The sequence below is a fragment of the Juglans microcarpa x Juglans regia genome, chromosome 6S (genome assembly GCF_004785595.1).
Source record: "Juglans microcarpa x Juglans regia isolate MS1-56 chromosome 6S, Jm3101_v1.0, whole genome shotgun sequence".
NCBI classification, from domain to species: Eukaryota; Viridiplantae; Streptophyta; class Magnoliopsida; order Fagales; family Juglandaceae; genus Juglans; species Juglans microcarpa x Juglans regia.
Window position 1 is genome coordinate 14,981,902 of NC_054605.1, and position 104,268 is coordinate 15,086,169.

The 104,268-nt window shown below is 36.1% G+C and overlaps 12 protein-coding genes and 1 non-coding gene across 15 annotated transcripts; 7 read left to right on the forward strand and 6 right to left on the reverse strand.

Annotated features, from left to right (window-relative positions):
* Positions 1 to 2,874: 2,874 nt before the first annotated feature.
* LOC121237040 (lon protease homolog 2, peroxisomal) lies at positions 2,875 to 15,176 on the forward strand. The gene is made up of 17 exons (XM_041133591.1): positions 2,875 to 3,154; positions 3,696 to 3,811; positions 3,899 to 4,007; positions 4,132 to 4,301; positions 4,875 to 4,966; positions 5,888 to 6,067; positions 6,173 to 6,256; positions 7,415 to 7,542; positions 8,129 to 8,330; positions 8,427 to 8,633; positions 10,262 to 10,392; positions 10,801 to 11,014; positions 11,329 to 11,631; positions 12,376 to 12,570; positions 13,294 to 13,539; positions 14,111 to 14,212; positions 14,704 to 15,176. The coding sequence occupies exons 1-17, from the start codon at positions 3,048 to 3,050 to the stop codon at positions 14,785 to 14,787; spliced, it is 2,670 nt and encodes an 889-aa protein (XP_040989525.1). The 5' UTR covers positions 2,875 to 3,047; the 3' UTR covers positions 14,788 to 15,176.
* Positions 15,177 to 16,442: 1,266 nt separating this feature from the next.
* LOC121237041 (ATP synthase subunit delta', mitochondrial) lies at positions 16,443 to 19,317 on the reverse strand. Its single transcript, XM_041133592.1, has 3 exons — positions 18,886 to 19,317; positions 16,787 to 17,133; positions 16,443 to 16,687 (listed from the first exon to the last, which is right to left on the reverse strand). Exons 1-2 carry the CDS (start codon positions 19,138 to 19,140, stop codon positions 16,789 to 16,791), a joined length of 600 nt encoding a protein of 199 aa, XP_040989526.1. The 5' UTR covers positions 19,141 to 19,317; the 3' UTR covers positions 16,443 to 16,687; positions 16,787 to 16,788.
* A 1,300-nt stretch (positions 19,318 to 20,617) lies between these two features.
* LOC121237042 (regulator of nonsense transcripts 1 homolog) lies at positions 20,618 to 41,593 on the reverse strand. Of its 3 annotated transcripts, none has more exons than XM_041133594.1 (29): positions 40,791 to 41,593; positions 40,218 to 40,469; positions 39,950 to 40,120; positions 39,778 to 39,828; positions 39,473 to 39,565; positions 39,216 to 39,308; positions 39,041 to 39,091; positions 38,822 to 38,940; positions 38,303 to 38,411; positions 32,552 to 32,674; positions 32,373 to 32,444; positions 31,323 to 31,394; positions 31,167 to 31,233; positions 29,640 to 29,782; positions 29,491 to 29,562; positions 29,283 to 29,411; positions 27,772 to 27,927; positions 25,234 to 25,347; positions 25,048 to 25,146; positions 24,893 to 24,970; positions 24,025 to 24,159; positions 23,557 to 23,631; positions 23,341 to 23,458; positions 22,795 to 23,168; positions 22,633 to 22,695; positions 22,479 to 22,550; positions 21,903 to 22,034; positions 21,693 to 21,812; positions 20,618 to 21,459 (listed from the first exon to the last, which is right to left on the reverse strand). In XM_041133594.1, exons 1-29 carry the CDS (start codon positions 41,367 to 41,369, stop codon positions 21,322 to 21,324), a joined length of 3,870 nt encoding a protein of 1,289 aa, XP_040989528.1. In that variant the 5' UTR covers positions 41,370 to 41,593; the 3' UTR covers positions 20,618 to 21,321. The 3 variants fall into 3 exon arrangements, with proteins under 3 accessions (XP_040989528.1, XP_040989529.1, XP_040989527.1); XM_041133595.1 differs by having other exon boundaries at positions 23,347 to 23,458; positions 39,213 to 39,308; XM_041133593.1 differs by having other exon boundaries at positions 39,213 to 39,308.
* Positions 41,594 to 47,868: 6,275 nt separating this feature from the next.
* Positions 47,869 to 50,730, reverse strand: LOC121237045 (rust resistance kinase Lr10-like). Its single transcript, XM_041133597.1, has 3 exons — positions 49,730 to 50,730; positions 49,201 to 49,227; positions 47,869 to 49,122 (listed from the first exon to the last, which is right to left on the reverse strand). Exons 1-3 carry the CDS (start codon positions 50,403 to 50,405, stop codon positions 48,008 to 48,010), a joined length of 1,818 nt encoding a protein of 605 aa, XP_040989531.1. The 5' UTR covers positions 50,406 to 50,730; the 3' UTR covers positions 47,869 to 48,007.
* Positions 50,731 to 51,244: 514 nt separating this feature from the next.
* On the forward strand, positions 51,245 to 52,336 carry LOC121237046. Its single transcript, XM_041133598.1, has one exon. It carries the CDS (start codon positions 51,266 to 51,268, stop codon positions 52,082 to 52,084), a length of 819 nt encoding a protein of 272 aa, XP_040989532.1. The 5' UTR covers positions 51,245 to 51,265; the 3' UTR covers positions 52,085 to 52,336.
* Positions 52,182 to 54,512, forward strand: LOC121236648 (rust resistance kinase Lr10-like). The gene is made up of 4 exons (XM_041133084.1): positions 52,182 to 52,281; positions 52,379 to 52,411; positions 52,862 to 52,888; positions 53,145 to 54,512. Exons 1-4 carry the CDS (start codon positions 52,182 to 52,184, stop codon positions 54,272 to 54,274), a joined length of 1,290 nt encoding a protein of 429 aa, XP_040989018.1. The 3' UTR covers positions 54,275 to 54,512.
* A 2,580-nt stretch (positions 54,513 to 57,092) lies between these two features.
* On the reverse strand, positions 57,093 to 59,869 carry LOC121237044 (nuclear intron maturase 2, mitochondrial). The gene is given in 2 exon segments (XM_041133596.1): positions 57,093 to 58,511; positions 58,514 to 59,869. Coding segments are annotated over 2 exon segments (2,196 nt in total). The 5' UTR covers positions 59,616 to 59,869; the 3' UTR covers positions 57,093 to 57,417.
* A 2,101-nt stretch (positions 59,870 to 61,970) lies between these two features.
* LOC121237047 (ras-related protein RABH1b-like) lies at positions 61,971 to 72,003 on the forward strand. The gene is made up of 6 exons (XM_041133600.1): positions 61,971 to 62,349; positions 69,160 to 69,230; positions 69,719 to 69,807; positions 70,073 to 70,184; positions 71,275 to 71,365; positions 71,574 to 72,003. The coding sequence occupies exons 1-6, from the start codon at positions 62,233 to 62,235 to the stop codon at positions 71,718 to 71,720; spliced, it is 627 nt and encodes a 208-aa protein (XP_040989534.1). The 5' UTR covers positions 61,971 to 62,232; the 3' UTR covers positions 71,721 to 72,003.
* A 1,417-nt stretch (positions 72,004 to 73,420) lies between these two features.
* On the forward strand, positions 73,421 to 82,789 carry LOC121237048 (ras-related protein RABH1b-like). Its single transcript, XM_041133601.1, has 6 exons — positions 73,421 to 73,769; positions 75,135 to 75,205; positions 80,448 to 80,536; positions 80,809 to 80,920; positions 81,989 to 82,079; positions 82,297 to 82,789. Exons 1-6 carry the CDS (start codon positions 73,653 to 73,655, stop codon positions 82,441 to 82,443), a joined length of 627 nt encoding a protein of 208 aa, XP_040989535.1. The 5' UTR covers positions 73,421 to 73,652; the 3' UTR covers positions 82,444 to 82,789.
* A 2,176-nt stretch (positions 82,790 to 84,965) lies between these two features.
* Positions 84,966 to 86,795, forward strand: LOC121237049 (probable purine permease 11). The gene is made up of 2 exons (XM_041133602.1): positions 84,966 to 85,361; positions 85,507 to 86,795. Exons 1-2 carry the CDS (start codon positions 85,325 to 85,327, stop codon positions 86,640 to 86,642), a joined length of 1,173 nt encoding a protein of 390 aa, XP_040989536.1. The 5' UTR covers positions 84,966 to 85,324; the 3' UTR covers positions 86,643 to 86,795.
* Positions 86,796 to 87,128: 333 nt separating this feature from the next.
* LOC121238002 lies at positions 87,129 to 87,290 on the reverse strand. Its single transcript, XR_005935048.1, has one exon. It is a non-coding gene; the product is annotated as a U1 spliceosomal RNA (small nuclear RNA).
* A 3,081-nt stretch (positions 87,291 to 90,371) lies between these two features.
* Positions 90,372 to 100,194, forward strand: LOC121237050 (dynamin-related protein 1E-like). Its single transcript, XM_041133603.1, has 15 exons — positions 90,372 to 90,784; positions 90,981 to 91,044; positions 91,516 to 91,623; positions 94,197 to 94,298; positions 94,909 to 94,959; positions 95,068 to 95,129; positions 95,882 to 95,972; positions 96,114 to 96,178; positions 97,337 to 97,531; positions 97,642 to 97,761; positions 97,854 to 97,924; positions 98,374 to 98,599; positions 98,953 to 99,003; positions 99,091 to 99,459; positions 99,884 to 100,194. The coding sequence occupies exons 1-15, from the start codon at positions 90,641 to 90,643 to the stop codon at positions 100,010 to 100,012; spliced, it is 1,848 nt and encodes a 615-aa protein (XP_040989537.1). The 5' UTR covers positions 90,372 to 90,640; the 3' UTR covers positions 100,013 to 100,194.
* A 79-nt stretch (positions 100,195 to 100,273) lies between these two features.
* LOC121237051 (haloacid dehalogenase-like hydrolase domain-containing protein Sgpp) lies at positions 100,274 to 103,664 on the reverse strand. The gene is made up of 5 exons (XM_041133604.1): positions 103,438 to 103,664; positions 102,079 to 102,196; positions 101,580 to 101,731; positions 100,979 to 101,240; positions 100,274 to 100,602 (listed from the first exon to the last, which is right to left on the reverse strand). Exons 1-5 carry the CDS (start codon positions 103,476 to 103,478, stop codon positions 100,435 to 100,437), a joined length of 741 nt encoding a protein of 246 aa, XP_040989538.1. The 5' UTR covers positions 103,479 to 103,664; the 3' UTR covers positions 100,274 to 100,434.
* Between the last annotated feature and the right edge of the window lie 604 nt (positions 103,665 to 104,268).

A 104,268-nucleotide genomic window follows, 5' to 3' on the forward strand; every position in this document is an offset into this window, starting at 1 on the left:
CAGTTTATATAGTGAAATTTAAATTATAAAATTTAAATTATAAAATTTAAAATTTATATTTTAAATTAAATTATATCGCGCAAACACATTATTAAATAACCCGTACACCATCCTATTTATATTGGACAATGTTAGGGGATTGAGAATGGTGCCTCTCCATTATACTGTTAAGTGTAAATGTACTTTTTTATTTTTTTTATTTTTAACTGTTTTTTAAATATTTTTAAAAAAGAAAAAATGGTATTAATAACTACTTTATTAATCATTAAATAAAATAATAAAAGTCATAATTGATCAATTTTATCGAAGTGGCATTTTCCATTTATATTTCTTACCCAAAATGCACCTGCACAATTACATTCCATTAGAGTATCTTCATTAATTTGATCAAATTTATCTTTAAAATTTAATCAATATCACACTTTTTTTACATTTATCTATTTTATTTAAATTCAATCTCTACATTAGATTAACCATTTACTCTCCATATAATAAAAAAATATTATTAATTTAATAATTTTTTATTTAATTTATTTGCATCACATTTTATAATTATACCAATTTAATATTAATAATAATTATATTCTAATTAAATTAATATTAATATTTATCACATTTATTAAATATTAAATTAATATTAATAATAATTATATTATAATTAACTTATCATTATAATTAACGTAATAATTAATATTAACTAATTAATTTCTTTTTTTTATTTTTAATAATAATAAATCGAACCAAATTTTTAATTATAAAAAATACTTACATATTTTATAAGAGGAGTGAAAATTAAATATTTTAATATTTAGCTAACTTACTATTCACTTATAAATTTAAAGAATTACTGTAATAAAAGTTTAAAATTTTATAAAGATGTCCAATTTAATATAATAATTTTTAGGCATATATTGATTAAAATTTAAGTATCATTAGATTTTAACCAAACAACAAGATGCTCTTACAAAACCGATCCAAATCCCCTTTTGTAACCTTCCTTCTCATTTTCTAATTCTTATCTACCACGGGGCATTAATTTTAGTGGGACCCGTGCCCGACAATTTCACGCGCCCCTTCTGATGTCTGCCGTTTGACAAAGTAGCGTTACTGTATGTAGACGCGTATTACCCACATTCTCATCGGATGGTCCGAACCAAATCCAATTTTTATTATTTTTTTTGTTGGTACTGTTGTTTTGTTTCGAGAGCAAATCAAATCTAACCAACATTTAAAATAATAATAATATTAAAAAAATAATATTTTATTTAATTTTTAACTTTTGTACGAAACCATCTCAATTATCTCATTATTTAAACAGACCCTAATCATAATATCATTTTCGGTTATTTTATTATTTTTCTTACCCTTTCTTAAATAATGTTATTTATTATACTATTATTTTATTTTATAAATATAATACTTTTTTATCATATTTGTATCATTTTTCATTTTTTAAGTCTAAAAATTATAAATAATATCACTTGATGAAAATTGAATGACGATTAGGGTGTGTATATATATATTTTTTAATTTGAAAAACAAGTTATTTTTTTATACAATTGTTTTGTATTTACGTGAAGAATGACAAATTACATGTTATTATGAAATAATAATGTTAGATACAGTCTTAAAATGTATAAATCTTCTTCATTCTATTTGAAAAAATAGAGTGTCATTAAAAAATATTTTCCCTAAAGATCTCAAATTTACTTAATTTTTTTCAAATGAAGTGTATATTAATATGATTTACACACTATAAAATTATAAATATCATTTCTCTTATAAAAACTCTACTAAATTAGGTAGAGTAAATGCGAAGTCATATAACATTCATCATGTTGGGTTATACTGCTTATAATAAAGCTTTATAAAATATGAAAAATGATAGGAAAAAAGCTCACAAATATATATTCAGAAAACGGATAAATATTTTTTTAAAAAAAATTAAAAATGTCTACTTGGAAATTGGTAATGGTAAGTCATCATATTACAAAATTACTTCCCATTTAAAATATAATTGTGAAAAAAACTATATATCTATTATTGCTCTTTTTTTTTTTTTTGGAATATTTTCTAGACCCGAATTCTAATTCTGTTCACGCATTCTTTTTTATAATAAAAAAATCTTAGTAGTTTATCTGTCCTTTTCATCTCTCTATTCTGTTTGGCATAGTTCCAACTTTTTAAATTGAGAAAGTCTACTATTTCGCCTCACTGCTCAATTTGATCGTTGATAAAAATTATTTTTTTTTATTTTTTTACTTAGTGATTAATGAAGTGATTTTAAATATATTGGTATATTTTTTTTATTTTTTTAAAAATATTTAAATATATTAAAAAATATAAAAAAAATCACTAGACGGTACGCCCAGCGGTAAGAGTGGGGCGGCATAGTAGCCCCACTCTTTTGAATTTATCTTAAATTTTTTTGATTTTGACAGTAAGCTCGTTATCTAAATTTATCTCAACTCATCATTACAATTTTTTTAAATTTTAATACAAAATATAATAAATAATTCAACTTTTAAAAATATAAAAAAAATAATATTTTAATAATATTTTATTATCTCAACTTAACTTAATTCAACATCTAAATGCAACCTTAAATTACAAAATAATATTTTATTTTTATTTTTATTTTGTAATAAAAAGATATAAAAATTGAATAATAGTTGATCTAGGCCATTTATTTATGAATAGTATTACATATATTTATAATTTTACTTACGCATTTATTTACAAGATTAATTTGTTAATCTTCTTTTGATCAAATTTTATAATTTTTAATATATTAATAATGACATGTGAAAAAATAAAATTTTTATAAATTTTTCTTAATTGCATCTAGATTTTATTTATTTATACGTTGGCACTTGCAACTTTTGTGATTTCAGTCTGAACTTGTGTACCAAGTTGCCAAGTTGCCAACCAACCAACCACCACCACCACGACCTTCGATTCTCTGGTTTTCCACTTCCTCCTCCTCTTCTCGCTCTTCTGAATATTTAGGAGTAAATAATTGTCCAAGTCTGTCCTGAGTTGCGAACATGGCTGAGTCTGTGGAGCTCCCGAGTCGTCTCGGCATCCTTCCCTTCCGTAACAAGGTCCTCTTACCTGGCGCCATCATTCGAATTCGATGTACTTCACCCAGCAGGTTCTCTCTCTCTCTCTCTCTCTCTCTCTCATTAATTTCCTTTTTCGAATTTCTCCGCCGAATTCCTTTTGTGCTTGAAATCTAGAGTTTGTGATTTTATTTTCCGTCTGGATGCTGAGAAAATTGTTGGAAAATCGGATTCTTGATTGTTCAAGCTTTTCCTTTTTTAATTGGGAACTTGAGGAGCCTCCAGCTACTGTAAGCTGAGTCAAACACGACTTGTCGGCTTGGAATTCAATTTCTTTTAATGTTTTTTGGTTCGTTCTTTTTTTGTTTGGTTTTCCTTGGAAACCAAACGGAGCTTATAGTTTTCCTTCCTTTTGTTTTTCGGTGGTAATTATGCGTTTCCTTGCTAGGAAATTGTTGGAGGAGAAAAGAAAACGTGATACTTTTACTAGAAATTTATAATTTAATGAAGAATTTTATAATTGACCAATTTTTCTTAGATTTCTCACATCCTCTTTGCGATCGTAGTGGAGGAACAGATGTATTCTTTCTGTTCAGTGTAATGTGAATTAAAATATGGTCTTAATAAATATAGTGTGAAATTGGTGGAGCAAGAGCTGTGGCAGCGGGAAGAGAAGGGACTAATTGGCATTCTTCCAGTTCGTGATACTGCCGAGACGACAACAGCAATAGGCCCTGTGGTATCTCAAGGTGATCTTTTGACCCATTGACTCTTGGGCACCCATGTATTTATTGCTTGCTTGATGGCAGAGAAAATTATGTTCCTTTTTTAAATAGGTATAGGAAGTGATTCTGGTGAGAGAAGCTCAAGAGTTCACGTTGGTGCATCTGATTCTCACAGGCTTGATGCCAAAAATCAGCAGGAAAATATTCATTGGCATAACAGGTTTGCTTCACTGTGGCATCTATAATGTGCTGTACTGGAAATTGTTTTGCCCGACTTAGATAATTTTGGGTGTTTGCACGAGCCAGAATGTGAACTCAGAATGATTTGATATCTTATTTCTCAGGGGAGTTGCAGCTCGGGCTTTACATTTGTCAAGAGGAGTGGAGAAGCCAAGTGGGAGAGTCACATACATAATCGTCCTTGAAGGTTTGTGCAGATTCAGTGTCCAAGAACTTAGCACCAGAGGAACTTATTATACTGCACGGATATCACCTCTTGAAATGACAAAAGCTAGTAAGTTGTTTATGTTCCGCTTTGTAAGTATGCTGAGGTAAAGTACATATATTATGGTTTATTGTTTGTTTCTTTTTAAAGTCTTATTTTCCTGGTTTTTGTAATTTCAGCTGTTTAATTATCTTTTTTTCAATATTGTACTTGTTAAAAAAGGAAGTAGGCTAACAATGTATATCAAGTGACATACTAGCAGATATTGTCACGGTCTGCTCCCTTGTGACTCCGAGCCAATAATGCGTTGGCCAAACCTAACCTGTTTCTGAATCTATTGTCAGAGGTCCTTACATGAAATATATATTAGAAAAGGGGGTTCTTCAGTGGTTTTACATGAAGCAAATGGCAGTGTAAAAGAGTATGTATCAATAGTATTAGAACCAAAAAATTGGAATTACTGTCTAGGATGCTTGCTAATCATATTTAGTCATTGCTATTTAATGCTTTGTTTTAGATTCTAACATGTGGTTTATGCTGTTGTTCCCAGTCACAAACTTCTTTAAGCTTCTGATGAGATTACTACTGTTACGTTGTCTGCTAAAATGCTGAATTAATTTTGAATTCTGAAATCTGAACTAGAGATGGAGCAAGTGGAGCAAGATCCAGATTTCATGACATTGTCTCGTCAATTCAAAGCAGCTGCCACGGAGTTGATTTCTGTTCTTGAGCAGGTAAAACTTTTTATTCAACTTCTCCGGAAATTGATTTGAGAGTGAGATTTAAAATTCTTGTGAGTTCTCTTCTGCAAACAGTTTTCTACAGATATGGCACTTTTTTTTCTTTTTATAACAATTCTCCTGCTTCTTTTGAGAATATTTAAGATGTTTTTTTGCACAAAACTTTTTGATTGGAATCTTATATATGGCATCACGTTTTGGTGAGACTCCCTTTGTTTGTTTGAGTTTCGCTAATGGTGTCATTATTTTCATGGAATGATGATTGATTCAAAACTTCATCATCATTGCTTGATTTATTGTTTGCTAGAGTAATTTATCTTTTGGTTTTCCCAGATTTTTTTTCTCTTGATATTGATTTTATGTGACTACCCATGGGAAGGGCAGACATTACTGTCTTTGGGGCTCTCCTATTAATGTAGAGGTTTGCTATTTTCTCTTATGATTGATGCAAATTCTGAAAATTTGGATGTTGACAGAAAAAGGAGAAAACATTGGCAATGGAAGATCCTATTTACATATATCTATATACATATACATTTATATATATAAACATGCGCATACATTATATATTTGTATATAGACTTTAAGAGGCTGAACTTACAAGATTTTCTTGTATCTTTTCGTCTTTCTAGATAGGTATATCTCTTGTATACAACCTGTGTATTTGACGAATGCATTTTCATCTTTTTAATAAAACTTACATTATTTATAAAAAAAGGAAGTAAATATTGGCTGTCTAGTTTTGCGATAGATGCTAGTAGAGCCAGATCTTTCTTGATTGATTTGGTTACTGGGATGTATGCAATAAGATTCCTTTTTTCTCTCTAACTTGAAAAAGTATCATCTTCTTCTTACCCATATGCCTATTTATGTTGTTATTCCATCTGTCAAAAACTCATGTTTATATGCACATAGAAACAAAAAACAGGAGGAAAGACAAAAGTTCTTTTGGAGACAGTACCTGTTCACAAATTGGCAGATATCTTTGTTGCCAGCTTTGAGATAAGTTTTGAAGAGCAACTATCTATGTTGGATTCAGTTGACCTGAAAGTAAGGCTTTCAAAAGCTACTGAATTAGTTGATAGGCATTTACAGGTAACTCTTTGTTCATATGTGGTTTATATCTCATGCATTTGCTTCCTGGTCGCTTTGATGTTTCCTTCAGCTTTTATTTAGTCATGTTCATGTTACTTGTGACAGTCAATACGCGTGGCAGAGAAGATAACACAGAAGGTTGAGGGACAGCTATCGAAATCACAGAAAGAATTCCTTTTGCGTCAGCAGGTTAGCTTTGTTTAGAAATTATAGTTATTTTTTTTATGCATAACTGGTGTGGAAAGATTAGATATAAAAATTTATGAGGTTGTGCCCCCCACCCTCCCTCTCTTCTCTCCCTTATTTTGTGCCCTCAATTTTTAATGGGGATTTGCTCCCAATGCTCATCTCCATAAGGACAACGTTTTCATGTCAACTTATTTGGTTATGTGTGAAGGGCCTTTTCTGTCAAGTATTTTTTAGGAAAAATGATAGTCTTAAAAGAGTTTCTGTATCTCTTGAAGTGCACAACTCCAATGATCAGATGCATGCATATCACAGTTACTTGAACCATTTACCTCGTATAATAAGAAAAAGAGAAATGGATTTGGAAAAATGAACCTTACAAGTCAATTTCTGTTCCATTTTTTCATGGCAGTGTGATGCACATGCATCGGATAATTGATTACCTCTGCCTTCTTCAAACGATCAAGTGAAAAAAACCTAATTGATTATGAGACTTGCTGATAGTTTCAAGTAGAGCACCAAGGCTTAGTTAAAAGGAAAGCAAGAGGATTTCAAGAAATTAGAATGTAAGCCATTTTTTATGGTTTAGTGAACCCCTAGTACCTTAATCAGAGTGCTTGACTACACTTTCTGCTTGAATAAAGATTGCCATAGAGATGACTGATACTGATGGGACAACTCTTTTGAAAAGAAACCGAGGGATTGGATCAGGAAAGAGAGGAAAGGGTTCAGGTGCAGGCATACAAGAAAGAGAAACCTTTTTTTTTTTTGCCTCAATTATCATTCATTCTCTGAACATTTATGTCTTGTCCAATGGCTTCCTCTGCGACCAAAGGATTAAACGTAACTGCTCAAAGAGTTCGTGGTGATTTTACTATGAACTTTGGTTTCTCATTTCTATTTATCAACAATTTTCTTTTCATTTGGATTCTACAGACACACCAGTAAATAATGTGTTAAACTTATTCCCTTCAGTATGTTGCAACTTCACATTCTTAATTTATTTTAGTTTAGCTTATATTAGCTTATATCATTATATTATTATTTTTTGTATTTCTTTTGTAGTTGTGGATTAAAAAAATATTTATATTAATATGATCTTATCTTGAGCTGTGCTAATTATTCCTCTACCATGGCTACTTTATTTGAAACATATTCCAGATGAGAGCTATAAAAGAGGAGCTGGGTGACAATGATGATGATGAGGATGACGTGGCTGCCTTGGAGAGGAAGATGCAAAGTGCAGGATTGCCTTCAAATATCTGGAAGCATGCACAGAGGGAGTTAAGGTATGATGTGCTGAGAAATGTTTATAAAGAGGACTACAGTATTGGATAGGGTCACAGGGAGCCAAATAATGTTACAGTGTGGCAATAAAAGTAGTTGATTCTTTTTAGACCATGGAGATTAGTAGAGATTTGAATAATGTGCATTAAATCTCAAGCATTATCAGTTTTTTTTTAAATTCTAACTTGTCAAAAAAAGAAGAGAAAAACCTAAGGAAAACTTCTCCCCAGTTTTTTTATAATCTATGGGAGAGGCAACAATTGGGATGGGAAGGCTGCCCTCTATTGTGTAGCAGACATGTATGATAGAAAAATAGTTCAAGACGAGCTTATGTGGACATGTTTTCATTGCCTGTAACAAATTAGAATTATCTTACATTACAGCCTCTGAGAAAATATGAATCGCGATGCTGGTGTTTGCTCAATTCTTGATGTTTGCCAATTTTTTCTCTATATTTACTTACCATCTCCACTTTGATCAAGTGACACAGTTCTCATATTTCAATTTATAGAACATTAGTGTCAGGTTTTCTTTAATTTTCTTCTTCTTCTTCTTCTGCTCTCTCTCTCTCTCTCTCTCTAAATTCAGAATGCTTAAAAAGATGCAACCTCTGCAACCTGGATATAATAGTTCAAGGGTTTACTTGGAGCTTCTCGCTGATCTGCCCTGGCAGAAGACCAGTGAAGAACATGAGTTGGATCTGAAAGCTGCAAAACAACATCTTGATAGTGACCACTATGGTTTAGTCAAGGTCAAGCAACGGATTATTGAATATCTAGCTGTTCGCAAGGTCAATAATAATCCGAGTCTTCTAGCCATTATTAGTTTGGTTTTAAATTAAGTTGAATTTGATGTTTATTTGGAGCGAATTCTTTTTGCATTACAGCTAAAACCAGATGCAAGAGGTCCAGTGTTGTGCTTCGTTGGCCCACCAGGAGTTGGCAAAACATCTTTGGCTTCATCTATTGCTACTGCTTTGGGCAGAAAATTTGTACGCATATCCCTTGGTGGTGTTAAGGATGAGGCTGATATTAGAGGGCACAGGAGAACATACATTGGTAGCATGCCAGGGCGTCTTATTGAGGGTTTAAAGGTAATATACATGTATGTTGCTAATGTGTGTATTTTAATATAGCAGTATCCCATACTTCTCACTACCTTTGATATATATGCTGTATCATATGCTCCCAATGGTTTGAGGAAATTGAATCTATGGCACTTGGAAACTTTTTCCAAAAAAAAAAAAAAGAAGAAATCCCTAGCCAACAAAAAATAAAAATGAAAAGAACAAAGAAAAAGAGAGAGAGTAGTGAACCAATATTTGCAGAGATTCATCCTCCCTTCCCTGCCTTTCCAGAGATATAATGCAGATGGTTTAGATTGAGGAAGGCCCAGATTATATTTATCATCATGGTTCATAGTGAAAGCAGGATTTTGCAAAGTATACATATAGTTTTTCTTATTAATTTGGAAGTACAGATAAATGTGAAGTACATTCGTAAGAGCATTGGCATTGGATTGGCCAAATACCTTTTTATCTTTATATTTGACTAATTTTAACAATAACTGGCCCACATTGAATTAGCCAAAGACTTTTCATCTTAAATATGAGCTACAGTAATTTCATTTTTCTTTTCAAAGATGGCACTCAAAAGTCCCATACTTCAAAGACTGTGCCAGCAAATATTCATTTTTGGTTTAAAAATTTTCATCCTCTGTGCATTTGAGTGCATCAATTCTAGAGCTGCAATATGCGTAAAGGACCTCTGTCCTCTCCAATTATTGATCCTCATACTCAACCTTCTTCATTCATTGTAACCATTGTTAGCTCTAATTTATATATTGACTTTTAAGCCTTAAATTTTATCCTTTAAGTTTAGAGGTTGTTGATGCATACTGTCAATATCATATGCCTAGTCATACGGGCAAAATTATGTGTGTAGCCATGTAAGCATCCTGACTGCTCTATTTCTTTCGCGCTATCATGGAAGAAGGTTGTTGCATCCTTATTTACTTGCCATGGGATTACTGGGCCCCACAGAATAGCTTACCACCAAGTATAATAAGATTGGCACCTGTAGTAGCTACCCTACCCTTGAATGCAAAATAATAAAAAGGGCGTGCATTTTTTTTTTTTTTTATCTTAAATTTGGAAATAATGCTATGAACAATAGAAGTAAAATAATGAATTGTGTACCAAAACACATTGGGAAGCAGTCAAGGCTCATGCATTTGGAGAGCCTATGTAAAAAAGATTCCTGACAAATATAATGTACCTCCTTTGACTATTTCTGTTAATCCTGCTACCCTTTTTTTTCTCATGACTCTCTCGACCTTCTTGCCTTGGCCTCAAAGTTCAAACTATGGCATTTTAGTTTTTTTTTTAGCTATGAATTTTAGTCGATTATGTGATTATTTTCTACCTAAACTGCTAAAGAGTAACATTGACTGTTCAGTTTTCTACCATCTGCGATTCTGCAGATAGTTTGTTTAGTTTGTACATAGTTGAAATTATCTGGTTGAATTTCACAATGGTTTACTTTTATGTGAGACGAATTATCTGGGTCCTGATAGTTTAATGTGGCTAAGTAGACATGTCTTTGGATCATGTATGCTGTGCAGGGTGATGATTTTGGTCTTGTTTTTTGGTTCTTGTATTTTGTAAGTGGAACCTTAAAGTTGAGGTAAACTGAAATGTTTCTTGTTCATGTTGTGTTTTAGAGAGTAGCTGTTTGTAATCCAGTCATGCTACTGGATGAGATTGACAAAACAGGGTCTGATGTGCGTGGGGATCCGGCTTCAGCTCTACTGGAGGTTCTTGATCCGGAACAAAACAAAACATTCAATGATCAGTATCCTATTTTCTTCAGGATGTTTTTGGTGACACCTAGTATGGATAACTGGGTATATTTTTGTTGCACTCATCCAATTTATTAGGTACTCGCTGAAGAAAAATGTTATCTTGCTTTCCAACCCTTTTTGCTGGAATTTTTTAGTGGTTTTCGTATGCCATTATGGTTTTTGACAATTTTGTTAAGCTTTAATATTGCCCAGTTACTAAGATAATGTTATGAATTACAAAACAGTTTTGCACTAATGAGATGATTGACCCAGTTACTTATAATGTCAGACTAGATTAAACACAAATTCCACAGTAATGCATCATATGGAGTCCGTACATGTGTTGGAAGCATTGCCACACCATAAAATTCCTATCAGTGTATGGTATTCACAATGATTCCTTAACAGAATGCCTATAGCTATTTAAATGTTCCATTTGACCTTTCAAAGGTGGTTTTTGTGGCAACTGCAAATAGGCTGCAGCCTATACCTCCACCACTCTTAGACAGGATGGAAGTCATTGAGTTGCCTGGGTATACACCTGAAGAAAAGCTTAAAATAGCCACGAGACATTTAATTCCAAGAGTTCTGGATCAGCATGGGTTGAGTTCTGAGTTCCTTCAAATTCCAGAGGTAGTTAACTCTATGTACAAGGTTTTTATTGAGTAAGAATGTATATAAAATTAAATCATGTGATTATCACCTCTTATTTTAAACTGGGAAAGGCACCATGCTTTCATGTTTTGTAAGACAATATCGTGTACCAGTATCATCTTATTCAGTCACTTTGCTTTGCAACAATTTACCATCATACTATACAGGATGCATGATTAGCTTTTATGTTTTGTAAGATAATATTGTGTACCAATATCATCTTATTCAGTCACTTTGCTTTGCAACAATTTACCATCATACTAAGGATACATGATTAGCTTTTATTGTTGTAGGCTATGGTGAAACTTGTCATTCAGCGATATACCAGAGAGGCTGGTGTTAGAAATCTGGAAAGGAATTTGGCTGCCTTGGCTCGTGCAGCAGCAGTGAGAGTTGCAGAGCAGGAACAAGCTGTCCCATTAAGCAAAGATGTGCACCAGCTTGCTTCACCACTGCTTGAAAACAGACTTGCTGAAGGAGGTGAAGTGGAAATGGAGATCATTCCAATGGCTGTAAATAATCATGAGATATCAAATGAATTTAGGATTGCGTCACCCTTGGTTGTGGATGAGGCTATGTTGGAAAAAGTATTGGGGGTAATGATCTTCTTAACGTCATTTTTTTTTCTTCTTGGTGCATTTTTTCTATTATCAGGATACTTCATGTTTGGGGATAATTTAGATTTCTACGGAAATTATATTTTGTCAGTTTGCATCACAGTCAAACTGATTATACATTTTGCTAGACCAGTCAGCTGTGTGGATGGATTTTTAAGTTCAGATTGCTGCAATTTCACTGTGAAGTTGTTCTTGATAATGAGGCATCTCAGCAGCAGGTTCTTGATAATGAGGCATCTCAGCAGCAGGGATCTATATGAAGATCATAATACTTAGATGTCTGTTTAGGTGACTCATTTTGGTGATATAACTTTTAAAGTTTTACCTTAAGAAGTTATAAGAAGGTTTATGTTTGGAAGAAAACATTTATTGATGGACTAGAAGTTTATTTTGGGCGTTTAATGTTATTTATCGGTCCCCTTAATAGTGTGTTTGGCTTTCTAAAAACTATTATATGTTATAATACCAATAAAAAGTACACGTATAACATTATTATTCCCTGCTGTTTTGGGTCATGTCCTGCTGTGCAGCTTCGTTGAGATAGCCTTGAGCTCATTATGCATATGATGTGGCCCAGAAGCTAGAGCAAACTTTCAGAACAGTAGAAAATATTTCGTTTTTTTTTTTTTTTTTTTTTTTTATGTTTTTTATGTTTTTTTTGTTTTTTGTTTTTTTTCTTTCAGTTACTGACTCGCATTTGGGTTTATTTATACTGTAATGCAGCCTCCAAGGTTCGATGATAGAGAAGCAGCTGAACGGGTTGCAACTCCTGGGGTGTCTGTTGGGCTTGTTTGGACTGCTTTTGGTGGAGAGGTCCAGTTTGTAGAGGCAACAGCTATGGTGGGAAAGGGCGACATGCATCTCACAGGGCAACTTGGTGATGTTATAAAGGAATCAGCACAAATAGCATTAACATGGGTAATCTAATTCAGAGGTTTATTGTAACATTTAGTTCCCAACCAGCCCTGAATTAACCAGTTTTGTCAGTGCCTCCTTAAGTGTGCTCTTGAATTGTTTTGATTGATTATTTGTACATATGAAATTGTCAAAGTGATTTTACCAAACTATATTTATCACCATAAGATGGTGATTTTTCGTATAATGTGTGTTGAAGAATCTCTTCAATATCAATTGCATACACAGTGACTTTCAGAAATAACTTTTCTCATTGATTTTACAGAAGTCTTCCTTCCCTTTCAATCAGAAGAATATTGAATATTATGTTTTCAGATTATTATCATCATCTTATTTAGAGAGATGAGCCAAAAATATTTCCCTGTAGTTTGTGTTTAGTGTACCATTGGTAGTTTCCACTTAACTGCTTGTTTCCTGAAGCTTCAGAGTTCCACACGTATGGCCATTTCACTAAACTTGGTGACAGCTTATACATATTGTCACCCTTCATTATTCCCTTTCTCACCATTAAGTGCTTTTCATACCCTTATTTATTACTTAGCATTTCGCACTTCCCCATCCACTACTTCAGAAAATAAAAATATCCCTGGTTAACCCCCTTTCTCTAGTTGGGGACCAAACATAGCGTTATATTGTTTCACATGTCAATGTACACCCTAGAGTCTGTACTTACAAAAGACATTCCAGTGATAAGCAACTTGTTTCTGACTCGTTCCAATGATTTAGGTAAGAACCAGGGCAATGGATCTTAAATTAGCAGCTTCTGAGGGAATTAATCTCCTGGAGGGCCGGGACATTCATATACATTTTCCTGCCGGGGCTGTGCCCAAGGATGGACCCTCAGCAGGTGTGACTCTGGTAACAGCGCTGGTTTCACTATTCAGTCAGAAAAGAGTGAGAGCAGATACGGCAATGACTGGAGAGATGACTTTAAGGGGTCTTGTGCTACCTGTTGGTGGTGTCAAGGATAAGGTGGGCATAATGTCATGTCTCTTTATTCTCATTTCCAAAGGGGAAATTTACTCACATTTAATGCATGCCTCTTTGGATATATGATACAAATTATGGAATTGGGGTTTCATTATCAATTTATCAACCATTTTCCCTTTCTAATCACCCTGTTAAATACCTTGGGCTGAATGCTTTTTGGATATGCTATTAGGGTCACTATCTCGTTGTTACTTCTTGTCAGACCTAGCTTTTATATAATCCACAGAATCCAAGCGACGCTGTAATAGTCTTTGAGTCAAATTGCTTGTGTGTGCGTGCGTGCGTGCGTGTACGTGGATACAAATATATAAATGTTTTGAGTTCTTGTGTCTATAATCAATGAGTTGAAACATTTGAGTGCTCCAATCAAGTTCATATTAGCTAGAATCGGAATGTAGTAGGTTTTGGTATGCTTGCAATAATCCTCTTGCAGTGAGCTTAGATGTTGCTTAAGCGAATCTGAAATAACATACAAAACCACTTCCTTTTCACTCAAAAGTAAATAGAAATCGAAGTCATGTTGTTTAACTATTTGTTTGAATATAAACTGCAGATTTTGGCAGCACACCGTTGTGGTATCAAGAGAGTTATCCTGCCACAGAGAAATTTGAAAGACTTGGTTGAAGTGCCAGCAGCTGTTCTTGCCGATCTGGAGGTAATCTTGTTTTCATTTTGGTCGTGGCCTAGTTGTCATGTATTTAATGCATGTGCGTGAAGTCATTGTGGGAATGCGCTTTCCAGTTTTAATTCTTTGGTCTGTGACTTAAGAAAACCATACATGAAGCACTTGAGAAATTGGACATGAATGCACATAGGAAGGATATTCCCATTTGAGAAAAATTCTATTTATAGCCAGTGTGAATAACATACCTAGTAAAGTGCTTATAGGGCATAATTTGATTTGAACGGAAAATTTTAAAATTTGAATCTTACAAATCAAATCTTACCATTTAAGTGATGCGGATGGCGTGTTCTACACGCCGGCTTGAGAATAGAATAACTCTTCTAATTTATATTAAGTTTTTGGAAGGCATTAATTGGGCTCCCAAGACTTGCATGCATAGATTATTCATTGTATGTGGTGTTCGATTGGGTCTTTGTTTTTTCTGTATGAATAAATAACGTTCATACCCTCAATTTTAACAGATACTACTCGCTAAGCGAATGGAAGACGTATTGGAGCAGGCTTTTGAAGGTGGGTGCCCTTGGAGACAACACTCAAAGTTATGACAGGATCCTCTAGGCATGTTATGGGAAAAAGTATCTGGTGATGAAACGTCTGTGCTCTTACCCCATCTTTAAATACAAGATTACCCTCTTGTCCTTTGGCAATTGGAGACCCGGAAAATTGACTCCAATTGGTCATGGTCTCGCAGAATAGAGTTCTAACTTGATGTGTTGGGACTCAATGATCCTTGTTCCCTTCAGGGGGCTTTGGATGGAATAATTCCAATGTATAACTCTCTCTCCCAATTCGTCTGAATTGTTGAGGGTGAGCAGCTGCTTTTTTTTTTTTCTTTTTTTTTTGCTTCTTTTCTCTCTTTTCCCTGCTGTAATCATAAATTGATTCCTTACTGTGTATAAATATAATTTATTTAAGCAAGGGAGTAATTTCTATCCGATTCATCTGTTTACATTTTTTCTCTCTTCATTCTTAAAGTATCCTATAAAGAAACTGGATATCCGTGAACCATCCAAAACTTTCCACTTTAGGAAGCCTAGAAACCCTCTCTGACTCTCTGAGGCTTATCTTTTTTTTTTTGGTTTTTAACAAGTCTCTGAGGCTTATCTGGTGGATCATGTTCCTTCAGTGAGGGGATTTTCATTTTTTGGGGCCGAAATGGTGGTTGAAGAGGCTATTTGAACTGACATAGGGACAGCTCTCTTCCGAGTGCCCAAGTCTTCGGCATTTGAAGCACAAATCCGAAGACTCAATCCAGGTGGAGGTGTTGGCGGTGAGCATTAGGTAGAAGCCCAGGGGAGAGAGGCTTGTCAATGTTAAATTCTGGCTCTGACTTGAAGGCAGGCCCCATGGTGCATGTACCACACACAGCCTCGAAGTCAATGTCGACCACATTCCTCAGTTTCTTCCTAGAAAGGCGGCGATCGCTTTGGAGAATGGGTCTGAAAGGAGGCCATGAAACTGAACGCACAACAGCGCTGGGGCATTCTCTGAAGAACAAGGAGTAGTTCCTAATGTTTCAGGGGCTGAGACTTTTCTACTGGTCATCCTGGTTTTTGAAGCTGAGAATACAAAGGTGGTTGTCAACGGCCTCGAGTGAACTCGGAGAGTTTCTGGAGTTGATAGGGTTGTGCGCACCACATATTTGCTAGGAGGTTGTGAGATGTGATATTGCCTACCGAGGTATGGTTTTGCTGATGGAAGTGGGTAGTTCTGGCTGAATGTGGAGAGGATTCTGGGACCCAGTTGAGGGAGTAGATTACTTTTGAGGATGAGATTTATTGATGTCTAGGGAATGGAGAGGAGAGATGAAGGCACGCAGCAGGAGCTAAGGTTTAATGGAGGAAGTGTGAGAGAAGATGAAGGGAGGAGGAAGTAGGAGGTGCGCACTGGCAGGGGGCTCAGGGTGCAGGAGACAGCCATAGGGAGTGTGGCCTCTCCTTTGCTTACAGATTAGGAGATTGTTGTGGTGTATTCTTCACAACACGTCGAAAGCAATGCAAAACGGGAGAGTCATATATACCAGACGTATTTTAAGTCACTACTCTTATCCTTGGCATCTTACCAAATAAAAAGGAAAATGAAATACATGCCTTGCTACAGCAAAACATCGGATTTTCTTGTCTACGTATGGTTGCTATTTGATCTATTGTCTAAGCAATGGTGAAAGCAAATAAAAATGTTGCACTATGCACCCCCAAACTATGAACACCACCCTCTTTTAATTTTGCTTAAATCCAAGAAATAGGTGCGAGAAAACATTCAATCCGCGGTTCAAGACTTCGAAATCTGGAAAACAAAATATATTTTCTTCCTTTGGTATGACAGAAACCAAATATCCCATAATGACAGGATCTTTCGAAGGGGAAAGTAGTAATATGCCAGGTAGAGAGGTATCTTGACCATACAGAAGCATGGGGTTTTCTCTGAAAGATATTTATTTCACTCCTGGAAATCCAAACAATGATATCTTGACCAGTATTATAAAGGAAAGAACGAATAGTCACTGAAGCAAAACTGGTATGGGGAAGAAAATACTGGAGGTACCATTAGCCTGAGAGAGCAGAGTTGAGAGCACTGTGAACCTCAACACCAATCTGGGCCTCAGCTTTCTCCAACTCAGTTGTTGCTGAACTAAGCTTCTGGGTAAATTCTGCTAGGCCCTTCTGGACCAAGCTTGGGTCAATATGGTCAATTCGCACAGCCTCTACAGCAATTATATCTGCAACAGAGTTAGCATGGATAAAAGCAAACCCACTACTAAGGAAATACTTTGTCACATCATTTCCTTCATGCACTGAGAGGATCCCAGGCTTCAGCTCTGAGATTGTAGGTACATGTCCGGGCAAAACACCCATTTGTCCAGTTGTTGCAGGAATTATGACCATGTCAACCTGAAACACACGAGTGCATCTTTAAAAAAAAAGGATCCAATTGGTTTTCTACGATAATAATTGTAACAGAAATGTAAGCGCCACATAGGACAAGTGTCAGCATTTCCACCACACCATGGACCAAAAGAGCGTCGAGGATGGTATCATTTCAATGAAAAAAGTGAACTTTTCAGTTACAAGTGGAATGACATACATGTAGATGGGATTGTTTTTTTTTGATAAGTACATGTAGATGGGATTGTATTCAAAGGGAAAAAGATCTTAAGATGAGAATAGGAGAGGCATAAAATTAATTCTCCCCCTTCCTCTCCTTCCTTGGGCTGTGCTTAAAAACTTCCACTTTAACAGTAGTATAGAACTTGTTGACCATCCATCATTCCTAATCTGCTACACAAATGAAATTCATGACAAAAAAACTTGCTGCGAGGAATTTTAGCACAGTATAAGACAGAAGACTAACGGTGGGAAAACTAGTTCCTCTTTCCAAGACACCTCTTCTAATATGATGAGCAATGTCTCCTATTATATGTCTGAGAAGAGACTCAGAAAATTAGAAGGGTTCGGCTACTACTGTATGTTTTGTTCTCTCTCCACCCCATATATTTTTGGATTGAATATTTATCTGCTTTCCACATACAATGGAATATAAAAACATTAATCAATTTAGCAAGGTCATAAATAGAAATTCCTTGTATGAGTGCTCTTTCTATCCTCAACCTCCAGACACTATTCTCCTAAATGTTTTTTGATAAGTCACTATTCTCCTAAATGTGACAATTATAACCCTCAGAAGGTTTTTTTGGTGTTTGTGAAAAAGGTGGTGCAAAAACGAAGGTACTGAAAAGATATTCTGAGGGAAATTTTTTGGTGAAACAAACATTTGGAAAGAAAAAAAAAAAAAGGGAATGGAAAACAGGGATTTTAAACAAAAAACGTCCAAAGCCGTTCGCCCTTCACTAAGTTAGTAACACAGTATCATTCCCAGAATAACTGAGTATCATGGATGCCAAATTTAGCTATACCTTAATGCGACAAAGACATGCATAGGCTAGCAAAATTTCTGCCGATCTCAAGCTGACTACCATGGCCAACACAATGTTATGTGAGCAGAGAAAAAAAATATCATAACGATTTATTCATTTCATCAGATAAATTTGGTGTCCTCAAATACAATATATCATCACATAATAAGATCTATTAACCCAAACAGAAATGTAAAACTAACCAAGCCTTCCGCAATATGCCCCTTATCCAACACATCCAAACAAAGACAAGATCAAGAAAGGAATAGACATGCACCAAAAAATCCAAAAGCTAAAATGATCAATAAGATACACAATATTCCCAAATCAATCACAATCATTTACTAAACCCGGATTAAAAAGAAAACCCAAAACATTAAATAATTCAAGATAATATCCCAAATTAATCAGGTTAATCACCCAAAAACGAGACAGATGCAAAAGAGAAAACAAAACACAGATACCAAAGAATCTTTGCGAAAATGGTCAACTAGATATTCAAAACTCCAGAGTTTTTCATGTTACGAATTCCCAGCCAATGGTATGCAACCCGGATGAAAAGATGCACGATAAAACAACAAATCCAAGCCAAAGTGACGGGCCCGATACACCTTATAACCAAAATCAATCACCAAAACCAGCAAATCCGAGCTAGTCTTAGATGAAAAAACCCACAAAACCAACGAATTAAAATGAGAAATAGACTGATCAGAGAAAATCAGCAAGGTACCTCCTTGGCGGAGAGCTCGGAGGCGTAGGGAAGCACGAAATTGACGGTGATCTTGGAAGGAATGGAAGTGGGAGTGGCCGGACGGGGCCGTAAGAAGTTGGAGGGAGTCTTGGGAGGTTCAATGTTGGGTATGACCTTCTTCCACGACTCGATGAAGGCCGAGTCGGAGGTGGGGGCGGCCGGAAGATCCGAGGAGAAGGGTCTCACTCCAGCCCTCAGAGTTTGAGCCAAGAGGCGTGACGCTTGCCGGAACATGGTTGATGGCTTTGCGGTAGCTTCTGAGCTTTTTGGGTCTGGTTTTCTAAGGCTGCAAAACAAATCCAAGCAAACCTTCTCTTTTTCGTTTTTGCTGAATCAAATCCAAGTAAACTAAATACTGCCACCAGTCAGTCTCTCTGTACTCTCTCTCTCTCCCTCCCCTCCCTTTTTCCTGTTCATTTTAAGGAAATGTTTTTCCCAAGTGGTCACCGATGGCCACTGAAATTTTTTTTAACTTTTTTTTAGTTAGCGATTAAGTAAGTATTTTTAAATGAATATGTGATTTTTAAAAAATATCTAAATAGTTTAAAAAACTGGTGAAAGTAAAAGTAAAACAATAAAAAAATATTTTAACTGATCAGTAGAGGATTTCCACCCTCTGTGGACGTAGCAACATCTTTTATTTTATTTCTCTTTTCTTTCTTGAGCGGTAGTACTATGTCGCTGACAACTCATTGTATCGCCCAATATAAATTGTACTTTTTTTTTACTTTTTATTTTAAACATTTTAAAAATATGTTTAAATGTTTTTAAAGAATAAATAAAAAATATAAATATAATAATAGTCACTTTCTTTATCATTAAGAAAAAAAAAACTTTAAAAAAAAATTAAATGCATAAGAAGGCATAATAGCATTATTCTTCTTTTTTTTTCATGAATGCCTTTAAATAAAATTTTTATTATTTTATTAAATAAGAAAGACCTACCACATTAATAAATACAACTTTGCCTTCAAGATAAAAAAGAAGAAAAGAAAAGAAACAAACACAACACCACAATATACTAAAGAATGCCAAGAGCTCGACTTTCAAATTTCAATTGGAGAAAGTGTGTGAAGCAAAGTTGTTGGATCCCCTGTCCTCCCTTTATCATTGCATCTTTTGTTGCTAGTTTGGTTTAGATTTTCCTTGTAAGGGTGAAATCGAAGGGAAGAAGAACCAAGTAGTCATCTTTGATAAATAATTTAATAGTAACAAAACATTAATTTATAAATTAACCCTATTTAATGTGATATGCCATATCTATCTTATAATAAGAACGAACTTTAAAATTTAAAATATTATATCAAACCACGCCTTTAGTAGGCCCACTATTTCCGGCATCTGTAATAGCTTCTTTATTTCTTCATGTTAAAAAAAGAAAAAACCACATTAATTTAAAACCACTTTAATTTGTAAACTATTATTTTACTCATAAACTCGGCACATTTTCTCTCCTTGTTATCGGATTCTTTCTTTACAAACTTGGCACCTTTTAAAGATGTTTCCAAAAAAATTGGAAAAGTGGGAATCCAAACAAGGGCACGTTGTTGAACTTATTTGGATGGGAAGAAAACAAGTTATAATTTGGGAGTTGTTTTTTAGTTTTCTGAGTCAACAGAGTCCTCCGATTACCTCTTCTTTCTCAAGTGATAGGTTGGAATTTGTTTCCCATAACACGTCCAACGAAAAGTTTAGTGCCAACCCAATCAAAAGCATCAAAGTCAAACGAAATTACACATTATGTCAACCCACGCAAAAAAGTAAACCGAATTACACAAGAAAACCACTATCACAAATTTCATATATGCCACCACGGTTCCATCTGGTGGCACTACTTTGCTCCCGGAAAGACTCCTAAGCTAGCTATCTTCATCATCCCATTCAATAATAATGTGGGAGAGTATAATTACACGTCAGGACGAGCTGAAAGGGTTAGAGGCTAAGACTATTCTCGGCCGGCCGTTATAAGAATTTTTTGGTGGTTACTGCTGCTGTATAAAAATGGTGGTTTTTCCCACTATGTGGTAAATGGCCTTGATTCTTCAGGCTTCTTCAAATATCCAAACCCTTTCGATCATACCATGTGTCATGTAATGCTCTCCCTTCGGAACAATTTTACCTTCTCTCAAAAAACAACACAAAACTTCAAGCAGGTAATTGGGGTTATCCTTCTCTCTCTCAGCCCTGGATGTGCTGCCCAGTGTCTCTCAAAGCCCCATCCATCTTACCCCACCCCATCCTATTCCCAACCCCCAAAATAATAATTTACGGGTTGTGGAGATAATCAAACTGACCCCCCCAAAAGCCAAAACTCCTCTGCTTCCTAGAGCAGCAGACACACTTGGGCACACATGAGAGCACAAACCAAGTTGCTGACTGTAAAGATCATAACCCATCACGGCCACAAATCCCAGCTCAACCATTATAATGGATTTTCTGAGTTTGAGAGGAGCTCTGACCTGACTGAGGCTGTTGTTGTGGAGCCTGCAAGTTCAGAGGTGGTTGCGTGTTGTAGTGGCCAAAAGGCTGAGAGTAGAGAGAATTCATTAAGCCCTGCAAATAAATCGGACATAAATTCTCTCTCATAAGAGAACCACCAGTCACCAAAGTCAAGGTATGATGCAGAAAACATTTAGCCAGAAGCAGAGAGCATTTGACAGACTCTATGCAGAACAGGTGGCAAGGTCTCCATGATATCTCGCATCTTAGCTTTTTGATGATTCTACCTACGAGATTACCCTATAAGACAGATTACCCTATAAGACAGCATTGGTATTAAAAGAAACCTGAGACTGAAGTGGGTTGGTATTTGCCACACTGAAGTGGCTCTGCGATGCATCATCTTGTGAGGGGTCACTGAAGCCAACCTGAGTAAATAGACCTTGGGATCCATGAGACATGTAGTCCTGCATTAGAGCAAATATTAAAGCAGAAGTTCGCCGGGGGGGATTGTGGGTGGGGGTAAAAATAATCTGAGAATGGTAACTAGAGCAAACCTGAGACATGAAATCATTCCCTGTACCAAAGCGAGAATATCCAGCTTGAGAATTCTGGTTCAGAAAGTTACCAGGAAACCCACCTTGTGCTCCCTGGGTTACATAATCAACGGCATATCCACCTTGAGAAGCCTGCAGCATGCCAGCAACAGTCAACATTATAAACAATAAGGTGGCATAATGTATTTTGAAGTCACCCCAAACAGATAAACGTTCAAGTTGTATTGGAAGAAAATACAAAACAATTAGCTGTAGAGATATAAAATCCACAAGACATCCTCTTCAATACACCTTCTAAGAGCTGAAACACATCTCACGTATAAAGCAACATATAGTACTACATTATACATCCACTGCCTGTTAGCTTCTCTCCATCAAACCCGATTATAGACACTGGTTTGATGGAAGGGAAAATCCAAGATATGAGACCTCAATTTACATTGATAGAAAATAAGATCAGAACCCTGGAGTTTTAAATCTGTTGCCAACATCAAATACATCCCAACACACCCATCGTCGATTTATAAAAACATATGTTCGAGTCCACAATAATTCCAAGATTTCCTTAATGTGTACCTGAGTGGAGAAGTCAGTAACATTATAAGGAACATGTGATCCCTGGCTTTTGAAATCATCACCCAAGAAATCCTGATGATTTAAAAGACAAATTCAGAATCAAGAAAAACTAAATAAACAAAAAATAGAACATATAGTGTTCTACAATAAATACCTGAGACAACCCCGGCATGGAAAATCCATCACGAAATGTTTGGCTTGACCCTTGAACTGGCATCTGACACATAAAACAAAATATTGTCAGAGCTTAGCAATGCAAATATGGGAAAAATTAGAGACATTTTAAAAACTGAAAAAAGAAAGAACGAGGACAGACATTATTAACAAACCCAGGTTGAGATAATGGACCGCCAACAGATGGCTGGCTGTTTGGGTTCTCCAGAGCCGGAAAGTTGAAAGTAGAGCCGATATTTCCAATAGCTTGCTGGGTCCCTTGGTGGTGTGGGAGATGACTGCCAATAGCAGCACCAGCATTTCCACGGCCTGCTCCAAAGCCCCGACTTCCTGGTGGAGGGACGTGAGGAACTGCTCCCACAGGCCCATGGGCGGCACCACGAGTTGGAATAGCATATGGCTGAGAAGGCAGACCACCATGAAATGGTGGAAGGGGAACCCGAGGCATTGGATACCCAGCAGGATGCACCCCGGGCTTATGGGTACCATTAGGAGGTCCAGGAGATATGAAAGTACCTGCAATTGGATCAAAATAGCATCTTAATAGTGAAAAATGAGCAGACTGGAGCAATATCCTCTTCTGGATTTTAAGTCTAGTGTAAGGCTCCAAGACACAAACATATCCTAAGCACTTGAGAGAACTCTGTGGCAAACCATTTAAAGATACAATGCGATAGCAATAGCATACCCCTACCACGACTGCTTCTTCTATCAGCATTCTGTCCAGGTGATGCAACAGAACCAAAAGTATCGTTAGGTACAACTCCAGGTCCACCACTAAAGAAAAGTCTCCTATCATTATAGATCTGCGTCAAAACAGCAATAACCATAACATCACGTCTCGTCCAAAAAAAAAAAAACCGTAAGATGCACTTTAGCATTTTTATTTCCATTCAATGCCTACCTTTTTGGGCTTCTGAAATTGAACCATACTCTGCTTCAAGTTATTCAAAGGCCCTTCAACCAAGCATTCATGCTCCTGATGAAACATTCACAAAAAAAAGAGAAGATAAAAACAGAAAACAAATTATTATTTAGGATGAAATCAGAGATTTTTTTTTTTTATCCGTAAACAAATTTTAATTGATCAAAATAGTACCCAAGAGCCCAAGTATACTATGACGAAATCAGAGATTAATAATTGCAAGTCAAGACCTGCAGTAATTGCATATCTAGAAACCTATATCACTTCACTGCACCAAGGTAAAAAATTTAGGAAAAGGTTGACCAAAAGAAATAATGAGTAATTCCAATATAAGTAGATGATATTAGAGTAGAATGTACACAACAGGCTGTGCGACATGTTAGTGGGCCCTAACACTGACTCCAGAGGAAAGTACAATAAAATACAGCATTAGATAACCTACAATACCTTGTAGTGGGTCAATAAGCCATTCCAAAGTGGCTGTTTGCTTAGGACTTTAGGATTCCCCAGAATGACAATACCATATCGAGCACGTGTTAAAGCAACATTGAGCCTACGAGGATCATTAAGGAATCCAATTCCCTGAAAAGGGGTCCAGCAGTCAAGCATCAACTCAGGAGATTACCTTTAAGAAAATATTTAAGTAGTAATAAAAGCACCAATCAAAGAATTTTTTTAGCAGTAATAAAAAGTGGAAGCACTAAGATATGCGTTTCCAACAGGCAGAATCTACCAATCACCTAAAAACACAAATGTAAACGTTATCAAGAGGAAGGTTTTTATATAAATTATAAACTTCTCAAGTAGTTGTCTTTTATGGTAAGCTATACATGTGTTTAGTGGGTTTGGACCCATGAACTTCTCCACAAGGCTTAGTCGCTTACAAGAGGAGACAGCACTTGGTGAGTTTGTACCCATGACCTCGACCTCAAATCGGCGACCATGGAGGTTACCTTGCCAAGGGACGGCCTTACAATTAATCCTTTTTAACCCTAAAGGATCCAATTTCCATCTTGGTATTCTGAGAATAATTATTGTTCATTTCAATACAAGAATCATAAAACTGTGAACCACGTCAAAATCTGAAGAATATAAGCATTTGCCAATAACCTTCATCTTAAAAACTTAAATAACCTCTTAACAATAACAATGATAACGATGACAACAACAATAATAAAAAACAAATGCACATTTCCACCGCCTACTTAATCAAAAGGCAAGCAGGAACAATCTTGAGTCTTCATGACAAAATTTATACTCAGCATGCATATGCTACACACTAAAATTAATGAGTGTATATGTTAAATTAACTAACCTGATGTTCATTACTCCTCACACACGACAAGATAATGTAGTCTTTTTCCCTTCCCTGAAACGAATCCACGCTTGCAACCTGTAACATACATATTTTAAGAAACTGCAAGAAAAATCTTAGGACCTTGCATTGGTGAGTCAGAATCAAAATATTACTTCTATCTCCTTGTAAAGTTGCTGTCTGAGAGCACCATTTCTTGACATATAGTTTACAATATATGCTCTTTGTCCCTCATACGGTGTTATCACCCCAATCTGTGAAAATGTGACATAATTAACCACTGAACAAGCAGAAGTAAACCTATGGGGAAATTAATAAGAAACGAAGATCCATAGAATTACCTGACTAGGAACCACACCGCTCCTTAAGAAAGTAGTTACAATCTTTTCCACGTTAGCAGCCTCAGTCCTATTTAAATAGGATGTCCCGCTGGCACTTATCTCCTCTTGTCCCATCTAAAAAAATATTGTTATCAAAACGGTATCTCAGAAGAGAAGTCGAAAAAAAAAGTGAGATATTGACAACATACACACCAAAAAAGAACAATAGAAAAAAAGAGCTGTACAGTTTTAGAATCGAAATCAATCCCATTTCTGCAAACGAAAACTATGATTTGACACCAAGCAAGACATCAAATCAAATAACACTAGCCATACAATTTTTTTTTTTTTAATAAGTAAAAAATTCTATTCATCAAATGCAATAGGCGAAGCCCATGTACACAGGAAGTATACAAAAGAAACACCTAATTACATTCTAATACTAGAAAAACGAGGACAAAAGCTCATTGACAGCCCCTCCATTAAGCACAATAGCTGAAAACCAACTAAACAAGGAACACACAATAAATTTCCAGAGTTCTTCTATGTTGCGTTCCCTATTATTAAAACACCTCTCATTCCTTTCCAACCAAATGCACCACATAATGCACAAATGACTCATCTTCCACGCAGCTGCCACTTGAGAGCAAATATGGAGTCTATTCCAACATGCAAGAAAATCTACCACTGATTTTCACATAACCCAGATCAGTCTGGATCTTCTAAACACACCATCCCATAACACTTTAGCCACATCACAATGTAAAAATAAATGATTCAGTGATTCCGCAGCTTTCTTGCACATGAAGCACGACTCCATAACAAGCATTCCATGCTTTCTCAGATTGTCAATAGTCTGAATATTCCCAATTGCTGTTGTCCATACAAAAAAAGCAACCTTTGACGGAACATGAGCCTTCCAAATACTCTTCCAAGGAAAAGAAATGTAATGCTGATAAGACAATATCTTATAATATGATCTAACAGAAAATTTTTTAGACGTTGTGTATCTCCAGAACATTTGATCCCTGTCATGTCTTCTAATATCCACTGAATACAACAATATAAAAAAATCAGTAACCTCCTCAATTTCCCAATCCTGAACAGATCTGAAAAATCTAACATCCCAATGCACCTCTTCATTAGAGTAACTCATCAACTCTGAAATTGATGCCTGTTGATTAACAGTCAATCTGAAAACAGCCAGAAAAGCTCAAAACAATTCATTCTCACTACACCAAACATCAAACCAGAACCGAACTCTTGAACCATCACCAACCACAAATTTGACTTGTTTCACAAAATAATCCCATCCTTTCCTAATAAACTTCCATAAACTCACACCATAAGACCCCCTACTCTCCTTAGTGCACCATCCCCCCCAATCACTCCCACACTTCCGATCGATCAGCCCCCTCCACAACGCTTCCTCTTCCCTATGAAATCTCCACAACCACTTCCCCAACAATGCCTTATTAAAACTACACAAATTACGAACCCCCAATCCTCCATCAACAATCGGATAGCATACTTTTTTCCAGCTTACTAAAGGAATCTTATTCTCCTCTCCCAAACCACCCCACAAAACAGCTCTATACAACTTTTCAATACGATTAGCCACTCCAACTGGTAAAGGAAATAATGAAAGGAAGTAAGTTGGGATATTAGAAAGGGTACTCTTTATAAGGGTGATTCTACCCCCTTTAGATAAATACAATATTTTCCATGCCGCCAACCTCTTCTCAACCACCCCATCCAAAATATACTTTGCCTTGAACGACGCCCCCAGCGGGAGACCCAAATATTTCATGGGAAAATAAGCAACTCTACACCCCAATAATTCTGCCAAATTGTTAATATTATGCACATCTCCCACGGGGACCAGCTCCGATTTACCCAAGTTCACCTTTAGCCCAGATACAGCTTGAAAACATAACAAGACAGCCCTCAAAGCTTGAATCTGTTCCCCAACAGCATCACAAAAAATAAGAGTATCATCAGCAAAAAGAAAATGTGAAATGGAAATAAAGCCATTAATATTAGTTCCCACCGAGAAACCTGAAATAAAACCTCCTCCTACAACTGCTTCCACCATACGGCTCAAAGCCTCCATAACGAGAACAAATAAAAATGGAGATAACGGATCCCCCTGTCTCAATCCTCTAGAACTCTGAAAATAACCACAAGGCTGTCCATTAACTAAAACTGAAAACAGAGCTGTCGAGATACAATGTCTGACCCAACCACACCACTTGTCACCAAAACCACATCTTCTAAGCATGTAGAAGAGAAAATCCCAGTTTACATGATCGAACGCCTTTTCCATGTCCAGCTTACAAAGAACCCCCGGAACAATTACTTGTTGATACTTTTTTATCAGTATATAAGAGTTTAATTGATGAGAAATAAGCATAGCCCAAGTACACGAGACATATACAAGAGCAACACTAGGCATGATTGACTAAAAATACCAAGAATTCGCGAATATTCAGACCATTGTAGTATATTCCAATTGGCCAATAGAGTAAAGTGTTACTTGTTTACGGGCAGTTTTGGTACCTGGACATAAAAGAACATTGGACGATTTGGCACAGGCCAAGGAAAGTCAATGCCCGTTGATTGCCTTTCATTTACAGTTACTCCATTCTGTAGTGTGCCTTCATAGAAGCTGTTAGAAGGAAACTCCGAAAGAGATGGGTGCATACGGTATTGAACCTAAATTTTGAAACAAAATGTACAAATCAGCCTTGCAACATGCATATTATCACATTTAACAATTACACAAAAAAGTTTCCTGCAAATTTTGACACGTAAACCTAAAGATTCTTTACCAATTAACAAAACTAATTTAATAGCATCAATGGAAACAGAGCAACATAAACACAAACTCACTTATCTTATTTATCAAGAAATAAACACATTTTCAACCCACAAAAAAAAAAAAACTGTTACAGCTATCATCAGCACAGGACAAACTTACACATTGCTAATTTATATGATCATTAAAAGGAAGCAATCAAATCGGCAATCAGCATCTGGTATAAAACAACACACATGGCCACCCACCCACATATATACATACTTAACTGAATACGTATAAATAGATATTTTTATATATTATGAGGCTAGTATGCAATCTGAAAATAAAAAATATGGGGTTCTGGTCAGATTCAACAAGTGATAATGCCAACCACAACACTGACCATGAGGTAGTGAAACTTACCTATACAATTTTTATTTTATTTTTATAAGTAACTTACCTATAATTATATAAAGGCATTCCCCCAATTGGTGTCAGTTTTGTTCATTACCAGAACTAATCCCATTCAAGAGGTTGTCCTCTCTTGATTACAGATACCACATATGGCCAAAAAGATTAAAAAAAAAAAAAAGAAGATAAAATCTGAAATCTCTCTCTCACATAACTGCAATAACTTTCACCACTTACCCAAATCATTTCACAATTATATTTTCAATAGGACTCCTTAATATCACCCCATCAAAAATTTTATTTTTATTTTTACAAGTAAACGAGATATAAATAAAAAATTTCTTGTTTTTAGAAGGTAAAAAAAATTGTTGGTAAATAATAAGTAGGCCTAGCCCAAGTACACGAGACGTATACAAGAACCCTCACATCAAAATTTCTTATAGTTGATTGGGCCTATACAAGCAGTAGGGCTTGTGGTTTAATTTAATAGAACACATAAAACCTTACAAGCTGCCATGCATACATTGATCCACTACCGTCCAAATCACATTTCCCAGATGGGGGCCATCTTTCCAGTAGGCCATTGAAAATATTTGGTCATTGGCTGTAAAAAATATTTTATGTTGGTGATTTTAGATCTCGTTTCTAAGTTCCGCATTTAATTAACTTGTAATGAAATTTCAAAATATGAAAACCACTTTGGAAATGACAGCCATGGTGTTGTCCAAGAATGGCACACATGCATCATTGAGCTCCAGCTAGTTTATTTAAGGAAAATAAATTAATCAATAAGGTAAGCTTTGCTTTTGAGTAATAGAAAATGCACACAGAAAGAAACGAACTATGCTCTCTTCATTACCTGCAATCTGATTGGTTTGACACCAAGTAGAACAAGACGTTCAAAGAGAGACTGGGCTAAGCCAGCACGAGCTGCTTTCTTGCACATAATGACTGGACCAAGCTGGCAATGGTCACCAACAAGTACAACCTGATATATGATTTCCTATCAGAAGACCAATCATGAAACGGGATGGTAGAATGCAAGCCGAGACTCAATTTCTACATACCTGCTTTGCCCCAAGAACCAGAGGAATAAGACATTCAGGCTCTGTTGCCTGAGTAGATTCATCAATGAGTACCTGAAAAAGGGTAGACAAGTGTGGGCCTTCAAATTGTGAATCCTAGGCAAACATACACACATAAGATGCATCCCAACCTGGCGAAACCTAAAATTTGACAATCGAGGATCTCCGGCACCAACGCATGTGCAGCAAATGACATCAGCGCTCTGAGAAATCTCCCTCTCTGTTGCCCGTTTCAGTGCTTTATACTTTTTCTCATCGCTGCTAGACAGCTCTCCTGTACTCATTTGGAAAAAGATAAAAAAGCAATCACCATTAATTAATCAGATGTCCCAGCTGTACTCGTTTATATGTTTTTAAAATACCATTAAGGATATAACTAACTCTCAATTCAAAGCTAAAGCCTTTACTTGACCACTGCAGGCGGGGAGGAGAATGGGAAGTTAGGGCAACTGCTTTTGAGTTTTTTTTTTTTTTTCCCTTTAAAGTAATGTAATCTCATTAAAAAAATGCCGAGGGATGCAAACCTACTCTATTCTACAGAAGAAGAAAAACAACAATTTAAAAACTACGAAAGGCTAGAAAAAGCTCATTATCATTAGCTACCATCCTTGTTTAAAGGGTGTTGAGGACAGTCTTTGTCAGCTCTCCCACTGAAGCTTCCGTATCTTTAAAGGTCCGTGCACTTCGCTCTCTCCAAATACACCACATTAGGCATGAAGGAACCAGCCTTCACACTACCAAAACATCACCATGTCCTAGCTGTCATCTCCAACTCACTAACAATTCAAACAACCTTCAAGGCAAAACCCAGTCAACAGTAAACCCCTTGAATAGCAAACATTATAAATCTCTTGCTCATCATGGTGAATATGATGATCTATAGACTCCCATTCATCTTACACATATATCACCAATTCACCAAGGCGATGTTCCACTACCTCAAGTTGTCCGCATCATCAACTTTCCCAAATGCATGGTCCAACAAAACAAAGCCACTCTTGAAGGGGCCATCACTCTCAAAATGCTCATCCAATGATATAAAGAACCGTGAGTAATGTCAAAACCTTTTATGACTTAACTTCAAACTTGTCTCTTGAAACAGTTTCCTAAAATTGTTTCAAGGAGTTTTTTGTTTGGTAGCACTTTTATTGGGAACACTTTTAAGTATGGAAAAGAGTTATTGTAAAATGCTACCAAATGGACCTTAGTCCTCTGGGTAGTTGTTTCCCACCAAAATCAACAATCTAAATGAAACAATTGAATGCAATGAATGATAGGCAAAGTACTCCCAAAACATGCAACATTATGAGCACAACATAAAATGCAAAACCTCATTGAGCTTGACCTGGTTGTGAATATTCACAAGAATCATTCTACAATCCGCACATAATTCTTGTTTATATAGCCTTTCTTCAAAATTTGTGGCCTAAACTATCCTAACAACAATTTACGAAACTTAAAGCAGAATCAAAGCCACATCACAAAATAACTGGGAAAATTTAGATCCAGAGACGAATCATCTCACTCGAGATATGAGTAGTCATAACAAGCTAGCGAACCATCAAATCAACTGCTCTAATGTACAACCCCTCATACAATCCAAACAGAAGATTCTAGTTATTAATAACAAAAGTTTAGAGAGAGAGAGTATGCCTGACCTTGTTCATCTTTCAGTAGTTGTAACTTGTGAAGTTCACTCTTCTCAGATGTGTCAAGATGTCGAACCTGCAAAAATGTTGATAACGCTAAAACACAAAATATAAGAGAAGAAAAATGCCAGGCAAAATGCTTAACGATTTCTGCAACTAACATACCTGATAGTGAAGAGTTAAATGCTCAACTGGAGAACTCACAGCTTCCCTCGATTTTGCACAAAGCCTAACAACCTGAAATCCCATCCCCCCCCCCCCCCCCAAAAAAAAAAAAAGAAAAAACATTTGAATGAAATAAAACCCACAAATGATAACATTGCAATACAATTGATTATGGGATAAAAAGATAATGATGCATTATCTTGACTAATTAGTATAATTAGAAAAGTCAGTAATCCCCTAAAGAATTTAAGCCAGGTCCGTGGCAACTTCTGATTCTGACAATAACATGCCTCACAAGTGCATCAAAGTGTAACATTTTCTTCATTAAATTTCAACAACGTTTTTATTTTTATAGGTATTAATAAGTTCATTGTAAACTGGAAGCTGTCCAAAGGAGTAGACAACAATTTTTCAAGCAAGAATACCTACTCAATAGCTTTAACTGAAATTGAAGTAATTGTCCCATAAAAGATAATAAACCAAATCACTTGGGACTTTGTCTATTTTATGATCAATAAAATTTTGTTTACTGATAAAAAAAAATATAATAAGCCAAATCAAGTTTCAAAAGATTCACTAATCAGAATTTTATATTGATAATTTAATATCTTTCATTAAAGATATCATACAATTTGGAGGATTTTCAACTCACATATACATGATACTTGTAATACCCCGGATTTAATAGGAAAGGGGGATGAATTGGATCTCACATTGTCTAAGAAGTTCTTTCAGTTAATAATAATTGGATCTCACACCTACTGATATCAATAAATTTTTACTTATAAAAAAAAATTACCATCCTCTCATACTAAATTCGTGGTATTACCATACAAATATATATATATATATATATATATATATTTTTTTTATCAGTAACCAAAGATTTTATTGATAACCAGAATAGGCAAGAGCCCAAGTACACAACACATATACAAGCGCATCACCTATGCATGATAATCTAGCAACAAACAATACAAAAAAAGAAGTCAACACCCAAAGAAAAAAAACAATGTAAGCACAACTGCAACCAAAGCTCTGCTTCCTCACCTTTAGCCCAGTGGCACTTATCTTTTCAGCTAGTTGGTCTACAGCCACATTACTGGGGGCACAGACCAAAACCTGAAAATTAGAATTTATTTCCATAAACAAGTGTACAACAAAAACAAATGTATTGGGAACATGTAATTAAACATTTTTTTATAAGTAGAACATGTAATTAAACCTACCTGCCCTTGGCCTTGTTTGGCCATGTGATATACAATCGCTGCAGAAGTGACAGTTTTCCCTGTGCCAGGTGGACCTTGAATCAAACTTATAGGTTTCTGAAGGACACTTTTTACAGCAAACACCTATCAAATGAGTAAAAATCAGTGACGCAACTTTAAGAACAAAATTAACCAATAAAATTCGCAAGGAAGTGGTAGTAAATATTCATCAAAAAGGAAATGCAAGTAAACAAGACTAGGTTACATTATGTAAAAGTCAAATATAAAACCATACGCTGAGAACACAATTACTTAGGGCTGTAAAAAAAAACAAGATTACTCAACAAGCTATTCGAAATCAGCTCGACCAAACTTGAATCAGGCTTAGTTCATTTATTAAATGACTCATTCGGGAATACAAAACTATTTCAATTTAAACAATACAACTCGTATAAAACTTGATTCGACTCGTATAAACTCATAATTTTGTATTTCTTATTTCATAGTTTTAATTTCGGCTCTACAATGATAATATCTTAAGTATTTGAAAATATACAAGAAAAATATGTTTTTTTTATAGATAATCAAGAAGTTTTATTCATAAAAGTAGGCAAAGGCCAAGTACACATGGAGTATACATGAGAAGTACCTAACTAGAGTTTACAATCGAAAGTAGAAAATCACGGACATTTAGCCCGTTAACAAAGAATGCCCCCCCCCCCCGGCCCTATAAGAACAATGTTTTAAAAAAGAATACTTTAAGCTCATCCATTGTTCTCTCGCGATCTTTAAAGCTTCTATTATTTATCTCTCGCCAAATACACCAACACATACATATAGGAACCATTCTCTGCTACCACTTGTGAATTACCTTGAAGGCCTCTCCAGCTTGCTAGGAAATCCACCAGTCTAAGAGGCATGACCCATGATAATCCAATTCCCGCAAAAAAAGTATCCCGCGTGGTCCTGGCCACCTCGTAATGTTAAAGCAGATGATCTACTGATTCAACATTCTTCTTACAAATGCAACACCGGTCCAACACCATTACCCGACGTTTCCTTAAATTACCATGGTGAGAATCTTGTCCAATGATGTTATCCAAACAAAAAAAAAAACTACTTTTGAAGGAGCTTTCGTTTGCCATATACTCTTTCGTGGAAATGTGGACATTCCCGGACTCATTAAAACTTTGTGAAACAATCTGACGGTGAATCTACCTTTCTTGGAGGGGCTCCAGTTCATCTTATCTATGGTACCCTCTGTCATTCTTATAGAATACAGTGCCGCGTAGAACCCTGTGATAGCCTCCAACTCCCAACCTTGGGCTGCCCTAATGAAATCTACATTTCATTGAGCCACTAGAAAAGACCAAGAGGTCAACTCTCGTTGCATCCTTCACTCGTGCAAGCTCAAATATGGCAAGGAAGGTGTCTTGGAGGCTTTGTTCACCACACCATTTGTCATACAAAAATCTGACATGAGTCGTTGCCCACCACAATATGTGCATATCTCCAAAAGATCTCTCAACCTTTTTCTAATGTATTTCCACAAACCCACCCCATATGGACCACATACCTCATTCAAGAACCATCCTCCCCAAGCCTCCCCAAACTGTGAATCTATAACGAACTTCCATAGGGCCCCCCTATCATGTTGGTACTGCCACAACCATTTAACCAACAGGGCTTGGTTGAACTTCATCAAGTTACGAATCCCCAATCCACCCCAGAAATTGGAGTACAAACAATTGACCAATTTACCAAATGAAATTTGAACTCTTCCCCCAACCCACTCCACAAGAGTGTTGTTGTAGCTCTTAAATACGGTTGGCAACCTTTGTGGGGAGCGAAAGCAAGGATAGAAAATAGTTGAGTAGCCTACCACCTTTAGACAAATACAACCTCTTCCAAGAAGCCAATTTGAGCTCCACTTTTTCAACCACGACATTCCAAATCCTCTCTGATTTAAAGGAAGCACCCAGTGGTAAGCCGAGATACTTCGGGAGTAGAGAAAATACCTTACATCGCAAGAGAGATGCTAGATTCACCGCTTTGGGGACAATCCCCGCCGGCACCAATTCAGACTTCGATATACTTGAGACAGCTTCAAATTAGGGGTGTCAATCGGTCTGGTCGGTCCGGCCCAATTATTTTATTATTTTCTTTCATTTTTTTAAAATAAATTAGTAAAAAAATATTTAAATTACTAAAATTAAAATTAAGTAAATTATTAATGTGAATTATGTAACTAACTCATTAAAAAAATATTTAACAATAATTATATTTATAATGTTGATAGTTACTACTTACTAACTTAGACTTTACTCTTTAGTATGCATAATTATTAACAATGTCATACATTTTATATATGGTTAATGAATATCAAATAATTTCATTGTACATAGATTATTCATGCTTGCTTGCAACTTAGGTATTAAAAAAAATTATCAAATTACTTTAATTAAGTGTAAATAGTAGACTATGTAAGATGTATTAACTATTTATATATAATGACAAATAATTACATGATTTATGATTTATTATTATTAATTGACAGCATATATTATTTTATATTCTATATAATCAATGATAATAAATTAGATAAAAATTACATCATTAACTTATATAATTACTATATAAAAATAATATATTAAATTATTAAAAATATTTTTAAAATATATATAGGGGTTCGGTCCGGTCCAAAATTTATAGACCCCGAGACTAGACCGAATTTCTTCGATCCACAATTTGTGAGATCGAGACCAACTGGTCCCATTTTCAGTTCGAATCAGACCGGACCGATGGTTCGGTCAATTTTTTCGGTCCAAACCGAATCGAACTCCTTACACCCCTAATTTAAAGTATCTTCAGCAAAAAGCAAGTGAGAAATATCAATAAAGCCATTATCATCATTCCCCACCGAGAAACCATAGAGAAAACCACCTTCCACAAGGCCCACAATCATCTTACTGAGAGCTTTCATGACGAATAAAAAAAGTAAAGGAGAGAATGGGTCCCCCTGTGTCAAACCACAAGAGGAGTCAAAGAAACCCATCAATGAACCATTCACCAAGATAGAGAAGCGAACTGTAGAGATGCAAAACTCTACCCACTTCTACCATTTCTCCCTAAAGCCGCATCTTGCAAGTAAATAAAGAACTTCCAATTGACGAGATCATAGGCTTTCTCCATGTCTAACTTGCAAAGTAACCCAGATTCTCTAGATTTGAGTCGTCCGGCCAACACTTCATTTGCAATTAGATCAAATCTAGTATTTCTCTACCTTTGACAAATGCGTTTTGCAGCTTTGAAATTAATTTTTCCATCACCGTATTCAATCCATTCGCTAACACTTTAGAAAGAATCTTGTAGACCCCATTCACAAGGTTAATGGTACAATAGTCTCTAACATCCACGGACCCCAACTTTTAGGGAATGAGTGCTAAAAAAATAACATTAAGACTTTTTTCAAATCTAGCATTAGAATGAAACTCTTGAAATACCCGCATATGGTCACCCTTGATCACTTCCCAACAAGCTTGGAAAAAGCCCATGGTAAAACCATCAAGGCCTGAAGCCTTGTCACTAGCCATGCCACGGATTACTTTGCATACTTCATCTTCTTCAAAGGGCCTCTCAAGCCACCCTACACACAATTGATCTAATGCTGAAAAAGTTCAACCATCCACTTTCGGTATCCATGTGTGTTGTTCGGATAGGAGGTGTTCGTAATACTGTGCAATGTGATTCTTGATGACGGACTGATCCAAGGAAACTACTCCATCTACCACCAACATGTCAATAGAGTTGTTCCTCCTATGTGAATTAGACACCCTATGGAAGAACTTCGTGTACTTGTTTCCCACCTTGAGCCAACGCCTTTGATTTTTGTCTCCAAGAGATCTCTTCCATCAATATTACTCTTTTGAGTTTAGTGACTACTTGACTCTTGCGAGTTCTCTTGGATTCAAAGAGAGTTCTAAGAGCGTTGTTCCTAATACGATAAATGTAGTTTGAATTCTTACAATATAATCTTTAAAACATATAAACTATATAAAGGTTTTTTTTTTTATAAGAAACTTTATTGATCGAATGAAACTAGGCAAAGCTCATGTACACAGGAAGTATACAAAAGAGACCTAATTACATTCTAGAAAGCTGAAAAGAAAGCAAAAACTCATGAACATTCCCTCCCTTTAATACAATAGCAGAAAACCCTAATATTGGTTTCACCTTCAAATTCTCGTGAACTATATAAAGGTATTTACAAATTTTTTATCAGCAATAAGAATATCATTCTAAGAGCAAGAGGAGCAATCCAAGTACAATGATATGTGTACAAGACAGTCACCTAGCCAAAGCTAGAGAAACAAAAGGACAAGAAAATCATGGAAACTGAGGGGTTGTTTGGGAACTTAGATGAGATGAAATGTTCTTATCTTATCTCATCTCAAAACTTCTCATAATTTTCTTTTCAAACAGTACTCAAACACAAAACACTTTTCAATTTCAAGTTTTCAAATTTTCAAATTTTTCATCTAATTATTACTATTTTTCCAAACTTCCAAACAAAACACAAAAAACAATACAATTTTTCCAAATTTCAAAACAAAAATAATATTGAAAAATTAAAAGAACTATTCGTGAATATAAATGTTTTATAAGTAATTAGAATCTCATTATAAGCTCCTTTTCCAAGTACAATGAGATGTGTAAAAGAAATTCATTTGGCTAGATATAGTAGTTGCCTAACCGAGGAGAGTTTTGAAAAAGAAAGTCTTGAACCCCATTGTTTGTTTTCGATATCTAAAAATTCCTATCATCCTCTTCCCTCCATATATACCATATGAGGCATGCAGGAACAATTTACACATTGCTTAAATTTGTGGGCTGCCACCCAATCATCTCCATGAGTAAAAATGTCCACTATGCTTCTGGGCATGAGCAAGCCAAGCCAACCCGGCTGAAGAAATCATTTGACAGAATAGAAAATCATGAATACAAAATAAAGTTGGTAATAACTCAAGCTTGACTCGTCTAAATAAAAATTAAATGAATAAAACTATGTTTACACCCCCTAACTTTACTAAAGTCATGTTTATTTGTATGCGTACATATTGTGGACGCACCAACGGTCTAAAAGGGTCACAACCCACAGAAAAGATACAGACATCTTGATCCTTAGAAAGTTGAGAGAGCTAGGGAAGAACATGTACATCAGTAGGCCTGTTGAGAAGGCCAGCTACTAGTGTACTGCCTCCATGTTTCCATCTAAACAAGATATACCTTCTTGTAGATGTAGTGTTCTATTCGCACTTGTGCCATGAGTTAGCCTCAGTATATTCTAAGGCCCTGTTTGGTTGTTGGACTGTATTAAGATCAACTCAGTTCAGTCTAATTTTAAGCTGAGTCTAACATCCAAACACAACTCTCAAATCACTAAATTCATCTCAACTCAAAACCTCTTTACACGTGGGACCCACAACTTTTTTCAATTCAACACCTCTTTATACGCAGGACCCACAATCTCAAATTCACATAAATATATCTAAACTCATTTTAACATACAAATACATCTTAACTCATCTTAAGTGGGCCCCACAAAACTTACTTCATCATCTCAACTCAACATCCCAACGCAACCTAAGTGTGCATCTTCAAACTTCTCAATTTTTTTGGTAGCTAAAACATTCAAATAATAGCATAGATAACATATATTTGAAAAAAAAAGTTCAAGATAAAACCAAAAAGTGTACAATCAGCACAGCATACTTGAGATGCATTAAGCTCCGGAAGACCGGGTGCACCAAAACGTTTAGGCAATGTATTCCGAACCATTTGAACTTCAACTTCATGTCCCAACAAGTGGTGGTAAATATAACTGCATAGAAGAAGGCATTTAAATACAAAATGTAAACTGTCCAGGTACAGAACAGACGTGCTCTGTTTATTTAACTGCCTAGAATATTTTCAAAAAAAAATTAACAGCCTAGAATATGCTGATCAAATATTTACAAACTGCAACAAGAATGCTAGCAGATTGAGCCACAACCGAGCAGCGAACTTATTCCATAATAGAATTTCACATTTCCTCTTGCAGCAGTCTTTAAGAAAAATTACATATTAACTTTCCAATGTAGAAAAAAATTGGATTTTAAGCTCAATAAAGAAATCTCACCCAAGATTAAAGACTTCTTTCGAGAACCTTTTCCTTTTTATGAGTAAACTTCTTTCAAGAACCTTATTACAGACAAACAAATGCAAATAAAGCTGAAAGACTAGCAGACCTACCCGCTAACACTAGTCTCATCCACTGCAAAAGTTTTCATTGCTCCCTGCATGCGATCAAAGCTTGTACTTTTCCACACAAAATCAACACTGAAACCATGGTTCAAATCAACTGGGACTCCCTGCATTGAACATTGACAGTAAGCAAACTAGCAATGAAAAGCTCAACAAAGACTTTAAAAAAAAAAAAAAAAGCTAATATTAAACTAATGCTTTAACTACCTGACTAGCACGGAGTTCAAGCGCAACCTCCTCTTGCGCAGTCAGCTTGATCTGAAACAATATAAAATAATCTGTAATACCATTCATATATTGTGGCCAAGTGCCATTGCATACTAAAAGGGAACACCTAAATAACAATTAATTTAGATATCAATGAAAAGAGGAGTCATACTACATGCCCCACTGACTGCCATGCTGGGTGAGCTGCATCTCCAGAATAACGCAACCGCAACTCATCTCCCGGTACAAGGCGCAACTCATTGTCTTCCTACAACAACAAAACGTGGAGTCTAACATTCAAAAAGGGAAAGTGAAATAGAACTACCGTGCATGCTCAAAAAATAACTGCAGAGATCAGGAAAACATACACTAACTTGACAGTGATTTAAAAGCATTCACAATTAAAGTGGCACGACTGAGAGAGAGATGCACCTTTGGAAAAACAAAATAAGCAATTCGCTTCTTGTTAAGACCAATATCCCACCGAATTGTGACGTTGTCCTTGCTTTGAGATTCTTTCATCATCTACATCAAAACTTAGATTATCAGATGCCACAAAATGTTTTCCATAAATCTTGCAGCAAGAAATTGCTTTGTTCAGGAAATCAGAATAAATGATTTGGGACAAATAATGGCATCAGTAAGCTACGTTTGTCTCTTCAGAAATTATAATCAATTAATGCTACTATAAGCAGAGTAAAGAATGAGTAGGAGATGCAGAGAGATATGAAGCATACTTTATCATAGTCAGCCTCAAGCTTAATTAGTGGTGCAAATACATTTTGATACTGCAAAAGAAAGGTAAAATCAACTTATTAGTAAACAGCCACATATAAACTATAATTTCCACCACAACCTTCTCATGTTGCTAAGCAATAACGTTATTAGCAATCATGCAAGCTCAGGCACCTGATATGCATCTTCATACTTCAAGGCTACAGGCTGAGGTTCATCATCCACACCGGGCTTTTCAAGATCCTCGAGGGAAGCATCAGGATTTGTCTTCCAAAGTTCTTCTACCTTGTTTATCTGTTGAGCACTGATCTGGCGTGCCCTCAACTGCTCCTGTTCAGATGGGATCTGCACAGGCGAAACAGATTTAGAAAGTTCAATAATTAACAAATCAATAAATGACTTCATATGCTAAACAGAGAGCAATGCATAAAATAATATTAACCTTGACAAGCCATTGCAGAAAACAACGATCATCAATCAGGGGACACCACTGACTCAGGTCCCAATTCATGTCCTTCAATGCATTAACACTTAAACAAGGTTCTCTACAAAGAAGAACCACTACACTCTCTGTCTTTGCTGAAATAAATCCAAGCAGGAACACATTGCGACAACCACAATTGTAGCATTCAAGGATTGTTTCTCCCAAAGGACTGTCTTTATGAAGACAAACTTCCTTGTGCTTCGCTCGAACCTACATAACCACCATTGCAATGAAAATAAGAATCAGATATCAGAGATGCCTGTCCAATTGAAATAAATGATATTAGAGATCCTCTTATAAATTCTATTCACAACATATACCAAGCTATATTTTCTAGTTTCCAGTCCAACCATCATACAACCTTTTTTTTATATAAGTCGGTCCAATCATCAAACCATAAACCCAAGAAATCTCTCATCGACCCAAAACCCACCAAAACTGCATTCTAAAAAACATAAATTTGCAGATGCTTTCCATATAAAAATTCCCCCCAAATTCCATTCCACCCTTTAGAAAGGGAAACCCACTCACCAGGTGATTGACGATATGCGAGCCCGACGTATTCCCCCTGGAATTGCAGAACCACTTACGACAAGAAGGGACATTGCAGCGCACCACGCAGGCTGGGTTCGACACACCACAGTACCGGCATGCGTGCTCCGTAAAATTCTCCTTCCCGTACTCGTAACTATCGTCATCTCCGGTCTCCTCGAAGTTCAAACCTCCCATCCCAGCAGCTAGGACTTCCGCAACCTGGCTATTGCTATTATTATGAGTATTATTATTATTGTTATTGTTATTATGCCCACCGCTACTGCTACTGCCCGAGCCACCTACCCGGGTCTTGGTCGCGCCGCCCGGGGCAGCGGATACAGGCGAGGCATCCGAGTGGGGATCCGACCCAGGGCCGCCGCCTCCGCATCGTTCATTCGGGTCGGAAAGGGAATCGGATGGCGTGGGCCAGGAAGCCACCGGGGAACGGATCGGATCCCGGAACTCGGGGTACTCGAATTCCTCGCCCTGGGTGTTGAATTCGAGGAAGGTATAGGCGTCGTTGGCCGTGTCGGGCTGCGACGCTGTTTCAAATAGATTGTTCGGCTGAGAGTCCATATCAGAAATCGATATCCAAAAAGGCCCTCGAGTTCACGAGAATTCGAAGGTGAAACCAGTGTTAGGGTTTTAACCGGGGGAGAGGGATAAATATTGAGAGGGCATTAGGGTTACGTTTAGGGTTAGGGTTCGATAACAGAATTGAAGAAAGACAGAAAGGTAGAGGTTCGGAAAAAGAAAGAAAGTAGAGACGGGGGTGAGAGAGGGAGTGTGCGTGCGCGCTCGCGTTTGAGTTTGAGCGCGCGCGTGTTTATGGGCGTCGAGGAGAGCGAGAGCGCGTGAAGGATTTGCTAAAAATTTTGGGGACATGCTTGCGTCATCTATCACGTGAGGCTGTTGTACAATTTTTTTAAAGTAAAATAGGATTTACTAATTAAGCATTCGTTCACTCTCATTTTATTATTATAAATTTTTTAAAATTTTATATAAAATATAAAAAATAATTTAATTTTTTTAAATTTTAAAATACTAATAATATTAAAAAATAATATTTTATTCAATTTAAAACTTTCATCTAAAATTATTTAATCTCATTTCACTATCCAAACAGCACTTACAAATTTTTCTTTAAAAGAAATCACTAATTTAGACTATAATAACAAGGGATCCAATGTAATCTTTTTTTTCTTTATGATACCCAATGTACTCTATGCTTTATACAAATATTGGAAGTAAAAATTTTCTAATCTCATCTTATCTAACTATTCAAATAACTCATACAATTTTTTCTTTAAAAGAAATCACTAATTTAGAGTATAATAACAAGCGACTCAATGTAATTTTTTGCCCATTGTACTCTATTCTTTATAGAAATGTTGGAAGTAAAAAAATAATAAAGGCTTATCATTAAAGACAAATACTACTCACCATTCATTTTACTACAAATAATAATATCCTTGCATTTTTTTTTATTATTGCTTTACTGTTCAGTTTTTATTTTTATTTTTTGTGCTATTTGAATTTGGATTAAGAATCTAAAGAAACGATCTTTTTGCATAATCTAAAAATAAATAAATTCAATCAACCAATGCAATCATGTAATTTAATTAAAAATAAATTCATAATATGGTATTAAATAATTAAAAATTATTTATTATGTTTCACGTATGTGTCTATTATTTAATATCATATCAAGAAAAATTAAGAAGATCATGATAAAAATGATGATAAGTAGATTTTTTTCATAAATAAATTCTCCCGATTTCTCCATATACGAGAAATAGGTATTGGTTGACTTATAGTTTAATTGTATATCTTTCCTTTGTAATGGAAGATAAATTGGTGGGCTAACTCTACCAAAAAAAAAAAAAGTAGAAATCGTAGATCTAATTGTTACAAACTATGGGTACGTACAGCAAAAATATATAAAGTGTTGGAATTATTGTTGGGAGAAAACTTCAAATAAAGTTTGTAGGGCCACGAAAGCAAGATTAGGTATCGATTCAAAATAGTTTTGTTAGAGCATTCACATCTAATTTCTTAAAATTTTTTCTAAATTTTAGGTAGAAATGATACTTTCTATAATTTTATCATAAATTATATTTATCTTTAAAAAATCTCTTACATCTCATTTTCTATCATTTCTCTATTCTATTTAAATAATATTTTTTTATTCTTTCTTTATTATTTTTTTTTCTCACACTTTCATTTACATTTTTAACTACTAACTCTTTTATTTTTTTCTCTTGTTTTTAAACATCACGTTCTACTAATTTTGTAAATACTTATAGGATTTTTTTTCTTCGGGTACAATAATTGTTTTCAAACTATTATTAATATTAAAAATAATAATTTTTTTATTATGTGCATTTTCTACCACAATAGTATTTTTTAATATGATTTTCTCCGCATATATATTGGTAATATTTGGTTTTCATTTGCCTAACGGTAACATTTTTTGTTATTTTATATAACAGTAATATTTTTTCTCCTTTCTTCAACAATAACACATCTTTTCCGTATGACGACGATAACATTTTTTTGTCATTTATCCAACGATAATATTTTTTGTCTTTTTTTCAACGTTACAATTGTTTGTCTTTTCTTTAACTGTAACATTTTTTTATCTTTTCTACAACAGTACTATTTTTAATACCAATAATAGTTAGGTGCATCAACCTGGCTAACAAAAATAAGATCAAAGTGAGCAACAGTTATACAAAGTAGAAGAGCAAAACCAGAGCATGCAAAATCAGAGCCCAAATGGCAAGTATTTCAGGTGAAAAATCACAGCCCCAAATGGCAAGTATTTCAAGTGAAAATTTGAGCATGACAAATAATTCCCAACAAAGATAATGAATGCATCAACGTGGCTATCAAATTAAAGACCAAACTGAGCAGCAGAATCACAATGAGTAAGAGCAAACTCACAGCCTGCAAAATCAGAACAATAGGGATGCAAAATCACATAATGAGAAGGCAAGTATACTTTGTGAAAATGAAAGCATAAAAATAATTCCCAACAAAGATAATGAATGCATCAGAGTGGCTATCAAATTAAAGACCAAACTAAGCAGCAGAATCACAAAGAGTTAGAGCAAACTCACATCCTGCAAAATCAGAACGATAGGGATGCAAAATCACAGACCAAAATGGCAATTATACTTTTGTGAAAATGAAAGCATGAAAAATAATTCCCAACAAAGATAATGAATGTATCAAAGTGGCTATCAAATTAAAGACCAAACTAAGCAGCAAAATCACAAGCACTTAGAGCAAACTCATAGCCTGTAAAATCACAAACCCAAATGGCAAACCCTAAACAAATCGTGAGAGACCAACAGGAAAAATCAGAGCCTCAATTTTGTAGAATAGAGAGGTTTGAGTTGGTGCCACGGGTTCGAGTAGCAGAACACCCAAAGTCGTAAATCACAAGCCAAGAGAATGTGTAAAATCAGACCTAACAAAATCGAGTAAAGCACGGCTCAGCATCGATAAATCACAGAGTAATCACAACGTTAAATCACTAGATAAAGCACGACATTGATGGATGTAAACAATGAAGCATGCAAGGTGGATGCTAGGAAGAAGATGAATCGGCACAGAGCATCCCATTGCACGTGTGCGAGAGAGAGAGAGAGAGAGAGAGAGAGAGAGAGAGAGAGAGAGAGAGAGAGAGAGAGAGATCGTGTGTGTATGCGTGAGTCTTACCGGAGACGACGATGAAGGGGCTGCCAGATGGGAAGGCGAATGACAGTCATAGCAAGGAGGTTCGAACTAAAGGGGCGTTGGCGAGGAATGAAACCGAAATGGAGGATTGAGGATGTACAATGGTTCATCATATGTGGGGAGCCATTGTAGCATCCCCGATAGCAAGCCTTAAAATGGAAAACTAGATGGAGCGTGTATTTGGGAAAAACCCAAAATACAGACCCTATAATTTAGGAAAAAACATGCCGAATGAGAATGCTCCTAGGGAGCAGCATTTTTTAATACACTGGCCACTCCAGCCAACGTGACAGATGTGGTAGACGAAACGAACAAAGCGACAGTGGGTGCAAAGGACTGATGCTGTAAGCTCGATTATGCCTAAATCATAAAACCATTTTTTAGAGTGGGAAGATGGGGGATTGCTCCTTTTTGTGAAGAGAAAAAGATGAGATAAGGTAAATATTTTTAAAAATAAATTAAGTTAATTTGGTAATTATGTAATCAAATCAAATTATTAATTTGATATTATTTTCAACATAATGTATGATATTGCACTAAAATTGGCTTGTGAGATTGGATATTTACACCAAGGATGTGATATGCAGCTCTGACATTTTGATATTAAGTCTTGCAATATTCTTCTATATGAGAATTTTACTCCTAGAATTTTTTATTTTGACTTTGCGAAACTGTACCCAATAATTAATAGTATTGTTTTTTTAATTGTTGAAAGAGGAATGTTAAGATACATGGTTCCAGAGTTGTTCTATAAAAACATTGGAGGAGTCTCATATAAAGCCCATATTTATAGTTTTGGAATGTTACTAATGAAAATGACAGGTAGGAGAAACAACTCTAATGACTTTGTAGAGCGTTCAAGTTAAGCATACTTCCCCTGCTTGGATCCATGACCAATTTCCGCATGAAAAGGACATTAAATTAGAAGATACAACAGAAGAGGAAAATAAAATAATTAAGAAGATGATGATGATAGTTGCATTATGATGCATACAGATGAATCCTAGTGATTGTCTTTCAAATAACCCATGGACGTAGGTCTTGTGCCGAATCACGTAAATCTGTGTTTCTATCTTTATTTACATTTACTGTATTTATTTTTTATTCACTATTAGGGATGTATGTGCGGGTACCATATCACCACTCCAAACCGCCATCGTGGACTTCGAACTATCTCATTGAGACCTAGACTACTTCAGTGGGTCAGAAATGATTATTTCTTCTGTTTCGGCCTATTGTGCGATTTTTAGCAATTGTGTCAAATCGTGTTAATGAGTCGTGTTTGTGTGTCAATGCATGTATATTATACTATATGAGTTAACCCGAAAACAACATGTTAAGCTTATCGTTTTAAAATCTCAAATCCTAACATGACCTATTAACATAACAGGCCGTGTCATATCAACTACCGTTAATGAATACTACGAAATATGTTAACACGATTCGACCCGTTTCATCTCGTTTATATAAATGGGTTGAACAGATCCGAAATTAACCTATTTGACTTGATTAAGTTTTGCTTAATTTTATATAAATGTTAAAATCACAATATTTATAAAAATTACAAAACTAACTATAAGTCCAAAATTAAAATACAAACAATAAAAATATCGAAATTAAAATCCTAACAATTTTACTTTTAGGTATAAGAGTATAATTGTAACTTTAATTTTCTTAATGGATCATAACGGGTTTGTAAGAGATTTTTTCTCGGCCCATGGATTTGTTTAGGCTCAGCCAATGGGGAGGGGACTCACTAGACGACACAATATGAGAGAAGGAGTGGGGGACAATAAAAGACTAAGGTGTGAGAGTATCAGGAGGCATGAGAAAGTAATGTCAGAAGAAGAAAATAGGAGAAGTGACATAAAACAAAGTGTAAGGAGATAAAAGTAGGGAAATGACTTAAAACAAGTGGGGGTAGGAGATAAAAAGGAAGGAAAACCTATATATTCGAAACTCTTGGGTTTTAGATCATCTCTTCACACACTCTTTTTGGAGAGGACTTCGACTTCTTCGGTCTTGGAGGCTTCTTCTTCAACCAGAGAGCTCCAAAGAGAACTGATTCTCCAGTAAATAGCTCTATAACTTTCACTGTACAGTGAGAAATGAAGGACTACGAGAGACTGAAAACAATCTTATTATAGTGAAATCTCTCATCCCCAAACCCCAGTTGATGTAGGCCTAGTGCCGAATCACGTAAAATCTGTGTCTATCTCCATTTATTTTCTCTGTATTTAAATATTGTTCATCGCTATGATGTATGAACCAACACCGTACAACCGCACTAGACCACTGCTGGGAGCTCCATATAACACTGATCGAGGCCCAACTTTGAAAACCAAAGTTGTCGAGGCTTGGCCCAAGGGCGTGCGAAACACGACGTTAACAGGGTTGACCCATTAAGCAATCATGTCTTAACGGGTCAATCCGTTTTGACCCGAACCCGTTAAGACTAAATCCAAACCTGTTATTATCGTATCGTGTTCGTATTGGATTAACGAGTCGTATCACATATTGTCATCCCTAACTTTTAGCATTAACACCCCACTTGGATTCATGACCAATTTCTGAATCAAAAAGACATGGACTTGGGAGATACAACCAAGGAAGAAAATAACACAATTAAGAAGAAGATGATGATTATAGTATGACGTATACAGATGAACCTAGTATCGTCCTTGAACGAATAAGGTCATAGAGATGCTTGAAGGAGAAGTAAAGGGCTTATAAATACCTTCAAAGCCTTTCCTATCATCAACAAGAGTTTGACAAAGAATGTTGGAGACAATTCAGAGTCTACTTGCCCATTTGTCTGTACCTAAAACCAACAAGACTGGTTTATGCTTGTGTTTTAGAAGTACTTAAAATTGGTTCAATGATGAGTTGCTGTATGTGTATAGCAATGCCAGTTGAAACAAAATACTCAAAGGGTATATTTATAAATAGATGAGATATGGCATCAACCAGGATTAACGGCTGGACTAGTATGAAATTTACTTCCTACTCTTTACAAGTTCCTAGATCTCTTTCTTAAATATGATAGTAGATCATAATTTACATTTGGACAACAGATTGAGGCTTATGCACCCAAAAATTCGATTTCATGTTAAAGAAATGCTTGGGTTACACAGAGATATTACGAAAATAAGTTAACAAACTGATGTGATTTAATGTAACATGTCTGATTGTAAAGTACTTTTAATTGCAAATAGACTTGATGCATTACATTAGACCACATTTGTTTAAAAGCTTTCTTTTGAGTAAATGTAGCACTTCGCTTCACATTATATCACAACCCATGGAATTGACAATTGATAAAGAAAAAATAGAACTTGAAGTACTCAACTTGCTCATATTTTGAAAAAAGAAACAACTTGTAGTCCTTCCATTGACAACAAGATTATAGATCTTATCAAACGAGATTGGTTTGATTATTCCATCATGGCAACCTCATAGTTTATATACATTTACCCCACTTCCGGGATCACTTCCAACTCTTGGTTTGGACGTCTTACAGGCATATTTGTATTGATTCTCATAGTCCCTGTAGAGGCAAAGGGATTAGGAGGCATGGTTAAGTCATCTCTTTCTCCTTCCAACATTTGAACTACAGTTTTCATGGAAGGACGATCCACCGGATGCCATTGGATACACCAGAGTCCAACAATTGCAAGTTTCTTTACAAATTTAGCATCTTCATCATCCTCAATCAGGATTCGTAGGTCTTCTTTTTGCTCTAGGAGATTATAGATCCATTCTGGAAAGTAAATGTGATTAGTATTTTCTTTTGTAACCTTAACATTTTTTCTCCCTCCAACCGTTTCAAGCAACAACATTCCAAAACTATAAACATCCGCTTTATAAGATACATTCCCAAAGTTCCTAGAGAATACTTCAGGTGCGATGTAACCCATGGTTCCTCTAGCTGTTGTCATGGACACTGCACTTTGATCCTTGGCACACAACTTGGCCAGACCAAAATCAGAAATTTTCGGGTTGAAGTTTTGATCCAACAAAACATTACGAGGTTTGATATCAAAATGGAGGATTCGCTGGTCACATCCTTGATGAAGATATTCAATTCCTTTTGCTATACCTAAAGCAATATCTCGTAACTTCTCCCAACCAAGGAAACCGTTCTTTGCATCCGCTGAAGATATGAACTTTTCTAATGAATCATTTGGTAAGAACTCATAAACTAGAGCTCGTCTAAATCCATCAGCACAGAAGCCAACCAAGCGAACGACATTAACATGATGTATTCTACCCATTGTTCCAACTTCATTGATAAATTCGTCCCCGTTGCCCTTAGAACTGTTCAGGATCTTCACGGCAACATGAATTTCATTGGACAGTTTTCCTTTGAATACTGTTCCATACGCTCCTTGACCCAACTTCTCAGCAAATTGATTTGTAATTCTTTTTAAGTCTGCATACGAGTATCTTGTGGGCTTGAAGTTTCTGTAATCCTCCAAAAATCTTTCGATCCTGACTTGATTCTCTCTTTCAAGTTTATCAAATCTGTAGACACGGTAGAGTGCAAAGACCCCAAGTAGTAAAAGAAAGGAACCCAAGACAGCACCTGCATGTCAAACATTTGTGAATAAAAAACTACCATATCACCAATAATGAAAATTTCAAAGGCCGGTGGACAACTCACCAGCAGTCACTAACTTTGATTTTGCATCTGCAAATAAAAGATCTTAACTTGATTAGTTTCTCATTATACTTATCTGAAAACAAGAATCAATCGTTTGCATAAATCTCTTTTTTAACTAAGCTAGTCTTGCATTCAGAACTTGAGTCCAACTGTCCAAATTCTAGGCCTGAAGTAGTTTCAATGTACTCTGCAATGATTTTTCCTCAGTTACCATATATGTATCCTAATCTTTAAGAGCAAAGTTGATTTTGATAAACTAAAGGAAAATTCTATATACATTACCATCCCACAACATAGATAAGATGGGATAAAAGTGGAATGAGAGTGTGGTATATAACATTACTCTAAACTGAATATATAATTTATTCTATTGGGAAATTTGACTGAAGAAGGAAGCATATCATTAAAACAGAAAATTTGTGGTTGCAGAAGAGCATTCATAAACTAAGCTTGGCCAAACCAATACATGTCAGCTTGAAAACTGTGAAAAACTTAAGATCAAAGGTGGAAACTTAACAGAAGAAAGTACCTTTGTTGTGTTTGGAGAAGCATTCAGTCTCTGAATTAATGCCATTAATCTTCAATCTACATTGTCGGCCCTTCTCTGCACAGTGTCCGCACGCGGGAGTGAGCCACTTCAATTCAAGTACATCATCATAACCGGGTATTACAGGACTTGATTGAAGATTATACATCTTTGTACAAGATGCTATCGGCAAGTCAGCGATGTCACGAGAATCAAAGGAATAAACTTTGTGGCTATTGTCACTAAGACAAGAAATCAGATCGCCATACATCGATTTCCTTTCTGCTGGGTTACAACTGTACAGGGCAAAGTCATAACGGTATTCCCTTTGGAATAGAAAAGGTGAGGAAGACAACTCGATTTGCCGAAGTTGTCTTAGCAAGCAATTTTCTGGATCGGATAATTGAATCACCTGAGATTTGTAGTCAATACTTTTGACAACAAATTTCACCAAGTTTGGAAGCTGCAACATGGTTTCGTTTCTGTCAGTGCAGGAAAGATTAAACCCATGATAGCCACAGGAGTGCGGCTGGCTGTTCACTCGGAAAGGAAATCTGATGTCTGGGCCAAAGCTTCCACACCGTGAAGCATCACAGTCATTTTGGCCTTCTCCAAGCCCTGTGATGAGAACCACAACCAAGAAGAAAGAGATTAGCACTTTTTCTAAGGAAACAACCATATCTGTAGCCTGGACTCTGGAGGTGAAGGTTTCTCAGCCTCCCAAATATTCTTATCTGAGATGGCTAGAATCCTAGATTTATGGGTTTTTTTTCTTTTTCTCGGATGATCTTCTCGCTTTGTTCAAGTGACAGGGAAATCTCGCCATGTCCGCCGGCCATGTGCTTAATGGTAGACTCGGCCAATAGTTTCTTCTGGTCAACTTCTTGGTAAGAGCAAGTGTTCTAAGTTCATGCCACTCCCATCAATCCCATCAATCAATCATACCTTATCTAAATAATTATATTAAAATCAATGTGCGCCATAAATCTACATAACGCGTATGCAGTCAAATTCAAAAAACAAAAAGACGTATGCAGTCAAGATTCTCTTGCATTGTTTAAGGGGATGAACCTCAAATTTATAAATAATAATAATAAATCTTAAATTTATAAATTTATTTTGTGATATACTTTCTATTTACTTTTTGAGGCAGTCGGCTGAAGATTGGCCTAACAACTTAAGAGAGATTTGTAATTTATCTCAATTTATTTTATTATTATTTATTATTATTTATCAATTTTAATTCATAAATTTTATTATTATTCACAATTTATTTCAAATTCAAACGAAACCTCAAGCGCATCCAGTTTTAAAGGAAAAATAGAGTAGCAGCACATGCTGTACTGCGTTTAAAAAAAAAAAAAAATTTCATATTAAGTGTGCGGAGAGCACTACCCGTTTTCAAATATAAGTCAAATTTTGTTGGTATGATAATGAAATGACGGTAAGCAAAGCAAACCGAGTCAAAATTGAAGGAAACCAAATAAATCTTGGACCATCCTCTCCCTTTCTTCCCCATCTCTTTGTTTTTCCCTCTCAATGGCAAGAAGAATGTCCCTCGCAGCAGGAGGACTACTGGCCACCATTGTTCTAGTCCTATTCCATCAAAGCTGCGGTGCAGGGGATAGTCATCACTGTACTCCTTCTTCCTGTGGTAATATCCACAACATAAGCTATCCATTTCGATTAACAGGCGATCCAGCAAACTGCGGCCATCAAAATTATAGCCTTTCATGCGAGAACAACCAAACTGTGTTAAACTTGTTTGCTGGAAGATTTTACGTGCGGGAAATCAATTACAGTTCGTATACAATTCGAGTCGTAGACTCGGGTATTCAAGATGGTAATCTCTCCTTCATCCCTCGCTATTTTCTGAACCGTGCTAATTTCAGCTTAGGGGATCCTTATATCACAAGTCATCCATTTAATGTATATGGCCAATGTAAAGGTGAGTGGTTCGGGGCACCAACGGACCTCATTGGACCATGGCCAGAGGGTGTGGTTTTCCTGAACTGCGAAAAGCCACTGAAATCTGGGTCTTTTTTTAACATTTCTACTTGCTCTAAGAATTCTTCTTTATCCCAGTCCAAGAGATACAGATACGTTAAGTTTGGCTCCCCGACGACAACGGATGTGGAGGACTTGTGTCAAATAGAGCAAATGACTCTGACATTGTCGAAAGAACAGCACCCAATTAGAACCTTGACTGGCTGTACAAATGTTTACAATGAACTGGCCTACGGATTTGAGCTTTCATGGTTCCGCGCAACTTGTGATAACCTCACAGAACATGGCGATTGCCACATTGCGAATTATCCCGTTAACTGCCCCTTAGTTCAAGACCTGGTAAGATTCTAAGAACGTCATAAAAAAAGGCACAAAGTTTCTCACTTCCTAATTTTCCTCCCCTTGGCTTCTTAGTTACTAATTCAGTATCTTACTTTTGCACATTTCTATGTCTGATTTTGATCAACAACATCAATATATTCAAAAGCAGAATAAACTTCTTGGTGGATCCCACTACACTGTTTATGTAAATAAAAGGATATTCTGGAGTGTATACCCATTGCAGTTTAGGATTATACTGGCTAGAATTTGAACTCTAAGGTTACCAATTCTGATGTTCTTCGTTTAATTTTGTTGTCAAAACAGGATACATTCGCAGACTATGGGAGAGTGTACTTGGTAAGAATTCTATCTCAAACACTAACTTGAAGGTTAATACTGAATAGCATTTAATGAAATAAATTAGATGAGTTGTGCTCGAATCATGTGCTTAGGCATTTGATTGATCTCAAACTTTTGGGCTTCGTTTTAAGGAAAATGCATGAAAGGGAAAGTATAAAACGCCTTAAGAATTTAGCTCCGTCTCTTGAATAAAAGTTTTGCTTTCCCAGCTCTCATTGTTTGCAGATCAATCTCTGGGAAATCAACCCCAGCTACATGTTAGCCAAAGCACATTGACAAAGCATAGACTGACTCGAGTTGGACCCAATTTAAATCCAATACATATAAAGTCTAGTAGTCTCACAGTTGTTTATATTTCATGCAAGCATGTTAGGCAATTCTTTCAACTTCTTAAGTTTTCCTTGATTAATTAGTTAACTAATTAACCTTCTTTATATTTTTTTGCAGAATATGCATTCTTCATACTGTTGATCGGTAAGAATCTGCATCTCGTCTTTGATGTTCATAAACTTCTTTAAATCGTGAAAATAGTTTGGACATGCAGACAAGAATACAAGATGAAATAGTACTGACATTCAGATGAGAAAGACAACAAATACAATGCTTAATTACTAGTGTTTGAGGAGGCAACTAGTTGCAAGTTGAAAATTTATTTCCAGCCAAAACAAGTTTCCACAGTGTAATAACAGATCTGTTTTCTAATAATCATTTTGATGATATTCCTCCACAGGATTTTGCCTTGTAACAAAAGGTATATTGTTAAGTCCATGTGTAATTGGGCTTTTGATATATACATGGCGTCGGAGGCATTTATCAATGTACGATGGGGTCGAAGAATTTCTGCAAAGCCAAAACTCTCTTATTCTAATAAGGTACTCCTACTCAGACATTAGGAAGATGACCACAAATTTTAAAGATAAATTAGGTGAAGGAGGTTATGGCACCGTATTTAAGGGAAAGCTTCGAAGTGGTGGTCTTGTAGCGGTAAAGATGTTAGGCAAGTCTAAAGCTAACGGACAAGATTTCATCAGCGAAGTTGCAACCATTGGAAGGATTTATCATGTGAATGTAGTGCAACTCATTGGCTTTTGTGTTGAAGGATCCAAGAGGGCACTAATATATGAGTTCATGCCTAATGGTTCTCTTAATAAACACATTTTTCCCCAAGAAGGAAGTATCCTTCTAAGCTATGAGAGAATGTATGATATTGCACTAGGAGTGGCTCGTGGGATTGAATATTTACATCGAGGATGTGATATGCAGATCTTACATTTTGATATCAAGCCTCACAATATTCTTCTAGATGAGAATTTTACTCCTAAAATTTCTGATTTTGGCCTTGCAAAATTGTATCCAGCAGAGGATAGTATTGTTTCTTTAACTGCCGCAAGAGGAACATTAGGATACATGGCTCCAGAGTTGTTCTACAAAAATATTGGAGGCATCTCATATAAAGCTGATGTTTATAGTTTTGGAATGTTACTAATGGAAATGGCGGGTAGAAGAAAAAATTTCAATGACTCTGCTGAGCATTCAAGTCAAATATACTTCCCCACTTGGGTCTATGACCAATTTCTTGAAGGAAAAGACGTAGAATTGGAAGATGCAACGGAAGAAGAAAAGAAAACAAGTAAGAAGATGATAATGGTTGCATTATGGTGTATACAAATGAAGCCAAACGATCGTCCTTCGATGAACAAAGTCATAGAGATGCTTGAAGGAGAAATCGAGTGCTTACAAATGCCTTCCAAGCCTTTCTTATCATCGACTGAGAGTTTGACAAAGGAGGTCGGAGACAATTCAAATTCTACTTCATTGTCTAGTCAATTGGCTGAATCATGGCAATCATCTCAATCTTAAATCTCCTTGAATTGTTACGTCCATCTATTGTTCACCAGGGAAAGTTACTTGCTGTATGTCATCAGGAAACTTGTATAAATTAAAGCGTTTTAGTATTAAAATTATCATAGTCAGAAACAAAAAATTATAATATATTCTTAGAATATGGATGACGTGGTATTCCTTCCCATCATATCACAAAAATGTCATGTACTTAAAAACTACTTACATAAGTATAAAGTTTTAATATTTCCGGTGATATTTCCCAAAACCTGAACGAAACTCTACCGATGGTTACACCCACCTACTTAAAAATGGAACTTCCACCCTTCAAAAATGGAAGAACAAGGTTTCTAACTCCTAAGTAATTGCTTCAATGAAATCAATGCACGGTTCAATTAAAACCTACCTTGATATAGGCAGCCAGGCACTTAGGCTTGAAAGGAAGAATTAGCTTCAATTCATGTCTTTAGATTAAAGGACTCCGCTTGCTATCATTTGTATTCAGCATCCACGTCGGCTGCCATCTTTGTGAGTTGATGCTAAAGAGTAGTTGGGTGCTCTGGTAAAGGAAAAGCTATATGATCGGCTCGATATCACTTACAATGGTTCATCCTGGCCAGACATACGTAGCAAGGACTGCCATGGATATGTAGCTGGGAGTACTGATACAGCAGCACCTGATGAATTTTTAATGCAAAATATTTGGAAGTCAGTACCAGTTAAATTTTCAACTATTTGCTACAGCTAGCTTGCGCCGGATTGAACTCTCAATGAGTATAAACTTATTGGCTCATGACACAGGCAGAAGATGGTCTGGTCTAGTTGTTATGAAGATTTTAGAGGTTTCCTTTAAAGAACGTTGTGAAGGAAATCCCTCTAAGGAATGATGAAACTAATACCAAAATGCATAGAGGGAGAGAACTTTCCAGTGTAAAGAAAAAAAAAAATCAAAAAAAAAATTATGACTCTATAGGCATAGATATTCACCCCAAAGAAATTGTTCTGTTAGAACATGCGGCGAGAGAGCTTTTTTTTGTTGTTATTGGCACCGAGTGTCTGATAAATAAGTCTCTACTAATCCTGGAGGTGGACAGACCCTCGGCAAAGAATTTTCCGCAAGCACATGCAGCGATAAAACTTGCTGCCTGACAGCAAGATATTGCCATTTCGGCTGAGGAATTATTGATGCAAGGGCAATGCTACTAACCGGATGGGTTCAGAAAGGGATATCAAATTTAAAAAAAGAATTTATGCATAATATACAGTATGAATTATAATTCGACAGCAGCAGTGTATTTGAGCCAAATAATACAGCTATCCTTCATCAGAGACCCAACTCATCGACAGAACCAACCCACAAAATAGAGCTGATGCTAATAACAACAGGGTATCACCCGGTCATAAAAGTGAAACAAACAAATTTCCTTCCACCACAAAAGATAAAATCAACAGGCCTACAACTGCAGTGAAAGACCATTTTCTTCCAATGAATGCCCTCCTATTCGAAGCCAACATTTGGAAATAACTTTGAGTACATCATTGTGTTCCCATGCCAGAAATCCTGTCGGTAATAGATTTCTACACTGGTGGTCGAAACATTAGTTCTTCATTTTCAATGAATGTGTAGTGACCTACAGCATGGTAGGTCTCAATTGATGGATTGGAATCCAAGCATTGGCGCCATTATATCAACTTACAATCGCCATTGCAGGGAAACTGTGAAATACAATGTCATCTGCTTTCCTGGTGCACCAAAAGCAAAAGGTAAATATATGCATCACGTAGCAAATGGAACAGATTGCCAGATTTGAAAGAAAAGAAAGGAGACTTGCAAAAGTGTAACAATACCAGAATAGACACAAGTCATGGAAAATACAACAGTGATCCATATGTGCTTTAACCAGAACTTCATACAAAGGATCAACTCCATCAATTCCAACATCAAAATACATCCAAAATAAGTAACAACAACACTGTGCATCATTTACCAATAATGTTATATAAAAGTGGGTATGCAATGATTATGCCTAAGGTGTATTAAGTACCATAGATACAATACGGAAAAAACAGGATTTTGGAAAGACAGTATCAGCAACAGGCAAGACACTGCATGCAAATAGAATGTGACATACTATTTCATTCTGCTGACACAAACAGGCAAGACACTGCATGCAAATATACTGTAGCAGCAACATATAAAATTCAAAGACAACTTTTTTAACACCATATGTCTCAGATAAATACTGTCAACCAATTCTTGAAGTTAACACTCAACAGCCTTTTTCTTTCAAATCTTGATTTGACCAAGAAAAAAAAAAACAAAATAGGCCAAAGTGCTCAAGTTAAGAGTCTCTGTTTAGGTGCCTCTCAGTTTTTTGTTGCAAAATGGGCAGCCAGAGTATGGTGAGGAATGTCTAAAACAAAAAGGACTGGAAATAATACGAGCATTAATGTAGGTAGGTTCCTGCTATGTTGAAGGAAGGCATGCTCATTATTATGCTCTATAAAGGTTGGAGAATCCTCATTCACTGACAAAGCAGAATATAAAGGAACTAGCAATAAACAAAAACTCGTGCTGGTTGCCTGGACTTCTAATTGGCTTAAGAGCAGCTGCTTAAAGAGATTGAGAGCAGACAAAATACAGAAACATGAAGGGCTGGCTTATCTCTCATATTTAAGAGTTATCCATACAAAGATTTTCAGCTCTTGAGACCATTCCATTTCTGAAGGAATCTAAAAGCAAATAATAATTATAAAATGTAATTGTTTTTTATCTGGTAACCATAAAGTGAAATGGTTAAAAAAAAAAACTGTCAAACACTAGAAGTTGAGCCAATGTGATGAAATCTTCTCATTTATAAACTAATAACAGATTTGAAATTATACAATCTTCTCTGTACTTCCTCATTCCTAAGGTTGTTCACTAGCAAATTGCTGTCACAAGCTTTGCCTTGCTTCTTTTAAGCACAAAAAATTTTTACACAAGAATTTCTCTTTTCAAGCACAAAGCAGAAACACAACTTACATATCTGCGACTTGAAATTAACAATTGTGTTCTTTCACTCTGTCGCTTTCCAAATCAGCTTTTGCTTTATCTAACCAGCACACCGAGCAGTTATTGATGGATTGCACTTTCTAAGCACATAATATAAGACATAGCCTTACATTTGTGCCGCATGGATTCCTTCATCATTTTCTTCCATTTCTTTGGTTACATGATCATGGTCCTCATGGTTTGAACCCAACAATAACTGTTGATCTTTTCCTGAACTGATGCCGTTGCTATTTACTAGGGAAAGCCTATCCAACACAATTGCATTTCTTTTATAGTTCCAAACAAGCATTGAAATGTAATCCTGGGGTGAAACAAGACCTTGCTCCCTAATGCAACTCCGTTGCTCCTCCAAAGTTTTTGGATCTTCAAGCCGTATATATTCAAGCAATGCCTTCTCATGATCAGGTCTCCAATTACTTGGGAAAGGGGTATAATCAGTCTCGGGTACAAGAGACATCCTGGTATATTGAAGCCCATCAATTGACTCAGCAAGACCCATCCTCAGCAAATTATGGTACTCAGGTGACTGACCTTTCTTCTCCTTCAAAGGACGGCTAAGATTCCGAGCACCGATCTTGTATACCTTTGCTCGTGAACGGAGCTTGTACTTTGCAGCGTAGAGCTTAGCTAGTGAACCCCTCAAAATGTAAGAGCAGAAGTTAACGATTTTCTTCCGGTTGTCGGCATACCTGTACCACTCAACCATTGTTGACAAAAACTTATTCATTTGTGCATTTGTGTGTGCTTGGGTGGCATGAAACATTCTGAAACAAGGTTGTGGGTCTGGATCCCTATCCCCCTTCAGAAAGTTCAACTTCCTAAATTGCTTAATGCATTGTTTCAAGCTTGCCGTGACAGACAAAAGGGTCCCCACACCCTTCTCACTAATGATCTTCCCACCCGTAGCAGTGTAACGTAGAGTAGGATACACTACTCTCCGACACAAGACATGGTCAAGAAACATTATACCCTTAGTTATGTGTTCAATAGGAAGGCTTTCATTGTCAATCTTGAGCATATACTTCTGATCAACAAACTCAATTAACTGCTTTCTCAATGTCGCCACATCCGCTCTAGGTCCCCGAACACCAATCAAAATGTGACCCCCATATCGTACATAATCCACCTTACGTGTCTTATCTGGCCCACTTGTTGGCACAAATTCTGGCCAAGACGTGTTCCCTTGTTCTGCTTCCCCTCTGGCTTATTCCATATGACATCGCTCTTTGACGGGCGATAAAACTCCTTAATCTTACTTTCCATCCAGCGGTCCAGTTCATCCAGACAAATGTTAGCCAAGAGTGGACTAAGAATACCACAATGCCCCCAAGAAGGAAGCTTCTCTGCCTCCTCTGGGGCAAACCCAAAAAACGTCTCCAACCAATACGGGTCAGGCTTAGGCTCGTCCTCAGCTAATACCCTCTTCTTCTGATACTTTCTCTTCTTCTTCTTCATCTTCTCCCCATCATCAACCTTGGTAGTGATCACCGGCGTAACCAATGCTGATTTCACCAAATCGACAACCTTCTTATCCCTAACATCCCTCATCAAAGCATTTACCACCAACCCAACCTTCATCCCATCTAGAATGGTACTAAAATCACCCTTTATATACCACAGATATCCTGCAAAACTCCTCCTGATCACTCTTAACACTGTATGCGCATTCCTTCCTGGCCTAAACGCAAACGACTTTGGTGAGAACCGAGCCTCATACACCGGCTCCAAAACCATAAACAACACCTCCTGGACGATCCTATCCTGAAATGGGGCAGGTTGGGAGGTTGTCAATATCGCCTTAATTTTTCTCTTCGACAATGACCTGTAATCCGTCTTGTCCTTGGGCGATTTTAAAAAGAAATCCAACCGAGCCCCCCACCTAAACCTATCATCAAGCACTGCATTTCGCAGTGTCAAAAGGTCCTCGAGGGCTGACCTTTCAATCGAGCCCCGGGTCATATACGCCCCAGTCTCGTCGGCGCAAACCTTCTGGTAAGCCAAAACCCACAACTCGAACCGGCGTAAATACGAACTCAAATTGGTCACTAACCTGTCGGGTTCACGGAAATTCTCCAACCACATTTGAGAACAAACCGCGACACTGTCTTCCTTCATGAGTGTGGATGGGTCATTTGGGTCCGATGCCGGTGCGCGCCGAGTGAATGAAAACTGGCGAAAGAAGGCGAACCACCCATTGGGTCTAGGGTTTTGGGGATTGGAGTAAGGGAAATTGGAGGTGGTGCGAATACAGTTGGAATTTGTGAGCATCCGACGGGTGAAGATGGAAAAACGGGTCCGATGCATTGAGGGCTCCTTCGGTTGGGTTATGCCAGTGAAGTGATAACCGAAATTTATCAGTGGAGGGTAATGGATTCGAGTATTTCAATCTTGGGTAGTTGAGTCGATAATCATTTCACATCAGAGGAGGATGATAAAGTTGAGGCGGAGGAGTTCAGCATTCAGCAAAACCCTTTTGTTGTGCTAAAACCCTTAACGGCTGTGAAATTAGTGAACTTGAGGCTAGGGCGTGTTTGTTTCCCTCTTTCATGCAGTTGTCAGATCCTCCACCTTTTCATTCCATTTTGCGCGTCCATTCCGCCCCGTCGTACTATAACCTTTTCATTCCATATCGTCTCATATTATTTAATTATTATAATTTTTAAAATTTTTTATATAAAATATAATAAATAATTTAATATTTTCAAATTTTAAAATATAAAAATTTTCTATATTTTACTTTAAAATTTTCAAAAATAATATTCTAATAAAATTTGATTCAACTTTCATATCAATTTATTTCATCTCAAATCACTATTCAAACTGCATTTTCGTTTCAATGGTCTCATAACTCCATCTTAAGACAGGTTCACAAACACGTCCTTAAATGTGATGTCGTGTAAAAATTTTAACTAAATTAGTATTCAAAAGTTCTATCAATTATGATTTGTGGTAACATTTTTTCTTTTAATAACTTCATTTATTTATCAGTATTCAATGACTTAATAGTTAATATTATATCTATAAATAATATCAATATATTTTAATCTAATCTATAAATCACCTTTTACGTAACTTAAATTAGTGACGTGGTCTCGATTCTAATATCAATTATTAAAAATTTAATCATTGACTCAAAAATTTTGAGAATTTTAGTTAATTAAACTTTTAACCCTCACCATCGTAATAATGCATATTACCGGGCATGAATTTTTTAAAATGGTAATCTTAAAAAATATAGTAAATCAAGATTTCTATAATTTTTAGATTCAAATATTTTTAACATTCGGAAAGATACTGATACACAGTTTGTGCACCCGCTGTTTTTAGTACTAGAATCCACATTACTCACGAACAATATTTAGAGGATATTTGGAAATAATTTTTATCTCATTTTATTTTATTCTCAAATATTATTTAAATATAAATATTTTTAAATTAATCATTATAAATTTTTTAAATCTATCATTACAAAATTTCGAAACTTTAAAAAAAAAATCAACATTTTCAAATCTAAAAAAAAAATATTAAAAAAAATATCCTAAAAATATTTTAATTTTATACTATTTTATATTCAACTTTTTCTCTCTCATTTTTCAAAACTCAATAAATACTTAACTCAAACTATCTCATCACTATTTATATATCATTTTACTATTATTCACAAAATTCTCATTCCATTCCTTAAGTATCCCCTTAATGAAATAACGTCCATGTGCGGTTCATTCCTATCTTCAAAATATAAAAAAAATGTCTGTGGATAAAATAATTGAAAGTATTATGCGTTTGGATGTTGAGATTATCTCAGATGATTTAAATTAATTTATAAATAGTAATATTTTGTGAGTTCCATTGAGATGTATCTGAATACAAATATGTTAAGATATGTTTTAAATGTATGAAATAGGTTGAGATTAATTTAAATTTTTTTATAAAAAGTTGAAAAAGTAATAAGTCTTATTAATGACTGAGTTGAGATGAATTTAACAACCAAATCTAAAAGATTGACCCTCATCCTTCAATTGGAATTAGATTTAAGTGAAATATAAGGTCCCGTTTTGATAGTGAGATGAGATGAGATGAAAGTTTAAAATTGAATAAAATATTATTAGAATAATATTCTTGTTTTGGGATTTAAAAAAGTTAAATTATTTATTATATTTTGTATGAGAATTTAAAAAAATTGTAATAATAAGATGAGATGAAATAAAATCGTTTCTGTATCTAAATAGAGCTTAAATATAATTTATTTTTATAGTTCATATTGTTTTGGTGTAACTTTTTAAGAGTGTATTTGTATGGAATCTACACCACATGACATTAAGAAAGCTGTTCTCAAGCTCATGGGATGGGATCGGATGGAGGATAGTTTGGTGCTTATTGACTCAAAAGCATAATTTTTTCCCTTGATTTCAATGGACTAATTTAAAAGGGAAATGATTAGTGGGCTTTAATTTTAAATAAAAATCAATTTTATTTAGAAAAATTTTATTATCATCCTTATACACCATATATCGTATATATATATATTTTTTATTCAATATGTAATATATAGAAAGAATACAAAAAATAACATAAAAATAAAAATAAAAATAAAAGGAAGTGTGGCCGAGTGGCAAAACTTATTTTAACGTTGATTGAATACAGCTTGCAATTCATTTCTTCCCTTTCACGTCTCGCCAAGAAAATGGACTGGCATTGGCATATGACCCGAGCCAGGCCGAACGAGTGACAACTCGGCCATAAATTTCACTCGTTTACATATTATTTCTCTACATTCTTTCAGTTTATTCACCAAGACTCTATTCAGATCAAAGATCAAACCCAACAAAAACCAATCCTTTAGAATTGTTTACACAAACCGAGTTTTTGATAACCAAAATTCTCTCTCTCTCTCTCTCTCTGTGATTTCCATAAAAGAGAAATGGCACCAGTGTCAGCTCTAGCAAAGTACAAACTGGTGTTCTTGGGGGACCAGTCAGTGGGCAAGACCAGCATCATCACCCGCTTCATGTACGACAAGTTCGACAACACCTATCAGGTTAGCTCCAAAACCATCAGATCCCTCTTTTGAATTTATCAGATTACAGTTTGTTCTGTGTTTCTGCCCCCTGATCGAACGTACAACTTAGTCTCTTCGCTGTTTGATCTATTTGTTGCTAGCTTCCTGCATTTCTCGTTTCTAGCTTTCTGGGTCTAGCTCTGTTTGCTTTGTTATTTCTTTGTTTTTGAATTGAAGTACATGTCATGTATTGTTGCTTGTTTGTAAGAGTTTATAGATCATCAAGGTTTAATTGGGTTCGTTAGTTCGTTTCTCGTGAACCTATTATCGATCCCAATGTATTAAAAACAAATAAACTGTGTAGAGTTGTAAAGAAAAAGTTTCTTTCCTTGTCGTCTTTCATTGAATACAGAGTGGGTATTTATATACATCAAGTGATAACAATATGTCAGAATTACAAGTGATAAATTGACACATATACAACAGATTTATTCTAGAGAATTCAGGCTTGGCACGTCCTTTGCATGTGCAGATGAGGTGCATTTCTTTGTGCTGTTAATACGCCCCTGTGAGCCAAGCATATCTGGAAGAATAGTGAGGCTCGATCTCAATGTTGAAAATCTGGTAGTGGACAATGGTTTTGTAAATATATCAGCAAGTTGATCTTTACTTGATAGAAATGAAACTTGAAGTCCCTTTGCTTGAATACGATCCCGAACAAAGTGATAGTCAATGTCAACATGTTTGGTACGGGAGTGCATTACTGGATTCATGGAGAGGTAAGTGGCCCCCAAATTGTCACAATAAAGAGTAGGGGGTTTTGTTAAAAATATTCCTAACTCAGATAGGAGTGATTGCAGCCACAATAATTCACAAGTAGCATGAGCTAGTGCCTTATATTCTGCCTCCGTACTTGATCTAGCTATGGTTGATTGCTTCTTTGAACTCCATGAAACCAAGTTCTTGCCATAAAAAACACAGTAACCACCAGTTGATTTTATGTCGTCTGGACAGCCAGCCCAGTCTGCATCGGTGTAAGCAGCCAGAGAAAGAGAAGAAATGGGAGAATGTGTAATCCAGAGACCATAGTCCAATGTGTGTTTTAGATACCGTAAAATTCTTTTTAACACTTTGCCAATGAGATAAACATGGGGCATGCATAAATTGGCACACACGATTGACAGAGAATGCAAGATCTGGCCTTGTAAACAATAAATACTGCAAGCTTCCCATAATACTTCTATAAAAGGAGGGGTCTTCTACAGAGGTCGAATCAAAGGCAGATAACTTGGTGGAAAGGGACATAGGACTGCCGACAGGCTTGCAATTCAACATGTTTGTCCGTTTGAGTAATTCCAAAATGTATTTCTTTTGAGATAACTTCAGTCCAGTGCTGGTACGATTACATTCAATTCCCAAAAAATAATGTAAAGACCCCAGGTCTTTAAGCGGAAAATCAGTACTTAAAACAGAAATGATGTGTTTTAGAACATCCGAATTAGAGCCAGTAAGCACTATATCATCCACATATACCAAAAAATATACAACCACAGAGTTATGCCAATAGATAAACAACGATGAATTGGATTTGCAAACAATAAAGCCCAGTTCAAGTAACCGAGAACTCAACCGTGCATACCAGGCTCTTGGAGCCTGTTTAAGGCCATATAAAGCTTTGTTGAGCTTGCAGACATAATGAGGAAATTGAGGGTGTACAAACCCAGGTGGCTGAGTCATAAAGACTTGTTCATCAAGTGTCCCATGCAAAAATGCATTTTGGACGTCTAATTGTTGTATCGGCCAGGCAGAAGAAATTGCTATTGATAGAACTAACCTGATTGAAGTGGGTTTCACCATAGGACTGAAGGTTTCGTTGTAATCCAAGCCCTCAAGTTGACTGTAGCCCTTGGCTACCAGTCTGGCTTTCCTCCTTTCAATAGAACCATTTGACAGAAGCTTGGTTTTGAATATCCATCTACAACCAACAAGATTTTGATTTGAAGCAGGGGGAACCAAGGACCACGTGTTGGTGGACATGAGTGCATCGAATTCCAGCTGCATCGCGTGTCTCCATTCTGAAAATTTTGAAGCTTCGGTGACAAATTTTGGTTCATCTGGGATGATGGTCACATGAGCTCGAGGTAGAGGCCAAGAAATGGTACCATCCGCTCGTATTTTGGGACAGGTTGTATTTGATTTGGCTCTGGTTTGCATAGGGTGAATATTTGGAAATAGTTGCTCGATGGGTAGAGAAACGGCTGGAGAAGATGAGTGATTTTGTGCCCTAGGAGAAGCAGAGGGTTGACTGGATTCGAAGGAGAGAGTTTCGGATGATGGGCTTGTTTCTGAAGTGCCGAAAGGATGATTTGTTTTAATGGGTTTTGGATTATCGCTACAGGTGGGAGTGATATGAGTAGGGAGTGGAAGAATTAATTGGGCCAGGGCTGTGTGATGATGAATCAATGGTTTGTGAATTGTTGCTACGGGTGGGAGTGATATGAGTAGGAGTGGAAGAATTAAGTGGGCTTGGGTCGTGAGGTAAAGAATTAATTGTATGTGGACTTGAGTTGGCAACGGGCAAGAAAATGGAGTTATGTTGTTAGGACCCAGGATTGAAAGGTAACGAGTTTGGTAGTGGAGTCATGTGCAATGGAGTGGACTTATTTTGAGTGGGTGGGTTTGTGGAGGACAGAGAGAAGGGGAATGTGTTTTCATCAAATAACACATCCCTGGAAATATACATTCTGGCAATGGGAACATGAAAACAAAGATAACCATGATGAGAGGAGCTATAACCAAGAAATACACACGGAAGAGATCGAAAATTAATCTTGTTTTTATTATATGGCCGAAGATTAGGCCAGCATTGACACCCAAATGTCTTTAGAAACATGTAATCTAGCTTTTGATGAAATAGAACTTCAAAGGGTGACTTATTGCTTAAAACTGGAGTTGGAAGTCTATTAATTAGAAAAACAGCTATGACAAAGGCATCTGACTAAAATGAATGAGGTATTGAGGAATGTGAAAGGAGTGCAAGTCCGGTCTTGACAATATGACGGTGCTTTCTTTCCACCGAACCATTTTGTGAGTGTGCATATGGACAGGAAATTCTATGAGAAATACCAAAGGATTGCAACGCATTATTAAGAGCTCTAAATTCTCCACCCCAATCAGATTGTAGTGCTCGAATTTTTGTATTAAAAAGAAGTTCTACATTACGTTTAAAGGAAAGAAAGACTGTGACTACATCGGATTTACACTTTAATGGAAAAATCCAAGTAAATCGACTGTAGTCATCTACAAAGGAAAGATAAAATCTAAAACCACCACGAGATAACATTGGTGCAGGCCCCCATACGTCTGAATACAGAAGTTGAAGAGGAGCTTCTGATCTTGATGAAGACTGACCATAAGGAAGTTGGTGGATTTTGGCTTTGCAACAGAAGGAGCATAGACCAGGTGGAGATGATGATTTAGTAGGAAGACCGACTTGAGAAACTATTTTATGAACGAGTTGCATGGACGGATGACCTAGCCGAATGTGTCATTGGAAAGCAGAGACACGTTCACCAACATGAGCTTGAAGAGATGGAGGACTTGATGGAAAGACATACATGCCATCTTTAGCATGGCCTTGGAGAAGGACTTTCTTGGTGTGGGAATCCTTTACACAGAAAAAGGAAGAATGAAATTCAAAAAATGCACAATTATCTTCACAAAACTTTCTAACAGAAATTAAATTTTTAGAAATTAAAGGAACATGATAGAGTTTGGAGAGAAGAAAATTGCCATTGGTGGAAGGAAGTGTTGAAGTGCCAACATGATGAATTGGAAGGCAAGTACCGTCGCCTACACGAACTTGTTCTTCACCTGTGTACTTAGATGGATTTAGAGAAAGGTTAGAAAAATCATGAGTAAAATGATGTGTGGCAGCGGAATCGGGGTACCAAGTGTTATCAACGTGAGGTGATGGTGTTTGAGTGTAATGGGGACCAGAGGTGAAATTAGCTAAGAGAGAGGGTGGTGGAGGTGATTGAAAATTGTAGTTAAAACGATGGTAACAGGTATCGGCTGTGTGTCCTTGTTTGTGACAAACTTGGTAAGTGGGTTTATGTGGGAAAAAGTTTGGTGGGAAGGGAGAAGAACGTCCTCCATGTCTGCCTCGACCTCGACCTCTGTAACCACCCCTACCACGAGATGGACCTCTGCCTCGAGAAGCATTATGACCAGATTGCTTTTGAGTATTGTTAGCAGAAAACTCAGGTGAAGTTGTAAGAGTGGTATGCTGATGATTTAGCTGAGACTCATGAGTGAGTAAATGACTATAAACTTGTGCAGGATTCAGAGGATCAGCACGGGTAGTAATCGAAGTCACAACAGAATCGTAGTCTGTCTCCAAGCCAGCCAAGAGAAAGGTAATGAAATCAGTGGAGGAGATAGTTTTACCAGCCATGGCAAGGGTATCTTGAAGGAGCTTGGCACGTTGATAATATTCAACAATGGAGTCCGAACCCTTTTTAAGGGTAGTAAGCTGCATTTGAACTTGCATAATGCGGGCTTGAGAATTTGTAGCAAACAAATCTACAAGAACATCCCATATTTCTCTGGAAGTGGATGCTTGTAGAACATGTGCTATCAAAGGGTCAGATAAGGAGGAGATAAGGATGCTCATGACTGCTTGGTCATTGCCAAGCAAGAAACTCAGGTGTAATTTGCTGAGTACTTTTATCAAGCATTTGAGGGGCAAGAATAGTCCCATCAAGATACCCGAATAAGTTTTGTCCTTTGAGGTAAGGCATGATTTGTGCCTTCCACAAAAGATAATTATCATGAGTTAATTTCACTGTGATGGAAGAGGTAAGAGTAACATTTGGAGAGGCATTGCTGTTTTGAGGAGTGACAGAACGTTTAGGAGTTTCAGCCATGGAAGAAAGCTTTTAAGCTTGGACTGAAAAACCGCCAGAAACAATGGACGTGAGTCCTAGAAGGCTCTGGATACCATATTAAAAACAAATAAACTGAGTAGAATTGTAAAGAAAAAGTTTCTTTCCTTGTCGTCTTTCATTGAATACAGAGTGGGTATTTATATACATCAAGTGATAACAATATGTCAGAATTACAAGTGATAAATTGACACATATACAACAGATTTATTCTAGAGAATTTAGGCTTGGCACGTCCTTTGCATGTGCAGATGAGGTGCATTTCTTTGTGCTGTTAATACAATGGAGAGGTAAAAGTTATGATGCGAACTGAATTTTGACCGATGACTATTTTTGGGCACATAAGGATACGTACATCACGATGATGGATGTGAAAGGTTCTAGCCAAGCATAACCATTAAGCGACAACTGAAGGGTCTATAAGGGCTTCATTTGAGGCTCTTCTTGAGATATTGATAAATCTTTACAATGGTTAAATTATTTGATGGAATTAAACGTTCAAAGTAATGTACATTACTGCATCTTTCATCGGAAAAACAAAGACAATCAAAATGACAATGGATGCCTCAGGTAGTCATAGTTCTGTTGCCAGGATGCGTGAACGTGATAAAAAAATTTACCAAATTGCTGATGTTGGAACGGATGAGTGTCCATAAAGAGCATTTTATATGACAAGTTAATGAATTCCTGAAAATTTGGAGGTAGCTTCAACTTTGAATGAGATTCTTTTAGTCAGATCTATAGTGTAGACACTAGTTCTATTACGCATATTATCTTGCAATAATGTGTACCTTCTGCAGTAAGGCCTGGTTTGGATATTGAGACAAGATGAGATGATCTGTGAATAATAGTTAAATGGTTTGTGAATAAAAGTGAATGGTTTGAGTTGAGATATTTTATGGGGTTTTGGAAAAGGAGAGAAAAAAAGTTAAATAAAAATATTATAAAGTTAAAATATTGTTAGAATATTATTTTTTAATATTATTTTTGTTTTGAGATTTAAAAATTTTGAATTATTTTTTGTATTTTGTTTGGAAGTCTGAGAAAATTGTAATGATTAGGTAATGAGTAGATGAAAAATTTAAAAATTTGAAATTGGAAAATATTTGTGTATGTGGTGTTTGGATATTGAGATAAGATGTGATGAGATAGATGAAATGGAAGACTTTTGCTATCCAAACCAGGCCTAAAGCTGCCCTTCTCAGCCAGGAACATAACATGTTAAGAGACGTATTTTTAATAACTTTCTGAACAAACCCTAGGGTTGGCTCAAGTGGTGACAGGCTTGGTCTTGGTGGTATGCTCCTTCCAGGTCTAAGGTTTGAACCCTTGGGTGCAGAAAATTTATAGGGGTCACATCCACTCAATGAAAAAGCCATTGATTTACCTGATCCATGTGGTGGGATGCGTTACACAGGTCCAGGGTTTAACTGCGTAAAAAGACACATTGTGTTTGCACGGTCTCCGGGATTCCTTGTCATAAAAAAATAACTTTCTGACCACTTTCATGGCCATTTCACAATTTCAAAGGTACGTGACATGACATAGGATAAACCATACTAGAAATGCTCCTTTTGAGCTTGTAATTTTTCAATAAATGGTTGGTTATATGTGCATGATGGCCATTAAAATTACCATAGTTTTGCATATGGTAGCTGGTGGTGCTGATCAGTGTGACATCATAGTGCTTTTGTGCTTTGCAATCTCCATTTGTTGTATTCTCCAAATATTTAAGCTCAGTCTGCAGACATAAACCCTATTTTGTCATTGCTGTTTTTTTTTTTCCTTTTTTTTCACATTTTTTTAATTGAGGTGGCCATTTTTTCGTTTGCAAAATTTTATTTTGTGAACTTCCTCGCTGTTGTTTAGTTAGAGTCAAACTAATTTTTATTCTGATTATCAGGCTACAATTGGTATTGATTTTCTATCAAAAACTATGTATCTTGAGGACCGAACTGTTCGGCTGCAATTATCGTAAGGTTTGGCACCTCAATATATTCTACACTAACTCATACGTTAGTGAGAGCTTTATTATGTTTCTCGTTTTACTTGGGCTTCATAGTTTGCTCTTATACAAGAAGTAAGCTAACCTTTTGATCAAAATAGGGGTTAAATAATAATAACATTAATAATAATAGCAACAACAGTAATAACGTCAATACTAATAATAATCTGCTGAGCTCACTGGGTAAAGGTGTGACGACGGATGGAGGATTACCAACATTAAATATTTCAATATACCATTTGGAAAGTTTTGCTAAATGTAAAGGATAATGCTCCATTCAAATCTTATACCACTTATATGCCATACTAGATGTTTGTTCCAACAGCCGCTAACTTGATCTTGTGCTTTCATCTTGACTAAGAGAAGGCTAAAAGGGTTGTACTATGCTTGGTGGATATGACTGTAAACAAATCATGTTGATTGCAAAACATCACTAGTGATCTTGCTTTATCTGCAGGGATACCGCTGGACAGGAAAGATTCAGAAGTCTCATTCCAAGCTACATTAGGGATTCATCTGTTGCGGTTATAGTGTATGATGTTGCGAGTATGTATTTTGAATTTTGACTTCCAGTTAGTTATTTGCTTTATTCCAAGTTATTTATTCCTGCTAGTATTCTATTATTATTATCTTTTGGATTTCAAGAATGATCAAGTCCCTGATGTGGTACTTGCATCATATGCACTCTCATGGTATTAGCAGCATCCCGCATTCCTTCTCAGTCTCTGTTGATATTGGTCATGTTTTTGCTTAGTTGATTGACCCTGTTTCCAGAATGCTTAATGGAATGTTGACTACTTCTATGATTTAGGCCGGCAAACTTTCCTAAACACTTCAAAGTGGATTGAAGAGGTGCGCACTGAGAGGGGCAGTGATGTCATCATTGTCCTTGTTGGGAACAAAACCGACCTTGTGGAGAAGAGGTAATAGTTTATTAATCGGTAGATGGTTTATATTGCATATGCTTGATTAAAGTCAAATGTTTGACTACACTGGGTTCATATGAACTTTCTATGGTAGTGTACCTGTTATAGCATGTAGCTTAACTGATAAAATTAGGGAGCAGATACGATTTGGGGCTTAGAATGTTGTCAATAGAATTTTTATATTGGAATATTAGTTGAATTTGTTCCCCTGATACATCGACATCAATAACCTAGGATAACTAGGAAATTGAATAATGCTGTCTTCAGTTTATATATTTGTATATATGGTGCAGCACTCTATAGACATTAATGGGCTTCATTTGAATGATTTTCGTGTATCTTTTTTCTCTTTCTAGATACTTGCCTCTCTTGTATACTTCTGTATTTGGATTGTGTCCTTTTCACTTTTAATGAAATTTTTAGTGCTTATCAAAAAGCAAAAATTATATCTGGTGGGCAGAGGTTATGGATGTATCATAATTTTAGGTCTTCAGTAAATTTGGGGAGAATTATCACGATTTGAATTCGTGGTGAGTTTTAATGATTCTAAGATTTGTTAGAAGTTGCTGGAAGTTAGGACATATTTTGCTTAAGTTTTCTAAACTGTGATTGCTGGGGTGGGCCCGCCACTGGCTACCTTCAAGGGCCCTAACAGACAAATTTGTCTGTTGCATTTTGCGGAAGGGGCAAAATCACAACTACTCATAGCTTACTGTAACACTTCAAGACAGATCGATCTTTAGGAGATCATTGCTTACTCCTCAGTGGCCCATATGAATCCCGTAGCACTCCAAAATTGTCATAGTTGAGTGAGACCCAAGACATTCTTTCCATGCTTAAGTCGGAACTACTCTTGCCAGACATCATAAGTTTTATGTAGGTATTGTTTCCTCTCTAAGTACGATATCTCGTGTGAGATATACCCACCATCTGGGGCAGTTCAACATCTCTTGGTTGAGATTTATTGATGCATTGCCCAAAACGCATCAATGGGTCTTTTATATTTTACTTATGATACCTTGTTGGTCAATCTTGGTGTTCAGCCTTAGATTTCACTCACAATAATCTCCTGGGCATTATTCCACAGGCAAGTTTCGATAGAGGAAGGAGAAGCCAAAGCTCGTGAGCTAAATGTCATGTTTATTGAAACCAGCGCAAAAGCTGGCTTCAACATAAAGGTATATGCCTGGCTTAGTGTCCTCTCTTCATGCATCAATTGCAACTGTCTTTAGATGTTCATTCAAGTTGCTTTAATTTTGGTGTTCTACTGTTTTGATGAATCTCAGAAAGAGTAGTGTCCATTAATCAGATGCAACCAATTTTAGCTTTGAAGCTTTTGTAATTTTTTTTCGTTTGAGTTCATTGTGCTGATGAACTTCTGTCCAGGCACTGTTTCGGAAAATTGCTGCTGCCTTACCGGGAATGGAGACACTCTCTTCAACAAAGCAAGAAGACATGGTTGATGTGAACCTGAGGTCTACTGGTGGTGGTGCATCACAGTCCCAGCCCCAGTCAAGTGGATGCTATTGTTGAAAATTGTGCTCTATTTCTTGCCTTTTGGTTTTCAACCATCTTTGCTCCTGATCTGTAAAGTTTTCGAAGATTTCCTTTTCCTTCAATGTACTTGTCGTGGGTACAATCTTTCAAACGCCTTGCTTTTGATACTCTCTTAGGGAATACATGGGTCTGACTGAAGAGCTAGGAAGTAGAACTATGATTGTGGAATATGTTATGTCAATTAGATGGCCGTAATCTGTGAGATGTGTAGAAAACTATACTGACTTGAATAGATTTTTGTATTCACCCATTTCTGCTATATATACTGAGTACAGTCTAAACTGTTTTTTCGCTTGTAGACTTTTTGTAAGCATTTTGTTAAATAGTGGGTCCTATTAATTAAAAATAGTTTTTTTTTATTATTTTAAGGTGGGGTTTACTCTTTTACAAAGACTTACATTTGTCTATTGAAATTTGTACAAATCATTTCTCATCGAGACATAGATTTATATAGTTTTTCTTGGGACTTGTAAATATATTCTTTATCAATTATTTTGGTCATGAGAGCTCGCACCTTACGTATTCATCACTGACCAGTTTTTATTTTTTTATTTTATTTTGGATGTATTTTTGGTTCATCTCAAAGTCTGTGCATTAGTGTAGGTGATGATCCTGCAGTACATGTTTTGATAGAACTTGAGCTCGTGGCATACAACACTACGTAATTTTCTTCGTCTTTGCACTAAATTACACTAGCAAGCATGATCAAATTATGAATCCTGTTTATAAATGTTACACTAAATACAATCTTGGTTTTCCACTAAATTGTATCCCTTAATTAATCCAACAAAAGAGCTCTCTTACTTATAAATTGGTGAATAGATGTATTGTTTGTCGTAAAATCATGTCATAAAAAATTAGGTCTCGTTTGGATGATGAGATAATTTTAGACGAAAGTTAAAAGTTGAATAAAATATTGTTAAAATATTATTTTTTAATATTATTATTGTTTTGAGACTAAAAAAATTGAATTGTTTATTATATTTTATGTGAAAATTTAAAAAAGTTATAATGATAAGATGAGATAGGATGAAACCATTGTTTTTTTTTTTTTTTTTACTTAGTGATTAAGAAAATATTTTTTAATAATATTATGTATTTTTTTTAAAAAATATTTATAATGATTAAAAAAATATATGAAAAAAAATAATTATGTTTGTCTTTTCGGTGGGTTCTCGGGCTATAGCAGTACTCGAACTCTACCATAACTCTACCATACAAGACATGAATGAGTAAAGCTGTGCTCAAGCTAAAGATCGGGGGGAGCGTAATCCTGTTTTATGCTAATATAGATTTAAAAGAGTCAAGAATTGTTGGCATATGATTCCATTTTTTATTTAAAAAATTTAGGTTAAAAGAGTGGGACTATTATACCGTTTCATTCTTATCGTTGACGTATCGTTCAGTGGTTTTTTTTTTTTTTTATATTTTTTTAATATATTTAAATATTTTTAAAAAATAAAAAAATATAATAATATATTTAAAATTACTTTCTTAATCATTAAATAAAAAAAAATTTTTTTGACAAGTGATCAAATGGAGCGGTGAGAGGCATACTAATCTTATTCTAACGTAAAAATGGAAAGAAATAACAGGATTTTAGTAACTGTTGTATACTCCGTCCGTTTTAAGTATTTAAAGTGTAAGAATAAAATAATATTTGTTCCTTTTATTTTTTATTTTTCACGTTTTGCCAAGAAAAAGAAGTGGCACCGGCAATCGGCATGTAACCTGTGCCAGCCCAAACAAGAGGCATGACTCGGCCATAATTTCCCTTTCAGTATATTCGCCGAAACTCAGATCAAATATCAACCCAACCAAAAACCAGACCTTTACAAACCCAGAGATTTTTGTAACAAAAAATCTCTCTCTCTCTCTCTCTCTATCTCGGATCTCTATAAAATAGAAATGGCACCAGTGTCAGCTCTAGCAAAGTACAAGCTGGTGTTTTTGGGGGACCAGTCAGTGGGTAAAACCAGCATCATCACCCGCTTCATGTACGACAAGTTCGACAACACCTATCAGGTTAGCTCCAAAACCATCAGATCCCTCTTTTCAATTTATCAGATCACAGTTTGCTCTATGTTTCTGGCCCCTGATCGAACATACAACTTAGTCTCTTCGCTGTTTGATCTGTTTGTTGCTAGCTTTCTGCATTTCTCGTTTCTGGGTCTAGCTCTGTTTGCTTTGTTATGTTGTTATTTCTTTGTTTTTTGAGTTGAAAGGCTTGCCATGTATTGTTTTTGGTTTTTAAGAAGCTGTAATCGATCAAATTTTAATTGAGTTCGTTTGTATTTTTTCGTAAACCAATTATCGACCCAAATTGAGAGTAAAAAGTTATGACGGGATAATGAATTTTGGCCAATGACTACTTTTGGGTAGATAATAATGCATACACCACGATGATGGATGCGCAATTATAGGTTCTAGCCAAACATTCCCATTAAGCGAAGACTGAAGGGTATGTAGGGGCTTCATTTTTTGTTTTTCTTGAGATTTTGATAGATCTTTGAAATGGCTTATTTATTGGATGAATCAGAATGGTCAAAGTAACATACATTACTCTGTCTTCGTTCGGAATAACAAATCAATCAAAATGACAATGGCTGCCTCAGCTACGCATAGTGCTGTTTTGCTAGATAGGATGTGTGCATGATAAAAAATTTATATGACCGGTGAATGAACTCTTGAAAATTTAGAGGTAGCTCTCTTGAAAATTTAGAGGTAGCTTCAACTTTGAATGATATTAATGAGAAGTTAAATGTAATGTTCTAACATATTAGTATTAATCCTGACCAATTCATTTCTTTTAGTCAGATCTATAGTCTAGCCACTAATTCTATAATAAATAATTTAGTTCAATAATATGTACCTTACTGAAGCTGCCTTCTTAGCCAGGAGCATAACATAATAAGAGAGGTATTTTTTGAATAACTTTCTGATCATCTGGTGCTCAGGGTTGTTTCACAATTTCCAAGGTAAGACATGACGTAGGATAAACCACATTGGAAGTGCTCATTTTGAGCCTTTAAGTCCATGATAAATGGTTGGTTATATATGCATGCTAGCTATTGAAATTACCATATATTTGAGTATGGTAACTGGTGGTGCTGATAACTGTTACATTATAGTACTTTTGTATGCATTGCAAGCTCCATTTATTGTATTCCTCCAAAGATAGAAGTTCAGTCTCTTGCAGACAAATACCTCTTGTCATTATTGTTCCTTCCTTCTTCTCCTCTCTCTCTCTCTCTCTCTCTCTCTCTCTCTCTCTCTCTCTCTCTCTCTCTAATTGAGGTGGCCAATTTTTAGTTTACAATTTTTTTCTTGAGCTTACTCACTGATGTTTAGTTAGAGTCAAACTAATTTTTTTTTTTTTTTGACTGTCAGGCTACAATAGGTATTGATTTTCTATCAAAAACTATGTATCTTGAAGATCGAACTGTTCGGCTGCAGTTGTGGTAAGATTTGGAAATTAGATATTAGTTAGAGGTTTATTCCATTTCTCATTTTTTTTTACCAATCAAAAAATTGTTTCCTTGGGCTTCATTGCTTGCTTTTATACAATGAGTAAGCAAACCTTTTATTCAAAATAAGGGTTAACAAAAAAGAATAATAATATGCTGAGCTCATCGGGTAAAGGTATGGTGATGGATGGAGGATAACTGACATTATATATTTCCATATACCATTTGGAAAGTTTTGCTGAATGTAAATGGATAATGCTTCATTCAAATCTTTTGCAGCTTATATTCCATACTGGATGTTTGTACTTGATCTTGTGATTTCATCTTGATTAATGGAAAAGGGGTTGTACTATGTTTGGTGGATGTTATTGTAAGCAAATCATGTTGATTGCTATACAACACTTCGAAACTCCAGTATTTATTCTGTATTTTGTAGAGATCTTTGCTTTAAATGCTTGGAACTTTTTTTTTTTTTTTTTGGATAAGGAAATGATTGTATTTAAAAGAATATGCATAACCCAAGTACACAAGATGGTATACAAGAGGTGACACCTATCTTGGAAGGAGAAATAGAAACAAGAAAATCATAAAAATCAAGGCAGTAGAAATCAACAGCTTTGACCCATAAAAATAAGGTTTTAACAAAAAGTAATCTAAGCTCTTCCAATGAGCGCTCCTTGTCTTCAAACGTCCAGTCATTATGCTCTTGCCATGCACACCATAGAATACAGATTGGAACCATCTTCTACACAACTGTGATTTGTAGAATACCGCCTAGATTTGTCTAACTGGCTAGAAGCTCAACCATAGTGGCAGGCATAACCCAGGCTAGCTCCAATCGTTTGAATACATCTTCCCATATCACTCTAGCAACCTCACAATGCAGTAGAAGATGATCCACAACCCCTTCACTTTTTTTACACATACAACTCCAGTCCACTATAATCACCTTGCGTTTCCGTAAATTATCCATCGTCAAAATCTTACCCAGAGAAGATGTCCAAGCAAAGAATGTCGCTTTGGGGGGCGCATTGTTTCTCCAAACCTTTCACCTTGGAAAGTGATTGTTATGCGATTGTGTGAATGACTTATAGAAAGAGCAAACCAAGAATATACCTTTTCCTGCAGGTAACCGCCACAATGTGTCAGATCCTTAGGGGCTTGGTTTCATGGAATACAAGAGTCTAAAGAGATCCTCAAAGTTGTCAATTTCCCAATCTTGGGCCACCCTGGTAAAGCTCACATTCTAGTGGACTAGATCACCAGATATTCCCATGAGATCGGCCATTGATGCTTCTTTCTCACATGTGATCCTGAAAGCTGAAGGGAAAGAATCCTTGAGGGCATTATCTCCACACCATAAGTCGTACCAGAATTTAATTCTAGAGCCATCTCCCATTACAAGTCTAGTCTGACGAGCAAAACCCCACACCCTCTTCTAATATGCTTCCAAACTCCCGCTTCACACACCCCATGTATGTACCTCCCTAGTGCTCCACCTCCCCACAAACCTCCATACTTGGAATCAATCACCAATTTTCATAGAGCGGAATAATCTCTCAATTCTAGTCGCCACCTCTGCAGGCAAAGGAAAGAGTGAAAGGAAAAAAGTGGGGAGATTGGTTAATGAACTCTTAATTAAAGTAAGTCGATCCCCTTTCAATAGATACATCCGTTTCCACCCAGCAAGCTTCCTCTCTACTTTCTCCACCACCCCATCCCAAATGGCTCGAGCCTTAAAATTGGCCCCCAGCTGAAGACCCAAATAATTCATAGGCAAGAACGACACCTTGCAATCCAACAACTGCGCCAAGTGGTTAATATTAGGCACCGCACCCACCGCAACGATCTTGGATTTACTAAGATTAACCTTAAGCCCCAACACTGCTTCAAAGCATAACAAGAGAGCTTGCAGAGATTGAATTTGACCAGTATCCGTATCACAAAATAGGAGTGTATCATCTGCAAATAAAAGATGAGAAAGTGAAGTAGTACCATTTGTCATTACCCATCGAAAAACCGGATAAAAAACCTCCACCAACAGCCTTCACCAACTGCCCCAGTGACTCCATAACAATGACGAACAAGAGAGGAGACAAGGAATCCCCTTGCCTCAAGCCACGTGAGCTGTTAAAGAACCCAGCAGGAGTACCATTAACTAATACTGAAAAACGGACGGTAGATATACAACAACGGATCCAAGAAATCCACTTGTCACCAAAACCACACCTACCAAGCAAGTAAAGAAGAAAATCCCAATTTACATGATCATAAGCCTTTTCCATGTCAAGCTTGCAAAGAATACCTGGGACGCCTTCCCTCAACCTATGATCCAAACACTCATTGGCAATAAGCACCGAATCCAGAATCTGTCTCCCCTAACGAAGGCATTTTGAGGCTTAGAAATAATATGTTCCATCACTGAGCTAAGCCTATTTTCCAGGACCTTGGAGATAATTTTATAAACTCCACTCACCAGGCTTATGGGGCAAAAATCCTCAACTACCTTAGCCCCATGTTTCTTTGGAATAAGAGCAATGAACGTTGCATTTAGGCTTTTCTCAAAATTATGGAAAGAGTGGAATTCTGCAAAAACATGCAAAATATCACATTTTACTACATCCCAACATGCCTGGCAGAAACCCATCGAGAAGCCATCTGGGCCGGGTGCCTTGTCCTTCGCCATGTTACTAATAACCTTACACACCTCATCTTCCTCAAATGTATTAGCACTTTGTGAATCAATAGCCTCGAATGACAAGCCATCAAGGTTTGGCCTCAGGCATACTGGTTCCGAAAGTTGGTTCTCAAAATGCTGCACAATATGATTTTCCAAATCAACAAAGGATGAAAGCACTTGGGTACCTGAGTGGAGTGACTCAATAGTGTTGCTGCGTCGATGTGAATTCGCCACTTTATGGAAGAATTTCGTACATTTATCACCCTTTTTTAGCCAAAGGGCCCTGGATTTTTGTTGCCACGAAATCTCTTCCATCAATAACACCTTCTCCAGGTCAGTTACAACCTCTCTTTTTCTAACAAGGGCCTTCTCCGAGAGGTCTCCCGTCAATTCCCTATTCTCTAAATCTTGTAGTTCCTCCATAAGAGTATTTTTTTGGGGGAGGAAACCAAATTCCATTTAGTTAACTGGAACAAGGTGTGTTCTCTTATTCCGAATGGACGTTTGGGGATTTGCAATTTGCGAACGTTCAATAAAGTTTTATTGGGCAAATGGTTATGGAGGTACCACTTAGAGGGGAACACACTATGGAAGGAGATTATTGATTCTAGACATGAGAGGGGGTGGGGAGGATGGTGCTCTAAGGAAGTAAGAGGGAGACATGGAGTGGGTCTATGGAAATTTATTAGGAAAGGTTGGCAAGGCTTCGAAAGTCACATACGATGCGTGGTGGGAGATGGTTCCAGAATCAGATTTTGGCATGATATTTGGTGTGGAGAGTGTGCTTTATACAGGAGATTTCCAGCACTCTATAGTATTGCAGCTAATAGAGAGGCCTCTGTTGCAGATATGAGGGTATTTTCCCATGGATCTTACTAGTGGAATATTCTTTTTAATAGAAATATTCATGATTGGGAACTGCAGGATGTATCTGTTGCTTTATTCTATGGGAAATACTATGGCTCAAGAGGATAGGTTGCAATGGAGGGGAAATGGTAGAAAAAAATTTACAGTCAGAAACTACTACAAGATGTTGTCAACCCAAGATCATGTATCATTTCCATGGAAGAGGATTTGGAGATTATGGGTGCCTACTAAGGTAGCTTTCTTCGTATGGATTGCCGCTCTTGGGAAGATCTTGACTACGGACAATCTAAGAAAAAGGGGAATCATAGTGATGGATTGGTGCTATTTGTTCAAAAAAAGGGAGAATTTGTAGATCACTTACTTTTGCATTGTGAGGTCACGAGGGGCTTATGGAATGAGATCTTTCGAAGAATGGATATTACTTGGGTAATGCCTCCGCGGGTGGACTTATTGGCTTGTTGGAAGGAGCTTCAAGGCTGTCCCCAAGTGGCGGTAGTGTGGAAGATGATCCCATTGTGTATCATGTGGTGCACATGGTCCGAGAGGAATGAGAGATGTTTTGAGGATAGGGAACGCACAATGGAGGAGTTTCAGAATTTTTTTATGCATACTTTAATGCTATGGTTTTCAGCCATTGTACTTGATGGAAACAATGTCCATGCCTTTCTTTCCTTAGCTAGAATGTAATTAGGTGTTTTTCTTTTGTATACTTCCTGTGTACACGGGCGATGCCTATTTCATTCGTATGAATAAAATCTTTATTACTTATCAAAAAAAAAAAAAAATTCCCATAGAGCTTCCAGTTCCATATTGTATCGCCACAACCATTTTCCAAGAAGGGCCCGATTGAAAACCCTCAGGTTTCTAATGCCCAACCCACCAGATGAAATTGAGGAGCACACCTTATCTCACTTTACTAGATGGAATTTGAATTCATCCCTAATCCACTCCAGAGGAAATCCTAATGAAGTTTCTCATATGGGTTGCCACACCTTATCCAAAGGAACTTACTTCTTCACTTCTTTTACACATCCATTGAAGAAATACCATTAATAGACGCGTGCAAAATATATCTGAGCTTCATTTTTATGACCTTTGAATTTTTTGAGTATTATGTTTTTGTTAAAACTTTCGTAAAATTCCTCTATTCTGCAATAGCTGATACCTCAATTTCCATTGCTAACTGAAATAGCATTTAGAACTTCATAATTGTGCTATCTTTCCTAGTATAATCAATGTTATTCACCTACATCAAATTATACAATACTTTCTTTTTCTCCATTTTGTGTTGCTAGAGAGATGAAACACTTTATTCCCTGTTATATATGCCTCATCAAATACTTTTCTAGCTGCCACAAGGTTTACTTTTGCTCTCACTAAAGCTCGATTTGTGTTGTTCCCACAAATTTGAACTTTCAATTTCTATTAAGTATATCAAAGTTTATTTTCTAGCAACATGCATAAGAATTTACCCAATGCTTGCTCAAAAAGCATATTTTTCGGGTGAATAATGCTGAAACCATGGACTTACATTTTTTCTTGATTCATACGTATTCCAGCACGTTGATGACCATTATCATGTGATCAGCAACACTTTATTTTTGTATTGTTGATTCTTAAGAATATATATATATATATATATATATTTTCCTGTGGAGTTTGATCCTTTTTTATGTTATATGAGGGCAGGGATACTGCTGGACAGGAAAGATTCAGAAGTCTCATTCCAAGCTACATTAGGGATTCATCTGTTGCTGTCATTGTGTATGATGTTGCTAGTATGTATTTTGAAATTTGACTTCCAGTTAGTTATTTGCTTGATTCCAAGTGATTTATTCCTGCTTGTATACAACTATTATTATCTTTTGGACTTCAAGAATGATCAAGTCCCTGATGTGGTACTTGCAACATATGTACTCTCGTGATATGGCAGCATCCAGGCTTCCTTCTTAGTCTTTGTCGATACCAGTCGTGTTTTGGCTTAGTTGTTTGACCTTGATGCTGGAATGCTTAATGGATTGTTGACTATTTCAGTGCTCTATGATTTTAGGCCGGCAAACTTTCCTAAACACTTCAAAGTGGATAGAAGAGGTTCGCACTGAGAGGGGCAGCGATGTCATCATTGTCGTTGTTGGGAACAAAACCGACCTTGTGGAGAAGAGGTAATAGTTTATTAATAGGTAGATGGTTTATATCACAAGTGTTTGACTAGACTGGGTTCATGGTGAATTTTCTGTCCTATTTTAGTGTACCTGTTATGGTATGTAGCATAATTGATAAAATTAGGGTGCAGATATGATTTGGGTCTAAGAATGTTGTCATTAGAAATTTTCTATTGGGATATTGGTTGAATTTGTTCCTCTGACATCGACATCAATAGCGTAGGATAACATAGAAATTGAATAATACCGTCTACAAGTGTGTGTGAGGCACACTCTATAGACTTTAATGGGCTACATTTTAATGGATTTGTTGTATCTCTTTCTCTGTCTTAATAAGTGCCTCTCTTGGATACTTATGTACTTGGATTCTGCCTTTTGCACTTCCTAATGAAATTTTTATTACTTACCAAAAAAGGAAAAATTATATATGGTGGGCAGAGGTTATGGGTATATCGTAATTTTAGGGCTTCAGTAGGTTTGGGAGAATTATTAAGATTTGAATTAATGTTGACTTCTAATAATATACTAAGATGTGTTAGAAACTTAGAAGTTGCTGGAAGTTATGAAATATTTTGCAGTTTTCTGAATTATGATTGCTCTTAAAATTTTGGATGGTAGAACCGTGATCGCTCTTCTTGATATTTTCTTTTGTTAATTAATCTAAGCTCAAATTTGTTTGTTGCGTTTTGCTGAAGGGCCAAAATCACAACTACTCATAGTTTACCGTTTCACTCCAAAAATGTAATAGTTGAGTGACTAGACCCAAGACATTCTTTTCATGCTTAAGTCAGAACTAGTCTTGCCAGACATCATAAGTTTTATGTAGGTATTGTTTCCTCTCTAAGTACGATAACTCTTGTGTGAGATTTACCCACCATCTGGGGCAGCTTGAGATCTCTTGGTTGAGATTATCGATGTGTTGCCCAAAATGCATCAATGGGTCTTTTATATTTTACTTATGATACTTTTTGCAAGTTCGTCAATTTTGGTGTTCAATCTGCTTACGTTTTACTGTGTTCAATCTGCTTACGTTTTACTCACATTAATCTCCTGGGCATAATTCCACAGGCAAGTTTCCATAGAGGAAGGAGAAGCCAAAGCTCGTGAGCTAAATGTCATGTTTATTGAAACCAGCGCAAAAGCTGGCTTTAATATAAAGGTATACCTCTGGCTTGGTGCCCTCTCTTCATGCATCATTGCAAGCATCTTTAGAAGTTCATACAAGTCGCATTAATTTTGGTGTTTTACTTCTTTTGATGATTCTCAGAAAAAGTAAAGTGGGTGGAGTCCATTAATCAGATGCAACCAACTTTAGTTGTGAAGCTTTTTTGTTTTTAGTTTCTTTGAATTCTTTGTACTGATTAACTTTTGTCCAGGCATTGTTTCGGAAAATTGCTGCTGCCTTACCGGGAATGGAGACACTCTCTTCAACGAAGCAAGAAGACATGGTTGATGTGAACCTGAGGTCTACTGGTGGTGGTGCATCACAGTCCCAGCCCCAGTCAAGTGGATGCTATTGTTGAAAATTGTGCTCTATTTCTTGTCTTTTGGTTTCCATCCATCTTTGCTCCAGATCTGTAAAGGTTTCGTTAGATTTCCTTTTCCTTCAATGTACTTGTTGTGGGTACAGTCTTTCAACGCATTGCTTTTGAAACTCTCTTGGGGAATACATGGGTCTGAAGAGCTAGGAGTAGAACTATGATTGTGGAATATGCTGTGTTGATTAGATGGCCTAATCTGTGAGATGTGTAGTAAAATTTACTGACTTAAATAGATTTTGGTATTTACCCATTTCTGCTATATGTACTGAGCACAGTCTAAACTGTTTTTTGGCTTGTATACTAGAAGTTTTTGAGTCGGTTCCTTTTATATCAGAAACTGGAAGTTGTCTGCAATTATTGTTGCCTGCAAGATGTTTCTGAAATAGATTTTCATTCTGAATTTGATGAATTAGGTCTAATGCTCTATCTTCTGATAAAAAGAGACGCATTCGAAGATATAATTCGCTCAATATTAATAGCAAGTGATAGTTTATTTGGAATTTCTTTTTTGTGTGCGAGGGAGTTAATTTAGGACCTATGTTTTTCTTTTTCCCCAGGGGAATGTATTACGGTCCTCAGCAATTTGGATAGGAGATTGTAGGCAAGAGAAATGATATATACAAGCTTTAAATATACAAGTATCGTGTAGAACCTTTATTAAAAAGTGGACTCCAAAAAAGTGTGAAAAACTCTTTTTTCTTAATGAGGCCTACATTTTTACAATATTCTTGTGCAAGTCTTGTGCATTTGGAGTTTGTACCTAGCATTATTCGGTAGGTAATAACAAAAAACCGAAAAGAAAAAGGTTTTAGGTGAAATCATGGAAACCAAAATCAAGGACCAGAACCAACTGATCCGACTCCATGACTATCCAACTTTTTTACACTTTGGAAGGGTTTTCTCTCTCTTTTTTTCAGTTTTTTGGTTTTATGAAAAATCTCTATACTCCAAGAGGAAGTGGGTTGTAGAGAGGGCATGTGAGACAGAGGAAGCAACTCAGAGAGTGTAGATACAGTGATAAAAGTAAGCAGGCAAATAGCCTGGAGGGAGGGAAAAAAAAAAGAATTTTGCTACCTACTTTGGAAACATTCTTAAGACTAGAATTGCAGGAGTGCAAAGCAGTGGCAACACTATAAGACAGCAGTTGCAAGCTATGAAGAATGGAAAAAAGTATTAGGATAAAAAAGTAGTGAGAAATCTTGATCAATTGGAACTCCTCTTTGATCTAATCTAAAAGGCCAAGAAAGGTATGATTATTCTCGGATCTCTGATCCTACTTTATTGGGAACTCTTGCTCTGTTGTGTACCTTGTTTAATCTAAGTGGGACTATGCATCTAGTGCCACTGCTCAGCTCTTCTGCATAAGCTGCACTGTGCAGCAGAACAACTCCTGTTTTTCCTGTCTTGCTATCATTCACAGCACATCTATTTATTTTTTATTGCATAAGGGCTATTCAGAACAAAAGCAGTTCTGAATGTTGTTTGAGGAAGTTGGATAAAATTATCTCTACCTCTAGCAATGGCATCACGGCATGAACTTATAAAAAGCTGTATTAATAACAATGCATAAGATATTAAACTGACAATAACTACTATGCTATATAATACTAATAGTAGTCAAGAGGGCAGAGGCTATTAAGAAAGCTATGCCTTGTTTTTTCTTTCTCTGTTGTTTATAGTACAAAGCTGCTCCAAACCCTTTGTCATCTTTGACTGATGTGGGGAACAGTGAACACCTGAACTATAATTTTTTTTTACCAATTGGAGCACCATTGATTTGTGAGCACAAAAATACCACATAAACAACTATACTTATAATTGTATCTACATCAACATGGAAGTCATCCCAAATATGAATTACTTTATGGTGTTTTTCTCAAGGCATAGCTTTAAAAATGTGGAAATCACCCCAATTTTCCAAGTCTCTGCAAAATAGTTCATGTTGGTTTTTATTCTGCACCCATGGTGACTTGGCAACAACCTCCTCATAAAGACTAAAGTTGGGTAGAGAAGTTATCTCAAATATTATGTGAATAGTAGTGAAAAAATAATGGTAAAATATTGAACAGTAATGATAAAATAATAAATAGTAGTTAAGTGTTCTCATAATACTTCAGTACCCAAACGGAGCTTGTATTACAAAATCATAATGCCTTTTAGCAAAGAAGTAAGAAGTAGCTCTTATAGATTGGCCTCTTGCCATCTTGACTTCAGCAATTTTTTCAACCAAACAAATCCCTTTCAAACCAAAACATCTTACAAACTTGGCACCTTTTTGTTAGCTCTATTAGACAATCCTCATCTACGAGTGGGAAAAAAATGTTATTCATCATTTTTTTTTTATCATCTTTTTCTCAACACCTCATTATATGGTATTAAATAATTATTTGATAAGTGAAATATATTAAATAATTTTTTATTAATTTAATATCGTTTCAACGATAAAAAGATGATAAATAATAATAAAAAAAAGATAGCATAACTCCTTAGGGAAAATTGGCAGCTAACCAATTTTGACCGGTATTCTACAAGCCAGCTCACCTTGGTTTTCCGTGAGAGTCTGACACTCTTGTGGTCTCCAAACATGAGTCTAATGCATGTGAACAGTTTCCAAATGAGCGAAGGCCGATATCTGCCGTATTAAGTCAACTTTGGTGATTAGCTTCTTGAGTTTTTTAAAAGAAGTTCAGCGGATGAGTGCGTGCATAAAGTAGTGTAGATTGAAGCAGTTAATCTTAATTTGACCCTTTCAGAGGTCTTCTGTAATGCTTCATCAAGATCGTTGTTAGAAGTACATAACAACAGAAGAAAGAGGAGCTAGCTTATATTTGTGTTGAGCTAGTCTGTAATTATCTGAATCTTAATGGAGGTTGCTCTCGAGCTGCAACGAGAAACCCTAGGTCAGTCACTGACAAACTCACCGATTTATTGTTGAACAACATGCATATTTTCTACATCAATTTTAATCGTTTTCTCTGCACTGGGTCATGGTTACATGGTGAAAAACATATCATCTAGTTTCTGTCTCTATCTGTGTATGATTAGGTGATGATCAAGAGCAAAGCTCACATGAGGGAACCTCTTTTACCAAGCTGCTGCTACAACTTCCTAGGCTCAAACATTATAAGTGGTGGCTTCGTGTGGCCACCTATACTCTCTTTCTTCTTGCCGGCCAATCTACAGCCACTCTCTTGGGAAGATTATACTATGATGAAGGTGGGAATAGCAAATGGATGGCAACATTTGTTCAATCAGCAGGCTTCCCAATTTTAGTTCCCCTCCTATTTTTGTTCTCACCATCCATAGCATCCACCTCAACCACTTCCTCAACCATTTCCTCTGCCACTGCCACACCACCACCTCTTTCGAGGCTCACTTTACTCTACCTCGCCTTCGGCCTCCTATTGGCAGGTGATAACATGATGTATTCATATGGACTCTTATACCTCCCTGTCTCTACTTATTCACTTCTATGCGCAACCCAATTGGCCTTTAATGCGATCTTCTCTTTCTTCCTCAATTCACAAAAGTTCACACCTTTTATTTTCAACTCTCTAGTCCTTGTTACCATGTCAGCATCCCTTCTTGCAGTCAATGCTGACTCTGAAAACACTGATGCTGGAGTCCCTAAAGGAAAGTATGTAATTGGATTCCTTTGCACTCTCGGTGCATCTGCAACATTCTCATTATACCTCTCCCTAGTGCAGCTGTCTTTCCAGAGGGTAATAAAAAGGGAGACCTTCTCTGCTGTCCTGAATATGCAAATATACCCGTCGCTAGTCGCGACATGTGTGTGTGTGGTAGGACTTTTTGCAAGCGGAGACTGGAAAGTCTTGGGGACAGAGATGAAGGAATATGGAAAAGGAAGGGTATCCTACTTGATGACTCTGATTTGGACGGCTGTGACATGGCAAATTTCTTCAGTGGGGATGTTGGGGTTGATCGTTGAGGTATCATCTCTCTTCTCCAATGTCATTGGTACATTGGCTTTGCCTGTTGTTCCAATTCTTGCAGTAATATTTTTCCACGACAAGTTGGATGGGATGAAGGTGATGGCCCTGCTGTTAGCCATCTGGGGCTTTCTTTCTTACATCTATCAACATTACCTCGATGACTCAAAATCCAAAGCAAATAAAACCGCCAATGGTGAGCCTTCCGGGGCTGTCATAGAGGTCTGTTAATGCATAGATATTGAACTACAATTATTATAAGAAAAAGCTATGTAAAACCCAGGATTTTCATTGTGAAAAGGAAAAGAACTTTCTCTGCTGATGATGATTCTATCAGATACATTCCTTTCTAATTATCTGCTTTAGCATTTTATTCTATTCCCACCATCATCCTAGACCATAGTTATAAAATAGTCAATGTGCCTTTTATGAATCAATTTCGTGAGTATAGCTGAGTATTATGGAACATTCGCACTTTGGCAAAAGGAAGTGAGGAACATTATAAATCAGGTATTGAATAATAACATCGGATTCAGGTTCTTCACCACGGTTGGACACATTGCCAACAATCAAGGAAGAGATTCATTCTCTTACCCAGAAAAGAAGGGTTGAAAAAGTTGAAAAAACAACACATTCAAGACATCAAACGTAAACATATTCAAAGAAATCAAACGTAGTATCGATCACGAAAGAGAACCTTTTGAGTTTGGTAAGTAGGCAGGGGCCGCGCGAACGCAGGCCCCCACTAGCACAAATTATGACGTAGGCTCTCCCACATTGGGGAGACCTTAGGCGAGCACCCCTCCTGCGTGCAATGGAGGTCACTAGCCTAGGCCATGGCCCTTCTTGATCGACCATCGACCCCGTCCAGGTAAGTATGTTTACCGGTTCCCCTCTCTTCTCATTTCTACTCGCTGACTCCTACCTGTCCTTTCGTTTATTACCGATGTGGGAATAGAAGGCTTTTCCCCTCGCGGACTTCCAGCCCACGCCTAAAAGTGGCCCAGATGATTTAATCAATGTATAATAAATACTCTTTCTACATTTGAAGTGGATCTGGGCCTTTGTTGGGCTTCTTAAATCTCTAATCGAGCTCAGTTTTTGTTCTTTGTTCGGCCCATTCGTCTTTTAGATGAGCAATCCAAAGTGGGTTCTGCCAAAATAATATTTAAAAAATAATTCTATACATACCACATTCTCATTTTATTTTTATCTAATTATGTAATATATGACACATTTATTACTATCGAGTCTAATAAAAGATTATCTAATAGTGATAAATATATTACATCTTATATAATAAAATGAAAATGAGATGCCAGTGTGGAGTATACAATTTTTCTTAATCTAACATTAGGAAGGGAGGAAAAAATATATATATAAAAAAAAAAAATTGAAGAGGCATGGAGGATTTGAAGAAGAAAACAATTTAATAATTAAAAGAAATGCACAACCGTGTCTATCACTGACGAAAAATCTAAATAATAGAGTTAGATATATTGTTATAACATATTTTTAATTTATTATTTGAATTAAATGATCTACTTTAAAGAACGGGAAAAATTGAGAAATAGAACAAAAAGAAATTCTATTTTTAAGTCAGTGGATAGAGATTATATTTAAAAAATAAATGTTAAAACTTAAAATTTTATTTATAAAATTTTTAACATTTAAATAATGTGTTCTACATATTGATATGAATACGAGTTATTTTATTATCAAGTTTATGTGTAGAATATATTATCCTCATGACTTAAACGATAAAAAGTAAATTTTAAAATTTATCTTATAAATTAAATTATATCATATAAATATTTTATTAAGGCTCCGTTTAGGTTCGGAAAATATTTCATCTTATCTCGTATTATCTCATCATTATAATTTTTTTAAATTTATACATAAAATATAACAAATAATTCAATTTTTTTAAATTTCAATTTAATTTTTTTAAATCTCAAAATAATATTAATATTAAAAAATAATATTTTTTTTTATCTTAAATTACCTCATCTGAATCTTATTTAGTGTTGAGTGTGTGACGTACTCAAAAATAGAATTTTTTTTAAAGAATAAAAGAACTCTAAAAAAATGCATTGAACGGATTCAAAACGAGCATGATTGGATAGACATTTTTGAAAGAGTACTGCTAGAGCGACCGACCGCTGGTCTAGCACGTGTTTTTTTTAAATTATTTTTTATAAAAAAAATTTTAATACTTTTAAATATTTAAAAAAAGGAAAATAAATTTAGAATATTATTAAAAAATATTTCTTTAATCATAAAGTAAAAAAAAATTATTAAAAAATATTTCATTAATCACTAAGGCCCGGTTTGGATTCGAATGTGACTTCGAATATATGAGGATGACTTCGAATATGTGAGGATGATTTCGTATGGTAAAGTGATCTGTCAAACCACACTCATCTCAGCAAACTCTTGCATAAGACAAATGTGATTTATGACCGTTGCTTTTCAATTTTTCCACTTTTGACTGTAGGCAACTTGACATCGGGTGTAATGGCTCTGAAGGCCCTCCCACCCACCTTTCACCCATTCGGTTCACGCACACTCAGCTCCACGCAAGACACGAATCGCCCTCACCGAAGCTCCTCAGGCTCAGCGGTCATCTCTGCACAGACCTCATCTCAACTCTGGGTAGTGATACTCCCTGCCATCATCAACGCCAGACCGAATGTTAAGAGCCGTTTATCACGCCTTGAATGCAGCAGCTCATCTCCAATCTCCCGTAATAGGCGTGTTCGAAGGCAAGCCAAGCTTCAGAAGCAACAAAATTTTCCATGGCCAGAGGCAACCCAGGGAGGTCAGTCGCATACAAATCTCAGTCCAAGCAACCGATTTGATGATCTTCCATATCTGGTAACTGTATCCAATCACGTCCCCCTTCCATTACAGAGATTCACCTGCCCCTGATCCAAACGCTGCGACCCTTTGTCTAGGGTTTTCATGATACATTCGCATCAAACAGTATAGATTTAGGTATGTGGAAATGTAGGATTTTACTAATCTATATATTAAATAGTGTAGATTTGGTCTGGCAATATATTACTAATCTATATAGATAGGGAAGTTTGTAGCAAATTTATTTAGAAATATGATTGCTAATATTATAAGCTATATACGTAAATTTAGTTTCATAAATGATTGGTCGATATGTAAATTTTATCGTACACAAATTTACAAGGATTGATTTTATAATTTAATGATATTATTTTCCTAATTGATTATCACTGACTATAATTGAAAATTAGAAGTAGACAAAATGAGCATTACTACAGTAAATATGGGAAACGAATTTAAGCACAGCTATTTGAAAAAAATTATTTTATATATATTAGTATTATTTAACGTTTTTTTGCAAACAATTACAATTGGGATTTTTGAATAAATGATTATTATTATTATGAAAATTTTGTTGTAAAATTTCATTAGAAAAGACCATTGTAATCCAAAAATTTTTATTATTCACTTCATTAAAAAAAAAAAAAATGTACCTGGGTAATTTATAATTTATTATTACTTCTTTATGAATAATTTATAAATAACATTAATATAAAGTTAAAACCATATCAATTCATAAATAAATTATAACTATTTATAAATTATTTCAACTCATCTCACTACTATTTATAACTTATCTCAACTCATCTCACTACTATTTAAAATTTATTTCAAATCATCTTAAATCATTTCAACTCATCTTCGAATCCAAACGACATCTAAATAAAATAATTTTTTTTTACTTAATAATTAAAGAAATATTTTTTAATGATATTATGAATTTTTTTATTTTTTTTAAATATTTAAAATTGTTAAAAAAATCTGTATAAGAAAAAACTTAAAAACAATACATAAAAAAAATATACACTATCCCAAGCGGTAACTCCAGCGGGAGCTGAGCGGGACGGTTAGCATTTTCCTTTTTGAAAAGAAAAGAAAAATTAAACGGAGCTAAACATGCGGCACGTCGAATCCACGAGTCCACGACCAACATCTTCTCTACCAGATCGTCACCCTCACTCTCGCATCCAAATCAGCAGAGAAATAAAATTTAAATATTCAGAAAAATATTTTCAAACTTTCCGAGAAAACCATCACTAGCAAAAATAGCTTTCCTTCTTCTTCTTCCCCTTCTCCTTCTTCTCTGCTGCTTCTCCGTCTCCCTCTTCCGCCCCTATACTTCTTCTTCTTCTTTCTCTAGGGTTTGCAAAATGGGCGGCACTATGGATAGCTTGATTTCTCTCGTGAACCGGATTCAGAGGGCGTGTACTGTCCTCGGTGACTATGGTGCTGCTGACACTGCTCTGCCTACTCTCTGGGAAGCCCTTCCTTCTGTCGTCGTCGTCGGTGGCCAGGTCAGCTCTTCTCTCTCTCACTTCCTCTCTCTTTCTGCTAGTGTAACTGTTTGTCCGTATGCATATGTTTCTCTTCCTTTGTCCGTTTTTAAAGGAATGTAAAGGCTATGGCCCAGCTTTTTCTCTCTTCGTTTGTGTGCATGCATGATGCTTCTAGTGTGTTTGTGACTGTGATGTGTTTTGGGTGAGAGTGTAGAGTTCGGGAAAGTCGTCGGCGTTGGAGAGCATTGTCGGGCGTGATTTTCTTCCAAGGGGATCAGGTTAGTTTTTTCTTTTATAATTTTTTTTGATAAGTTTTTTATTTTTTTAATAAATTTCATATGTTCTTATATTGATTCCGAATTTTCAGTCTATTTGGTGGATGATAAATTGGATGGAAGGAAGACAAACGAAAACTTTGACTCCTTTTTATGTTTGCTGTTGGCTTTTGTTCTCAAAGAATGATAATACTGCTGTAGTAGGCTTGGCTGAGCAGAGTTTATTTTCTTTTTCTACTTCGCTTTCAATTTTTTTTCTTTTTTATTTTGAATTTCTTGAACTTAAATGGTTTTATTAGTTCATTTTCCCGTACAAGCCGAGTTATTTTAATTAATGAAAATTTTGCTCCAATAAAATAAAAGAAATAAAAAATTAATAATTTGATGTTAGCTGCATTTCCTTCTCCTTGGTTTTCTTTGTCTAATATAAAAGTTTTGTTATTTGATAAACTGAATTTGGCCGGGGAGTTTCAGGGATTGTGACGAGGAGGCCTTTAGTGTTGCAGCTGCAGAAAACGGACCAGGGTCTACAAGACTACGCAGAGTTCCTTCACATGCCAAAAAAACGATTTACTGATTTTTGTATGTCATTTCTTGGGTGAATGATGATCTATTGTTGCACCATTGTTTAGGTGGAATTGCTATTGCACTTAATTGGAATGATACCTTTTGATTGAATGGAGATATGATTACATGTTCTATTGCTTATTTGTTTCCCTCATATTTGTAATCTCGTATTTCATGATGATTTTTGATTGCCCTCTGTTGACTTATTTCATGAATGATGGCCCACAAATACTTCAGAATTCTACTCAATTTTTATTTTAATGTTTGAAATTCACTCACAAGATGGAATGTGTTAGTGAATTTTAATATCTGTTATATATCACTCCTTTTGCTCTTCATATCTCCACTCCAGTTATTACTATGAACTGATCACGAGCACTGTTATTGTCCAAATTAGAAGCACAATCAATGTAATTTGTAGTACCTTACTTGAGATTTTTTTGCAATTTCAACATATATGATGTCAAGGGGTAATCATTCTATTGTGTTCTAAAAGAGTAAAAAAAATTGTTATTTATTCCATTGGCCAACCCCTAGGCCTAGTTACCTTCATTCAAAATTTTAACTGAATTGAAAGTGTACATTCTCATTTCTATGGGCAATCCTTTTTGTATATTCACTTACATGCTCACCTGTGGACTTGTATCCTGGATTATCTGATACATGGTTCTAGTAGGTGGGGTCGTGTATCAGGGATTTGCTCCCCAGGGGTCAGTCCAAAGAGGCTTACCTTGGTGAGGTTCCACATGATAAAAGAAAAATAATTACATTATCAATAATATCTCTTTTGAGAGCCTTGTTTGGCTCACATATTTATGACTATTCTCAAACCTGTCCAGCTGCATGCTTGGCTGCCAAGGATGTTTATTTCTTGCCTGGATTAGGCTTCCCGCATCCTTGATATTTTCTCTTTGCTAATAAGATCAATTTTTTACTGGGATGTTTGCTCAAAAACTTGACAAACACAGTTTCTGAAATGGTGAGCATTAACAAATGATTTCTGTTATTCACAGTGAACAAGGATTCAAGAAATTGAATAAGAAACATGGTACTTCGACCCATTCATTAAGTATTTTTTTTCTTGAGAAGTAAGAAGACATTTTATTCATATTGAAATAGGCATAGCCCAAGTACTAAGGAAATATATAAGAGATTACACTTAGTTAGGAACTAGAAATGGATGCAAGGAAATCATGAAAGCTGAGCCCATTAAAACCTATAACAATGGCCCACATAAATAAAGTCTTCAAGAAAAAACTTAAATTTTTCAAAAAGCGCTCCCGATCGTCAAAATTTGGGTCATTCCTTTCCCTCCAAATTCACTAAAGGAGACAAATGGGAGCCATCTTCCACACAGCTACAATTTGAGGTATCCCCTTAATCCCTCTCCAACTGGCTAGTAGATCAACCACCCTCCCAGGCATAACCCATGCTAATCCCACTTTGCTGAAAAAATAATTCCACGAGGCCGTGCAAACTCACAATGTAGAAGTAGATGATCCACTGTTTCCCCACTATTTTTTCACATACAACACTAGTCAACAAGGATAAAACCATGTTTCCTTAGGTTTTTAATGGTCAGGATCTTCCCTAGGGATGCAGTCCAAACAAAAAAAGCAGTCTTAAGAGGCGCTTTGCTCCTCCAAATGCTCTTCCAAGGAAAGTGGTTACTAGTCTGAGTAGTAAGGACCTCATAGAAAGAGTGTACAGAGAAGTTCCCTTTACTAGGAGTCCACACAATCTTATCCACCACTGCATCACTGGTTCCAAAGGCGTATGGCAAGTTAAAAAATTCAGCAAAGACACCAACCTCTCAATCATGTGCCTCCCTAATGAAGTTGGAATTCCATTGTTGTGAGCCATTAGTAATTTCCCTCAAATTGGCCACCAAAGCATCTTGTTCCTGTGCAATTCTGAAAATAGAGGGATAGGCATCCTTTAGTGCCTTATCTCCAACCCAAACATCATGCCAAAAACTAATCCTATAGTCCTATTACCATCCCCCATCATCAGTCTAGTGTGTCTAGAAAAGGACCCCAGCCTTTCCGGATATTTTTCCATAACCCCACTCCATATGCCCCCTAAACACCAACCCCACCACCTCCCCCCCCCCCCGGCGGCAGGGGTGCTCCCATACTTAGAATCGATCACCACCAACTAAATTATACTTAAACTCTCTCTCTCTTGCTAAATTGTTTTGTTAAAATTGTTACTTAGGAAAAAAATGTTTTAATAAGTTAAAGTTAATAATATTGGTACAACAAAAATTGTAATATGACATGTTCAAATTCAGAATATTCCAACATTTTCGAGGTAATGTCAAAGTTGATTTGTATCATGATATATTTGTTACAATCCATATATTTTCAAGCTATAATTCTTTACTGATATTTTTACTTTGGGTATCTAACTTGTTATTATAGTAGTAATCTCTGTTATTTCTGATGCATTACACTCAAACCTTGCTTGGAAATATAAGCTTAGAGATTGTTTAGCATTGCTTTGTGCGGTTGCTGTGATTTTTATAAATTAAGAAGTGGACAGTGCACTTTGAATATGTTGTTTGACTGACTGTCTCTTTTCTGTAGCTATGGTTCGAAAGGAAATTCAGGATGAGACCGATAGATTGACTGGGAAGTCGAAACAGATTTCTCCTGTTCCTATTCATCTCAGTATCTACTCCCAAAATGGTAATTGAATTTAGACTTTGAGTTAGGAGTAAAGCATAATAAGATTTACTTATCAAAAAGTAAAGCATAATAAGATTTCCTTGTTTTCTCTGATGCATGGTATTTTTTGGATCTGTTGTTATCTATGAAACCACAGATAACACCTATTTTTTAATGATTGACTGGTTTTTGTTTTCGTAATTCTTGACGAGTATGCATCATAGATGAGGCTCCTAGGTGATCTGTGATCTCGATTTTCAGAAGTGTATTGGATTCATTGCTGTGCTACAGTATGTATTCTCTAGGAGGAGAATTATAGCATTTGGAGTGACCCAAAATCTCTCTTGTGAACAGAGACCTGGGATTTAAATCCCACTACATACATAGATAATAATTAATAAGCTTATATCCCCTGGTCACTCTCTAAACATTTTCCCAAAAATAATTCTGATCATATGTTTATCTGCTGCTGTCCTGCATACCAAGCAGATTAAAGTGTTTATATATATATATATATATACACACACACACACACACACACACACACATACAATTTTACTTCATATGTAAATTGTCATAATGTCCTGGAGTCCTTTACATTATCTGACAAGTGCAGTTTATTTTCTGGCAGTTGTCAACTTAACATTGATAGATTTGCCTGGTTTAACAAAGGTTGCTGTAGGTATGCTTCTTTAAATTCCCCTCTCCTGCTTAATTGGATTTATCCATGTTGTAAGTTTCATTTTTATTAACTTAAGTTCTGAAAACCTGAGGTGTTTGGTATTTCCAGAGGGACAGCCAGAGAGTGTTGTTCGGGATATTGAAAACATGGTTCGCTCATATGTTGAGAAGGTAATAAGAAAGGACTTCTATTTGTTTTTCTCATTCAACTTACGAGTTTATATCTATTAACATCATTCTTATTATTGACTTCATGACTCCATTTTATGTGTTTTGCACATATCTCAACTAGAAGACAGCAAGTAAGAAGAATATAATGAGTAGCCCTATTCTCTAAGTTCTATTTACTATGTAATTCTGGGAGATTGTTCTTTTCATCTATATTCACTCTTTTGTCTCAATTTTATAATGGATAACCTTAGAACAGTGAGCTACGGAGTAAACCAGGGAAGAAGCTATCATGAGGGAAGGTCATTTATTAAAGCATACTTGTATGTTGTATTCTTAGTTAAATAACTTGCTCCTTGATTTATTGTTTGACAAGTTCTAACTTCATAACTATGTAAGCTGCCTTTGAAAACCTTTATGCACAAAGAACTGTAGAACCACCTTTTTAATACACATTACAGATCTATGGAGGAATGTTGCCTTAAAATCTAATCAAGGAAATTAGATTTACAAAGGAGTGTTGCCTTATATTTCCTGTAGAAACCAGTTTCTCACTTTAATTTGAATTAATCCATTTGGTTGCTACTTATTTTCGAGGTTGCAAAGAACGCTGATTGATTGTTATATTATGCGTTTAAATTGATATGCCATGCTTTTAAATTGATTGGCTATATAGTCTATTGAAGTTCTGAGTAGTTTACTTCCTTTGAGTTCATTACTAGTTATTTAAAGAACTTATGTTTCTTGGATTGCAGCCAAATTGCATTATTCTGGCCATAACTCCAGCCAATCAAGATATAGCAACCTCTGATGCCATCAAGCTTGCAAGGGAAGTTGATCCAACAGGTATATTTTCTGTACATTGTCTGTGGTTATCTCTAAGTTCTACGCATATATGAATGTAGCTCTGTAAATATGCTTCCATGATTCTTCTTTTGGTTTTTTTCTTTAATATAGAGATCACATGTTTCTTTTTTTCTTTTTTAGGTGAAAGGACATTTGGTGTGTTGACAAAGCTTGATTTGATGGATAAAGGAACAAATGCTTTGGAAGTAAGAATTCTTGCCTTCTCTTTTTTTTTTTTTTTGATAAGTAAACGATAATGTTTATTAATAAAGAATAGGCAAAGCCCAAGTACACAAGATAATATACAAGAGATAAGGCCTATCTAGGTCACATTATTAAATATTCTTGCCTTCTCTTTTCTAAAGGGTTTGGCTTTAAATTCTTGACACTTATATTTTGGCTGGAGGCTATATGAAGTTTCTAGTGCATCTCTATCAAATGCAGATGAAGAATTGCTGAAGATGTTTCTCATTCTATTTTGGATGATATTCTACGCTTAATATGCAATAAAGTAGAACCCTACAAACCCCTCTTGAGTAGTTGATGTAAGATAAACATTAGGCAATTTTGTGACTACATTATGACTATATGCTCTCTCTCTCTCTCTCTCTAATTTGCATAACTGTATGCTCTGAATCACACCAAACTCAATTTTTGATAGAAGATACAGTTCGCTCAATGATTGCCTTTGCGTTCTGCACTCCATGTGGGGAAGGAGTGTTATTGTTTGCCCAAAAGAGCCCTACATAAATATTCTGTCTTTAAATCATTTTAAATATTTTAGTTTTTGAAATGTCTTAACATATATTTGCATTTCTATTTATTAAAAAAAACATATATGTCCATTTTCTAAAAGTTGAAGTTCGTTTTTCTTTGACTTCCTGTACGGAGCTTACCTTTTTTTCTCTGAAAATGAAAACAACATTCTTGTTAAAATTTGTGTTACCTCTAATGTAAAATAAATGATCTATAGGAGATCTCTTTATTCGTATATTTATATTGGGACAAAAGTAGTATTACTTTGTCAGAATCTGTTAGGAAGTTGATTACCTAAGTGGTCATTTTTATTTATTAGTTACACGTGTACCAGGTGGGCCTTGAGTAACACTGGAAAAAGTTGAAGGGTTCCAAAGCATCCAAAGCTAGAAAATTGCATGTAGATTGATTGTTTCCCTTGTAGCTTTATAAAGAACTTTTATTAGTTTTTCTTGGTTATTGTAATTGTTAATTTTTCTGTTCCCTCTGTATTTGTTGTAATTTATGCAAACTTGGCATTACAAAAACACTATTCTTCCAAGTAAACACATTGATGCAAAAAAAATTGATGCCCTTAATATGCGTTTTCTTGCCATGTTATTTTGAAGGTTCTTGAAGGAAGAGCTTATCGGCTTCAACACCCTTGGGTTGGAATTGTAAACCGTTCACAGTCTGATATAAACAAAAATGTTGACATGATTGCTGCCCGGCGGAGGGAGCATGAGTTCTTTGCTAGGAGTACTGATTATGCACACTTATCCAGCAAAATGGGCTCTGCATATCTTGCAAAAATTCTTTCAGAGGTTTTGTTTGTCCTGCCTATCTTCATCTCTAATGCGATGAATAGCTTACTACTATTTTTTTCTAACTCTATATAATGGCTGGTTATGCTTTGAACTTGTCATAATCTCAGTATTTAGAATCTGTAATTAAAGCTCGCATACCAGGCATCTCATCGTCGATTAACAGAAGCATTGATGAACTTGAAGCGGAGTTAAACCATCTTGGTAGGCCGGTTGCCATTGATGCCGGGGTGAGAAACTTATCTATGAGTTTATTATTTATTATATAGTTTTTCTTTTCTTATTTATTATTGACTGCTATTATTTCGATGGTGCATATCAGGCCCAGTTGTATGCTATCCTAGAGTTATGCCGTATATTTGATCGAATATTCAAGGAGCATTTAGATGGAGGGTAATGTACCATGCTCTGTTTCTTCTTTTCTTCCATTTGTTTAAATCTCATCTCAGCTGCTAGATGAGAGCCAATTAAATAGATGAATTTAGATGGAAAACTGAATTCATATGTCTGAACGCATTTAGATCTTAATTCAGGATTTTGGAACTTATTCTTGTGTACTTGTTTGTATGTGTGTTGATATGTTTTCCTTCACACCATAAATAATTACCTTCGACTAGCAAAATTTGAATAGATTACTGTTTGAAAAACCATTTGCCTAACAACCAGGAGCCGTTAATTACATAAATGCTTTGTTTGATTTGTTATGTTTATCTGTCAAGATGAAGTTGGCATCTGATCATATTCTAATTCTAATTTTAGTAAGCATGATAATACCTGGTAATATTGGAGTAGGGAAGTGCAGATAATTTGCTCATGTCAATATTTCTTTGCTAAAATCTCAGGCGACCAGGTGGTGATCGGATTTATGGAGTTTTTGAACACCAGCTACCTGCTGCTTTGAGGAAGCTTCCATTTGACCACCACCTTTCACTGAAAAATATAAGGAAAATGGTTTCAGAAGCAGATGGATACCAGCCTCATCTTATTGCACCTGAGCAAGCGTATCGACGCCTCATTGAGAGTGCACTTAATTACTTCAGAGGCCCAGCGGAAGCTTCTGTAGATGCCGTAAGTGTTTTTGTCTTTATTTCTTCTCACGAAGTGTATCATGTCTAAAATTATCTCACATCTCATACGTTGAGGGCTCCAAAAGTAATTTATATTAAATTAGATTGTTAAAAATGTTCTCTTACATGCTATTGTAAGGGTATATTTTTTGTTTCCCCACTATGAAAAAAACAATTAAATGTTTCATTGTCGGCTTTTTCAAACTTTTACAAATGACAAGCATTGCACATGTAATCCTCTTTTTGCCAAGGGCTTGTGCACCCCTGGGATTATTCGGGACGTTGTTCCCAGACACCTATTGCCAATAAAAAAAATTGTAATCAGCTTTTGTTTTTGGGATTATGATATTCCAGGTTCACGTCATATTGAAGGAAATTGTTAGAAGGTCAATTGGAGAAACCCAGGTATGAAATTAATAAATTTACTAGTTTCAAAGTAACAGCAGTTTACCGGCAAGGGAAGATCAAAGTTGGTGTTTTGGAATGGTACAGGAGTTGAAGCAGTTTCCAAGCCTTCAAGCTGAAATAGCAGGAGCTGCCACTGAAGCATTGGAGAGATTCAGGGAAGACAGTAAGAAGACAACTTTGCGATTAGTGGAAATGGAATCTTCATACATGACTGTGGATTTCTTCAGGAGACTTCCTCAGGAAGTGGAGAAGGGAGGAAACCCTGCTGCCTCCTCTGCAGAACGATATACTGAAGGCCACTTCCGCAGGATAGGATCAAATGTTTCCTCTTATGTTCAGATGGTGTCAGAGACACTGAAGAATACCATTCCAAAGGCTGTGGTTCATTGTCAAGTGAGGGAAGCCAAGCGGTCTTTACTCGATCATTTTTATACTCAACTGGGCAAAAAGGAGGTATGCAGCAATAACTCCCTTCCCTTTGTGCTGAAATTAGATTTTGATAAACCCATTTCAAAACAGAATATGAATAACAGGTTCCTTGGGCCTACTCACGATGGAATTATCTTCGGACATGCCTAATTGAATTTGATACATAATGCCATTCGTAAAGTACCTTCTATGGATCTAACACAATTGTTTTACTAATCCCTGGTTGCTTTATTAATATATCATTTTCTTTTCGAATAAAACTCAGACAAATTTAGCATGGTTCAGATCTGAACGTTAGACGTATCCATTCATCATATGTTAAAAATTACTTGAGAAAGGTAGGCATGGATGATAGTTAGTTGTACCAACCTGAGTTCTATAATACATTACAAGGAGCTAAGAAGGATGGCAGTATTTTTATAAAGTGGTTTTTTCGTTTATTGTGCAGGGCAAGCAACTCGCAGAACTGTTAGCCGAAGAACCTGCATTGATGGAAAGGAGGCAGCAATGTGCAAAGAGGCTCCAGTTATACAAATCTGCAAGGGATGAGATTGATACAGTAGCATTGTCCAGATGAGGTGAATTTTGCATGTGTGGTAAGGAAATCCATGTATAAAATCTATGATAATACCGAGGAACATGCTAATAAGGATTGGACTATCAGTTTTCTCTACCAGCATTATTTTCAAATATATATATTGATGTATTTGTATTAAAATGCTGGTTTTTTAGAGGATCATGATAGCCTTGAATTGATCATCCCAAGTTTTCAGGTAGATTGCTCATGTACTCCATAATCCATTGCATTCTCGATCTGATTCTGGCTAATTAACACACATGGGAGTAAAATCTACTTTTATTTAATCATTGACCAAATAGAAATATATGAATAGCAGGTCAAGTAGCTACACCTCGAGGACCCAAGAGATCCTTTACAACAGAATTATTTACCCATTTTGAGTTTAGGGTGGAAATGTCTATCATTTCTGTGGATGTTCCTCATTTCTTATCGAGCTCTTCTAACGCTGCCCACAATTTTGGGTCATCATAATCCTTTACAAGGAAGGCAGGCCTTGCTTCAATCAGAGAGTGTTCAGGGTTTCTGGTAGCTATACCAACAACCGGCATCCCAGCTGCCACTCCTGCTTTAATTCCTGAAACAGAGTCCTGCCAGAGCCAAAAAAATATACCAAATTTCAGAGATCAGAGAGATATAGACACTAACATGCTGTCATCTATTTCTTTGAATTGTAGAAAATATTTGGATTAGAAAATTGTAGAGGATCCTAATCCAAATTTCAAGGAGCATCTAGTACTATGAGAAAAGATATTTGCAACTGTGAATCGTACAACCGCCGCGTAATTGTTTTAAAAAAATTGAATAAAACATAGGATTCACATAAAAAAAATTAATTTTTTAATAGTAAACTTCATTCTTTTTCAAAGTGATTACGCGGCGTTTACGCACTTCATGGTTATACGTAGAATTACTCCAGCACTATATATACCTCTGAAATGTATATGACCTGAGATGAAAACATACCTCAAATACAAAAGTGTGATCCTTTGTTACATGGAGTACTTCAAGGGCCTTCAAGTAGGGATCTGGATATGGCTTGGCATGGTCACAGTCACTCCCGAGAATGACAGCATCGAAAAAATCTGACAGCCCGAGCTTTGATATCATGAGCTCGGCATTTGGTTTTGGTGCATTGGTAACTGCTGCTCGTTTCAAGCCTCGATCCTCAATCCATTTTTTCACTTTATATAGGCCATTCACAGCTTTCAATTGTTCTTCGGCCAATCTATGTTGTTTCATTAAAGAAAGTCTAAGACGTTGAAGCTTTAAAGAAATTGCAAGCAGGGAAATACAAAGAAAGTCTTATGTTCTTTGTTCTAAACTTTATCATATATAACATGAATATATACAAGAGTAATGCTACATACAATCGTGGAATGCGCAAGTGTCGGATAGTCGCTTTGGAAAAGAGGTGTCTATTATTAAAAAAATATTATTTTTCATGTGGATTCCGTACTTATTCATTTTTTTAAAAGTGATTGCACGACGATTGCACACTCACCACTGCAACTATCATTTCTCTATCTAGAATGAAGAGAGGTTTTACTCAACAATTTTAATGTACCTCCGAAAAATGGTTTCCTTATCGTCCGTGGACTTCAAGCCCCGTTGAACATCATCAGGGAAGAGTAACACAGCAATGTCATCATTATGCTTGCCAGAAATATTCTCCATGTAGAATTCCTCAGTAATTGGAACTCCTCCATTAAAACCAATCTGTACACCACCACAATTTCTGTCAATCCTACATAACTATTGTTCATATATATATATATTAAATTCATACAAATTATGAGCTTCCCTTGGCTAAGCAACAAGTAAGCTGCCATAAATCCATTTCTTCATGGTGGATTTGATTGCTTTTTCCTCACATATTTTAAGTTAAAGATCAAAATGTTTGTCATAATTCATTGGATAAATAAAATTTATTTCTGGTGTGGAAGAACGTGATTTAGAGAAATGTAGAGACATGAATTAATAGAATTATGAATCAGAAATCTGAGTTTTTTCGAGATTTTATTTTATATTTTTGCCGATAAGGTAGCTAGTGAAAGAAATTCCACCTCTTGAAGCATTTCACGGAAGGCATGGTAATGGAGTGGATCTGAATCACATAAAGTTCCATCCACATCAAATAGTACTGCTTGAAGAGGGGCAAGTGCAGCAAGAGAACTTCTGCTGGTTCCATGACAAAATTAAGGCAATGAGACAAAGTACTGCAACCAAGTGACATTAAAAAAATGCGGTGCTTTAAAGTTTCAGAGAATATTTGAAAGTGCAGCACATCAAGATCGAGGTCAGTCAATGCATCCCTAAACTGCTCTGCAAGAAACTTCATGTGTATTAAAGGCTCATTCTCAAAGGCCCGACCTACAGAACCAGTAAAGGCTCCTCATCTCATGGTTGATATAGAAGCCAAGAGATCATGAGTTGGTACACTTTATTCAACCGATAAAATGACATTATTTTGTCACACTGGGGGCATCTCTCTTTAATTATCTGAAGTACACTACTTGCAGGAAACTTCTTACTAAGAACTGAGTGAAGGATTGAGTTTTGATGCATCAAAAGAGAAAGACAAGCGTTAATCGACAGAATTCATGAAGTGACCGGATGCCGTGAACAGAATAGGGAAGCAAAGAGTACTATAGATTTGAACAATAAAGCTTTTTCCCATGATTTTCAACAAATCTAACCTTTCGACAGTACCAGCATTGGTTAGGAACCTGATGCAGCGCACCGTTTTGGAGAAATAAGATTACACAGCTTCAATAATCAGTGACATACGCACCGTATTGCATCCTAGAGAATTTCAGCTTATTATTGTATTTTGTCTCTTTGTAATAGTTCGTTGCTAGATGTTTATGTGTCAGTCTTTTATTGGTATGGTTTGTTATTCTGCATGAGCATAAGGGAAGGGACTGAGGGGAGAGAGATCTGTGAAGAACTGATCTGTGTATGGAGGTTGGAAACCCTCGGAGTTTCCCTTATCAAAGCAGATGAGTCTATGAGACTCTTTATCAAACACTATCCCTGCGTCAATTATTTCTTCCGCAAATCACTCTATTTCATTTTACGACAATCCTTATTACATTGCAGCAATTCCCTATCCTCTTTACATTACAACAGATTCCGCAAGTTACACTGATTTACAAGAAGAACCATTACAGAATTTATGTTAAAGAAAACAAAAAACGTAATGGCTATTAAATATAAGGGAATAAATATAAATGAAACATGCATTGCAAAAAAAAAAAAAAAAAAAACTCTAAAAACTTGTCCATCAATAGTAGTGTGTGCATACAAAATTCTCACTGCAAAAGTTGAAGAACTAAGAACATCATGTACAGATTAGAATTTTGCTGCCACTTTCATAGAAAGCTGATCACACCTCAAAGCATAAAAAGAGAAGGAGAGTTTACCTCTCCACAGACTTTTCACCACATGGGGTTGTCGACCTCATTGTTTGATGGGTCTGAGGTGGAAGTTTACAAGCCTCGTTGTCTTTGCCAATATATATATGTTTTGAGAACTGGGCATTTGCATGGGAGCCGAGTGATCAAGACTATAGGGGTTAAAACATGAAGAGGAATGAGTGAATGAAAGGAAAGGAAAATAAAATAAAATATATGTATATTCAAAGAATCTACTGTAGAATTTCAAATGCGAGTTGTTTTCCTTTTCTATTTTTTTTTTTTTTATATTGGGTATACGATAAAAGAATAATGATAGGTTTACTATCTTATTACTATTCATCTATTATTTTTTTATATTTAAATTTTTTTAATTTTTTATTTTACTTAATGATTAAGGAAGTGAATATTAGTAAAGTTATATATTTTTTTAATTTTTTCTTAATGATTAAGATTATTAAAAAATAATTAAAAGAAAATAATAAAAAAAAATTAAAATATATTTTAATAATAAATAAATAATAATAAGATAGTAAGGCTGCCACCGTGACAAAATATGGAAAATCTGCCCCAGAACTTTCAACGATATTATCGGCTCCCTTACTCTTGGTAATGGCAGACGTACTCAATCTTTTATCTCAAATGAGTCCTTTATCCTGGAAAAGGTTTCCGATCGAAATTGATGGCTTCAAACCAACCAGTCCCGGCCACCTGGCAGGTGGCGGCCACATCAAGCGGTCACTTTCTGTCCATCGGATTGATCATTTTATTCTTCAAATTTTAATTAATATATAATTTTTTTTATTTTTAACTAATCATTCAAAATTTAAAGTCTACATT

Bases quoted from the DNA above. Each gene is read 5' to 3' on its own strand.
- LOC121237040 (XM_041133591.1), top strand. From the start codon at position 3,048: ATGGCTGAGTCTGTGGAGCTCCCGAGTCGTCTCGGCATCCTTCCCTTC. The intron at 8,634-10,261 runs GTAATATACATG...GTTGTGTTTTAG, and splicing joins GTCTTATTGAGGGTTTAAAG to AGAGTAGCTGTTTGTAATCC. The intron at 12,571-13,293 runs GTAATCTAATTC...CCAATGATTTAG, and splicing joins CACAAATAGCATTAACATGG to GTAAGAACCAGGGCAATGGA.
- LOC121237041 (XM_041133592.1), bottom strand. From the start codon at position 19,140: ATGTTCCGGCAAGCGTCACGCCTCTTGGCTCAAACTCTGAGGGCTGGA. The intron at 17,134-18,885 runs GTACCTTGCTGA...CGTGTGTTTCAG, and splicing joins CCGAGCTCTCCGCCAAGGAG to GTTGACATGGTCATAATTCC.
- LOC121237042 (XM_041133593.1), bottom strand. From the start codon at position 41,369: ATGGACTCTCAGCCGAACAATCTATTTGAAACAGCGTCGCAGCCCGAC. The intron at 38,941-39,040 runs GTAGTTAAAGCA...TGTTCAATGCAG, and splicing joins TTGAACTCCGTGCTAGTCAG to GGAGTCCCAGTTGATTTGAA. The intron at 24,971-25,047 runs GTAATATTTTGA...TGTATGTTACAG, and splicing joins AACTTTACAAGGAGATAGAA to GTTGCAAGCGTGGATTCGTT.
- LOC121237045 (XM_041133597.1), bottom strand. From the start codon at position 50,405: ATGGTTGTTTCCTTAGAAAAAGTGCTAATCTCTTTCTTCTTGGTTGTG. The intron at 49,228-49,729 runs GTACTTTCTTCT...TTTTATTTGCAG, and splicing joins CTTCTCCAAACACAACAAAG to ATGCAAAATCAAAGTTAGTG. The intron at 49,123-49,200 runs GTGAGTTGTCCA...TTTGACATGCAG, and splicing joins ATCAAAGTTAGTGACTGCTG to GTGCTGTCTTGGGTTCCTTT.
- LOC121237046 (XM_041133598.1), top strand. From the start codon at position 51,266: ATGGCAAGAAGAATGTCCCTCGCAGCAGGAGGACTACTGGCCACCATT.
- LOC121236648 (XM_041133084.1), top strand. From the start codon at position 52,182: ATGTCTGATTTTGATCAACAACATCAATATATTCAAAAGCAGAATAAA. The intron at 52,282-52,378 runs GTGTATACCCAT...TTGTCAAAACAG, and splicing joins AAATAAAAGGATATTCTGGA to GATACATTCGCAGACTATGG. The intron at 52,412-52,861 runs GTAAGAATTCTA...ATTTTTTTGCAG, and splicing joins ACTATGGGAGAGTGTACTTG to AATATGCATTCTTCATACTG.
- LOC121237047 (XM_041133600.1), top strand. From the start codon at position 62,233: ATGGCACCAGTGTCAGCTCTAGCAAAGTACAAACTGGTGTTCTTGGGG. The intron at 69,808-70,072 runs GTATGTATTTTG...TCTATGATTTAG, and splicing joins TATAGTGTATGATGTTGCGA to GCCGGCAAACTTTCCTAAAC. The intron at 70,185-71,274 runs GTAATAGTTTAT...ATTATTCCACAG, and splicing joins ACCGACCTTGTGGAGAAGAG to GCAAGTTTCGATAGAGGAAG.
- LOC121237048 (XM_041133601.1), top strand. From the start codon at position 73,653: ATGGCACCAGTGTCAGCTCTAGCAAAGTACAAGCTGGTGTTTTTGGGG. The intron at 73,770-75,134 runs GTTAGCTCCAAA...TTTGACTGTCAG, and splicing joins AGTTCGACAACACCTATCAG to GCTACAATAGGTATTGATTT. The intron at 80,537-80,808 runs GTATGTATTTTG...CTATGATTTTAG, and splicing joins CATTGTGTATGATGTTGCTA to GCCGGCAAACTTTCCTAAAC.
- LOC121237049 (XM_041133602.1), top strand. From the start codon at position 85,325: ATGGAGGTTGCTCTCGAGCTGCAACGAGAAACCCTAG. The intron at 85,362-85,506 runs GTCAGTCACTGA...GTGTATGATTAG, and splicing joins GCTGCAACGAGAAACCCTAG to GTGATGATCAAGAGCAAAGC.
- LOC121237050 (XM_041133603.1), top strand. From the start codon at position 90,641: ATGGGCGGCACTATGGATAGCTTGATTTCTCTCGTGAACCGGATTCAG. The intron at 95,130-95,881 runs GTAATAAGAAAG...CTTGGATTGCAG, and splicing joins TTCGCTCATATGTTGAGAAG to CCAAATTGCATTATTCTGGC. The intron at 96,179-97,336 runs GTAAGAATTCTT...GTTATTTTGAAG, and splicing joins AAGGAACAAATGCTTTGGAA to GTTCTTGAAGGAAGAGCTTA.
- LOC121237051 (XM_041133604.1), bottom strand. From the start codon at position 103,478: ATGAGGTCGACAACCCCATGTGGTGAAAAGTCTGTGGAGAG. The intron at 102,197-103,437 runs GTAAACTCTCCT...TTGTCATGGAAC, and splicing joins GGTGAAAAGTCTGTGGAGAG to CAGCAGAAGTTCTCTTGCTG. The intron at 101,241-101,579 runs GTACATTAAAAT...GAAACAACATAG, and splicing joins AAGGAAACCATTTTTCGGAG to ATTGGCCGAAGAACAATTGA.